Source organism: Hermetia illucens, chromosome 4 (assembly GCF_905115235.1).
Source record: "Hermetia illucens chromosome 4, iHerIll2.2.curated.20191125, whole genome shotgun sequence".
Taxonomy (NCBI): domain Eukaryota; kingdom Metazoa; phylum Arthropoda; class Insecta; order Diptera; family Stratiomyidae; genus Hermetia; species Hermetia illucens.
In genome coordinates this window covers 103,313,301-103,433,776 of record NC_051852.1, presented here as the reverse complement: position 1 = coordinate 103,433,776, position 120,476 = coordinate 103,313,301, and the positions used below count along the sequence as shown (strand labels likewise).

Here is a 120,476-nt window from a genome sequence, read left to right as displayed (position 1 = left end):
TTTGGCATTGTCCTATATTTTTTAAATCAAGATATTTGTTGCTACCGAAAAATGTCTCCATATCATCCTTAAATGCGAACCATCCTTATTTATGGAGATCTGTCTTGATGTTGGCAACTCTTAATCTGGTAGAAGTCTTCTGATATCTGGCCCAACAAATATACCTTCCTTCAATTTCGCTTCCATATTAGAAACTCAGTCTTTTTTGGAGAGATTTGATTAAATGTTTCGTATAGCCTTTTCTCACAGAACATTGTTTTGCTAGGCCATTAGCGCCCTTGCTTCCCAACTCTCCATTAATCGGTGATTGTTTTGGTCTCGACTGTCCCATGGACATAAAAAAAGGAAATTTGGTATAACCAGCTTATTACCCAAGCAGCGCATACATGATCTTTAAATCACCGCACATTTGCCAACCTTGATTTTTATATTTGAGTTTTTGTAGTGTTTTAGAGTTACTTGCAAGTTCTAATGGGTCTCTTTTAAGAACACAGAATGTCCAACAGGAATAGAAGCAGAGAATCCACCGTTATAGGGCAAAACTGCTGCCATTGGGTGGATTCATACTGGATTTTAAATTGAATCATCAAATCTTTATGTCAGTACAATAAACTAGATTTTCTTCTTGGGTGAAGTAAGGCACAAACTTCTTTTCACGACGTCTGAATAAAAAAGACACTCTAGCTAGTAATAAAGTTATCCAAGTAACTCAACAGCAAGTCATTAATATCTTCTTGGGAGAACAATTTTGATCTAGTGTCGTTTTCAAAGTCAAAGCTTGAGCCCTGATCATCCTGAGGTTGAACTTCACCTTTATCTGAGTCTGGTATCTCTTCTAACGTAGCAGGGGCTTTAGCTCCGGTTTTTCTGCATCATGAGGTGGATGAATAGCTGAGGGATTTGACGCAAAATGCAGTAGTTTATCGTGTCCTCTTATTTAATGTGGGACAACAATTTACTAATGTGACATCAATTAAGTTTAAAAAGCATTTATACTCTGCGATCCATTTGTTAAGGTTTCGATGTTGACAGTTTACTGGGAAAATGCGCTGAAGGTCCCTAAACGCTACCTAACTACCAATCCACTTCCGCGGGGACTATTGAGGCACGTGTAACTATTAAAATCCATTCATTACTGCAGCCTGGCAAAACCACCACCGTTTTATTGCGCGTCATTCTTCGTTTGTGATACTTGCTAAGATATTAATTTAAGGCGGATATACATGTAAAAAGTAGAAAAAAACGGTTTCTGAGAATAGCCGGAATCGATAATAAAATCAGAATAATCTCTGAAATTTTCAGGTCGATACGAAGTGATAGAGTTTTTCATAATAGTTTAAAAACTGAGCTACCTGGGTCGTTTTGTAACACGTTTGGGCACATTCAAGCATGATTAATGAAACTCTACTGTACTGGCTGCTGACGACTGGAGCACAGTTTCATTCTTCTTCTTCGTTAGCCTTGTCCGGTTCAGGAGCGAGGTCGGCTCGTCTTGATCGGTTGCGCCATTTTGTTGTGTCAAAGTCCCGATCTAGATGCAGTCGCGAGACTTTCACGTCCACATCTAGCGTATCAAGCCACCGATGCTTCAGCAGGCCTTTTGGTCGTTTCCCATCGAGTACGATGTTCAGACCAATCCGCCAGGGTGGACGATTCTGCGGTAAATTTTGGGCTTGAAACGTTCGCTGATACGTCGATCACAAAGGACGCAGTAAATCATTGTCTGATAACATTCCGAGATATTTAAATCGATCAGTTCCCGTCAAAATTCTGTTTTATTCAAATTCACTCTGAGACCGTGTTGCATTTCTATTCCATCATTCCACTTTTGAACAAATTGAAGCACAGCCTCATTGAAAAATCAAATAGGAAGAAAATAACCATACAAATCGGAGAGTATCTGGATGCCTAATAATCTACGAAGAAGTGAACAGGAAACATACGACTACCTTACCTCTTAGGTTTGGCTCTGTGTTTCCTTTCGCCTAGAATGAAAGTTATTGTAGTCCTAGAGGATTTTTACTTTCTTCATTTCATGCAGGTGTATTCGTAACTTATCCGGCTCATAAATAATAGCTAATATTTCTTCCTTTCCCGTAGTATAGTTTTCCGCGGTTTAATTTCAAAACCTCGATATGGACATAGTTGAACAATCTTCACCTATTTCCCCTTTGGGGCAAGACAGCAATGATTGCATGGTAAGGTGGAACTTCTGTTAAAATAAATGGTTTTTCGTGTCGGACGCACGCAATTGTGAATCGTGGTGGCCATGACATCGAAAAACAATTTTTGATAGCGAAAATTGTTTTTCGTTGTCCTTTCGAGTGCAGATAGGTACTCCTCTCTAATAATTTCTCAATAAATTTGTATAATGAAATATATTATATATAATAATATATATGTAAGTAATTTGAATTACCCATACTGCTCGCTCACAAATTTCGTTATATAGGCAACGGAATCGTCTATCCTCCTGTAGGGGACCGACAATTCTTTAGAGGATTTTGCTATCAAAAGTGACTAAGCTTTCAATTTTTCTAGCTAAGAATCTAAGTCTCCGAGGAATACACGAGGACTGGCTAGATCATTGCCTTGTACAGTAAGATGTTTGAAGCCTATGATTAGGCGTTTCAAGCAGAACAGTTTTTGTAAGCTGTTGGTTGTTAACAACCGTGCGTGGATTTTGTCGTCATAATCGTTATCAGTTATTTTCGACCTTAGTTAGCAGAAAATATTTTTATTCAAAAAAGTGAAGCGATGGCGACTTTACGGTTTCTTACCAGGGCAGAGGCAAATCGTGGCAGAGGTGCCAGAGGTGAGGCAGCGTCTGACGATTTGCCTCTGCCCTGGTAAGGAACCGTAAAGCCGCCATCGCTTCACTTTTTTGAGAAGTTTGGGTGCAAGCCCTAAGCGAGGGGTCCGTGGACCAGGAAAGAGGGAGTAAGTTGCTTCCCATTTGGTCCGGTCCTGCATTAAGTTGATGCGGACTTAGGACCCCATCATTCCTAAAACGAATATTTTTATTGTTTTCAGTTGACCAGTGCTATTTGATCTCATGGTTCCTTTAGGTTTTTGATCCAAGCGTCGCCATCGTGTATTTCGTCTTGCCTTCATTATTGTGCAGCTCAATATTTCGTGCTAGTTGCCGACTGGTCTGGATGAAGGGGCAGTTTCTTCCCGTATTGTTGATATTGTCAGCATAGGGCAGAAGTTGGGTGGACCTAAAGAGGATGGAATCTAGTTGTATTTACATCAGTAACACGGATTAGTTTTTCCAAGCCAGGTTAAAAAAGATGCAAGATAGAGCATCCCTTTGTCTTAGACCCTGGTTGATGGGGAATGGTCTCGAGAATACTCTTGATGCTTTTATGTGGACTCACACGACAATGGTCAGGGTTAGTCTAGTCAGTCTTATCAATTTAGTTAGCATTCCGAATTCCCTCATGGCCGTGTACAATATAAACCTGACTATGTTACGCGTTAGAAGCGTTAGGCGGCCTTGAAAATAATGAAGAGATGGTGCCATCAATGGCCATATTCTAACAGCTTTTCTATCGCTTGCTGCAGAAAGAAAATCTGATGTGTTGCTAATCTGGTGTTCTGACAAGACAGCAGAGACTATTTTATATATAATACGCAGTAACGTGATACCTCTACAATTACTGCACTGCAGTAATGCCTCGTTACAAGTCATCGATCCTTGATCCATCCATCTGTGTCCCAAACCTTGAATATAAGTTGAGGAACAGTTTAGTATAATTGATCGCCTGCATATTTAACCAGTTCGGCTGTAATTCCATCTGGTCCTGGCGGCTTATGATTTGTAAGCCGGTGAATTGCGCAGAGCGTTTCTTCCATGCTTGGTGGTGGCAGTATTCATCAGTTGCCATTACCTCCACCACGCCAATATTTGTTTGTTAATCAGTAAATCAAAATCAGATTTCCCTGTTTGTCTCGGCAGGATAAGTATCAAGATGTATAAAGTTTCATCCTGGCCACTAGTTAGTAAAATGTCCACGCCTGGCGGGGCTGCCCCCTGTCCTTCTCGAACTTACAGATCTGTTGGTTCCCAGGCTTTCTTCTCGACGGAATTGGTGATAGGTCTTTGTGCGTGCCCGCATTCTTTGGGGGTGCAACATTGCCTGGCATACAGCATGCTTCCGTTCCGTTGCTAGTTTATATTCAGCGCCAAAACAGTCGTTCCGGTTTTTTTGCAACTAGAACCAAATATGTTTGTGGCAATACCAATGATAACGTTCTTCAAATGGTTGTGAAAATCATTTGTCGATGTTTCATCTCTAGAACCCCTTTTAATTGCGTTTATTGCGGTAGACTTTATTCTGAACAACTACAGTCTTCACTCTCACCATATCGTGGACAGAGTTCTCTTTATCGTGGACAGAACACAACTCGGGGCGGTGCCTTTTGAATGCGGCATAGGTGTTAGATACGCTTCGCATCTGCAGGTATGAATGCTGAGCCTGCACTCAATATAAACCAGTGCAACTGTGCAGTTACGGTGGGGTTTTGATTATGGTCTCCAAATAAATCTGTGTTCGAAAAAGACCGTGGGACTATGTCTGCAAGCAGGTACTCATGTTAAACACCCTAGACTTTCCACTTTCACCAAAATGCTGGGGATCCGATAACGTTCTTCATGCTGCTTTGGTTGGAAGACGTGGGAGAATTCACTTGACTATGTCATTTTTCCTCAAACAACTCGATTATGCTTTTTCACCGAGTCATGAACTGAAATGAAATGGCTCCCGTCTCCGCACTCTTCCTATTAGTCTTTCTGAGTGTAATTACGCAGTATTTCTAGCGATTAAATTATTTGAAATAATTAAAACTTGCTTTTTCTATTCGGTAGTGTTATTTATTGGTCTTGCAAATACCAATATTTCGGGGACCCCTTGTTCCCTTCGTTAGTGCTAAGAAGTCAAAAAAACCTAATAGTATTATTGAGGAGAACATTGAAGGCATCGAGCAGTCTATATATCTGGATAGACTCTTTCTGCCGACGGTGAAACTTAATTTGATGTCGCTCGATATATTAACGTCAAATCCGCCTTCGTTGTTCTGACTAAAATCTAGAAATGCAGATACTTCAAGTTTAGGTTGTTCTACACTAATTTCTCTATCTGCAGTTAAATGGAAGCAGCACATAGAAAGTGATCAAGCTTTCGTCCTACTCTGCCCTGATGCAATTTTGAGCGAAGAGTTTGGTCGGCGTATTGGTTAAAATTCGGAATTGACAGTGAATAGGTGACATTTTCAAAAAGGGCCGCAACGCCCTTATTGGCTATGCCATGTCGCGAAAAGCACTGTAACAGAGTAGCCATTGATTCGGTCGTCCCAGAAACAGGTGGCGCAAAGTGGTACTAGAAGGTGGAGCTAAAGCACAGTTCAGCGTTGCAGGCTGCAGGAGTTTATGTCAACCATATATAGAGTAAACATAAAACTGTCGTTAGAATCGTTGGAAAGTCGTCCAAGTATAATATCTACCCAACTTTTCTTCCAACTGTAGTCAATATGATATTTGATCCTTGCACAAATAAGTTCAGAAAGACCTATTCAAGTGATTTATTTAACTACATTTCAGATAAATTTTTTACCGCATCAATTTACATCAGTACAGTGTTATCCAAGGCGGCTTAAGTGTAATATAAAAGGACTAAAGCAAGAATTAATAATTGAAAATCTGCTTAAGATTCAAATGGTATAATATCTAACAGCTATATAAATTACAAATATACATGGATTTATGCGACCACTGATATAAAATGTTGCTCCGCTATAGAATATTAATTTTTTTCAAGAAACTTTTTCAAAATTTAACTTGCTTCTAAAATTTATAGAATAAAAGCGACCTTATTTCGGAGTTTTTACTGAACATTTTATGATTCAGGAAAAATCCAGAAACATGAACCAATTAGACCAGTTACTGCTACATCTCACCCGCAATATGGCAACACAAATTATGTTCCATTCCACATAGGCATCTGCCATTCAAAATTATCCAGTTAGTCAATGGAAATTGGAACGTAGGAACGGGAACGTCTGACGGACGGGGAAATATTTTTGGTCTTTGCCGTGTTTGTTCGCCGTTTCCGTGCCCTGCCCACAAATTCCTGAAAAAGTTGTTAAAAAGTTGTTTGTTCACAGTTTAGACGTAAGTTTTCCACCAAATTGAGTCCCTTCAGTGTTCTAGTGCATAGCATTGCCTGCATTTTACGCATCCGGTGCCAAATCCATAAACAAGTGCGCGAAATTGGAATCGCCTGCCGCGGCCCGAAATGACGGCAAGTGCATCGTGTGTGTGTGACAGAAACGAGTTGTTGACGCGGTGTTTTGTTTAATGGCGTATTTCGAGCTGTTTGCGGCTATCTGGCCGACAAGCGGACAACTGGGCGTAGAAATGGGGTAAAATTTCGCCAACGACGTGTCGGTGGCGGCGTTCAGACACCCCGCGAAAGAGTTCGACGAGCGCTGCACGTCTCGCCTTTGTGGCAGTGGCGACGGGCTGGGAGTTTGTCTGCACTTAATCGGTTGCGTTTCGATAAGGCCCTGGCCACGATATCTGATTTTCAGACAGGAAAGCGAACTTTGTCCTAAATGGAAGACTGGCCTGGCATACTAATTAGCCAGCGGATCTCGGATTGTGGCTGTAAAATGGCCATCCGGCGTCTTATCGAGACTGCAATGTGTCATCGAGATTAGAACGCTCCACTCGTCCGTCTACGGCTCGGAAAGTACGAGTGCGTGTTTGGCGTTCTCCGCACTCCGCTCGCTGGCACGAGCAGCCAATGACAAATAATTCAGAAACGGTGGCCGCATTCTGGGCGGTTTAAGATATGCATGGAATTCGGTTGGAAATTTTCTCCCTTTGCATCGTATATATTTTTGTTTTTTCTAATGTTGACAATTTTCTGCGTCCGGTTTTTAGTGGAGGTATCGCGCTTTGATGGGGGCCTGATCATGTGACGCACTGTGTTCCCGGCCACTTGAGAGCGTTTCCGATATCGGGACGCATTCGAATTTCCCCGAATGTTATTAATTATTTTATGGGAAACTACTGAAACGCAGAAGTTAGCCCAGATTTGTTGATAACTTGACCACTCATTCGGTGTTTTATACGCAAATCCACTCTGTATAGTGCTTTCCCCAAACTGCAGAAATCTGTGTAAACGAGAAAAGTTAATAATTTTCTTATGTAATCAGTTTGGGAAATGCTAGAAGTGGCGGTGCCCGGTCCAACTGCATTACTTTTTGTTTGCCAAATAAATCCAGACATACTTAGCGTTTGATAATATGCAGACGTACAGGAAAGATGGTGCGAACTAATATTCTTATTGGCTTCCTTTGGTGTCAGAATGATACGCATTTTAGCAGGAAATTACCTGGAAGCTTCTTGGTACGGCCGGGTGTGTCTATGATTTTAGGATTCTGGTAAATACCCGCTCTTGACTTTCTTCATTTGAATAACTCGGGGACGCTCTCCCATATCTTGGGAATCGATTCATAAAAGATGCTTACTGCTGGCCCCCGCTTTAGGCCCAGATTTTCAATCATTCGAACTTTGAAGATTGAGATTTTGCTGTCAAGGCTATCAAGGAGTTTATATATGTGTTTTATAAGTTGCTCCAACTCGGCATCAATTGGATTGGAATATTAACACAATCACTGCGTCATAGGAACCAAAATACGGCTACTTTTCTTTGTTGGATAAGAGACGACACGTTTGCGGCGCCTACTCTGAATGTTTTAAAATTAAAATGCATCAAATGGCAGACTAGAATAAAAACTTTCGCCCATCGTGGAATCGTGAATTAATCTTCGCACGACATCGCAGGTTGACACCATTATTAAAGTTGACAACTTTTCAGCTACAGAAATGGGATCACTTCATTGTAGCCATCCCTCGAAAACTATAAGAGTGAGTCAAATGTAAATCAGACTTTTGATATGTAATGCTTGTTTATTAGTCATAAAGAAATAAAAGAAATGCACCCTCTACACATTTTCGGCAGCATTCTGGGAGTTTAGATCTCGCCTTCCAAGGAACTCTGGGGTTGAGCCTTTAACCAATTATTACGGGAACCTTAATTTCTTTAATAGTCGCATACTTCCTTTCTGGCATTTTTGAGAGTCATGAGTGCAAATGAAAAATCGAAGAAGATATCTGTATGGAAGGTACACATCCTAAGAATTTTCCGGACAGTGAAGAATTTGGCTTTTACTGGGCAGCCTTTATTTTCCATTGCAAATTCTTAAGGTCATTTATGTCGGACAGAAATTGCGGCTAGTGTAAACGGTGGAGAATTTATGCCCGATATATATACCAGGTTATTCAATAAGTTTTGCCGTTCGATAAGGAAAACATAATTTTATGATTTGAAATACCCTTTATTATTCAGTATAGTCTCCGTGAACATCAACACACTTGTTCCAACGAGACTCTAATTTATTAATTCCATCCCTAAAGTGAGAATCTGGAAGGACTGAAAAATACCCTTTCACAGCTGTTATGACCTCGACATTTGATGAAAAACGCTTTCCACACATGATCTTTGTAGGTCTGGGAACAGAGCGACCAAATCTGGTGAATACGATGGATTCTCCAACAATTCGAATTTGAATTCAGGGATTTTAGGCATTGTCAAAATGCTCTTGTGACACGGTGCATTGTCATGATGAAAAGGAATTTTTTTCTTCTGCAAATCTAGTCTTTTTCACGAATTTTTTTCTTCAGCTGGACTAAGGTTTGCAATCAATCCACACACAAAATTCCTTTTGCATCCCAAAAAACTGATGTTAACACCTTGTTCTGTTTCTGGACACCAACGTGTTTCGCAGCCGAAGAACCAGATTCACTCCACTCTTTAGCCTCTTGTTTTGATTCAGGATCGTGGTGATAGACCCAAGTCTCATCCATACTGATGAATCCACCCACATAATCCACAAGTGTCCTTTCGAAAACGCTCAAAATGTTGCTGAGAAAGTCGCATTCGAATGTGTTTTTAAGGTTTGTGTGAAACAAAACCTTATTAGAATCTAGTCGATGTCTGTTTGTCTGTCAAACCCGATTTATTCAGAAACGGCTGGACCGATTTTCATGAAAATTGGTGAGAGTATGTGCTCTGTTGTTTCCCTTGTGTTTTTTTTTTACACAGAATCTGGCCATGTGGAGTATCAAATGAAAGGGCTCAATTAGTACTTTTCGAAACTGGTCCCATATTTGATCTCGGGTGAAACATAGCGGAGTGAGCACTTAAAATATAACCCCCAAAAAGTGTAAAAGGTCTCATTCTCAGAACCTATCCAACCAAAAAATCACAGGGGTGTATCTAACCGAAATCTAGGCTTCAAAATACATCCCGTCAAGTAAAGTTAATAATAGTATATTAGCATATTTTAGAATTTTAGCCGGAAACCCCCCTTAAGTTCATGCTAGAACTATACGGTCATAAGCATAACTTTATAAAGTTAGAAGCAAATCCAACTTTTATTAACAAAGTTATAGAGGGTGAAACTTTCCCATCTTGAGTGAATTTCGTGCATTCGCAAACGTGTATGACGTCATCATAACATATCAATTCATCATCATCATCATCAACGGCGTAATAACCGGCATCCGGTCTAGGCCTGCCTTAATAAGAAACTCCAGACATCCCGGTTTTGCGCCCAGGTCCACCAATTCGATATCTCTAAAAGCTGTCTAGTGTCCTGGCCTATGCCATCGCTCCATCTTAGGCAATGTCTGCCTCGTCTTCTTTTTTTACCATAGACATTGCCCTTATAGATTAGGATCATTCTTATCCATACGGATTAAGTGACCCGCCCACCGTAACCTATTGAGCCGGATTTTATCCACAACCGGACGGTCATGTTTTCGCTCATAGATTTCGCCATTGTGTAGGTTACGGAATCGTCCATCCTCATGTAGGGGGCCAAAAATTCTTCGGAGGATTCTTCTCTCGAACGCGGCCAAGAGTACGCAATTTTTCTTGCTAAGAACCCAAGTCCCCGAGGAATACATGAGGACTGGCAAGATCATAGTCTTGTACAATTCGTCAATGCCGAAACAAGATGAGCTCACGTGAATGGGGATTCACAAGGAAACATTTCGTTTTAGTTTTTTAATCATTTATACATTAATATCAATTACTCCAGGCAGAAATATGTATGTATTTATATGTACATACCATATGTCTATGTAAATCAAACTTTGGGGTAGTGCCTAATTCAGATAGATATATTTATACATTGGACAAGGGGTATTCAATATACGTCCTTTAGATATACATATGTACACTTTTATGCACGAAATGAATCGGAAATATGTGTGCGATCAATTTATATACATGCATATATAAGTATAGTATTCGGTAATATCTAATGTTTGTCTGTTTAAGGTGAGCATAATATCTTCGTCTGTAATATGTACGTATGTATAACTTGTGGTTTGAAAAAAGTATGAACGAATATTTTGGGCCATATACCAATGGGAAAATGTGCGTAGAAAGTTTCTTACATAAAATGAACACAAAACCTTTATACCCGAAGCGCCAGCTTCCGGTACTCCGACTTGTATTTCCATTGTCAGCGAATGCGGCACTCATAGTGCACACAGCCTTCTGAAATCCAATACTTATACAGTCAAAATATTGCTTACACTGCCCAATTCCTAGAGCTTCTACTAAATTTCTTTCAATCACTCGACGATTTTCCAATACGATATCTTGGATTTTTCCTACGATTTCTGGTGTTGCTGTTTTTGGACGTCCTTGACGTGGATCGTTTTCAAGGCTCGTACGACCACGTTTAAATTCAGCAACCCAACTTTCAACTGTACTAATAGAAGGCAAAGAGTCCTTTCATTTTCAACACCCGTTCATAAATTTCCTTTGCTTTTAAAACTCCCAAAAATAAAAATTCCATCATTGCTGATATTTGATTTTTTTCATTGTAAAAAATACTGAGGCCAGCCGAATGAATTGACAGATTGGAATGAAACTTCATATACTTTCATATAAAGTGTGTACTAACGTAACAAAAAAAATTAGGCTAGTAGCAACGCCCTCTCCTATCGAACCGTAAAACTTATTGAACAACCTAGTATTTCAATCGCCAGCTTTTTTTGCCGAATCTTCTATACGAGTATGTAAACACCGATTAATTGCAAATTCAAATTCGTCTGACACTTATCGCGAAAGTTGTTCATTTGCTTTTCTGGATAGTGAAATAAACGTCGGCTGAATATGGGTGAGAAAAAATAGTAGTTTAAAGAGATCGAAGAACTGACTATGATGTAACATGGTCATTTGGAACTATAAGATGTAACAAGCAGTAATTATAAAAATAGGCAAGATGCCTTAAAGGAAATGATGGAAAAGTTTAGAGAGAGGGCAAACAAAAATACAAACCAAAATCCGCAACATGAGGAATCAATTTTACAAGATCAAAAGTAGTGATGAGTAATAAATATCTAATTGGTTCTATATTGAAGAGAAACTTCTCTTAGCTGCTTGCAAAATATTTCTCATACCCTGCGCGTACTTCTTTGGCGTCGTTTCAGTAATTATGACTACCCTGATGTGCCAGTTCCCAAGGGGACCAACTTTGAAAGTAAGTCTTTCGAAATCAGCAGGTTTTATTCTTAAAAAATCCAAAACAGTGGAGGATGTTCAATACTGCGCTCAGATATTGGTTGTAGGCACTTTCGTTAGTATCAGGTTTTACAGTGAGAGGTGGAAGGTAGAACACCATCTGATTGATAAGAAAGCACCACCGTTCTAATATGGAACAAGTTGGGAAACCGGAAGCTGGACGCTTCAGGTCTGAAAGGTTTTGTGTATTTCTTATATAAATAATAATAATCCTTGGCGCAACAATCCAATTGGATCAGGGCCTTGAAGTGTGTTAGAGCACTTCATTCAAGACCGTGGGAGACAATGTGGTCAGCATTGCGCTCGCCCGAGCTTATTACCAGGTACTCATTCATCGCTGAGTCGACTGGTATCTGACTTCAAATCAGGATACAAATTCCACTGCCACCAGTGAGATTTGAATCCCGACCTTCCGTACGACAGCCTTGTGTTCTAACAACTCAGCTATGCGGACACTTATATAAAGGCATATGCGGATATTACGAGAAAGTAGCCACTTTCGTGTGATATTGATGTTTATAATCTTGAATTTGCAAAGAAAGGACCATTTCTACCTATTGTAACTTTGTTAGTACTATTATTATACACCAAACAAAACCTTAAAAAGGAGAGAGTGTTCAAATTACCGTCCGATCCGGTTGCTGTCCCACACCATAAAGATTATTTAACATATTCTTGAAAACCAATCAAGACGGGTTTGTCAAGAACTGCGGAACTTTTGTCGCAATACACGTTGCGCGGTTATTTATAGAGAAACATCGTGAGAAGCATCGCCCTCTTTACATTGCACTTCTGGTTCTGGAGAAGGCGTTTGATCATGTGCCAAACGTGTTCATCTTTCTTCCGCATCATCTCTTCTTCCCGGGGTAGGGTTGAAAATTCAGACTTTATCATGATGATTTCAAAAAAGCCCCACCTTAAGGAGCCATTACTTTTAAAGGGTTGGGAGCCGCGAAACGCGGTTGAAATGACTGGCGGTTATTAGATCGCGTAAAAAGTTCGGTTGGGCTACCAGAGCAGTGGACATTTTGTTCCCAATGAAATGGACGCCGTTAAGTTAGCTTGTGCTATCTTTTTATACTAACATTTAAAAGGATGAAAGCAAAGGAAGAAAATTTGACTCTTCCTTTACTCCAAGCACATCGCGAATTTGGTCAATTGAAATGTGTTTTCAAGAGCTGAGAAAACACAAGGATATGTTTTTCGTTTATGTGAAAATGAGTGTTGTGTCATTGGATGAATTGCTGCAGGAATTATCTGAAACCATCAAGATACAAAATTTCATGTTTATCGACAATAAATTTCTCCGTGTCGAAATTCATGACTGCGAAAGTACATCTGTATATATTAACTGGTGGGTATCCGCGCAATTCAAACGCTTAGTGCGTACAGTCAAGTTGGCGGCTAACGGTAAATCCGGCCGCAGGTCGTCATTCAATCGCCGCGTTTGAAATTGTATTGCGGTGTAGTACGTACAAGTATGTGCAGTTACATATTACAGTCAAAAATGAAACAGGCCCTATCATTATTAATGGCGGTGACTCGCCCAAAATTGAGCGATTTAAATATCTCGGATCAATACTATCAGTGAATGGTGAACTACATTATGAATTTCTTTGATGCAGTAGCGCAACCCGAATGAAGCGACATTCCGCAATTGCTGCTCTTCGGATCGATATATCAACGAACACCTCAGACCCAAAATTTACCGTAGTGTCGTCAGCTCTGTCGCTCTCTATGTTTTTCAGTGTTAACCGACTATAAAAGACAATGAAGCGCGTCTCGTGGTAATGGAAGTTACGATGTTGCGTCGGTCCATTGGCGTAACTCGGCACGGTCACATCCGAAATGAGGATATTAGCGATCGATATGATATCACAGCGATCGTGGAAAAATGGCGGGAGGCGTCTTTGATGGTGTGGTCATGCAATTGGCGCTAACGGGAATTCATTTGCCAAAGTTGGACTGAACATCTAAGTCGATGAAAACGTCTCAAAGGCCGGCTCAAGTAATGGTGGCTTCATACGCTAGATGGTGATTTGATTCTCGAGACTTCATCCAGATCAGGTCTTTGGCAGAACAAAATGGTGTAACCGACGAAGATAAGAGTAAGTGACATATAGTTGACAGTTGTGGCATTATGTTACCTTACTACACCAGAGTGATATCTCATGCAAACTTCAGGCTATCAGGTTAATGTTACAGCTGCCTCCGTCCCAATAATCTTGTCAAGGCTGCAAATACTTTGCAAGCTATGACATCATTAAGTTGGCAGCGCACGCTCAGTTGCCATAGACGCTAGTCATCTAATTCCGACTCTGAACACAAACTCCCATAAGGATTTGTGTTAACCGGGTCATGGGGATCATTGCTTTCAGCTGGAACCCAAAATGCAAAGACAACAATTACGACACGAAGTTTCTAGAAGGAGCGGTAGTACACCACGTTCATCGCTACTGACAGCTACGATAGTCACCTACTGAAGAAGTAGAAACGCCCACTGTCCTAATGGAGAAGGCGACTAGAAGTGAGAAGAGAGTGACCCCGTAGAGGATAAGGGTTCTGGCGGTCAAAAACTAGGGACGCTATCGAGTTCGAGGTTGGAGAAAAGGTCACGAGTTAAGACGGCAAGCTATGAGCTTATTTGTCGGGATAAAGGTGATGAACTTTCCTACTAGGAAGGGTTGATCTCATCCGAAAGACAACAGCAATGCCAAACAAAAGAGGAGGAGCAAATCACTGTCATAAGCCGTTCTCATCACGTCGAACGAAGACATAATTTTCGCGGAAGTTCACCGAGAAGTCCGCAAGAACGACTGGGGTAGACGTTAAATTTATTTAGGGGATTCGCGCCGGCGATATACTTGTCGAAGACTGACAAAAAGAGTATGACTCGACGCTTTGGAGGACGAAATTAGAAACTCGGACCGATTTTGTGAATACAATCCGCTGGGACAAACACAACGGTACCCGTCTATACTGAGTGCATGGCTCAGTTTATTCATGCTGGTGGATGCAAGGCCTATATCTCTTCCGATCTAAGAAGTACGGCGCCCGTGTTGAAACGCAACACCACATTTGAGGCCCGAAGGTCTCTGTTCGCTTGAACGTAACCACACCACCACCTCATGAAACTCCCAGTTCCCATGATACCAGTATACCATTGGTAAGTTTTCGTGCCATAATGCCATTTCAGATGATTTCCAGTACAGATTCCGGTCTGATCGCCCTAATTAGGTCTTTGGAGCATTCGCCTATTACATCACAGCCAGCAAATCATAGTAAGCATAGCGTATCCCATTCTCCTCGGACACTTGGTTTTGGTCCGGACGATAGAGTTGCTGTCCCGTCTTCTTCGTCGATACCTCAGACCATCTGAATATAGGCATGTGGGGTATCAAGTGCAAAATCTCCATTAGTTCTTTCCGAGATTTTGTAGTTTCCGCGGCTTTGCAACATGGGTGGTACTTCATTCGCTTTTTTCAGAGACAATCTGACAAGAGTGAATTCAATGATATGTAATATTTCCCCTTTTTCTCCCATTCTAACACTCCTTAGCTTTCCCAGTTGCTTCTCAATTTCATAATTCTCATCCCGATATTCATTCATTCAAATGCAACATTTAATATTTATTTATTAAAAACAAAAAATTGGTCGCTTTCCCCTAAACCCAGAATCCATTTTCATTTGAATAAATCCAATTTGTATTTATTAATAATTTCCTAATAGGGCAAGGAAAAATTGATCGGGCAAAATGTTCATTGATTCCTAGCTTGCACATAAACTTTTTGAATGTAGGCAAAGCGGTTGACCTTTACTGGGACGAATTTTTATGCCGCTAGTAATGCATTTTGATGTAGCTTTTGCTGCTCCAAGCAAGGAATTAGCGGAACAGAGACCGGCTTATGAAGTTAGAGTTTGATCAGCTGGATTCGGCGACAAAAAGTAAAATTGGACACAGGTGGGATGGTTGATTGTTCTCTAGTTTCGGGGGTAGCATGGAGTCTCTGGAGTTGTTGGCGTCGCTTGACTTGAAGCTAATCTCCTTCACATGAACTTTGACACACTTTGACACATGAACACTTGACCAAGTGTTAAGTTTTCATTCAAAATTGTCGTGATTATGTTAAAATTTTAGTGATTTGAAGTCGAGATAAGTTTCATTTTTACTATTTTATAAATTTATTTACAATATTCATTGCTACTTATCCAATTTGTGTAGTTTTCTTGAGGAAGTAAAGTAAAAGCTTTTGATTTGATTTACTTTTTGTCCGTTCCTCGAACAGCTTTCATTTCTGCGTTTTATTAACTCGCTGGTCCAATGATGTGTTTTGTGTGAAACAAAACCTTGTTAGAATCGATTCGATGTCTGTCTGTCTGCCACATCCGATTTACTCAGAAATGGCTGAAGTTATTGACACGACATTTGTTGAGAACACGTAGTCTGTGAGTCCCTTTACATTTAACGAGTGGTATCATTTCGCGCTGGAATTAAGGGAGAGCTTCCCATACATACGAAACGGGGCGTGATTTTTTTTTCTCAGAATATGGTCATGTGGGGTATCAAACGAAAGGGCTGAAAAGTTCTTTTCAAAACAGATTTTATTTCTGATAGTTTGTAAAACAGGGGATTGAGAGCTGAAAATGTGTGGCCCGAAAAATGTAAAAGGTCTCGTTCTCAGAACCTGCACCGAAAAATCTGATAAAAAACACAATTATCGAAATCTAGGCCCCAAAATACATCCTATTCCGATATCTGTTCAAATAAAGTTAATAATAGCATGTTACTCTACTTTTTGTTAATTGGGTGAAAATTCCCCTTAGGTTCATCCCAGAATCATAAAATTCTGTAGCAGTATCATGATGTAATGACCAAAGTTTGATGAAAATCGCACTTGCAGTAGGTCAAATTTTTTCTCTTTGCAAATTAACCGCAATCTAAGACTTTGAATATCGGGATCACACTAAAGTAACTAGTCTCACATATTTGCGTAAAGTTTCAGTAAGCTAATGTTTTCCATTTGACGAGTTCTATGTTTTCCTTTCGGAGGAATGTAGAGAATTTAATATTTCACATAACAGCGGAGAGAAAAGGTTACCCATTGCTATCCTGGAAGTTGCTTTGTAAAATGCATTTCTAAATGTGAAGTAGTACTCACTCATAATTGCATTGGACACTAACGGAATTTTAGGAGAGTTATTGGCCATCCTTTCAAAACCATATTATTTCATGTCACAAAGGGCACATTATCACGTCTCACAGTTTAAAAGTTTTCACCTTTGCTCGAATTAAGCTTGAAATTGGTCAAATCGTTAGCGTCATTACTCCAATGTCTTTGGGCTTCTCTCAAGTAATTATTCCTTCGGTCGTTGCTCGTCCGATCGAATACGCCATTGCGATGAGAATCTCTAGTGGTAAAATGACAGTTTCGCTATTACTGATTCCGATCAACTTGGAATTTTTTCCTCGCACATCAAATTATACAAAATACATAAAGTAAGAATGATTTTGTCGACTTTTTCTGGATTTGTGTGAGTTAGACGTCGTTTCGTTTGTTCTCCTAGCTCAGCAATGCCAATAGTTGGAAATGCATTTTGATTGCAAAGCGACTATGGATGGATGGAGCAAATCCTTCATCTCCTATAAGAACAATTTGCGCAATTGACAAAACAACAGAAATTTCTCCTCGGATTATGCATGTGTGCGACAACAAGGCTTAAGTTTTAGGTTTTGGGGGTCTTCGAGTTCATTGTAAACCTCCTGGTTTATGCCGAAAATTGGCGCTAATAGTTTTGATCGCTAGTCTCCTCGAGGCCTTTTAAACACTAGGAAGTCAAAGATCTTATCAACTTTACGGGTGATATCCTTGCATTTGAAGTTGAGATATCTAATCGCCACCTCATCATCATCATCAACGGCGCAACAACCGGTATCCGGTCTAGGCCTGCCTTAATAAGGAGCTCCAGACATCCCGGTTTTGCGCCTAGGTCCACCAATTCGATATCCTCAAAAGCTGTCTGGCGTCCTGGCCTATGCCATCGCTCCATCTTAGGCAGGGTCTGCCTCGTCTTGTTTTTCTACCATAGATATTGCCCTTATAGACTTTCCGGGCTGGATCATTCTCATCCATACGGATTAAATGCATTTACGCACACAGTGTTGGACTCCCGATTCGGTACGTCGTCGGACTACCAACTAAACACCTCCCCATCGTCAGAGAGCTAGCCTGGAACCGTTTGTCACATTACTTCGGGCCAGCCCCCGAACTCTCCCGCCTTGCGGAGCCTTCAAATCAGGGAATTCCTTTCACCAACGGGAGGGGAGAGGAGGAAGGGAACTGTCAGTTCAAGGAACCCCCTGCCATCCGGCTCCTCCACCGGTCGAGTTCTATCTTCTTAGCAACGAGAAGGGCCCGAACGTAATGGGCAACACGGTTCCAGCTATCAGCAGTCCTCAGCATCTCTTCCAAAATGTTGTCTAGAGAGAGATCCCCTGTGTTTAAATAGAGCTGCTGACGAACCCCATCCCACCTTCCACAAGAAAAAAAAGTGTGGTGGGCATCGTCCACAACTCCATTGCAAAACACACAATCCGGAGAACGCGCCTTTCCAATCTTGTGCAGGTAACACTGAAAATTTCCATGCCCACTTAAAAATTGGGTAAGGAAATAGTCAGTCTCACCATGCTTCCGATTCAGCCATGCACCTAAGTTGCCGATGAGCCGCGCAGTCCATCTGCCTCTAGTTTCATTTTGCCAAGAGAGCTGCCAATCGTCTAGAGTCAGTTACCGTTCTTCGCGAGCAACCACCTCCCTTGGCTCATCTCCCTTGCGCTTGTATATGGCCTGACGCTCCCTAGCAAGAAGGGCAACGGGGATAACTCCCGCGATCACCATCACGGTCGGTTCAGAGACTGACCCTTGGTGAGACGTTTCGAGCGGAGCAGTTTTTGTAAGCTGAAATAGGCTCTGTTGGCTGACAACAACCGTGCGCGGATTTCATCATCGTAGCTGTTATCGATTGTGATTTTCGACCCTAGATAGGAGAAATTGTCAACGGTCTCAAAGTTATATTCTCCTATCCTTATTCTTCCTTTTTGACCAGCGAGGTTTGATGTTGTTGGTTGATTCGTCTTCGGTGCTGGCGTTGCCACCATATATTTTGTCTTGCCTTCATTGATGTGCAGCCCAAGATCTCGCACCGCCTGCTCGATCTGGATGAAGGCAGTTTGTACATCTCGGGTGGTTCTTCCCATGATGTCGATATCGTCAGCGTAGTCCAGTAGTTGGGTGGACTTAAAGAGGATCGTACCTCTTGCATTTACCTCAGCATCATGGATCGCTACCTCACAAAGGGTTTTTACTAATTTCTTTGCTTTACTCCACATTGAATTCTACTGGTTTACGATGTAAATCATCCTTTGCCGGTCTTTAATGGTATCTTGAATCGAGAAATCCACCTCGAACCTCAATTCTCTTCGAATGATTTGAAACCGGCCATATTTCAAACTCTTCGGCCAAAGTGTTATGTGTGAACAGCATTTCGAATGATAGTAACAACTCGGCCAGATTGAGGACTAGATAGTTTTCTAGAATGTTTTCCCAACACGGTAATTTGCAGCGCTGGTTTCATAGTATAGGAATTTTGGAGATTGGAGACTTTAACATTTCCAAAACAGTGTTTCCATTCTTTCACTATTTCTCGGACGATTTGACTTATTTCCGTAAGTAACACTGATGCAATTTACAATTACTAAGTGCACCTAATTTATGGGCACAAACGTTATCATTCGTACGTGTTGATATAATCGCGATAAATCAGTGTTTATGGATTTGGGCAACCGGGGATTGAGCTAAACTTGCAACCGAACATTTTTCGTTAAATCAAATTTGTTACTTTCAGGGTTATAATCTACAAATTGTAGAAAAATGCAAACGATTAAATGTGTCGTAGTGGGCGACGGGGCAGTTGGTAAAACCTGCCTTCTGATATCGTACACAACCAATAAGTTTCCAGCAGAGTATGTTCCGACAGTATTCGATAATTATGCTGTAACCGTTATGATTGGAGGAGAACCTTACACACTAGGGCTTTTCGACACAGCAGGTATTTATTTTCTAAAAAGCATAGCTTTGCAAAAAGTGCTTTAAACCCCATCTTTAAATGATTATAGGTCAAGAGGACTACGATCGTCTCAGGCCGCTGTCGTACCCACAGACAGACGTATTTTTGGTATGTTTTTCGGTCGTTAGCCCCAGTTCGTTCGAAAACGTTAAAGAAAAGGTAAAGCACTAACTTTTGACAATGGAGTTTTCGTTCATTTCATATGCTTGCTTTATAATTGCAGTGGGTTCCTGAAATCACTCACCATTGTCAGAAAACACCGTTTCTTCTGGTCGGCACACAGATCGATCTTCGCGACGAGAGCGGTACTTTAGAGAAATTGGCGAAAAATAAGCAGAAACCCATCACGATGGAGCAGGGCGAGAAATTAGCTAAAGAATTGAAAGCGGTTAAATATGTGGAATGTTCAGCACTAACACAGGTAAAATTTGCCTCGGTTGCTCCTGTTGTTACCGCGATTATAATTTCCTTGATCACATTTCAGAAAGGATTAAAGAATGTCTTCGATGAAGCTATACTTGCTGCATTGGAACCTCCAGAGCCATCAAAGAAAAAGCGATGTAAATTTCTATAAATTTTTGATACTATCAGCACTTGAAAGCTAAAGCAGAACATTAAATGCTATAAAAATATTATGAAGGGTTTAATAAATTTAAACTAGAGACCTAAATTTGAGAAGAAATAACAAAACATGCATACAAACTTAAGTTATGAGTATAATGACAGATAAAAGTAAGTGGAATTACTGCTGGAAGAAAAGTTTTGCACTAACAAATTTCTAAAAAATATATATATAACCTAAAAACAAAATATTTATTATTTTTAAAAGAAAAAGTTTGTATTATCTATGAATTGAAGTATTGATCATAGATATTTTTACACATTATATAATTCTGTACTTGCGAATTTGTCTACTTTTTTTTATTTTCTGGATTACAACTTTGACCGCGTATCAAATGCACACTTATGTTTGGTATCTTGCAACGTAGTCGGGAAAAATAAAGCGGAATGGCGCAGAGAAAGTATTGTGATAGGCATTTTAGAAACAGGACAGCATAACCTGGACCCATTCTGTACTTGAAAATCGTCTTATACGTTAAATGCATAACAAAAGTATAATTCAATTGTTTGAAATAAACGCACGTTTTGATACATTTAACATCCTTTTGTTATGAGAAATGGAGTTCAAGGAAGAAATGGTGAAAATCAACGCCTCAAAAAGTCAATTCTAAGTTTATAAGAATCTTAACTAACGCAAAATATGTAGTATTTCTACCAGACTTGCTATAAAAACTCCTACAAAGTGACTACAAGGTGTTTACCCATATCTATCTTTATTTTACACTTAGTGAATTTTTGATTTTATTTGCCTCAAAATAGTTATTCAATCAAAGAAAGTCTACTTTGATTTTATTTAATTCGCTAAATGGTTAACCCCAAGTTATCAATGCAAACATAGGACCAATTGCTTAGGCCGTATGCTTGCATCGATGACTGTTGTGATGGCGTTTTAGCGATTTTGCGGCTGCCCGGTTGTGTGGCGGCCAATCCGAGTTAGTGACTTCCATTGCATGTCATAGCTAGCGATGGAGTTGTCGCGTTTTGTCAAAGTGTAACATTTAGTCAACACTTGCCGATATCTGGTCCATATGTCGATGTAGTTCTTCGTTCGAGAGCGTGTCGAGTCAGAATACGCCGATGACAGGGCGGAGAGAGGAATTAACGAAGCCTTGGAGTAACAGTCATGAAGCACTGAGAGTTACTAAAATATCGAGCCAAATCAAGTTCAATGCCGCTGTCAGCAAAAGCGGTGCAACCTAGATATACAGAGTGTTCGACGCCTTCGATGTTTTCCCCATTAAATGCGAACATCGCAATTTGATTACTTTGCATACGTATTTTAATTTGCAGCTTCTTGCAGGCATATCGCTCATGATGATGATCTAGGTTGCATTCTATTTGACTTCTGCTGTTCGTGATAAAGCGCTTTGTTTGGAAATGTGTTTGACCACTAAACCAACTTGAAAAGCATGAATAAACCAAAAATTTTCCAATTGATGAACGGTTGATTCCAAATTGTGGGCGCTGTCTGTTTAGATAGTACATTCCATTTAAAGCTGTCGAATATGAAATCAAAATGTGGATTTTGCAGCTCTTCAAACTATTACGCTTACAACACAGCTATTTGTGGGTCGCGATCGAAACACCGCTCATCAAGGTAGTCAAGGACAACACAAAGTCTTAGATTTGACGGAAGACTTTCTGGTAGAAATGGTAAATTTGGCACCTTTTTCACTTCATACGTATTGGTTAAAGAATTGAATAAAAGGCACATGAACATTGGGTACGATTCGGAAAAAAAGGAAATTCTATTAGTATTGCTTGATATGCGTCGAAAGACGAAAAAAAAATCATTCTTTTCACCACCAATGTCTACCACTTCGGCATCTGACCCCAGCATGGAAAATACACCGTTTCTATGCGTCCCCCACTATAAAAACAGCAGAACTGCCTATGCAACATCATCATCAACGGCGCAACACTGATCGATGTTCTGAGCAGTTCATCAAAATACTCAACCCATCGTTCCAATAAGCCCATTCTGTGAAGTCACTTCTCAACTCGACGGATTTCGTAATAAGTCCCTGCGCGTACCCGTGTTTTTTGAGAATGCAGCATTGCCCGGTATGCAGCATTCTTCCTTTCAACGTCGAACCAGCCGTTTCGAATTTTTTTGCGACTTGAGCCAAATATGTTTGTGACCCTATCAATGACAACGCTTTTCAGGTGGTTATAAAGATCATTTGTTGATGTTTCATCTCCAGAACATCTGTTAACTGCAGTTATTGTGGCATTCATTTCCCCCTTATACGCTTCAGTATTCACTCTCACCTGATTGTCGAAGGGGGTGGTATTTTTATTCGAGTCCGGGGCTCCATGCCAATGAGTCTATATTGGGCCCCCTATATGTTCTGATATACATCAAGGCTGAAAGGTGGCGGCGTTCAATCAACACTGGGTCAATTTGGTTGAAAGTGGTCCCGTCTAGAGAAGCCCACGTTTGTTTGTGGACAGCTTTCCGCGTAAACCAGGAACTTCCAACAACCATTTCGGTTGACATTGCTAATTGAATAGTCCGCAGTCCGTTATCATTGGCATCCTTATGTAAGCTATGGGAGCAAATGTATTATGTGAATACGGGTTTCGTCCCTACTTGGCAGTTGAAGTCCCTAAGTATGATTTTGATACCATATTTGGTACAGGCTTCGAGGGTCCGCTCAACTACCTCGTAGAAGGTATCCTTCTCCGACTGCAATCTCCTTTGTAAGGGTATGAACATTAGTGAGGTTTATATTTCTAAATTTGCCTCACAAACGCAGAGTGCATAGCCGTTCGCTTATGTTTTCAAAGCCAATAACAGCAGGTTTCATTTTTTGGCTGACTAAGCACATGATTTACTGGATGGCCATTATAATATATGGTGTAGTGGCTCTTCTCTGGGAAAGCGGTCCCTGTCGAACGCATCTCCTACAACGCTGTTACATCAGCCCTATATTCGGACAGGGTATAGGCTAGCGGCTTGGCAGCTCCTTCTCTGTACAAGGAGCGCACGATCCTTGAGAAATGCGCAAACCGTTATACTGTTTTGGTTGCCGGGTTCGCCGTTGCGTTGTCAATCCAGTGGCGGTGTTGGGGTTCCTCTTGTGACTTCATAACGAGTTGTTTTCCGTGTAGAGTTGTCAGCCCTACCCAACTTGGAGGACCAGTTGATACAATTCGTTCCGGTTTCATCCTTCTCCGTCTGCAGCTTTTCGTTAAAAAGGAGGTTCCAGCGGTCACCACGAGGAGGTGCAGATAGGGTTTAGTAGTACATCCCAATCCACGTTTCGCCCTGGTTCCTATACTACCCTTTGACCGCCTATGAAACACCTTGTGAAAAGTATGCGAAATATACTCGGCCTGAACATCACTTTAAAATTCGGTCAAAATTTGGTAAATAAACATTTCAGAAAACACAAAAGAAATAATATATGCATTACTTTTCACCAAGCTATATTCTACATCAGTAATAAATCGCTGTGTGTACGTCCGCGTACACAAGAACCAATTTGATAAATTTTTTGAGGGACCGATGTAGGTTAAAGTTTGAAGATAATGTGCGTTGTCGCGAGTTTACCCGCAATAACATGAACTGCAAATGGATCAAGGTTTCGCACATTAAAAGAAAGGATATTTCGCGAGAGGTAGTGTTCAACGACGAAAAGAAATTTAATGTTGACAGCTCGGATGGCTTTAATTGTTACTGGCGTGACTTGAGAGAAGAACCAAGATTCTTCCCAAAACAAAACTTTGATGTGGGTAATTGAATGGTATGGGGCGCGTCCTTTTCGTTAGGTACTATTCAACTTGTTTTCATGCCATTAAGAATGAACAGCACTGAATGTGGTGAAATGCTACAGCAACGTCTGGTCCAGTTTTAGAGACGCTACCTTCATATTTCACTAATATTTCAACAATACAATGGCTCTTATGGCGTCACTGGCAGATCGAACTGATTGGGGATGGCGGGCTTTAACCATTGATTCGCTGAGTGATCTATCGGCACATGACTTACACTAGAGAAAGTAGTACTTTTGATGGCGGCCTAAGTTCATCAATATTTTCAGGCCAGGCTGTTTAAGGTAGCTGGCGACAGATCAGCAAAATAGTTTTCCCATTACTAAATGACAGTCGGACCCTGGTAGCAGAGGGTGTTGAGCTTAGGAGTTCGAAGGTCCTACGAGTAGATGCGGACGCAATAGGGAAACACAAACGAGAATCCACTAAGTAATAATCTCTGTCCAGGGCAATATCAGCGGGTAAAACAAACAAACCTCATTAAAATCGATTCACTGTCTGTCTGTTTTTCTTCGAAACGGCTACACTGATTCAAACGAAGTTTGGTGGACATATGGAAACTATGAAATCCCATGCATACAGTGAATGACATAAATTTATAGACGGCTCCCCCATACATGCAAAGGGAGGATGTAAAAATTTGTTCACTGTATATTGTCATCTGGGGTGTCAAATGAAAGACTCCGATAAGTACTTCCCGAAATTGATATTAGTTTTGATAGAAATTGCAAGGTGTGTGAGTAAGGAACCAAAATGTACATACTTAAAGTAAGACAGGACCCATTTTCGAAAACTACCCAACTGAGAAATCTGAAAAAAATCAAGGTGATGCACTTTTATGAAATCTAAGCCTCAAAATATATCCCATTCCGATATCTGCTCAAATAAACTTACTAATAGTATATTACCAACTTTTTAAAATTGACTGAAAAGCCTGAGGACATCGCGCATAATAGTACAACTTTCGTGGAAAGACAGTTATTAGTATCAAAGTTACAGCAGTTCAACCCGAATTTACTGCATCTTAAGTCAAACGAGATGCTGACGTTATAATTAACGAGAATAATTGACATTCGAGAGATCTATTGCTCCCCAGTCCTTTTTGTATCTGTTCACATTGAGAACAATTTTGCCGCTTGATTTAGGAGTCAATGACCACGCCATCACACAACTTTCGTTTGAGTTTTTTGTGAAATTCACTCAAGCAAGGCGTTAGTAACACATTTTTCCCTGTATCAGTAAATCGACTTTACTGCCTTAGATACTATATTTGGCATTGCTACACCATGCTTCTAATCACTTTTTATCTCCTTCGATTGCCTGTTGTAATTGTCATAGTTTCACTCATCTCATAATCAATTACAATAAAACGCCGATGAAATTAATGCAACTGCGAGAAACACATGTTACTCACGACAAATCCGACTTTGCGTTTTCTAGCGAATTTTTGAGCATCAGCTGCAATTCTAGGTTTGCTGGGGTGTTCAAGGTTTGGAATAGCGAATCAATGCCTGACGACTGGCAAAGAGGCGTTATCCGTCCCATGTATAAGAAGAGGTGTCACATTGCTGAGTACCATCTATAAGATATTCTCCTAGGCCGGACAATCCCATATCGAAGAAGCCGCACTCTAGGCAAATCAGCGACAGAACAGATTTTCTCTCTATGATGGTGATGGAAAAACCTTTAGAATATGACCATCAGTTGCACCGTCTTTTCATCGAATTCAACGCCGTCTATGATAGTATAGTCGGGGTAAAACTGTACAGGACCATGAGACCAACCAAATCGACTTGACAATGTGCAAGTCCAGACAAAAGCAGAAGGATCACTCTTAAGACCATTCTTAATCAACAACCATCTAAGACACGGGGATGCCTTACCATGCATGCATTTTAACTTGGACTTGGCAAAAGGGATCCTGAATGCTATTGTAAATACTAGAGACACCAGCCCCTTCCATCCAATCCCAACTACTGACCTAGTATAGAAACCACGGATAATAGGGGGGCCGCATAATTTTTATCCCAGATCCGGATAATTTTCAAGACCGAACTTTCGCTCTACAGCCCTGGTCCAAGCTCTTATTGTATAAGACAATGATCTTGCCGATCTTTATAGGATGTATTCCTCGGGGACTTGGGTTCGAGAGGAGAATCCTTCGAACAATTTTTGGTCCTCTACAGAAGCCTGGGCGATACCATAGCCTATAAACCGACGAAATTTATGCACGTAATCTCGACCGTTTGGTTGTGGTAAAGTCCCCTCATTCCAGTGCCGGTCTTAAGGCACTACAACTGTGTATGCATTGGCTTAAAGCGGATATTATTGGAAATAACACCCAAATTGCATAAATAACATCTAAAATTGAATTTGAAGCAACAAAGAACAAATCAAAAGTAAATTGTCAGTAATCTTTTATTTTAATAATTATTTATTTATCATATATAGAGAATTTATCGCGTTTAAGCAGCTTTTCCTTTTAACTCGATGTGTGGTCTCCAGTTCATTCGGTTGTTAAACATTAGTCGTAAATATTTGCTCGTTTCGTTTCCATCCGATTTTTTTCGTTTCTTATTCACATGTTCGTTGGTGTCTGCTCTTTTCTCAGGATTATTGAGATTGCCTAGGTGTTCTCCTCATTGATTTTAATTTTCCATTTATTAAAATACTTGACAAGCGTATTTGTTGCTCTCTGAAGATTGTCTGTGATGAAGTGAATTTGTCCGGAGGTGTGCCATCTGTGAATAAGGATAATCCTGCAAGAAGTTGTTTGGTATTTAGACCGTATATATTGTGTATAGTAGTGGTGAGAGGGCTGATCCTTATGGTACTCCTGTTTCTATGGCCCGTTCGTTGGAGAGAGGATTCTCGATGTTCACTCTAAAGCTTCGATCTGGAAGAAATCTTCTTTTTTCTTTAGCCTTTGTCCCGTTCACAAGCGGGGTTGGCTCGTCGTTTTTCGTTTTTTTCTGTCAAATGCTTGATCTGGTTGCAGTCACCAGGCTTTTAAATCCCCATTCAGCGTATCAAGCCACCGTTATTTCGGACACTTTTTTCTGAAACTAGGCACTCTACTTAAGTAAGAGGTTAGGTACAGAGTCAAAGGGTAGTATAGGTCCCAAGGCGAAACGTGGATTGATACCCACGAAGGAGCATAAGGCCTAGGAAACGCCTGCTGAACCAACACCAGCAGCTCTACTACCAAACTCTATCCCCACCTCCACGTGGTGACCGCTGTGAGCTTTTTCTTAACGAAAAGCTGCAGACGAAGAAGGATGAAGGCGAGTCCCCCGTGTCTAAAAACGGAACAAATTGTACCAACCGGCTTTTCAAATTGGCGGTTGGGTAGGGCTAACAACCTTACATGGAAAACAACTTGCTACGAAGTCACAACAGGAGCCTTGGACTGGATGGATTTTACAATGACGAACCCGACAACGAAAACGGAATAACGATTTGCGCATTTTGAGATAGAGCTACCAAGCAGCTAGTCGATATCCTGTCCCAATATAGAGCTGATGTAACAGCGTTACAGGAGATGTGTTGGACAGGGACTGGTTTCCTGGAGAAGAGTCGCTACACCATATATTATAGTGGCCATCCAGTAAACGATGTGCTCGGAGTAGGTTTCTTAGTCAGCCAAAAACTGAAACCTGCTGTTATCGACTTTGAAAACATAAGCGAACGGCTATGAACTCTGCTTGCGAGGCAAGTTTAGAAATATAAGCCTCATTAACATTCACGCCCCTACAGAGGAGACTGCAGAGTCGGAGGAGGATACCTTCTACGAGGCAGTAGAACGAACCCTCGAAGTCTGTCCCAGATATGATATTAAAATCATACTTGGGGATTTTAACAGCCAAGTAGGGACGAGCCCGTATTCAGGCGATACGTTGGCTCCCATAGCTTACATCAACATAAAAATGATAACGGCCTGCTGATTATCCAATTAGCAGTGCCACACGAAATGGTTGTTGGAAATACCTGGTTTACGCGGAAAGCGGTCCACAAACATACGTGGGCCTCTCCTGACGGGACCACTTTTAACCAAATTGACCATGTATTGGTCGAACGCCGCCACCTCTCAGCCTTGATGAATGTCCGAGTATATAGGGGGGCCAATATAGACTCGGAGCACTATCTCCTTGCCATGGTGCTCCAAGCTCGAATAACAACACCACCCAGAATCTCCTCTGACAATCAGGTGAGAGTTAACACTGAAGTCATCCACAACACAACCCTCCGCAACACCTATAAGAGGGAAATGGACGCCGCAATAACTGCAGTGGAGATGAAGCATAAACAAATGATCTTCACTATCGCCTGAAGAACGTTATCATAAATACGACCACAAACATACTTGGCCCCAGTCGCAAAACGAGTCGGAACGGCTGGTTTGATGATGAATGTAAGCTTCTCAAAGAATGCGGGCACGCGCAGAGCCTTATCACGAACTCCGTCGAGCGGAAAAGGGAAGCTTCTGAGAACTCGAAAAGTACAGGGAGCAACCGCACCAGGCGCGGAAGTTTTACCAACAAGTCTGCAGGATGAAACCTTATACACCTCGATGCTCATCCCGCCGAGACAAAGAGGGAAATCTGATTTCCGACAGAATGGGCATATTGGAGCGATGAGTACTGTGATGAGCGGACAAATATTGTCACCGGATAGCTCCATACATCCAGGACATCAGTGGCCCATATCAAAGCGGCTTTACTTGAGGCAAATCAGCGACAGATCAGATTTTCTCTCTGCGGTAAGCGAATATGGACATCGGTTGCACCATCTTTTCATCGACTTTAAAGCCACCTATGATAGTATAGCTAGGGTAAAACTTTACACGGCCATTAGAGAATTCGGTATCCCGACGAAATTGATAAGATTGACCCTGAACAATGTGCGAGGCCAGATAAAAGCAGCAAGATAATTCTCAAGACCATTCGACATCAACAACGGTCTACAACCAGGGGATGCCCTATCATCCGTTTTTAACCTGGCCATTGGCAAAGTGATCCGTGATGCTGAGGTAAATGCGAAGGGTACGATCCACTTTAAGTCCACCCAACTACTGGCCTATGCTGATGATATCGACATCATGGGAAGAACGACCCGAGACGTACAAACTGCCTTCATCCAGATCGAGCAGGCGGCGCGAGATCTTGGGCTGCACATCAATGAAGGCAAGATGAAATATATGGTGACAACGTCAGCAACAAAAACCAATTAAACAACATCAAACCGCACTGGTCAAACGGGAACAATAAAGATAGGAGACTGCAACTTTGAGACCGTTGATAATTTCTCCTATCCAGGGTCGAAAATCACAACCTATAACAGCTACGATGATGAAATCCGCGTACGGTTGGTGGCTCCAACAGAGCCTATTTCAAAAACTGTTCCGCTCGAAACGTCTCACCATAGGGTCAAAGTTCTTACTGTACAAGACAATGATCTTGCCAGTCCTCATGTATTCCTCGGAAACTTGGGTTCTTAGCAAGAGGAATTGCGAACTCTTAGCCGTGTTCGAGAGAAGAATCCTCCGAAGAAGTTTTAGCCCCCTACATGAGAACGGACGATTCCGTAGCCTATATAACGACGAAATCTATGAGCGCTTGTTTCTTATACCATCCTCTACTTCCATCGCAAATTTCATGTCAATCGGTCTCGACTGAAAGAATTCGGAGGTTGAAAGCTTTAATGGCTGGACTATTCTGTGTCCTTTGTAATTTGGACTTTAGCTGCGTTCTGACCACCGACCAGCAGTGTGGATTGTTATTGTTCAGACCTAGTTGGCAGGGCGGACTGAACGTGTATGGCTATAAGGAAGCTCATTCTTTTTAGAATGTAGAACTCTGAATACAAAATTTTGAAAAAAACTCTGATATTTGTGCGGCGGTTCTTGATGGTATAATCGTGTATCGTGATCACTTTTGATAACACAAGAAAACCCCAAAGTGCTTCATACGTGAACCATTCAGTTGCCGGTTTCTGACTTCTTTTTTGGTTGGATTGAATGTTAGGACAATTCTTTGGGTAATTAGGGTAGCAATGGAGGTTTGATCATTGCTAATGTACATTTGGTTAGGTGTATTAAAGTGTATTAAATTTTTTATTCAAAGTATTCCAGGAAAAGGATGTAAAGGAGCAAACTTGAGTTCTTGGTGGAAAACAAAAATTTTTAATTGCCTAACATGCGCTGGATTAGAAATGATTCTTCGACGACACTTTGCATTGCAGATAAAGTCGGCTAGAGGCTCGAAACTTTGTCGATGACTAATTTGGCATTTGCGATTTCAATTAGTCATTCGATTTTCAAATACATTAAGCTGCAGTTAGACGAAAGAGCATTTACTATTTGCAAAATGGAATAGTCACAAGACTGCACATATGAATCATGGGAAGACCGGATTTGGTGTCTGGAATTTGAGAAAGTGGGCTCCTTTCACTTAGTTACCCCACATTAGTCCAAAGTCGTAGAAACTCCCATTGGATTCAGACAAGAATTTATTTGCGAACCGACATGTGTAGCCGCACCCTTATCGACAAAAGGTACTCTTATCGGTTGGACATGTTGTTCCCCAGAGAAAATAAAAATCTATATGTAAAAGAAGGGATAATTTCGCGATAAGCGTGTTAACATTGCTCTGAATTAGAAATGTAATGTTTATAAAAAAAATTGCGATATGCTCGTGTGTACTTACACAATGAATTTTATCAATGCCTCAGCGGAAAGCTTATATGGTGAAGTAATCAATCGAAGGTAGTCAATTATTTTGCGGTAGTTTGCTATGAGTTCGGTGAGAAAGGATGCACAAGTGAATTGCCAGTTTTATAGAAAAAATGCAGAACAAAGTCAAATGTGTGGTGGTTGGTGATGGTGCGGTTGGGAAAACCAGCATATTAATGGCGTATACTTTCAACAGTTTCCCGGCCGAGTATGAGCCCACAGTGTACGACACGCACTCGATAGAAGTGTTCTCCAAAGGGAAGTTCTACTCATTGCAGCTCTACGATACCGCGGGTAATAATGACGTTGTTTGTGCACGCGTCCACTAACGTCTAGTTCTCCAGGCCAAGAAGACTACGATCGACTGCGACCCATTGGCTACACAGGGACGGATGTGTTCGCAATTTGCTTTTCCATAGAAGATCGGGTATCGATGTTCAACGTGAAACAGAAGGCATGAGTTCCCCATTTTGCTTGTATTGTAAAATTTGTGTTATTGTTTTCTATAACTTCACGCAGTGGATTCCGGAAATAAAGCACTATTGCCCGAATACTCCCTACATTCTCGTGGGAACTAAAACGGATCTCAGACGGAAATATAAAATGACCATTCCGAAGGAAGAAGGGATCAATTTCGCGAAGGCTGTTAAGGCGTTTACATATGTTGAATGTTCTGCTAAATCTCAGGTAAGTTCAGTTATTTCTTTTGGTTCTACTAATGCCGGGAAATAGAGATATGCTCCTTTAGCTCGTGCTGACCAATGCCCAAACATGCATAAGGAAGACCTTAATTTACTTATAAATGGAAAAAAAATCCGTCGATTTTCCCATTTTGTCTCTCATATTAATAAGAATCGAATGTTTCGAATGAGTTTCATGGCTTTGAAATTAATTTCCAAAAGCTGAAAACATATTGGTATTGATTAAATAAATATTTGCAGGGTTTTTTTTTCTAGAAAAAACTCGGAAATATAGTGCATCTAGCAATTCAATCTTACTTGTTGTGTTTTGGCTTCCTCTAGAGCCTTTATCAACTACTTGGTTACGGTTGTTGTAGGACGATCCGCTTTAGCAGAGATAGCAAGGAGATAGCCTGATTAGTGCTGTGGTGCCTGGTTTCGATGCCACAACTTACGGAGACTATGTCTGCTCTGGGAAAGGCAAAGGGAGCAGAATCTTGCCTCAGATATTCAAAGCCAGCCTGTTGATTCCACGAAGGATAGCATATCCCCCACACTACAAACAAATATTTCGTTAAGGCCCCCAAAAAATTGTTAGTCCAGCATCCGCAGCCTGGCTTTAGTTAGAACTGCGAAATCGCAAAGAAGGGCCTGAAAGTTGTTCCTTCTTCTCCGTAACTTCGATAATACGAATTGTAAGGTATGCCGAGTCAGGCGCATGTGTGGTATAGTCCGTTGGAAATGCCTACTTTACGCTTTCGGTGTGAAAATCACGTGAGTGCAATGTCACATTATGCCATCTGCACCCGGAGGTTTATATGCTGAGAAACTGTTTAAAGCAGCTAATTTTATCCTCGGTAATAGACACCTCACGTTAGAAAATAACTAAATAACTATATCTTACGTTTCGGCAATAATATTAACGAACTATATAGCCCCATTACCTGTCTCCACCGGTTAATTAAAACATATTTTCTATTTTACAAATATGAAAAGTGAAATTAATGCAAATCTTGGACATGTTGCTACATAATGGATTTCCAGATCCCCTGAATAATGTATTTTTTTTAAGGTTTTTAAAATCGGTTTACTGTCTGTCTGTCTTTTTTTTTTTTTTGAGTAGGTGGAAATCTTTAAAAGACACGGCCTGGACACGCCAGCGTGTGGGATTCTTACCCACTAAAACCACCCCCGTGGAACCACCGTACGGTATTACATCACGGGGCGGAGTCAGCTGATTTTAGCTTGGTCCCCTTTCGTCTCTACACGGCGTACGTAACCGCGCTTTTCTAGTCTCCTCTGCCTTTCGCAGTTTGCTCTGGATAGATGCGACCATGGTGTTGATCGCATTCCAGTCTTTCTGATATGCTGACATTCTTCGCACCACATTCTCTGGTACGAGCACCTCTCCTAGAGTCTCCTCTAGGTTGTTCCTTTCCTCCGCAAACCTTGGACAGACCTTGGAAGAATACATGCTCTGGGTCCTCTGGGACTCCATCGCAATTTGGACAATCGGGTGAGGTATCTATTTTAAACCGGAAGAGGTACTGGCGATATCCCCCATGCCCCGTAAGAAACTGAGTAAGATTATAATTAATCTCACTGTGCCGTCTCTCCAACCACTCCTTGATAGCAGGAATGAGCCTGTGTGTCCACCGCCCCTTTCCCGAGCTTTCCCAACGCTCTTGCCATCTATTTAAAGATTTCTCCCTTTCGGCGTTCTTCGTCTGCGATAAAGGAGAGATAGACTTCGCATTATACATATATATTCGACATCTCATCTGCGAAGATGTCAATGGGCGTCATTCCAGAGATTACGAATGCTGCATCATCTGAGACACTCTTGAATGCTGAGCACACCCTTTGGGCTGTTCTTCTGTTGACTGAACTCAGTTTGTTAGCGTTAAATGCAACCTGCAATGCCTTTCCCCAAACTGGAACTGCATAGAGCAGGATCGAACACACTACCCTAGCTATAAGCAACCTAGAAGCATGTCGTGGCCCTCCCGCGTTAGGCATCATCCTTGCCCGGGCCACACTTGCAGCGGACGCTTTGTCATAAACATACTGCACGTGTTGCTTATAGCCCCCCAAGTATTTGATGGCAATTTGGATACGGGCATCAAATTAAAGGTCTCGGTTAGTACTTTTCGAAGCCGGCCTCAGCTTTGATATTTGGTGGAAAGGTGAGGCATGCGGAGGGTTGAAAGTGATCATTTCTTTAAGGGGGCCATTCTCAGAATCTACCCAACCGAAAAATCCGAAAAAAATCAGGAGGCTGCCACTATATATATATATATATCCGATATCTGTTCAAATAAAGTCAATAATAGTATGGAGTAGGTAAATAGGTATCAGTGGCCGCACCAAGGAGCCCAATTAATGCTTTGGTGCGACGTTTTGATGCCGTTTCGATGAAATCTCTCTGAGGTACCCAAAGAATGATTTACCCAGTGTCAGCTGCCTGACTCTAGCCATAGCTGGACAATCGCAGAGAAAGGGCAAGAGGGTTTCCTTTCCTTCTCCGCAGCTTCGGCAATGCGAGTTGTAGGGTATGCCGAGCCTAGGGGCATGGTCCCCTATGAGCCAGTGCACACCGTAATCTTGAATGCATTTGCACGCGTCGGCACAGGAGCTCTCGTGTTTGGGCTATATTATAAGCGGGCTAAATTCTCCTTGACTTGGCACAGCTTGTAAGCCTTCGCCATCTCAGGCCCGCGGCTGCTAGGTAGCATGAGTAGACTTGGCCCCCAACAGCCGAAAGCGGAACACCGACTGAATTCGCCGAAGGACTGCCAAGAGTAGAGCCTTGCCTGGAAAATTATTATATTTTTTTTATAATTGGCTGGAACCCCCTCTTAAGATCATCCTAGCACCATGTAGTGATGTAGGCTGTAATATAGAGCATGATCTTGCCGAGTTTTGTGGAAATCGCACTATTACTAACAAAGTTATAATACGTTAAAGTTGTTTCTTCTTTGAAAATTGAAGACTATGAATGTTAACATCACCTGAAAGTGGATACTCTCACATAATATATGGATATATGCTACGTACTAAGAAATACACAAAACCTTTCGTACCTGAAGCCTCCAGCTTCCGGTTTCCCGACTTGTTCAAAAGTTCCTCAAAATATCGAGTTAGCACTGAGCGGCACTCGAACATTGGGCAGAAGGGATATTCTGCGGAATCTCTTTCATATAATTCTGAAGATCTTTCTTCAAATGAAGCATGCAAAATTAATAACAGTGAAACAAAATCCTAAAGCTGTCGTATATTATCAATTAAGGTTGGAATTCAAGTTAAAAGATGTTAACTCACATTAAATTGATTCTCCAAATTTAAAACTGACTCCAAAGAAACTGAATTCAGTCGGGCGATGGCGGTCCACTTCTTACGAATATTTCCTTTTGGGACACCTGAAAGGTTTCAGCAGGGTTTTATTATTTGTGCAACAATGCACGGAATAATATTTCACCTTGACCTTTCAAGCTCGAAATTAATTTTGACATTCTGAGATTTTAATGAGCAACTGGTTTACTGAAGTTTCTTGATGTGCACACACTATGATGCGGGCTTTTCAGTACGTTTGAATTTGGTTAAAATATAAAATGCTGATAATTTTAAAAATGCAGTCTTCTTTCGAAAACGGTCTTCGAGAGTTCCGTTAGATTGCACTATAGAAATGACTTCCGTCATTAGTGAAAATAAGGGAGGGAGGGAGTCTATTATCGATTTGATAATCTCGCACGACTAGGGTTGCATACCCTTCAAACAAAGCCCTGACTCACAGTCCTCCTCGTTGGTAGGGAAATGCGTTTGAACTACCAGCTCCAGGGTCTTGCCAGAACATTCCGTCCAGGAGCCTTCCAACTTTTTACTGAGTCCCGCAGGTTCTCTAATGCTTTCCACAATACTCCAGTCACAATAGCTTCCTGCCAATCTTCATGGTCGGATTGTTCTTCCTCATGTAGTCCTTGTATGACTACCAGTATTTATGCCTGTAGACCTCTCTTCTCACTTTCTTGAGGATGGACAGATCTTCATTCCACCAGGGGGCAATGTCCTCTTGCTGTATTGTATTGCATGAAACTTTGAACGCGGTTTCGAATGCCTTTTCCTGAGCACCGATCTTTGACACCAGTTCATCTCCCATGCCAATAGTACCACTTCGAATACGAGAGAGTATGCGCTTGATAGCTTGACCTAACCTCTTTCAGTGGATCTCCCAGGAGTCTCCGTTAGGGTTGGGGGTCTCTACAACGAAATTTAAACTGAAAAGTATAAAGTATATACCTGTGATCTGAGAAAGATCTCATGTCAGACATTCTCCATACTCTAATCCAGAGCTCCTGTATTATTGCGACGCCGATGTTTTCTTCCCGGAGGAAGACCAGTAGATTAGTTGAGGAGCACTTAGAGTGCTGCACATTTATCTGCGATACCAACAGCATGATCTGCTTGCGGATCACAGCGCTGATAGTCGCCTTTGCCATCTGCAGTCAGTAACTAACAAATACTTGAAGTTGATTCCACTCATTGCAGTAGCTAGCGAACTGAAGAGCTTGCCTCTTCAGTCATAGGATGAGAAATTTTGGTATCTCTGTCTTTGTGATGAAAAGCGTCCGATGAATTTTGACTGAATTTATGAAGATGCTACACACTGTTTTTAACTTTTTGGCACTTTTTCGCATATTTTCTAATCTCACTGACAACAGCGGAAAGCATCCCTAACGCAAGTATCACTGTATACGTCACCGCCTTCACCCTACCCCCATCCACCACCCTGATCCAATGCATTATCTATGATACATAGTACTCGATGACTATTTCAGTCCGCTTGACCTACATACTATTGTCATGGTTTCCACTAGTTCACTAGTCTTTGGGTACGACCTTCTACTTGGTTCCCCATTCCAGAATTCAATCGTATAGGATTCTGGAATGGGGAATGCTGCTTCACGATAGTACCGAGATTCTCACAATGCGTGCTTGCTCCAACTTGAACAAACATTCCACGCTATATGCTGCACCTTTTGGGGTTAAGTGAAGTAAGATGGTTTGCATCTGAATAGAACTCCTCTCCCCTTTGTAGCACTGTATATATATTTGTTACTTCAGTAAGCCTGCCGGAAGTAAACATACATTTTTTTGTCAGATTAACGCTTACTGCTTTCGTAAGGCTCGCTATTATATCTTAGGAATCGGTGTCAGACACAATATTGATTGTTAAATCTCACTAATGGAGACGTGTCCGGATGACTCAAGTGGTAAGAGCACTGGGCTGTCGTAGCAGAAGGCGGCGGTTCAGATCTCACTGGTGGCAGGGAGATTTGTTATTGTGGCTGTATGTCGGATACCAGTCGAGTCAGCTGAGAATGAGTACCTGTGTCAAATCAGGCTAATAATCTCGGGCGAGCGCAATGCTGACCACATTGCCTCCTACAGTATACTGTAGTGTACCGTAACGGTCTTGAATGAAGTGCTCTAACACACTTCAAGGCCCTGATCCAATATGGATTGTTGCGCCAACGATTATTATTATTATTATAATGGAGACTTTCTGCGGCAATTCAATGCGGTTCAGGGAAGCTTCCCTAAAGGTAACATTGCGATCAGGATGGGTGAGCTAAGTGCCAAGCTGGGATCAAACAACAAATGCTTGGGTATGTGATGGAGCTTTTTGCAGCCTTCATCACTTTGTCATTACGGACTTCCTGTTTGAGCACAGAGCCTGCCATAAAGTCAGTTGAGTATCAGCTTTAACTGTATATTCAATAAGATCGATCACATTGCGGTCAGTAGGTGCTGTTTTCTGAATGATGGTGGAAGAAGAGGTGTGCTGACATCGATTCTGATGAATCTTCAACCGCCCAAACTCAACACGGCCCGGAGATATTTTGAACAGCTCGCCGGAAAATATTGATGATCATCAAAAATATCCTTTTCTCTAGGGAAAGTCAAGTCTTCGCTGGGGCCTCGAACGAGTAAGGGACTTAGAAGCGGATCGGTAGGCGCAAGGAACTAAAGGCTCTTGTTGCCGTTGTGACTATTGTGAACCGGATGCTTTTGAGCTCTGGTGCCGAAACAAATCTCGAGAAGTCCAGAGTAATATGTAGAATTTATTATCGCGCTGGTCAGGGAAGAAAAAGTTGCCTAAAATAATAATAATTTCAGTACCGTATCACAAAAGAACTTGTAATTGATCGCTTATCTTCTGTGTCTTTAATATGGGCATCAGACGAGCTACCTGGTTGGACCATGAAACTTAGCTAGCAAATTCAAGTTAAAACAAGTCTGGAAACCGGAAATTTGAGGCTTTCGGTATAAAAGGTTTTGTGTTTCCCTATGTGAGGAGCGATGAGTGCATGACAGTTCCGGGTGTACTTTGTTGTAAATTCCATTGCACTTTATTTTTTAGGAAGCATTTTAAATAAATCATTTGATGGAAAGCACTGTGTTGATAATAGTCAACCTCATACACTTCACACTCGGAGTTTAATATTATTAGTGAATGTGAAGACCTACAACGGATAAAAAAAAGGGCTGGGGAGAACTAGATTAGTATTGGTATAGTAGAGTATTATAGTTCCTATCCACCAAATTTCGTTCGGATCGGTTTAGCTGTTTTGGAGAGAAGTGCGTGTGACAGACAGTGAATCGATTTTAATAAGATCTTAATCCTGAAAAATGAAGAGTAAAGATTGGGTGTGGGTGATTGTTGTTATTGCTTTACCTTACTGGAGTTCCTAACACGCCACACACAGTGCGACTTCTCTGTCAGCTTAAAGCTTCGCTCAAAAATATCATTTTTGCTGTATACCCTTGTAACCATTACTGAAATTTGAGTGACCAACCGCAACATGCCCACGAACCTACAACTCGCAACTCGGTGGCTGTGGCTGGTATAACTTTCCTCTCGTGATTTTAAAATCTATTTAGACTTCCCTGTTCTCCTTACTAATAAGTTTGCTTATTGTTTGACCTCCGAATCGCTTGTTTTCTATAAATTCCTCGTTATGCAAACTTATCGTTTTAAAAATTTTCAAAAAACTTCACTTGCATTGGGTGACCTTTCTTGGCCTTAAAGGTGAACAGATTGTGATGTTATGACATGGGACGGCGGTATTTTTGGATACACACAATTTAACCAAGTTGTAAAGTCCTCCCAGCGGAGCTACTGGTGATTCTAGAGGTCTGTCAATGGCTCTGTCAGTTACGACTTTAGGAGCTTTATGCATCAAAATGGCGGTTCATAGGGCTAATTAGGCTCTTCGAAGTGGCCACTGATACCTACCTACATTCACTGTACAGTTCTGATTTCGGGATGCAGTAACAAGTTTTTTCTACTAATATGAATAAATGTATTCACTTTCATTCCAGGAAGGTTTGCACGAGGTCTTCGACGAAGCGATTTCTGCGACAGTTCGATGTTCAAGTATCAAACGTGCAAAGTGTCACCTACTTTGAAATACATTTTTAAAAACTCATTATTTTATTAATTGCTGAGTACATTCATGTATGAATGTAGATATAATGAATGGAAATAGAAAGAAAAAGAATTATAAAATGTGTATTAATGGCGTGCCTTTGTATGGTGAATTGGTTGAAATAGCATTATTCGCACAAAGGTAATAAATATATGTATTTTTCCTTTTCCCCCTTTTGTGAAGCAGCCCTCATATTGGCATTGCTTCTTTCTTCATAATTTTAATTATCCAATGATTCAATTTCATTATCATCAGATTTAATCATTAAACTGTGACTAATAGTACTGTGCGGACGTATTTTTAATGGATAAGAAAATAATTAATACTAAAGCGCATGCCAAGCTTTTTAATTCAAATAATAACTTTGCTAATAGCTCAGCTAGACCTAACAAGTGCTTAATAAACATTTCATTCACCTGTGTTAACATATGCTTAAAAATTTTCTAGTTTGCGTTGCAATTAATTGCCCGTGAATAAAATGCTAGAACTTTGCGAGCCCAGCAATACTAACTCGAACATGGCACTCAATTCCCAAAGCGCAAAATCCTCCATTTCAAACCAAAGTATACCTAGTGAAGAGTTTAGTGACAAGACGACATAGATATTGACGGAATCCATGGAACTGGTGAAATTCAAGACAATAGTGAAACTAGCGGCCACAGGGTTCAATACAAAATCCAATGGGAAGATGATGGAGACAGTTATCTACAACAGACTCCTCCCCATCGTCGAAAATAGGAACGGCCTGTCGAAACGTCGGTTTGGATTCCGACGTGCCAACTATACGGTGGATGCGCACTATTTTCAGGCGGCTACTGTGCTGTATTGGTACTGGATGTAAAAAACGCGTTCAACTCTGCCAACTGGAACAAAATTAATCGGGCGTTGGTTGACGTAGCTGTTCCCGAGTATTTAGCGAATCTAGTGGAAAATTACTTCTCAGAGAGGACTTTCTGATACGGGACGGATGAGGTCCCCAGAGAACACATTATCACAGCCGGGGTACCACAAGGATCGGTACTGGGTCCCCTTTTGTAAAATATCATGTATTATGGGATGCTTACTCTTCCTGTTCCAGAGGAGACTACGATTGTCGGCTTTGCAGATGATCTAGCTGTAGTTGTTACAGCGAAACACCCAGCGAATGTGGTGGTTGCGACGGAAACAGTGAGAACGATAAAGTCCTGGTTAGAAAAAGCCGGGGTTATCTTGGCGAACGCGAAAACGGTAGCTGCAGGAAAAAGAAACTGCCAAAGTGGAAGTTGGTGGATATACAGTCGTGTCAAAGCCGACTATCAAATACCTGGGAGTGATAATTGACATCAAACTGAGCTTCAGGGAACACCTAGAGAATGCATGCCAAAAGGCAGTCAGTGCCACCGCGGCACTTGCAAAAATGTTGCAGAATATTGGTGGGCCGCTGTCGAATTAGGGTGTGGGGTTGAGCGTAAATTTGAGAATACCAACTACCAAATTACCCAGTTCCTCACGGAACATGGTGGATGCTGCACCGCTTTGGATTGGATGGTTAACCTCTCCAGCCCCGCAGGGAGACCAGGGGTGGTTTTTAGTGGATGCAAATCCTACACGCGTCCGCTTTACCTCCGGCGTTGGTGCGGCGGAGCTGGAGCGAGCGTGTGTTTCTAAGATTCCGTGTACGCATAATAAGAAAAAGAAAAAAATATGTGTTTCTTACCAATATAACAATATAACTTTAGCCAATTAAGGAAATAGTTTGCAACTTGGTTAAATAGGTGTTTTGAAGCCTGTATAATATATATATGATTATCTGAGTATAACCCTACGATACCTCTAGTGATTGTATTATTTAAAATAATTAGACGAATTTTGCTTTTTCGCCAGTACACTTTTCTTTTATTGATACCGATATTTGGGGAAGCGGCCTGTCCCTGACCCTTCATCAGTGCTACACGTATAGCAAAGCAGAAACCGTCTAAATATTTCAAATATATATGGTTGCCATTTACCCCTTGGTGGGGTACAGCGCGTCAAATATATCTACCCGTCGTCGTTCGCGGTTACATTACACTCCTCCGCTACTCTTCTGTGCCAAGTGCTTTTGGTGTGACCCACTCGTCGCCACTTTGCGAGAGTGGATTCAATTGCATGGCGTAACTAGCAATGCAATTGTCATCATCATCATCAACGCCGCAACAACCGGTATCCGGTCTAGGCCTGCCTTAATAAGGAACTCCAGACATCCCGGTTTTGAGCCGAGGTCTACCATTTCGATATCCCTAAAAGCTGCCTGGCGCCCTGGACTACGCCATCGCTCCATGTCAGGCAGGGTCTGCCTCTTCATCTTTTTCTACCATAGATATTGCCCTTATAGACTTTTCTGGTGGGATCATCCTCATTCACATGGATTAAGTGGCTCGCCCACCGTAACCTATTGAGCCGGCTTTTATCCACTACTTGACGGTCATGGTATCGCTCATAGATTTCGTCGTTATGTAGTCTACGGAATCGCCCATCCTGATGTAGGGGACCAAAATTCTTTGGAGGATTCTTCTCTCGAACGCGGCCAAGAGTTCGCAATTCTTCTTGCTAAGAACCCAAGTCTCCGAGGAATACATGAGGACTGGTAAGATCATTGTCTTATAAGAGCTTTGACCCTATGGTGAGACGTTTCGAGCGGAACAGTTTTTGTTAGCTGAAATAGGCTCTGTTGACTGCCAACAACCGTGCGCGAATTTCATCGTAGAAGCTGTTATCGGTTGCTGTTTTCGACCCTAGATAGGAGAAATCAACGGTCGATAATTGTCGTCCCTCCTTAATGTCCAAGAAGTTTGATCTTGATATTGAAATAACTCCATTTCTACCCTGGTAAGGCAGGGAAAACGGATGCTTCCTAGATATACAAATTGATCACCGCCTTCGATGCTCCTCATTAATGGAGATACAGAGAATGCGATAACCCGTCAGACTAAGAACCTTGGTATTAATAATAATAATCGTTGGCGCAACAATCCATATTGGATCAGGGCCTTGAAGTGTGTTAGAGCACTTCATTTAAGACCATAACGGTACACTACAGTACACTGTAGGAGGCAATGTGGTCAGCATTGCACTTGCCCGAGATTATTACCCTCATTTTACTCAGGTACTCATTCATAGCTGATTCAACTGGTATCCGACGTCAAATCACGATACAAATCCCACTATCACCAGTGAGATTTGAACCGGGACATTACGTACGACAGCTTTGTGCTCTTATGACCCACCTATCCGGACACTTAGAACCTCGGTATAGTTAGCGTTTATCTTCAGTCCAACTCTACTGCCTTTCCATATCCAGAGCCATGATCCGGTAAGAGCGCAAATAGCAAAAAAACATCATCCACTGAACTGCTCCACGTTCTCCAGACCAGGCAGCATGAAAAACGTCACCGACAACCAGAAGAAACAATACCGGTGACAAGAGGCTACCCTGGTAGACTCTGCTTTCGATCTCAAATTCCTCTGAGGTCTTATCTCGATGAAGTGCGTAACATTTTACGCCATAATATGATAATAACAATTAGTTTCTCCAGAATGTCCCTCTTGCGTAGAGCACACTAAACCCACTTCCTTTTCATGCTATCGAAAGCTTCCTCGAAATCGAAAAGAACAAGTGAAGCGAAGAAACTCCGCGTATTGCTCCAGAATGATCGACAGGGTGTTGATGTGGTTACTGCATTAGGATATGCATTGGCCTGCACACTGTCGACCAACGTTTTGAGATGTTCGATACGTTCCAGTTTGATTTTAACTATTATGTTTGCGACAGCAGGGAGCCGCAGATACCCCTCCAATTGCTACACCCAAAACAGGTATCCTTCTTTAGAATCTTAATCATCATACATCAGCAGATCTGCTGTAATTGTGATTGCAGGGGTAAATAACTCTGCGGAGAGACAGTCAAGCTAGCGGCTTTACTTCGTTTGAGTGCATGGATAGCAGGAGGAGCAGTCCATATCTGCATGTTTGTGGTAATTAGCCATTTCATCCAAGAGGAGAAACCTCACCAGATGTGAAGAATCCTGGTAAAGGCTTCTTTCCATCTGTTTAGCTGCGAGCCATCGTGGATGAGGAGTCGACTTCTAATGTCCTTCACAGGCCCATCGAAAGATTTACAACCACACGCAAGTGCTTTCCTGATCTGGTATGCACTTCTGAAATCGTTGCGTTTTATAGCATTTTCTGCTTCGCTGGCCAGCACGATAACAAAATTTCCCTTTGCGCCGCACACTACGCTGAACTTCTCGGGGCTTTGCGTCGTATCGGAGTTCGAACGCCCATGATCATTCGCAACGGTCAATAGTGCCTTCAACCCCTTCCGTTCATCGATCGATTACGCATCCTTCTCCACTATATTGGAAATCTCTGTTGGCGCATAGCGCTGTAAAATTGTGATACTCCTTAACCTGGACCGAAATCTTGGAGTCAGAAGTCTGTCAGGAACCGGCTCCTGGATCAAGAGAACGCGCCTTGCAGTAACCATCAGTAACAACCCGACACCAGTTATTTTCTACTACTCAACTTTCCAGCCTACAAAAGCACGTTGCCGCAATCGGGAGAAGACTCACCATCTTACTTCGCTTAGGCCCAGAATGTCCAACTTATATCGTTGGAATTCTTGCTCGAGTTGGAGAAAAGGAGTATTCTAGGAGTACTCGCTACCGTTGTCGAGGTGCGTGTGCAGAATTTATTAGGCAACATAATATACTAACGAAAAACTTTTGAGATGTTAATTTTGAGGGAACCGTTATCGAGTTATCGTGCCCAAGTAGTTCTAAAAAGAACTGGAACTAGTTACTGGTTTGCTGCTCAACGAAATGATGTTTCGTTATGTCCCGCTTGTTTGGCAGGCATATATCTAACAGAGAACTGATAGGGAATCTTTAAGCAAGTATTTCTCGTCGCATTTACAGAACAACGAGCAGTCTCAAATTCGTCTCATAGTCGCAGTGTGGAATACCACCGAAACCTAAGTTATGGAAAATCTCGTTGAAAATGTGAAAAACAGAATTCTCGAACTTAATTACTATTCTGAAAAGCTTCTAGATATCTATCAGTCATTAATTTGCCTATTACTTTGTCAATAAAACTTTATGTAAAAATGTATAAATATCATTTAGTCCAAAATTAAGACAAACGGCTAATTCACCCAAATAGGAGGTGGTACTATAGTTTATCAGTTTGTTATCGCAGCATATAAAGTACAGGTTTTTTAAAGAGGTACAAACTCTTATCTTCTAAATATTACGAACATTTTCAATCATCTTTAAATTTGCCCGCCTTTTGTAAGTCAACATTAGTGCAATTTTTTATTTCTTCGCTAAGTAGCGACGTAGAAAAGTAGAGTTCTCTACGTAAAATCTTACTGGGAAGAAACATTGTTTCCGCATCTAGTATTATTCTCATATATGATAGAATAAATGATTTTTCAATTGTTTCTAATAAAATTTGACCGGATCCATGTGCGTTTTCGGATGTAAACATTCGTTCAATCTTCGTCAAATCAGAACAGCTGATCAGAATTTTTGGAAATACAAAGTTGGCTACTCCGTGCAAATGTCAATCCGGCTCTGAAGACAAAATTATCGACAAGTCAGGAAAATTTGTAAAGATGGCGGCCCACAGCGGAGGTGTAGATTGGGCTGCGATCGCTAAACCGATTTTGTCATCAAACTACGGAAATTTAAGCAAAACGGATGTATTGAATATAATCAAGGCCATCTTGAGAAGGTATGTATCAAATTTTTCGCCGTGACTGACTGTGAGGTTTGAAGTATTTTAAGTTTGAAGTTGATGCAAATGGCGATTTTCCAATTACGCATCTAACGGGAATCTCTTTGTCATTTATGCCTAATTATTTTATTTTATTTGCAGTGAAAATGATTTCTGCGAACATGATCCGGCATATGGACAATTCTATATGGCTTTTTCGTCATTGGCTGCCGATACAATTAGCGGACAATGCAATTTGGGTGAGTAGACGTAGCCGAGAAAAAGTGCATTTCGCCATTCGTGCAACACCAGCTGTGACTAATCTCGGACAGCAGAAGGAGGATTTTATTTATAAAGCAATTGTGACTGCGGATTCCGGTTCTTATCCTTTTCCAAAAAGTGATATGTTCATTGGCGAGCTTATTGGATTTCGTATTTCCGTTACGAGAATACCTAATTGGGTCGTAGTGAAAAATTCGTCCGCACATCGGCGGTTTTTGACAGCAGAAACTGCTGATTCAGTATTGTCCAATAATGGGGATACGAAAAATATGAGACACGTCTGAATGAGGTCACTGATTTGCTTCGCATTAACATTCCATTCGATTTAATTTCTAGAAAACCGGAACTGTTTGCTCAATCCAATAAGACATCAAAAACGTATGGGTACAAGAAGGAACATTAATGATTGCAATTCCAAAAAACTGCAATGCAGGTCTCTTTTCCTTGCGGTGATCTAACTGTTTTGTATCTCCCCCGGCAGGGAGCACTCCAATTAGGCGTTTTAATAACTCTTCCAGAAGCTTCTTCGTCCATAAAGCTATAATCTGTAGGGAAATATGTCCATATTGAGGTTTCATCGCTGCCCTCCCTAAGGCACATCACTAAATCCTCAGATTGGATTGCCTGCAGCAATCGCAAAGGAAATTCCTGAGGTTTTCTCCTCAACTTCGACAATTCTACTTGTCGTGCAAATTGCCGCAACTTTGTACGTATTTGCACGCATCGTTTCAAGCGCTTTCGGGGTCAGATTTTGTTGAAGGAGGGGCAAATCCTTGACTATCTGAAATCCGTGGCTATTAAGTAGTGAGGATGGATTCCAGGCTCTATAGTCGCCACCAACGGACTGTCAACAGCGGAGCTATGTTCCTATGACCTGAACACTAGATGAGGGTAAGCGTGTCGCGCTCCTGTAATGCCATACAGCCTAGAGGATATCGCCACTGCGTGGAAAGCCTTAATGACTGTTTGGTTGTCGCATAAACTGCTCTACATGGAAAACTTCCGTAAAATTTATCTTGGAAGCTCGGTTTGCATGCGGTTTAATCCATTGGGAATGCGCACAGTTTCGAAAGTACTTTGCCGAGGATTTTACTGTAGCTAGACGGCTTTGCTGTCCAACATCCAGATCCGCAAGTGGTTGTGTGCACTGCACGGTACGTGGTATTAATATGGAAGCCAAGGTGGAGGAGATATAGGAATACATTAAAAGCACCTGCACATGCGTTTTTTAGATCCTGTTTAGCTTGGATCTATTTTATTTCTTGCTCAGCGCCGGGCTCCAGGCGACAACCATAGATCAGAAGGGGACTATCCACGGCCGTACACATGCAAACAAATATCCACGGCCGGGGAATCACTTTCTTTACGAAGGTCTTCTTGCAGGCGTTAAAAGCGATACGGGCTAGGAGAGAGGAACAAATCCAATGACAAATGTTGTGTATAGTTGAGAGAGATGTGAATGCATTTCCTTTCCATGACACTTCATTTCATTTCAACATTACATGTCATTGCCGGGAATAGTGAAAAGCTTCAATATTGCTTCCTCCTATTTTCCAAAATTAATCCTGGATGCATCTGATTAATTGTTCCTGAGTTGAAGGAAATCATGCCTACCGGACTACTCTGTCACCAGTGAGATTTGAACCGAGATTTCTCGCTACGAGAGCCCAGCGCTTTAACCACTTGAGCTATCGGAACACACTCGTTCAACTGCTCAAAATCACTGAGATCAAACAAAAAATTTTCAAAAAGCTCATGCCTGATAACCAGAAACAAAAAGATATGGAAACCTTACCTTACTCCTTAGGAGAGCAAACATGGATCAATTGTCGAGAACGTTGTGCATTGTTGCTTCCACCAAGCTTCCTCCAGAAGAATTCAGAAGTATAATCCCGTCATCCATTCCACTGAGATTGATTGTCATTGCATTCATCTTTGAGGAAGCGCCTATCGTTCACGCTGGGATGTGACAAGTCATTAACCCGTGCTGTGTCACATGCTCGCATGTCAACAGGTCTCCTGAAAATCTCGTCGAATGGGAAAAGTTCGAGTTTCACGTTTTCCCAAGCGTCGCTGATCTTACCGCCGTACGAACCGAGAAACTTCCTAGAGCTGGTCCTTGTATGGTATTATGCAACATGTATTTGCCTGTTTCCCCTTGCCGCCTACAACACTAGGCGATATTTCCGGCGCCAGTTAGCTACTGGCGGAGTCATCATTCCCCGGTGCTATTCAAAGTGATTTCTAGCTACGTCGCCGGCGGGTTTCGCAGTGCATGCTCTGTCGGCTTGACGTTGCTGCTTTTCTGTCTGAAGGGGTTGTTTGGCGTTTCCGGTCTTACAATTTTTGCTTCCCTTGCTCTCCTGTTTGATCTCGTCCTGCAACCTCTGGTCCTCTTGCTCTTCTGTTGGACCTTATCCTGTAATTGTTGCATCTTCTGCAATTACGTAACCTTAATCTGAAGCATAATCAGATCAGTACACGATAATTAATTGCGTAGATGCCGTATGTAGGTGGAGATGCATTTGTTTCCGACAGTTTCACTATAACTATCCGTCCAAGTAAAGTGTTCTGTAGCAGTGTGTAACGATAAAATGAGACTACGATGGTCAAGCGACCGTCGTGAGTAGCCGGAGACGACTAAGAGGGAAGGGCTATCCCAAAAATATAAAAAGATGACGAAACTGACCGCAAATATTCAAACTCCATTGCGCATTTTCTCATGGAATGTGCGCTCCCTGTATAAAGCGAATGCGGCTCAGCAGCTACCCGAACCCTGTCCCAATATAAGGTGGATGTAACAGCTTTGCAAGAGATGCGCTGGGCAGGCACCGGTTTCCTGGAGAAGAGCCACTACACCATATATTATAGCGGCCATCCAGTAAATCATGTGCTTGGAGTAAGTTTCCTAGTCAGCCAAAAAATGAATCTTGCTGTTATCGTGTCTCTCCAGACAGGACCACTTTCAACCAAATTGACTACGTGTTGATTGAATGCCGCCACCACTCAGCCTTGATGAATGTCAGAATATATAAGGGGCCAGTATAGACTCCGATCACTATCTCGTTGCCATAGTGCTTCGGACTTAATTATAACACTGCCTACAATCTCTTCTGACAATCAGGTGAGAGTGAATACTGAAGGCATCCACAATAAAGCCCTTCGTAACATCTCTAAGGGTGAAATGGATGCCCCAACAACCGCAGTACCGAGTTATGTTGAATTCTCAAAGAATGTGGGTATGCGCACAGACTTATCACAAACTCCGTCAAGTTGAGAAGCGACTTCACAGACGGAAAAAGGAAGCTTGGAAGAAGCAACCGTGAATTCGAAACGTGTAGGGAGCTACCGCACCAGGCGCGAAAGTTTTACCAACAAGTCAGCAGGATGACATCTTATACACCTCGATGCCCGAGACAAACAGGGCTGTCTGGTTTTCGACAGGATGCGCGTATTGGAACAATAGCAATGAAAGAAACAGTCCGTGCAATTCATCGGCTTAAAAACCATAAGTCGCCAGGAGCCGATGGATTTATAGCCAAAGTGGTTAAATATGGAGGAGAGCAACTACACCAAGCGGTTCATTAACTTATGCTCATGGTGTGGAGCAGTGAACCAATCTCCGATGATTCGCAAAGAAACATTATCAATCCCATACATAAAAAGGGAGATATCACGCAGTGCAGCAGTTATAGAGGTATCACGTTGCTGTGTACCATCTACAAGATATTCTCCGCTATCTTGCTAAGCTGGATGGCCACATACGCTCAGAACATCATTGGCCGATACTGAAGAGGCTTCACTCCAGGCAAATGAGCAACAGATCAGATTTTCCTTGTGCGGCGAGCGATGGAATATGCTGCACCATATTTTCATCGATTGTGCACGGTTATGAGAGAATTCGGTATCCAGACAAAATAGATAAGACTGGCTAGGCTGACCCTGAACAAGGCGCGAGGCCAGATAAAAGCAATAGCATCACTCTCGAGACCATTCAATATCAACAGCGGTCTCCGACAAGGGGATGCTCTATCATCATCTTCAATCTGGCCCTGGATAAAGTGGTTCGTAATGCAGATGTCAATGCAAGAGGTACCATCCTCTTCAAGTTCACCCAACTACTGGCCTACACTGACGATATTGACATTATGGCAGGCGGTGCGACATCTCGGGCTGGCCATTAATGAAGGCAAGACCAAGTACATGGTGGCAATGCCAGTGCCAAAGAACAAAGCCAACAACATCGAATCGCGCTGGTCAAACGAAAACAATAAAGATAGGAGACTACAACTACAACCGATAACAGCTATGATGATGAAATCCGCGCAAGGTTGTTGGCTGCCAACAGAGCCTATTTCAGCTTATAAAAACTGTTTCGCTCGAAGCGTCCCACCATAGGATCAATGCTCTTATTGTATAAGACTATGATCATGCATCCTTATGTATTACTCGGAGACCTAGGTTCTTAGCAAGAAAAATTTCCAACTCTTGCCCGGCAGACAACTTTTAGTTACATCAATGGATGGAGAAATGGACCTCGGCGCAAAACCGGAGTGTCTGGAGTTCCTTACTAAGGCAGACCTAGACTGGATACCGGTTGTTGTGCCGTTAATGGTGATGATCGAAGTGCTTTGTCGAAACCTGCTTGTATGCCTGTATGCTAGCCAGGTTGGTAAATGTGACGGGATCCTTTGAGCACTTTGATCTCTCACGGGTCCTTTTAACCGATGCGTGGGTCAATACCGGATCCTGAAAATCTATAAACACGGGGATTCACGCGAGTCTACTGATATATCACGCGGGTTAACCCTGAAAAATAAAGAAAATTACGGCTCCATTGCGCGCGTGGAGGCGTGAAACTCCGAATCTGAGTGCCGCAATCGAAAGGGAAGATCCACGACGGATCGCATTCTTATTCCCGACTCCTCTGTAACCCCGCAAAATTTTCACTTTACTCAGAGCATCCTCCAATAGAATAGCCTGAGGATTAAGGATGCGATCCGTCGTAGATTCTCCCTACCAGTCGCATCATTATGCAAAATCTGCTTGCAGCTGTATGCCTCGGTCTGATGAACGGCAGTGTAAAGCATACAAAGTGGTCGGCATGCAGACGGCAACTCAGGGTCTTGGAAACAATACCTTATTAAAGGTTCCAGTGTGTGGGAATTTTACCCAATAATCCTACCATTTCACTCCTGTCCTCTTCCCCATTATATCATTTCTTGACACGCAAGAATTTTCACAATTAGACTATATGGTGCTGGTGTTTCTCCCAATGTCTTCTCTATATTCTTTCCTTCCTCTGCGATCTAGTACAATGAAAGAAAACATGCTCCGGGTCGTTCGGAATATCGTAGCGGGGACAGTTAGGTGAGCTGCCCAGTTTGAATCTATAGAAGTAGTTTCGGCATTCGCTATGTTCTGTGAGAAACTGCGTGAGATCATAGTTTGTCTTTTGGTGCTGGGAATCAATCTGTGGGTCCATCGAACCTGCTTGACGATTCCTTCCTTTCGGGGTTTTTGACGTGCCAATCAGAGGAAGGCGGCCTGTCTGTAAACCGCGATCATCTTTTGAGCGTTGCATGTGGTATGTACACCGTGATATGGAATGATCTTTCTGAAAGTATTAATGATGCAGTGTCCTGGTCCAGTGGCACATATATGAATGCTTGTTCGTCAATTGCATTCGTGGACCAACTTCACGTTCCCCTCTTTCTTGGACGAGCAGGTCTCCAACCGCTTGAATTGTTCTTTAAGTCAAAGACGATTGCCTGGTGGTCACTGTGGATGTAGTGTTCACTGTCGTTTCATGGCGCATCACCAGCTAGCGGTTTGTCCTTAATCACTTGCCGCTTCCGGCAGGTCCTCCTTTTTCGTCTGTCTGTCTGTCACACGCACTTTTCTCAGGAACTGTAATTTTGATTTTGGTAGCAAAGGAGAACCGCGAGGGGATACATAAGAGGTCAATTACTTCAAAGATCAGTTGTCAGATTCTGCACTCGCGAAAAATCTGGAAAAAAAAATTATGGTGACCCATGCAAGTCGTACCTAGACGTCAAAACACTCTCTGTTGCCAAATCTACCCAAATGAAGGCAATGATAGTACATTATTATATTTTAAAATTTGACTGCGAACCCCTCAAATTCATGCTAGATCCGCAAAATTGCAGTAATCTATGTAGATTTTAATATGGAACATCATTCGGGAAGGTTTAGTGGAAAGTGGAATTTCAGGTTTGCCTGAGGATCGATGATCTCATCTTCTTCCTTCCTCATTGATTTGCATTTTCGTCTACTATGTTCCTTCTTGTCTCTTGGTTTTGCCAGTACTTTCGGATTTTAGGTCTTTATTTTCACGATGCGCCCCACTTTCATTTCTCACTCCTTTTATTCGGTACGGATCGTAACGTTAGATTCGAATTCCAACCCAGTTGTTTTACATCTTTTTCAAAACAGCTTTATTCGCAAAGGAAATTGAAAGGATATATTCTCCATTTATTCATGAAGTTGCGTTCATGAAAGCTTCTACTATTTTATTGGCAAAAACCATTAAAAGACTTCTTTTCACACTTTACAGTATGCCAAACTCAAATACCACAAATGCTGGAAGCCAGCAGTATTCTTATTCGTCACATATTGAGCCGATTAAGTAGCTCAACAGTTTCCGAGATTAAATGGTTATTGCCACCCCTGAAGGCTCTTTGTGAAGGAAAACAGCAAACACAGGGATTCGATCATGTTGTTCTTGCGTCTATTCTGAAGAACTCCAAGTTTCCAGAACACACAAAGAGCAACGTCAGCGGCAGTGATAAAGATAGCCCCAAATCAGAGATGAAAAGGTCAAGATCCGACTTGTCGACGGTGATCTTACAACAGCTAACGACTCCATTGAGTGCAGCAAATATTTCAAATACTTGGGCTCCGTTAAGCGAGGAGCTAACAGATTGTACGGTAAGTTTTTGTGACCAACATTTTGTTAAATATAAATATTATCTTTTACAATTTGTCCATTAATCTTGATAATTTCCAGCAATTATTTGCAACGACAAACATTTCTATTATGAAAGCGCAAAATGCAGGCGACATATTACTTAATGTTTGCACAAATTTACCAGTTTTGTCTCGCTACAGATTGAAATACGAAGAGAGTGCATTGATGGGAAAACCCTTGTATTTGCCACTTAGTGCAACAGATGCAACTCAGATAAAAAATTGTCTACCACAAATGTCAGCGGATATATCAATCCTAGCACAGGCACTGTCTCTGCCTGTTCTTGAACCATTGACGCCAAGTAAAATAAGCCAATTGTCGCAGTGTGCGATGTCGGCGCTCTATTGTGCCGTCCTTGCATCGATTTCGGGAAGTGTCATTTCGATGGTGAGCTCATCATCTCAGAAGTTCCAGCAGGGATCTGGATCAGCAACGCAAATTGCTAAAGATAGTGAAGAGGACGATCATGCCCGAACGGTCGTAGACAAGGCTCTAGAGATATACACAACGATTGGAAACATTTTCAAAAATTCGACTAGGGGTCATATCTATCAAAACCATTTGTGCTTTGGAGCTTGGCTGCTAATAGCTGGAATTCAAGGTGCAATGGGTGCTTCTGGTGGATCCAGTTCAAAGCAACAATCAGCCGATGAAGGGGCAAAGGGGAAAAGTCCATCACGTGGAGCAGAGCAGCAAACTCCTACCGCCCGAGTAAATTTATTCAAAGTCCAGCAAGGTTTTGGAGTCCTTAATGCAGCGATAGCGCGACATAGTCTACTATTATTGACTGAACTCATTGAGGATCTGAATATTGAGTCACGATCTAATGACGATCAGGGATCTATGGGGTTGTCTCTACCTGATCCGGCTGGTTTTGATATATTGGAGCAATACTCCTCATTGCAAAGAGTAATTAGAGTATTGAGCTCAGCTACGCTGCAGCAACTTTTGACTTTCTTGGCTACAGTATCGTATCGAAAGGCGTGCATGATGAAGCGTGCAAGTGCAAAAGAACGGAATGATGGCGATCCAATAAGTTATAGCGATTCGACAACATATTTCAACGATACATCCTCTTGCTCAGAAGATTCGGAAACTGAGGAGGAAGACAGTGAAAGCTATTTAGGGTTGTGGTTTAAGGAGACTTTGTCGCCGGAAGCACATGATGATCAGAGTGAGAACGTTCCACAAGAAAAGAGTGAGGAAACACAGAAATCTAACCTTGTCCCTGCGAAGGATGAACCACATGAATATCTAGAGTTGTCTGCTCAAATTTTCGCTTTTCTCGATCAATCACTTGGAACAAATCATAAATATCTCAACAAATATGTGAAGTCAGGACTTAGCGAACAACAAATGATATTGCTTGCAAATATATTAAAGGACCTGGATCGTGATGCTGCCAGAGGTGAGCCCGAAAATTCGACTTGCGCCCAATGGCAGAATGCCATGATTAAATTCTCCGGAGCGCTTGGTAGATATTTGCATAACTTGATATCCGCATCGTTGCTGAATGAAACATTGCAGTCATCTTTGTTGTTACATCTCGGGGTCTCGCCGTGGACACAGGATAACGTTTGGCCCCTGCAAGTATATTCGCGAACATTATCGGTACTTGTTCAGATTTTGCTCCTGAAACCTACGCAAGAGAAAGAAGCGGCTTGTCTATCTGTGTGGCATCGTCTTGTTAATACTCTTGTTGAGGGAGTTTGCTCCAGTAGTAGTCATACATCGCCTCTCGACACAGATTATGAGGATTTGAATGTCGAACACGCACAACTTCTGCTGTTCCTTTTCCATTCACTGAATTTGATGCAGAAGAAATCTATTCTGCTTTTGACTGCTGGGGGTGTGATTAGATGTGCGGAAGTTTGCCGCAATCTCACGGCTGAGAAGCCTTTACGTGATCACCAGTTGATGTTGCTTTCGAGGCTTCTGCTGTTTCTTGAGTATTTAATGAAACATTTGTATAATGCGCCGACAGTTTTGTTGGAGCAAGTTCGCTGGAATCTATTTAGTGTGATTACCTTAGATGCTAACCAGAAGGTGACGGACTACCTAAATAATAAAACGAAGTTGATGTCCTTCTGTCGGAAGGATATTGAAGATAAGCATAAGAAGTTGGCGCCCGAATACGCAAGTGGTAAGTTGATTTAAACTTATAAATGAATGAATGAATCAGAAATGAGATTGGATTTCGTCTCCCCATAGGTGTAAGACCGAAATTTTATTCCTTGGCCGTAATTGACACGAATGTGCAACAAGAATTCAAACTTGACGGTCTTGCATGGAACTTTATATTATGCACACCGGATAAACTTAAATACCCATTGTTGGTGGACGCTCTCATCGATATCTTGTCCGTAACCGATATTTGTGTTGGTGGGGTTCCTTTCCACACATTGTGTGCGGTTCATTATTGCTTCAGTCTGTGCTGGAAGTTGCTGCTTGGTCTGCCTCCCTCCACACCACATGTAGAAGCACTGATGCTTGATAAGGTCCCGAATTTGCACTCCTTGGTTTGGTCAATCAGATGTCGTCATCCATCGGGAACTTCTCATTATTTGATCGTCAACAGTTTGATAAAGCAAGGGATGTACACACAATACGCCGAGACTTTATGGAGCAAAGTAACTGAGCACGTCAGCGACATCAAATATAGCTTGAAGCAAACACTTTCGGGACTAGAAGTGTTTGTGAAATCATTCAATATTCGTGAGTTAAATTACGAAACTTATTTTTGGGATTATTTCAAGGTTCATTTTTCATTACAGAAGCTCCACGAATGTCAAAAGTTCTTCTTTTGGATGCGCTAGTTTCTCACATGCATGCCATGTGCTGGGCCGAGAAGGAGGGTTTCAAGCCTCCGAAACCAGCAGCCACTACTGTCAGTGGTGCCACGGTAACACCCGCAATCTCATCCTCTTCAGCTCAATCTTCTGCAACAAACACAGATCAAGCGAGCGGTACTTCAACTTCGGGCAGCTCTCCATCCTCAACAGAGTCGAAACATAGCCAGGACATATCCCGAGACGATCTCACTAAGGAAGTGATCTTAAAACTATTTGATGTCATTGAACTTATCCGAGACTGTATGTACAAAACAATGGATAAAGGGTTGTCTGGAACAATTCCAACAAATCTCCTGGACAGTCTAATCGCGATCTCCAGTTCAAAGAGCACATATTGCACGGATATATCTACGCAATTTTTAAATTTACTTTCTGGAGCTGACAAAGAGGTGATTACGGTAGAATGGAAGAAAAGTTTGAACGTGCAAGGAGAGGAGTGCTTCAGGTCGAGCATGTTCCCCGTTGATATCCACACGCTATCCGTTATCGAGGCGCATTTAGGAGAAATTTCAAAGCATTCGTCGTTCTCCATTTTACTTTCCCTGAAACATTCTTTGAAATCAGCCTTTTATCTGCTAAACCATTTGCTCCCGTCATGCAAGCAGGATTCAGTTGTTGTGCAAAGGATGAAGGGCTTGGTCGTGCCGATGCTGTTTGATATAAGATGTGAATATCTCTACGAGATTGGGTGTAAGAACGTAGAATTGATCCTGGGAGCAGATGTTGGTTCGGAGGGCTGTCGATTCCTCGCCTACAAATCAATTTTAGAAAACTCATACCGAGTTCTTATTGAATATGCCGAGCTCTCTCGACAGGGATGCGATTTGAATTTGGACGAAGCTATTCTCTACACAATTCTGAAACAGTGGGAACTTATGCTAGAAAAACCTATGGGTCTTACAGCGCTGCATGATTTCTTCTGTGTCACTAAAAGCGAATCTTTGGTTGAAGTGCTTCTATCGTTCACAAACACACAGATGTCTCAACTGTACGCAACAAAAGTCCTCCAGTTCTTCGAAAAGTTATTACAGACCGTGGAGAAGAATGGTTTGCAATTCAACATGGAGCAACTGGCCAGTTGCATTTCAGGGCTAGGGCAAGTGGACAATGCGAAACTAAAGGCGTGGTTAAGTCACATTTTGCTTGGTCCTGGGAACACCAACCAAGTCCAAATTTCGAGCGTGACATCAAGTAATGCCCAAACACCTACAAATATGGCAACTGTCTCGGCCATACCAAGTATTTCTGACCAAATAATGCAGACGTCAGAATTAGGACTTGACCCTGATGCAATGGAAATCGATGAGGAATGTAGTGGCGCAGCTGCGATTGCTGAGACTGCTGGAAATACAGGAGGCCAATCAACAAGCGCTTGGCAAGGAAATAGTTGCTTCACCAATAGATCCGATACACCACCGAACGAAGAGTGCATGGAAAAGAACGGACGCCTCCTGCAAAGTATAACGAAGTATTTCGTTTCTGAAAGCAAAATTCCATCGGCTGTTCCCGGAGCACTTTTCCGATCCCTAATCCAACTCGGACAGAATTTGCTGCTGCCAGCTCAAGACGCTTTGGATTTCACCGATTTATTACAAGTTATGGTAACCTTAGCCGATGCTGGAAAGGGCAAAGGTCACTCTCTGCTTTTTGCAGCTACAATAGACTGGTTAGAAGTTTCGAAATACCACGTTCTCGACAAACCAGTTGTCTCGAAATCACAACAATTGACCTATACGAAGTCGTCGGTCGCATTGGAAAATGTTAGTTCACTACTGCGCTACATGAACGATCTTCTCCAAGGAATGGGATACAAAGGATCTTCAGCCCCGCCATGGGAAGAGGACGCACAACCCGAATTCGAAGATTATATTGATGATATGGGCTGTGAAGATGACGATAGCGCCGTGGAAGATTCAGATGAGGACAGTTTGGGCAATAAGCTTTGCACATTCTCCCAAACCCAAAAAGAATTCATGAATCAGCATTGGTACCATTGTCACACCTGCAATATGGTCGATAGTGTTGGAGTATGTTCTGTATGTGCACGAGTTTGCCATAAAAATCATGATGTTACCTATGCAAAGTACGGAAATTTCTTTTGTGATTGTGGCGCGAAAGAGGATGGATCTTGTCAAGCTTTACGTCGCAGAGTATCGAATTCTTCATATCACGAAGCAACTAATTCTTCAGCAAGTTCCGCTCCAGCGAATGCATCTGATCTGGAGCAAGCTGGAGCATCGTCTTCGGTAGCAACCAAACGCTCCGTGCAAAACACACCCTCTCAATCGTCGAATCAGCAAACACATAAGACCGAAGTCGCCAGCGAACGTACATATCACATGGCGAAAGTTATCGAGGCTTCCAAAGATCAGCTCAACAATCAGGAGCAATGGAAATCGGTTGTACGATGCATTTTGGAATTCTTTGAGATGCTCTTACCCTCAGTTCGTGATAACTGTGCATTGTATTCGACGGTTGGATGTCACTCTCGAGCTAAACGTGCTCTAGAACGGTTGCATCAGCAAGAGAAAAATTTCTACTTGAATGATCAAATTATGGTCGCAACTCTAGGTTCGCAGGAAGGAGCCTTCGAGAATGTTCGAATGAGTTATTCTGGTGAGCAAGGCCAAACCATCAAGCAACTACTATCGTCGGGCCTTGTGAGAAGGGTAGCGCTTTGTTGCTTATCTTCACCACACGGTAAACGGCAGCACTTGGCCGTATCGCATGAAAAGGGCAAAGTTACTATTCTACAACTTTCTGCATTGCTGAAACAAGCTGACGCGGCCAAACGCAAACTTACCTTAACGCAACTTGCCTCTGCGTCCATCCCTTGCACAATCCTTACGCTTACTGCAAATCCAGCCAACGAGGACTGTCTTGCTGTTTGCGGTTTGAAAGAATGTCACATCCTGACGTTCTCTAGTACGGGGGCGGCAACGGAACACATCGTCCTAACTCCTCAACTTGAAACCGGTAACTTCATAAAGCGAGCTATTTGGCTGCCTGGCTCTCAGACGAAACTGGCCCTAGTGACGGCTGATTTCGTGAAAATCTACGAACTAGCGGAAGATACATACAGCCCGCAATATTATTTCCTGGTTGCTGTCGGAAAAATTCGCGATTGTACTTTCGTTTACAAAAATGGAACTTATCACATGCTGCTCATTGCATCGTCCGGATACATTTACACACAACCACTGGACGAAGAAAGTTTAGCGAAGCACGGTGACTTCTATGTAACGAACACTTTAGAGCTGAATCATCCGCAAGACATCAGCGGACAAATCGGAGGAGGAGGAGTTTCAATTTATTACTCCCATACCATGCAAATGTTGTTCTTCAGCTACTCGTTGGGGAAGAGTTTCATGGCTCCATTGACAGATGTGAACGAGGGCGTGAAATGCGTCATACAACTACAAGTTGGTTCATCGAACTCCAAAGTATCATCGAAAGGACCCATGCAACCACTATGCCAATGGACCGAAATTCCAGGTCATCCTGGTCTTATCTGTGCAATGATGCACACATCGAATAATCCAGTGATCTTTATGCTGAAACCAGACTCAGTTTATGTTCAAGAAATCAAGGCTCAAAGTTCCAAGAGCAAAATAATGGACATGGTCGCAATTCGCCATACAGTGTCAGGCACTGAAAAAACAACATTGATCCTCCTTTGCGAAGACGGAAGTCTCAGAATTTACACAGCTCATGTAGAGAATACAAACTTCTGGTTATCACCAGAAGTACAACCGATTGGAAACCAAATGTACACAGCATCCTCATTTGTGAAGCCATCGCGAAAGAGCAGGAAGAGTTCTGGCAAATCGCATGGCCCTCATCAGAAACTAAGCAGTTCAGGCTCTTCCCCAACTTTCCCCATCGACTTCTTCGAACATTGCACTGTGATGCCGGACGTGGAATTTGGTGGCAATGACTTACTTCAAATTTACAATACTCACAAGTTGAAATCCAGACTATTTTCAACCGGGATGTTTGTGGCGTCCTCCAGACCAAATGGATTTACCCTGGAAATAAACAATCCAGACCCCAATATGGTCATAACGGGAATAAGAGTGCTGGTTGGTTCACAAGATCCAATGCGTGCGCCCCAGTCAGTTACAATTTATGGTCGCACAATTCCAACAATAGTGAAACGATCAAGGTGGTTCGATATCCCTCTGACTCGAGAGGAAAGTTTACAATCTGACAAGAAGCTGTCCGTGCTGTTTGGAAGGTCTCAGGATCCTGAAAGTTTCACAATGCTGGACGGTATAAAAGTGTATGGAAAGACCAAAGACGCATTTGGCTGGCCTGAAGAGCCAGAAGAACCAGTGCTCAATAATACAGTAGGAGGCAGTGGCGCATCCGGACCTCAAGGGGGAATAAATGGAGGTGCTGGTGGCATTTCTTCCAACGAAGTAAATATCCAAACTGTCACCTTGTTAGATAAGATGGTCACATCTATGTTGGAAGTTCTTGATAGTGGTCTTAGCCTCCTCGGAGGCTCTAATGTCGATCCTGCCACGAAGCAAAAATCGATAGCTGTTGCAAAAGATTTGCTATTAATGCCAACACCCAATCCAGTTCAATTACAAACCAAATGTGTCCTCGCTACGCTGTATGGAAATCGTTGGGTGTACCATTCATACAAAGACAAAGAAATTCTGAATTATGTCAATGTAGAACTCAAGAAAATGGAGGAAGTAGATAATGTGCGAGATATAGACCCAGAAGCGTTCTATCGCCTCATTTTACTTACTCGTGGCATAGCCGTTTCACGGCCTCAGATCTTGACACGAATGTGCATTGAAAACGAATTTAACATTCTTCCGTTGTTGCTGAATCTGACGAAAAAACTGTACAACGTAACACCGACTATAGACGAGCCAACATCTATCGTGAAGTGTGGACTTTCTCATACAGAAGCAATTATACATTGCTTGATCGAGATAATATACGCTTTCGCATTATCTGATTCGAATCAAGTAGATACTATGACCAAGTATCTTGTGGAACTACTTTTAGATCCATCTAAAATCATAAGTCACAGTGCCAAGGAGGCAATGATCATTCTAATGAGTCCGCGTGTTAAACGACGTAAGGTGGCAATTGATAGTCCGCCAGCATGCTCAACTCCTACTCCTATCTCAGTAGCAGGTGGAAGCGCAGGCCCGTCAACATCAGCAGGTCCTTCGTCATCGGCTATTGCAACTTCTAGTGCCTCGTTGCAGTCGAATGAGGACTTTGCAGCGGCCGAAGCAGAAGCCCTGGAGTCAATGGGTTTAGAAGCTGCAGGGGGTAATCCTCAACCGCTTGCTTCCTTGGAAGCATTCCTAGGCATTGGGTCTTTCCCTCAACTGCTAGATCTTCAACAAGATGGTGACGATGAAGCTATCATGGACATAGCTATTGCATTGAGCTTACAAGAACATGATGGTGATATGCAGTCGTTCCAACAAGGACTTGCCAATTTGCAAGGTATTCGAGGCCGAGCATTACAAAGTTTACAGGCCCTAGGTGCAGCAGGAAGTGTAGGTGGAGATACGAGCGCATCTGCTGGAGGTTCGGATGATGAAGGATCAAATGCAGCCACCGATGGTTCCACGTTAAGAACCTCTCCGGCCGAACATGCAGGAAGTGGCGGATCGGAAAGTGGTGGAAGCGGTGTCGAAAGTATCGGTGGAGCATCGGGTCGAAGTAGTACGTACGGTGATCAACCTAACCCTTCGCCACCTCGTAGTGAAGCTCCTACACTACCGACTCCCGTTCAAGAAGCACCGAATGCCGAAGAACCCGACGAATCGGCAGACAATGAAAACTTAGCCAAACTTCATAGTCTGCGCTGCTCTATTTTGAACAAAATGGTGAAAAATTTTGCAGCTTTGGATTCATGCAATGGTCACCAAGCTGTACCTTTGATGCAAGTTATTTTAATGCTGACGACTGATCTGGATGGAAACCAAGAAACCGATCAACAAACACTCAACCAATTACTAAACGCGTTAACAGAACGCTTGGAAATAGTTCCAACATCTCAAACTTCACAGATGACTACCCGCAAGCCCAAAACCGAGGTGCAACTAGTTATCCTCTACTTGCTTAGTGTACTCATGGGCAAGACAAAATCTTCAAAGGCAGCTGGAACCACTTCGCCGCCACAACAATTCAAGGACAACGCTTCTTTCGTCGCTGGAACAACAGCCAATGTCTTAATGCGCTGTGGAGCTTTGCCGCATTGCTTAGCGATCTTGGAATCTTTCCTGCCCTATTGGAAAACCACATCAAATAACGATGAAGTCTCCAACACCCCAAGTTCTGGAAATGTTCCAATCATAACAACTGCTGGAGGTCCTCCTGCAAATAACCTTTTGAAGCCGGTCAGCTACGGATCAAAACCAGATATATCGTCACTTTTCCCACAAAATTTCATCAAAAATTTCGCTGATATCTTCGAGGCTTATAACTCTCTTCTGACGGAGATAGCTGTTCGGCTACCTTATCAAATATTGAAATTGTCGACGGCTCATCCGTCATCATGGGATTGGTATCATAAATTCTGTGAATCGGTTACGTACACGCTGTGCGAATATATGATGCTTACACTATCGCCAGTTTTGAGGAGACAAGTACGCAAGTTGTTGATGTTTATTTGCGGTAATAAGGATAAGTTCCGAATGTTCCGTGATGGTCACTCGTTAACTGTTCATATGACTGCTGTGAAGTCGTGCTGCGATTTGAATTCATCAAAGGTAAGTGGAAGATTAAAGCAGATTTATGAACATTTCCTTTTAATCCTTTCATCATACTCGAATGTGTACTTCTGTATTTTTAATAGTTTCATTTCGACTTGGCAAATATGATTTACTAAGGTTGTATTTCATTTATAATCCTTTGTATTCGGTGTATTTCGTGTTGAATATTAGTCTCCTGATCAGAAGTTGCTAATGCTCCCAGGTTCCCTGATTGAGAATGTATTAATATTTGATTCTTCTCTTGCTAAGAATCCAAGCTTCCGGGGAATACATGAGGACTGCCAAGATCATTGTCCTATACAGTAAGAGCAGTGTCCCTATGGTGGGACGTTTCGAGCTTAACAGTTCTTGTAAGCTGAAATAGGTTATGTTGGTTGTCAACAAACGTGTTCCGATTTCGTCGTTGTAGCAGTTATCAGTTGTGATTTTCGGTCCTAGACAGAAGACATTATTAACAGTCTCAGTGCTAACAGTGTTATTCTACTACTTTATTCTTCGCACTTGACCAGTGCCATTTGATAATGTTGGTTCTTTGGTTTTTGGTGCTGACGTTGCTAATATATACTCTGTCTTGCCTTCATTAATGTGCAGCTCAAGATATCACATCAATCGCCGCCTATTGGGTCTAGATGGTTATGCTTGCAAAGTCGATGAATAGATGGTGCAACTAACGACCACATTTCAACAGTTTTTCCATCGCATGCCGCAGGGAAAATTTGATGTGTTGCTGGTTTGTCTGGAGTGAAGCCTCTTTGGCTTGGGCCGAAGATGTTCTGGGCCTAGCAAGAAAGCGGAGAATATTTTATACATGGTACAAAGCAACGTGATACCTCTACATTTGCTGCGTGATATCCACTATGGTTTGGGGGTAAAGCAGCGTATCGTAACCCTAGGTTCAAATTCCAGTCGGCATGAATGTTGTGATACTAGTCTCGCTGCTGCATCAATCGCATTAAGTGTGATAATAATAAAACTGGAGCACTGTCTCACCGGAAATTAAAATGATATAAGAGACTCTGGATTCCCTATATTTCACAAAGGAATTAACAGGAGACACACACGAGTTACTGAAATAAATGTTTTACCGCAACACAATATAATAATTTCCCGAATGTGTTATTAACACTATAGTTGGGGTGGCCAAATATGATTCTCTTCAAACGCGAGGGGGAGAGTCATTAAAAGATCACGCGGCTTTGCCCGCAGATACATACTCACTTGCTTCCTACTAAGTTCCGGAAGATGAATAGTTTTGATTTTTCTTCCCCGCATCACATCATTTACAAAAATCATGTTTGTTAAATTCGACGAATCTGAATCTGAGTATTCTATAAACCAGAGCAAAAGTAATGAGTCTTGGTCGCTTGAGAAATCGAACATTTTGCAACTCGTAAAAAGCGGATTGAGGGAGGTAAAATCCACCACGAATTACATCCTTGTCTGATACCTCTTCATTGCCTCGGATACTAATGAGGCACGATCTATGTGTTTCCCAGCCTGCCTCGTCATCTCAAGCCCCTTATTTGTCTGTAAACCTTGGTGGGAAGTGGAAGGAGGGATCTACACGCCAATCGAAGGGAGCTGTGCTGCACCGAACTCTCGCTCTTCCATACCTAGCTGGGCATCGGTTAGTTTTGAAACTGAATCTATTTTCAATGGTATTTATGGTCACCAAATAGCACCTATTTTATGAGTTTGTTCGCTAAGCCATTGCAAACATACTTTCTTCGTTTTTTTTAAGATGAGATGAATAGGTAAACTGTGCTACACGCTTTGGAATCAAGGAAATTAGCTATTCTCGCCTAAACGCTCCTCCGCAGATACAGAGTGAGAAGGAATATGAACCGTGGAGGATCTTCCTTCAATGAAGATTTTAATTCCGTATTCAAACTCGCGATGTTCTTCGGCTTTGCATTAACTTTTCTCATCCTTGCTATTGACATTTGTTCCTATTTCCTGTCGACAACTCGACAAGTCAGGCAGATTCTCCCGATGTTACCTCTCTGTAGTTTTCTTGAGCTAAGCCGCTCCTATAAGTGGAGCACTTATAGGTAAATTCGGCAAATCTCCAATGCAGACATCCAGCTAAGACTTCAGTCCAATAGGACATTCGTCTCTATTAACTTGAAAATTCTTATTTCATCCCCATATTTTATTATGTTTCTCCACTTCTTTTTTTCGACTTCACTTCTACTCTTTTAAAAAAAACTGAAAAAATACTCGTCTTTTAATATGGAGACGATCCCTGTACGTAATTCCAAAAATCCGATTCTTTTCTTTTCCACCCGCGCGTCGTTTTGTTGACTTTGAGTCTGTAACAATGAAAAGCAGATAGTTTTCGTAACAGTCTCCATGTCGTCTGACTAACTGCGTAGAATAGTAGTTAGTTTCCCCGGGGATGATTTTATACATTAATTAACACTTTGGGATTTGCCGCATGCAGGTAGGTCAATTGGGATCGTCGTCAGACTTCGATTGTAAGTAATCTTCGGCTCTTTTTGGTTCCGTCGACATTCGGCAACATTAGCCCAAGTCCTGCAGAAGCATGTTCTTTAATAGGCATGTTCTAGCTGTTTTCTCAAGCGCAATTTAACGTCGATTATATATGGTTGCCATAAACTCCTATGTGGAGCATAACGAGTTACCCACGCCTACGCGGTGCTTCAGCTTCCCCTACTTCTTTCCGAAAAGTTTGCTCTCTCCCTCCAGATATGATATTTGATAGCCGGCTTCAAAGATCTTCTGATCGCTTCCATTTTCCCCTCCGTTAATATTAAACCAGCCCTTTCAATCCGACAAAACACTTGAATGCGCCTTTTACTAGATCCACAACCGCCATGTAGTGGGTGCGCCGGATCCCATTCAGACGCTTAATCTGGTCATTACCGTTCTCAATGATGGTAGAAATCTGTTGTATATGACTTTTTCCAACATGTTTCCCATTAAATCCAGCAAGCAAATACAGCGATTTGCCCCTGGGTTTTCTGTTGGCTTATTACGTTTGGGTAGCACCACCAATTTCAGCTTTTGGGTAAAAAATATGCATTTTTTTAGGAACGATAATATTCATTAATACGTTGGACCTCCTCTTCATTATCAGCTTCAATTTTGTTGAGAACGCTTCTGAATTTGGAGCCTCGTCGATCTTCTCATATACTTACTGATTGGAGGTGTAACACGTTCGATGGATTGTCTAACTGTTCGTTTCCCGCATTTTTTTAGAAGCTTTCGGAAAAGTAATTATTTAAAAGAAAAAATTGACAGAATTTATCGTTAAGGACGATTTTTCTAATGAGAAATAAAAAAAGAATCGTTAAGGAATCCATGAGTAATTTTTTGAATTATTGGATTTCTAAAGAAGTCAATAGTTGCCAGTTTTCACCCAACGCAGGTCGTAGTCATTAATGAAAACTACGGCGTGAACACAACCCTTCGCGGCTCACCGAAGCTTTCAAGCTGCGTCATGTCACCCTGCGTGCGAGCATTCGCTGTTGTATCCACTTCCTTCCATCTCATCAAGCTGCGTCTTAACTTGCGCTTGGCCTAAGTAGAATCGGACGCTCATAAGCTTACTCAACCTTGATCTTTCGCCTTTCTGCCCTTCCTTTTTTCGTGTCTTTTCGGTAATCGAAATTCGAATAGATTGTTGCAGCCATATCCATATTTTTCTGACGAAGGGCCTGCGAGGATAAGCTCGCGCCATCTCGCAGTGATCATCAATTTCATCTCCCGATTTCCATTGAGTTCTCCGCCCTATATTTCGATAATCACCGACTGCTCGCATATTCCGATGGTTCGCATCCTTCTCTCCCACATAGCACGCAATTTGAGCCGATTGCTCAATCCTTGCTGACAAAACTCTTAGCTCGGCTGTAGCTTGGACTAGAATCGTTCGCTTTTCTACCGGCTCCTATGTGAAGGATACTACAATTAATTCTAACGACGTCGGTAGGTTGGTCGCATCAGCAATCATATGTCTGCATATATACAGGATGCTTGGGATAAATCATACATTTTCTCCCATCTTTTTTGTACTTTGTACAAATATAATCATTGGCTGCCGTAACAATCCAAATGGATACAGCACTTGAAGCGTGTTGGGCACTTATTCAAGACCATAACGGGAAGGTGCATTAAGAGGCAATATAGTGAGCGTTGCGCTCGCCCGTGATTTGACTCAGGTACTCACTACGGTGAGTTTTTATTGCAAAAAACGAACGTAAATTTCACATAAAATCATTTATGTTGGCGGCAGTTCTACTAAAAAATATGGGGCTTCCCAGACGACCGAGCTCACTACATCTATCACAACACGCAAATAATCTTGTCTTATAGCATTTTCGCTTTTGTTAGAGAAACGTTGGTATGGTATCACGCTCATCGGAGACACCATCTATCACGTAAACATTCGCCGGGAATTTCGTGCAATCATAATCATGGGGACATCTTGATCTGCCCAGAACTGAGCGATTTAAATACCTCGGGTCAACGCTGTCAGCCAATGGAGAACTGCGTTATGAAATTGCTTTACGCATTAACGCAAGCTGGATGAAGTGGCGTTCCACAACTGGTGTTCTTTGTGATCGACGTCTCAAATCGAAAATTTACCGCAATGTTGTCCGTCCTGTCGCTCTCTATGGTTCTGAGTGTTGGCCAACTATAAAAGACAATGAATGGCGTCTTGCGGTAATGGAAACGAAGATGTTACGTTGGACTAGTGGCGTGACACGTTTTGATCACATCCGAAATGGGGATATCCGCGATCGTTATGGGGTCGCACCGATCGTGGAAAAGTTGCGAGAAGAGGCGTCTTCGATGGTATGGTCACGCAATTCGTGCTAACGAGAATTCACTTGCCAAGATTGGTCTGAACATCGAAGTCGATGGTAAACGACCAAAAGGCAGACCTAAACAACGGTGGCTTGATACGCTGGATGGGGATTTAAAAGCCTCGAGATTGCACCCAGGTCAGGCATTCGACAGAGCCAAATGGTGAAACCAAGCCGACCCCGCTTGTGAACGGGACAAAGGCTGAAGAAAAAAAGATAATCATGGGGACATCTTCAGAATCGAGAGAGAGCTAGGTGTCATTCGAGCAAACCGCTAGTATTGTTTCTCAAGAAATCAAAACAGGTTGCAGCAATCAACTCGCTTTCCCTTCTGGGTTTGGAAAGTATTTGCCTTTTATTGCATAAGACTTACAGCGGAGGACCCCCGATAATTAAAAAAAAATCAGCTCGAACCCTTGTCCCGGTGTTGCAAAACCGTGTTTGGAGTTTTCTCGGTTCTTTGTGTTGTATTTTTAAATGACATCATGCCCATTCGACTTCGGATCCCGAAGAAATGAATGATTTCTGTCCTCGAACGCCCAGCTTGCATACTTTCGAATATCATAGCTCTTCGGTTGAATTTTACCCTTGGTTTCTACAGCGGAAACGTCTTTACATTAGTGCGCGCTAATTTTCCCCGGGTTTCATCATCTGCCCGAAAAGGTTTTCCAAGGTAGGCTTAACTTTCGAAGCATCTCCTTTTTTCTTAGCAAAATTTTGGAGAGTAGAATTTGGCATGTTATTTGTATAAACATATAAAAAAAACTCCCAATTGTAAGTGTTCTGAACTTGTATCGATCTGCCCTGTACAGTGGATGTTTGGAGTGTCGAAATAATAAGTCGAAATAATTCCCGAGGGTTATGTCATGATAGGTCGTCATGTAATCCATTTAACGTTCGTAGGAGAGAACGAGAGAAGAATCTAGAAGGCCTCTATGAGTTACTTTTCCATTTGAAACTTTCTTTTCCCGCCATGTCCTCTAGAATCGTTCAGAGTTGTTATTAGGGCTTTCAACGTTCTGCAGAACTGCGTCGAAGTTCATATTAAACACATGATATTCATTCAATTCAATCATTGACTCAAATTTATGCTGTTACACATTGCATGTCTTAAGAATACTTCATTAAAGCTTGCCTCTAATTTCCTCTCAAATTTATTTTACACTCACTAATTTCACTCTACAGCAAATTGGCTCGTCAAATCAACCGATACTTTCGTATGACACTCTCGTGGAATTCACCGAGCATCTACGCGCTTGCCATGAAATTGCCACAGTTAGAACTGGAAACTGGCAAAAATTCTGTGCAGGACACGAAGATGTCATTCCGACATTGATTCAAATATGCTGTTATCAGTTGGATGACGGAGTATCACCGATTATCTTGCAACTCTTGCAGGCTGCTTTATGCAACACAAATGGCGTTAAACAGCCAGAAACAAAATCTTCGGCAGTCAAGAGCAGACAAGATCGCGACAAATCTGAAGAGAGTGAATACGCATTAGACTCCAAATTCGATCCATCGCATTGCAGCACTTTTGTACATCAAATATTCCAATTAGTTCCCGATCAACTCTTTATGAAATTCATCAACCTATTCTTGTTGGAAACGAACATAACGTCGATTAGATGGCAAATGCATGCACTATTATATGCTATATACGAGAACAGCAATGATAAACAAAAGGAACGTTTGATAAAACATTTATGGGATATGTGGCCATTGCTGCCTGCTTATGGCAAACGAACAGCTCAGTTTGTAGATATTCTTGGATACCTGACTCTGAGCACAAAATCCATAACAGAAAAGCTACCTGAATGTACCGAGAAAGCAGTCTCTATTCTGCGTCAACAGAATGAATTATTATCACGCCATCCGAATGCTCCAATTTACACTGCTTTGGGACAAGTTCTTGATCTGGACGGTTTCTATTTAGAATCGGAGCCATGCCTTGTTTGTAATAATCCAGAAGTTGCGATGTCAAACATAAAATTGGCAACTATTAAATCCGACTCGAAATTTACAACAACAACAACCATAGTGAAACTGGTGCAAAGTCACACTATTTCGAAAATTATTCTTCGGATCGCGGATTTAAAGCGAACTAAAATGGTACGAACCATTAACATCTATTATAACAACAGAACTGTGCAAGCCGTGGTTGAACTGAAAAATAGGCCTTCTATGTGGCACAAGGCCCGCAAAGTAACTTTACAGTCGGGACAAACTGAAGTGAAAATAGACTTCCCACTTCCTATCACTGCTTGTAATTTGATGATCGAATATGCTGATTTCTACGAAACAGTTGCCGGTTCAAGTGAAAGCTTACAATGTCCAAGATGCAGCGCTGCTGTTCCTGCATATCCAGGCGTTTGTGGAAATTGCGGCGAAAATGTATTCCAATGTCACAAATGCCGCGCCATCAACTACGACGAAAAAGACCCATTCTTGTGCCATGCCTGTGGCTTCTGCAAATACGCTAAATTCGACTATACAATATACGGACGAGCGTGTTGCGCTGTGGATCCAATTGAATCAGCTGAAGATCGAGCAAAGACTGTCCAGACCATTCATTCATTACTTGAAAAAGCGGATCGAATTTATCGACAGTTGCAGGCAAATAAACAGATATTGGAGTTGTTCATTCAAAGAGTCGCGGAAAACAAATTAGAGCGTGTGGGGATCGACGAACCGATTGGAACGGTGGGTTCATCATCTCAAGTCAACAAGGTGATTCAGATCTTGGCACAGAAATATAGTGTGGAATCCAAGACATCTTTTGAAGAATTAAGCAAGGTCGTGCAAAAAGTGAAAGCCTGTCGAAGGTGAGTAATATTATCCAATTTATAATTTCAGTTAATGCATCGAAACCAAAACCCTCTGGGGAATTATTTCATTTATAGAGGTTATATATCTTGTCACATAAAATTATTTGTGGACTAAGTTAAAGTACTTTTTAAAGAATGTAGTATCCATTCGGTCCAGATCTCAATCATTTGAAAACGGAAATTTGCTGTATCGTTTGATGTTGAGTTGCAACATTTGTGGCAATTTTGAAAAGCAGGCAGACAGTAACACTTTCAGTTTCGAAACAAGGACGAGCTTGTCGCCTTATGGCCAATGTAAAAGTCGGCAAACAAGACAACCTTAACATGTTTCATCCGACTGTCATAAGCGTGTAACTACTCTACAGTTGATCTATTTGATTATAATACGTGTTCAAAGCTCGGTTTCCATACGATTGCTAGTGAGCTCCCTTGCTTGCAGACAGCTTTTCCATCTCCACATATTTGTGGCGCAGTTTTGTTGATATCTTTACGATGTCAATTATCTCATCCTTTTCGATCATCGGTAACAACTCTTTACTTTTTTAATATATTCTTGAGCTACTTTCTTTGTGTATTCATATAAAGGAAGATGTATAAATTTATCAAAGGAAGAGTATCCAAAGGCTCTAGGTATGTTGGAAACGTAGTAATTATAAAGCCTTTCCTTAATTTAATCAGTATTTTGTCTTTTTCGTTGAAAGGAAATTTTCAACATGTTAACAGCGAATTAGAAACTAAATCACGACGTCTTGCCTTGTAGTTGTTATATTTTTTGCACCAAGTTGATCAGATTCTAGAAAACATTAGTCACGCACCAACTGGCCAGTAAGATTACTAGTTGCATAGTAACGGAAGTTCAAAATCTCTTTCCTTTATCATAGCATAAAACGAGGAATTCCCGCAGAATTGCTCACACCCGAAAAATGCAAAGGAGTGTCAAAGCCCAAACGTTCAATTATAATACAAGGCGAAAGTGTGTGTGTAACATTCCAGCGGTTGGTGATCCAGAGATTTGTATAGACCGCTTTATAGATCGTGCCCTTGTTTGTTGTCGATTTGCTTGTGAAAGTCAGCAGTCACGTGAGTCGGAGTCATCATCAACTGATGTCCATTAATAGCCTCAATGTCCCCCGAATAAGACAATATCGAGGACGTCATTGATAAAAAAAATCCTTCGAGGTGATGACGACACGTCACCACTCCTCTATAACCTTCTAGTTCGAATTTTAGTGGGGAAGTTTAAGTACGGCTTCTTCTACTTATAATATAGGCAGTCGGAGTTGAACCCAGTTCGCTGGGCTGCCAAGATCTTGTAACCATAAAACTTGGCTCTTCATTATTCAGAATCTCACAAGATGAGTTTAATAAAACCTTCAGGGCCTATGTAGAGCATGGTTACAAAGCACTCGTAATGCCAACAGATACTGCACTCTATACTGTATTCAACCTTGTGGCATTGCAGCCTTTCCTCACTGCAGACCACCACACAGCAGAGCTATAAATGAGAATCGAATGCTATAAGTTCATACATAAGAAGAAACTAAAAAGAAATTTTGGTTGCTGTTAAAAGTATTTTTGCTGATATAATAAGCTGAACTGGCTTTGTTGGGCTGTTTTAGGTTTTGTAGCGAACACTACGTCGAGATGTTTCGCACTAGTGGTGCGAAGCTGAAGTTCGTTAATTTTGTTTTGTGGTCAATAGCACCATGCAGGTTGTTATTTAGACAGTTTGCATTCCATGAGCATTCTTCATCGAAGCCCATTATTAATACAATTATAGGCATGGTTTGTTCCTGGAATACTAGTATTAGCGAAATAAAAAACTGTAATAGTAACCCAATTTATTTTCTTCGCTAGAAGCACCGTAAATATACATTATTTGTAGCCTTCACTATCTCACTTATGACAGAAACATACACTTCTCCCCTACCCTTTATTTTATACAACCCGATATTTCAGGAACCACTTGCTCCCTTTTCCGTGCTACGAGGAACATGTAAAAAATCCGTCCAATCATTTCAACTAGTAACCAGAAGATTTGGGGAGATAGCTCCCTTTTAGATCCTGTCTCTGCTGCTATTTTATTATACTAGGTTTTCGCATAGATTCTATTCACTGAGTGAAGCAGCTTTGCATTCCGTTCCACTCTAATTATTATGGGGGTTTGAAGAGCCTCTTTATTAACATTGTTTAAAACTTCTCCTATGTTAAGGAAAGTAGCTATTTTGTACTGCTTGTGGTAGATTGTTCGCTCAATCGTCCTCATCACCTTTCACGTATGTACAGACTTCTTTATCGGCCATCCAAATAGGAGATATTCAGCACAAACGAAGTGAAGCTTTATATGTACATAGCCCGTTCTGAGAGTAGTAGGACTCATTTAAAAAAAACATTATTCATGTGAACAATATAAACGATTCGTATTTTTTAGAGTAGAATCCTTTCACATGTACATACTATAAACAACGAGTTTTGGATCGGCATGCTGTTTAGTCCCTCGTCATAGCCTGTTGAACCGCCTATACCAAGCTGTGTTGCTTTCCCTTGAGTTTGGCGGGGACAACTGCAAAAAGTTGGGTTCCTCGTTCACATTATGAAGAAAATCCTGGCAGTTCACTTTTCGCTTGTATTTTGTTCCTCTGACAACATTCGCGGCACCAACTTCGCGCACACTTTTTTCATGGCTAAGTTTTCTGTCTAGTCTAGTTTGATGACTCTGCGTAGGCCCCGTTCGATCTCACCTGAAAGGACAAGCTCTATATTCCTTAGACAGAATCTTACATTATTACTGCCAGAAGTAGGACAACACTGCAGTAAATATTGAAGATCTCTTGTAGCAGTAAATCGTTCCCTCGGCAAAATGAGGAGACATGGTACAATGTACCGAGGGGCAGATCTGGAGAATAAGGTGAATGCGGAAGCAATTCGAAGCCCAATTCATGCAATTTTGTTATCATTTTCATTGATTTGTCAGACGGTGCTCTTTCTTGATGAAACACCGCAAATGGAACCGCTTTTCCGCGAGTTCATCCTTCCAAAGGCTCCAATAACGCAATGTAATAGTTTGAATGAATAATATACCATGCGCATCCCAAAATACTGATGCCATAGCATTGCCAGCCGACTGTTGCGTCTTTGTACGCTTTGGAGTTGGTTCACCACGTGCAGTCCGCTCAGATGATGATCGTTTTGATGTGTTTGGTTCATTGTCACATATCGACGCAAAAATTGTGGTTTTTTATGAAGGAAGAGCCTCAAACACTGCTCATAATAATCAACTCGTTGTTTTTGCTCGATTGGGAGCTCGCGCTGCACCCACTTTGAACAGAGCTTTCGCATACCCAAACGTTCATGCACGATATATTCAACACGTTCCTTTGATATCTTTAGAGCTCAGCTATCTGGATTAACTTCACTCTGCGGTTATCCAAAATTATTTTGTGTTGCCTTTTTTGAAATTGTCGTCCACTGCGTGCATCGTCCTCGGGAATCATTTCACCTCCTTTAAACTTAGCAAACCATTTACCAACGGTTGATCTTCTTGGTGCTTATCAAGCCAAGCCTTAGATTCAACAGTATTTTTTCGCCAAAAAACAATGCTTTATTTACACAAGAAATTTCTTTTTATCCACTTTCTTCAAACTAACAAAAGTTGCTTCACTCTAAATGCTCTCTCTCACAAACTAATAGTCGGACAGCTGTGAAATTTGTACACGTGTCTCTTGAAGAGTGAACTTAAAATCATATGGATTTAATACTAGTACGCCATCTGTGTGTTAGCCTACGAACTTTTAAGCCCAAATGGTATTTCTCACGCAAAATGTACTGATGTTGCATGTTGCCCATAATTTCATGTCCCAGATGATGCAAATCTTTTTACACAAGTCTGTCTGCGAATATTTTCGTACGCTAAACACCTATATACAGAAGGTTGCGAGATATAAGGTCATAAGCGTAATGTTTGGCGAAGGTCATTTATTGTAGTTTCAATAAGATGCAAATTTATTAGCACAGCAATAATATAAATAAAATTTTAATTTTCTAATTTTAATCTTTCTAAAGTCCGCTACAAGAGTATAGATTTCTTGTCACAGGAGACCATGTAAGCAACCTCCATGGCTTTCTTCAATGTCTCTATCCTCTTTCTCCTGAGTAAAAAAAAGTTAATGGTAATAATACAATTAAAAAAACTCCAATTTTCTTCGCGTTGCCATCGTACCCCTTTAGAAGTCGTATACGGCATTGAAACCATTTCTATTTGCAGCAGCTTAAGCTTATCCGTCCAGCATAACTGTAAGTTTCCATTGTGGCATATGCTATACCGCACCTTATCAGACTTTAAGTCGACATTGGGGCTTTAGCGTGCTCACATCCACTCGCAGCATTCATTAGAACCCAACTCCTTTCTTTCATTTGTTTGCTCCATGCCCACTTTGGATGTGGCCAGCTCAGTACTCATCAATATTCTCCGACAGGTTATTAACAATTTCGTTGCCAGTAAGGTTCCCAATACTGTGTTCCCCCATCATATGTCCGAGCAAGGTTGGGTCCATTTTGCTATTCAGATCTCCCATCATGACCCTAATGGCACCCAATCTCTGTTCGATAGCCAAAGGTCGTAGCAACATTGAAATTATCTGGTCGCTAGCCCATAAACTTTAAGTCGTCTTTGACAATGAGCTTTAAGTGAGTTCTAGTCTCTGGCTCATAAGTAGGGTTGGTCTAACGTCAGAATTTATTGGTCCAACAATTCGACTTGTTTCGTGTTTTGATTGCATGGGAACAAAATCTAATTAGGATAAGTGAGGGATCCTAAGTCCTCTTATCTGGAGAGGCCCACTTTCTCTTGTGCATTTCTTAGTCAAATAAATATCGGTGACATAACCAGGTTCCTACTGTATGCTATGAAGCGCAGCCATTCAGATATGTTTAAGAATAATCAGTCAACAGTTATCTTCTGAGATTAGCTTATTTAACGCTTTATTTTCTTACAGAGAACTGTTAGCATATGACCGCAGTCAGATGGACTTATCAACAAGTTCGTCCGACCAAATGGTTAATGAACCAGTTGCCGTCAATCGTTGCTACGGATGTGCATTGGCTTCAACGGAACAATGCCTAACACTTCTTCGTGCTATGGCTTCAAACATGACTTGCAGGACTGGTTTGTATCGACAAGGACTTGTTGAAGAATTGGCTCAGAATAACCTGCGACGTGGAACAACCCAAATTCAGGATGAAGTTCGTCAGTTGCTTTGTCTTTTGACTAGAGATCTGCCAGACGCTTGTAACAGTCTCTGCGGTCTCATTCATAATCGAGTTAAAATTGCTTTGAACGGAGTTGTTCCATTGGCGAACTTGGACACTGCGATCCGACATGAAATGGCTTTGCTTGAGGCATTGGTCGCTCAGGATGACACTTGTTGGGAGCTGAAATTGAAAGTGGTCTTTGAACTGTTTTTGATGGCTTGCAAGTAAGTACTTTTCAATTCCATTTTAGTTTTATGAAGTTACCGAAGAAAATCTTTTCTGACAGAGATAATCGTGGACCAGCGATCTCAGTAATCCAACGCTGTTTGCGTATCATTCAATCTCTTATATGTCCACTCCTTCCGACAAGTAAATCCAATAAGGAAATGACAACTCAAGAGCTCACTACGTTGCAAAGTCTTGATGGAATCACTGTGGATTACAGAAAGTGGTTGGCAAATGATGAACGACATAGCTACGCTGCATGGAAGGCACGAATGCCACTCATCCCATCATCAGAAGCAGCTGCCAAAGCAAAGAAAGCAGATGAAAAACCAGCTCAGTCGTCACCAGCGGCTGCACAACAACAGACAAGTAACGGACACAAAGTGCAAAGAATGTTTGGCGCAATTCTCGAACACAAACGAGCTCAGTTTAGAAACTCTTACCTTTGCGAGAAATACGGAAGACGCTGGAGAAATATCGTTTTGCAAAAAGGCGTACCTAGTCAACCATTGCAGTTGACTGCATCCTGGCTACAGCCTGTACTATTCAACACGAACTCAAGATTTGCCAGACAGTTGGCTTGCGCCCTGATCACTTCGCTTAGCAGAACTCACGATCGAAAACGAGAAATCCTCAATCTGCTCACAGATTTCTTGAAATATATTGGCGAAGCTGGAGAAGCGAGCGCTGAATTTTTGATTCTCTATCGATCCTTAACTGATGAGACCCCTTGGCGACAATATTTAGCTCTAAAAGGTGTGCTGACTTTAATAGCTGATTTACTCACAGCGGAAATTGAGAAAATACACCGCCTTGAAGAAACTACGCTGTCTTCAGACCTCGCGCAAGGCTATGCTTTGCGCCAGTTTGTCGAGCTTATGTCGATGTTCTTAGAAAACTCCGCTATAAGGCAGTCGTACAAGGGTAAATTGCTGGGTCCTGTTCTGCAAGGATATTTGTCTCTAAGGAAGCTAGTTGTTCAGCGAACTAGATTGATCGATGATGCACAAGAAAAGTTGCTAGAAATGCTTGAGGAAATGACCAGTGGAACAGAAGAGGAGACCCGAGCATTCATGGCGATTCTGATCGACACAGTCCGAAAAACTCCTCTGAATGACATCAAAACTCCTGTTTTCATTTTCGAACGATTATACTCCATAATTCACCCAGAAGAGAACGACGATGGAGAGTTCTTCCTGACCCTAGAAAAGGATCCTCAACAAGAAGATTTCTTGCAAGGCAGAATGTTGGGTAACCCTTATCCATCCACTGAAGCTGGTCTTGGACCTTTAATGCGAGACGTAAAAAATAAAATTTGCACGGATTGTGAGCTAATCGCTCTTCTAGAGGACGACAATGGAATGGAGTTGCTCGTAAACAACAAAATAATAAGCTTAGATCTCCCAGTGAAAGACGTTTATAAGAAGATCTGGCTGGCGGAAGGGGGAGAAAGGGATGCTATGCGAGTAGTTTACCGAATGAGAGGATTGCTTGGTGATGCGACTGAAGAATTCGTTGAGACGCTGAATAATAAGAGCCAGGAAGAGGTAGACAACGAACAGTTGTACCGTATGGCAAATGTGTTAGCTGACTGTGATGGATTGAAAGTGATGTTGGATCGGATCTCAAATCTTCAAAACATAACCCGTACACGAGAGCTTGTCCAGGTTTTATTGAAGTTATTCTTGCTAAGTGTGAAAGTTCGAAGGTGTCAAGAAGTTTTGTGTCAACCGGAGCTTGAGGCTATAAACACATTGTTGAAGGTTTTACAACTTTGTATGCAGTCAGAGAATGATGCTCAGCAATCCTCCATAACCGAACAACTTTTGGAGATAATGGAAACGATTCTATCGAAGGCCGCTAGCGACACTTTAGACTCTTTCTTGCAGTTCTCATTAACGTTCGGTGGTCCTGAGTACGTCACAGCGTTGATTTCCTGCACAAACTGTTCGAATGTCCGTAATAGTCCTTCAGTTCTCAGACACCTGATTCGTGTTCTCGCTGCTCTAGTTTATGGAAATGAAGTGAAAATGGCTCTGCTTTGCGAACATTTCCAGAGTACATTGGATTTCAATAAATTCGACTCTGATCGCACGGCAGAAGATGAGTTCAAGATGGAACTGTTCTGTATTTTGACTAACCAAATCGAGCACAACTCTATTGGAGGGACCCTGAAAGACTACATAGTTGGCTTAGGAATCGTCGATCGTGCAATTGAGTATATTATCAAATATGCTCCCTGTGTCAAACCCACACTTCTTCGAACCGATTCTGACGAGCTGAAAGAATTCATTTCGCGTCCAAGTTTAAAGTACATTCTACGTTTCCTGACTGGACTTGCAAACAAGCACGAAGCAACCCAAGTGGCTGTTTCAAAGGACATAATTCCGATCATACATCGTCTGGAGCAGGTTTCTAGCGACGAACATGTGGGGAGTTTGGCAGAGAATTTGTTGGAAGCGTTATGCACTGATGCAACCACAGCAGAGAGGGTTCAAGAGGTTCGGGACTTTACACGAGCAGAAAAGAAGCGTCTTGCAATGGCTACGCGAGAGAAACAGTTGGATGCGCTTGGAATGCGAACCAACGAAAAGGGTCAAGTGACAGCCAAGGGCTCAATTCTTCAGAAGATCGAGAAACTTCGTGACGAGACTGGACTGACGTGCTTCATCTGCCGCGAAGGGTATGCTTGTCAACCTTCGAAAGTACTTGGTATCTACACTTTTACAAAACGAATTAACGTGGAAGAGTTTGAGTTGAAAACTAGGAAGACGCTAGGGTAAGATTGTTGTATGCATACACGGTTAAGTACAATGGTTGCTGACGATGAATTGTTACAGATATACAACTGTTACACATTTCAACGTAGTTCACGTGGACTGCCATACATCTGCGATACGATTGGCGCGAGGTAGGGACGAATGGGAGCGTGCAAGTCTGCAAAACGCAAACACACGTTGCAATGGTTTGCTTCCTCTTTGGGGCCCGGATGTTTCAGAAACAGCATTTTCAACCTGCATATCACGCCACAACAGCTACATGCAGGAAAGCACGCAACGATGCGATATCACCGTTTCAAGTTCCATACACGACTTGAAACTGTTGCTTATTCGTTTCGCTTGGGAGAAGAGTTTCCATGAGGACGCCGGTGGCGGAGGACCACAATCGAACATGCATTTGGTCCCTTACCTTCTTTTCTACGCACTTTACCTTCTCTTGTCTTCGAGGTCATTTTCACGAGAAGAGAAAACTCTCACGACGTACTTGAACCAAGCACCGTCAGACAAATGGCTGGAGACTGCGTATGATGTCGAAGGTCCTCTATATCAGTTAGTCTTGTCCCTCGCACTACATACTCCAGACTTGTGGCGTAAAAACAAACTCGCCCACTTGAAACGATTGTTTGTGATTGGTCATGCTCGTCATATTAGTCCCAATGTTCTGTGCAAAGCACTTCTATCGAGCAATGATCGTCAAGTGAAAGATTATTCCGTATACAAACCGTATTTGATGATATGGGCTTTGATCGACTTGAGCTACAGGTATCTTTTCAAGGGGGTAACAACTCCCAAAGAGGAAGACTGGCCTATCTCGCTCTTCGACTATATTCGACGTAATGACGAAGCAATGCTTAAATCGACCGACACGATTCTACAGACATTCACGGAGGAGTACCTTCCGTGCACATCTTTCGCTGAGTTTTGCGATGTTGCTGGTGAGATGAAAATGATGATTCTACTACGAAGGGTGGCAATCTAACTTTTTTTTATCTTTTCAGAGCTTTTGAACGATATCGAGAATCCGGACGGCTTTTTGACTGGTATTCTGCAATCTATGCCAACATCGTCTGCTGCTTAAAATTTCAGTTGCGCTATTTCGGTTGAAGTTTAAAAATAAACCTGATAAACTATTTAACCACAATATATTATTTATGCGGTAACTCTTGAATTTGTAGTCACATGTTGCTATTATATCAAATATAAACTTAAAATATTCACCTTTAAAATGGACGTTCATTCTTCGAATATGCTAGTCTGAGGTAGTCTCCGATCGGCATCTTCAGTCGTTTAGAATTCGACCTATCAAGTGGCTCTTTTAAGAGGTATATGGTGCTCGCTTGCTTCTTCTTTCTATATCGAAGCAACTAGAATATATCTCAACTGATTCCCATTCTCTCCTCGTCATAATATTTTCAACAATTTCCAAATGGCAATGCGAGGATCAACGCTGCAGATCACTGCAAAAGAAAAATAATCAGGACTACAACAGCAGATGCCACCAACCAATATAACATGGCGAGATCAGGAGTAGCAGTACAGAAAGCTTAGTAAATTTAAAAATCATGATACAAATTCCACTGCCACTAGTGAGACCGTACGACAGCCTTGTGTAATATTAGTAAGGAGTCTGATATACACCAATGTCGATGATCACTCGTGATCTCTGAGTCATATTTTCAACTATATCTTCAGCATTTTCGAGGGAACTAAATTCGTTTTTTCCAAAGTTAAATTGAAACCTAGACTTTTTCCTGTTTCCAGTCCATGCAGAGCCGGCTCCGATGTTTGAGGTAATTGTCCTTCTGCAAATTAGTTCGACGAGAAATAACAAGCGCATGGAATGGCCACGGAAACCCGACAAAGAGCTTCGTCGGGGAAAAACACTTCGCTGGCGTACAGACTCGTGGACATGTTGATAAGAAAGCACATTAGAAAAGAGCAACAACTTCATTGCTAGCTAGGCCATGCTATGCACTATCTCAAGACGATTCTCGAGAACAAGTTGTTCTCGAAATATCGGTATATGCATACTAAAATAAACACTTGCTTAAAAGAAAAACCTAATTATTTACATTACATTCCATTTAGGGGTGAATGGGAATCATATATATAATTTTTAGGATGATTATCTTTTCGGCTGGTTCCCCTGGGCTGATCAACTGACTGGGCGCGGAGCGACTCTGCAATTGTCTGTGTACTGTCTATCGTTCGTCGGGACAGCGTTTTTCTCTAAGCTTCTGGAGAAGTCTCCTTGCACGAACATACACAAATCGCAAAGTTATGATTTCGTTGCTCCACCAGTAGTGGGATTGCAAACTGTGGAGCAGTTGCCTTCTGGACAAAAATGTTTGCGTGAAAGTCTGAGTAATGTGAGTGACTGACTTCAATCCTTACTGCTATTCTTCTCAATATTCGCTTGAGAGCTTGGATCTGATGTTGGCACTGGTACATGCTTTCGTTATATCATATAATCGTAAATAAGGCATTTAAAGTATAATGTCAGTGCTATTTGTTCGCTAAGCCGACACATACCCCAACCTATTTTTACTCCCGCTGCCGTCAACAGTTTAAGTGCAGTCTACATTGGTAAGCTGATGATATCGGTGTGCATCCCGCTATATGTCACGGAATTACTCCCGGAAAATGCATTGGGAAATTTGCTAGTGTTTCGTCAATCGCAGTGGACGACTGGCTATGAATAATTTGACCAAAGCTTCGAAAAAGTTACTCACTATCACATTGACAAGGCAGGGGTATTTTTTAAGATGACACCTGGCAAAACTCTTAAATTTAGAGGAGAAAAGTCTACCGGTGGAAAAATCAGCAAGTAGAGGCTTAGAGTTTTGGTTGGCGCAAATATGACGGGGCTCTACTTTTTTTGACAAAGAAAAAATCTTGTGTGTGTGTGCATGGTGAGGGAGAAGCTACTGCTTCTGAGCACTCAGGTCGTGTTGGCCCATTGTACTCGCCACCTCCGTCTAACGGAATATTCCGGATTTGTTAACGTTTCGCAGGATTTCCGTTATCGGCACCCGTTATACATCGACACCAAAGATCTGATACCTGATGCGTCCATAGGCGGGGCATTCACATAGGAAATGCTCCGTGGATTCCGCTTCCTCATTACAGGAGGGACACGTATTATTTTGAGTAATTCCTATTCTGAACATATGCCCAGCTAGCGCATTATGGCCCGTCAGAATTCCCACAATACACCTGCTTTTCGACAGGATAAATTTTGCGGTATGTATGTTCGGTTCTAGCAGGAAAGGTTTGGTGTGTCGAGCAGCATTTAGGCTCTGCCACCTGTCATTATGGGAAGCTTGCTCTCAGTTTTTGAAAACAGACTTAGCCAATGCTACTGATACTCCAAGCTCCGGTCCCGGCATAGGGGAGATTGACCCCTCTTTCGCTAAAGCATCCTAGATTTTATTTCCGTCTACGCCACAGTGACCAGGTACCCAGAGTAGTTCCACCGTATTGAATCTAGAGATAGAGTTCAAACGGTTTCTGCATTCTTGAACGATTTTCGAGGTGATCAAAGGACTACTCAATGCCCTCAATGCAGCTTGGCTGTCACTGCAGATTGCGATGCGCCTGCCCTTCAACCGCTCGTCAATCACCCAGTTTGCCACTCTTAGGATCGCATAAACTTCGGCTTGAAAAACCGTTGCATATTGTCCCAAAAGAAAAGCCCACTTTCCCTTTTTTATTCGAAAGGTAGACTCCGGCTCCAGAACCCTCTTCTGTTTTTGAGCCATTGGTGTAGAAGACTTCCGTATATCCCGCCACGCATTCCTCTGGGTCTTCCCAGTCCTCGCTTCAGGGTAACTTCATATCTTCTACCAAACAGATGTATGGGGACACGAGAATCGGAAGGCATTGTAAGAACTGGATTCAGTCCTCCCAGTAGTTCTTCCAATGCTCTGTGCCCCCCTCCCCCCACATCTGTTGTTTCCCCATAGATCTAATCGAATTAGTCTATGAGCTGCTCTCATTGCAATGCTTTGAATAAATATATCCAGGGGCTGCAAATTGAGTAGTGCATTCAGAGCTGCGCCGGATGTCATGCTCATGGCACCAGTGATACCCAGACACACAGTTCTTTGCAGTGCGGCTAGTTTACGGTGAAAACCTTTTTGTCTCACCTTAATCCACCACACTACGGATGCATATACGAACATCGGCTTAATGATGGCAACGTATGTCCACATTACCACATGAGGCCTAAGTCCCCATGTCGAGGCAAAGGTGCGTCTGCACAGCCCATAAGCTGTGAGAACTCGTTTCATCTTTACCTTTACATGTTTGTTCCAAAGAAGTTTTTTATCTAGAGTGACTCCCAGATATTGCGAAATCACACCTCCTTGGGGGCAGCCATTAGTAGCTTCTGCAGTCAGGTAGCGATCGACACCCACCTCAGCGTACAGCAGTCTCTGCGTTAGCAGAGCATGGATCCACTTAATTAAAGCATCATCAACACCATGCTCTCTGGCGGCATCACAGAGCGTTTGGAAGGGCGCACAGTCAAAAGCACCTTCAATGTCCATGAACATCCCCATCGCGTACTCACCATTCAAAGTTGCATCCTCTATCTTTGTGACCAAAGAATGAAGAGCAGACTCACAGGACTTTCCACGTTGGTGAGCATGTTGGTTTTCACTAAGTGGGTGTGACCTAAGTGCGTTTCCACGGATGTGACGCTCCACCAGTCTCTCCAAACCTTTCAGCAAGAATGAAGTCAAGCTGATCTGTCTGAAGTTCTTTGGATTAGAATAGTCATCTTTCCCAGGTTTCGGTATGAAGACTACCTTAACCTATTGCCAAGAGGAAGGCACGTAGCCCAGAGCAAGACATCCTCGAAAAATATTCCTTAGAGCTCGCTCTAAATGCTCCATACCCTCCTTTAGCATTGCCGGATAGATGCTGCCCTTGCAGCACTTGCGTGTTGAAGGGGTTGCAAGAACCATCAACTCTCTCCCTGCCACTTCTCTCACCCCTTCACAAGGGTGGTGTACTTCCAGGAGAGTGTGTACTGAATCCAGTCTGGAGCTCGTGAAAGTACCGTCGGGTTTTCTAAGAGAATCCAACTTGGCCGACTCATCCCTTTTGAGGACTCTGCACAGCCTTGAAGTCTCTCTTTGGCCTTCCAGTTCCGCACAGTACGCTCTAAAGGAGTCGCCTGGTTGATTTCCAGTTCTCGGTTCCACCAAGGAACCGTTTTACCGCTTTGGCTTCGGGAAATAGAAAAAATCTTACTGTTATTAGATTATTGTTCAGCACATCTCGCTAAAAGCGGTCTGAAAGCCATACAACTGGAATTTTTGCCGCAGAATATTACATCTCTGCTACAGTCAATGGATCAGAGGAAAGGATTATAAAATCTTTAAAAGGGAACTATAGGAAATTAAAGATTCTAAAGATAATCAACTCAATTGAATCCGATGACAATGCGCACATTAATTTACTTGGCGCTGTTTTGTTACTCTCTAAAGCGTGTGAAAGAGGCAAGGGTAGTACAAAAACCATTCAACATGTAGGACTTAGAAGTAACGAAACTTCGAGAGAACTTTCGCAAAACTGTTTTGATGCCGATGATGATTTGTCATTAAGTTTATAGTTGCAACAAACAACATCGATTGGTAATGTCTTCGATCCGGGCACTTGCGATCACTTTCTTTACGTTATCGATGAAATGCTCACCTCTGACCTTGACCAACAAGGAAATCATAAATGAATGACTTAAGAGTGACGATGGCATATTTGGTCAATGCATTTTACTGAACAAAGCAAATATATTTTTTTAGAGGCTCAACTGGATCAATCGACAGTGATAAGCCAATAGTTGTATATGTGAGAAAAATAGTCACATATTTGGAATCATATACAAATGAAATATTTACGCTTAAGATCTTTTTATAATTATTGCGAAATTAAATGATTTGACTCTTAAATTTGGATACCGGCTAAAACGTCCTGGATATAACGATCAAATTTCCCGGTCCCTTCAGCGTCGTTATATCTGGTTTTGACTGCATCTGAATCGAATTCTTAGGATAGATTCCAACAAGAAAGCGAAGTCCACAACTCGGATTGCGCGACAGCGTATAGCTTGGCCTTTAAGAGTTGTGTTGCCGCTTAAAAACAAAGTTAGCAGGCGGGAGAGGCATTCGTAAAATTAAAATTCAAAGGACCCCAGGACCCCATTAAGCTACACAAAATACGTCAAGAAACAGGCGCAGGCGTAAATTGTTAATTTCTTTAATATCCTAACTTTTACAGATTATCAAGTACAAAATATTTTACGACGTGGGACTGCCGTTGGGTCCGGGTTTCCGCTCCTCTATACTCTCGCTTGCGGTAGTTTTCGAAACGACCTCGGCTATTTTCTCCTTACGGAACTCCTTTCGAGCCTCGTCCAGCAGGACATTGTGGATTAAATTGCGATTCTGTGACTGATCGGGATACAGGGGCGGGTACGGGTTGCCCCTCAGTTCGAGGACTGAGCGCTCGAACGAAGGTCCGGGGTAGTCCTTGGGCGCTCGGAACATTCGCGTGTACGAAATGTTGTAGTTTTCGAAGCGGGGAACGAGCACCTTGAACAATTTATGAACGAGCTGCTTTTCGAGGAGCCAAAAATCGGCTGTTTCCATAGTGGCTTTGTGACAGTCTCCATAGCGTATTGCGTCAGATATTAGCTGGAATGAGTGTTGCTGTCAGTAAGCTGTTTGATTTGGAATATTTAATTCATGAAGTGTTACCCGTTCGGCGTAGCCTCGTGCCTCATCTGCTCTGTTGTAGTTAAGTTCAATGCGCTCGTGCTTGATTAAAGCTGTGACTGTTTTGCGTAGTTTCAATAACCGCCCCTCAGGCCCGGCTGGATTTTTGAGATTCCGATGACGAGCGTTAACTGCAATTCGCAGTTGAGAAACCAATTTTGACACATCCGCCTGGTTCATTTTTGCGGCCCACTCTTCTGGCTCTTTGACGTTTCGCAACAGCTGTGGTTTTCTTCTGTATGCTTTTTTTATTGTAGACAAGCTCTGCAACTTTGAGCTATTTGAATGGTTTGATGTCGTTTTTGGGCTAACGTGATTCTCTTTGAAGATTTTTCTCTCTTTGCAAACTGTCTTGTCGTTTTGTTGCAGAATTGGAATTCAGATGCAGATATAAATAACTTTAGCTATAATGGGAATTTTGAGTAATGTAATCGTCTTACTATGTTTTGGTTTTTCAATTATATCGTCCAAAAAAATGGACTCAATTCAGCCGGGGTATGGCAGCATCACTCCCACCTTGTGCTCAGCTCTCCCATTCGGCATTCGCACACCCCCTTTCTCGCTCTCGCGAAATGCCAACAGTGATGTCAATTCGAATACTTTGCCATTCTCCCGGAGGTTTTCTATTTTGCTCGTAGTTTCGTTTTGACGTTTACCGCGAAGTAGGAAAAATTTCGCCGACAAACGACTAGATCGAAATTGTGGCGTGAGAAAAAGTGTATTCGGTGAACATGTCCAGCCTGATTCGAGCTCCGGCCGTCCTGGCCAGGAACGCAGCCTCCATGGTAATTACATAGAACTTAAGACGTGGTTGAGTGCCGGATAGGGTCTGGTAACTTATTGCACAACGGGCTGCAACTCCGACTCATGTTATGTAATAACGTCGGCAGGCTCAGCGGCAATTGTGTTTTATTTTGCTCGAAGATCTCAGCCAGGCCTGCGATTCTTACGCGCGGCCGTAGTAGGTGGTAGGGTCAATGGCTGGGCGATACCTCCAGCATGCGGTCTGTGACGTGACAGGTTAAGAGATTGAAGCGCAGATCGCGATTAGTGGCCCTGATGGCGATAATTCGATGCAGCTGGAGGTGTTCTATGATTGTATTCATTGGTGGCCGCGCAATGTGCTCATTCCAATGGAATCTGCACGCTGCTATCAGTCGTTCAGGTGCAAGATGCGCGGCAGCGGGCGGTGCAGTGGGTATGGCGCAGCGATAAGGCCAGATAAGGACTATTGGGGGTACGTATAATTTTCATGAACGGGACGGGGGAACACTAAAACCTGTAATCACTGCCGGCCACTTATATTGCCGTGGAAAAAACCAAATTGGTATCGTGAGGTTCGCGGGATCGTGTTATGTAAGCGTAAGTGGTCCGCGGGTTGCGCTTCTTTCTTTGCCTTTTTGTACGAAAGTAAATTGGCAAATCGTCTCCCCTTTTTGTCACATGATCCTCGAAATTAACTCCGGGACCACTACTGCGTTTGCAAATCACTATTGCATTTTTTAGCTCCACGTTATCTCGCGTTGTTGTGTCACCAGTGTGGCGTTATCGGATGGGCGAAATTATCTCGGGGTTATGTTTGGCTGGGTGTGCGGTGGGCTTAGTTGGAATAAATCATTTTGATTCGCAGCCGAATTAATGAAGATTGTTTGGTAATCGCCCTCTTATCACTTTTGGCGCAGATGATCTTTTCGCTTATGTTACGTGCAGAACTCTGATGAAGATGTTGATTGGAATTTAGACCAAAATTTTCCTGAACCGAACTTGCAATTATTCCCTGCTGTTGGGGAAAATCAGAAATGTTATGGACTTTTACGATCAAACCTGAATGCTGCTTTATTTGGTGCGTGATCACCTCTTTCACACACTTAAAACTAGTCATATGAGGTGACACGCTTTAACGTACAGTTAAGGTAGTTTCAGTAAAGCAACATTCAGCGACGAGGGTAAAGTTAGTTAGGCTAAAAATCATCTCTGTGAATAAATCTCTGAGCCCAGACCAATAATGCCAACCACGCTCCAGAAACGGCAAGAAAAAGGCTGGTGACGTGGCTTGTGGAAATTTTTCGGAGCTGTATTGCGTTCGGACATAGAGACGCTCGCGCGAGGTTTACATAACAAAACTGGGCAAGCGGGATCATCAGTCCTCGAGTTTCGGTCTATCGCAGCGCGTCCTGGAGCTTCCATTTAAGAAAGATAATCAAGCGGATGCCCTCTCCCAAATTTCAGCACGCCAATATCATTGTGTCCGGATAGCTGAGTGGTTAGAGCGCAAGGCTGTCGTACGGAAGGTCGCGGTTCAAATCTCGCTGGTGGCAGTGGAATTTGTATCGTGATTTGACGTCGGACACCAGTCGACCCAGCTGTAAATGAGTACCTGAGTCAAATCAGGGTAATAATCTCGGGCGAGCGCAATGCTGACCACATTGCCTCCTAGTGTACCGTTACGGTCTTGAATGAAGTGCTCTAACTCACTTCAAGGCCCTGATCCAACATGGATTGTTGCGCCAACGATTATTATTATTATTGCAAATTCACAGAAATCGCTCTTCACAAAGTAATTAGCACTGTTCAAGAGTCATTAGACTACAAGCAATAAAACATACCTTCATGGATATAGAGGGAGTCATCAAGCAGGCTGTAACCAGAGTAAGATTGAAAGGATGTCTTACATAATAATCTTATCTGAGAAGTAGTCACTTGTCCAGAGCTCCCAGGTGGTGCCAATTCTCCGGTCCACTGGTTGATAGGAGTGGGGTGAAGGTGGTGGCTATTGGTGTCGGCTTTGTGTTAGGAGTGTTTCCTCCCGCTATGGGTGAGGGGAAAGATATGGCTATTGATTGGAAGATTCGGGCTTGGCATAAATCCGACAAAAGTGGGGTTGATGCTATTTACTATCAAGGCAAAGGTATCCGATTTTCATTCTCCGCTTAACGAACAAAAATTGACATTTTGCTCCAATGTAAAGTACCTGGATGTGATTAGAGATTAGCATAGAACTGAAAGTTAAGGAGAACATTAAAACCTTCTACGTCAGCAAGAACACTTTAGTAAAGAAAAGGGATCTCCGGCTGAGGATGTTTCTTTCGATTTATACAGCCGTGGGTCATCCCATCCTACCGCAAGCTTCTATTCTATTCTATTGTGGGGTGAATACAATAGAACAAAGTTAGTATCCAAGTGTAGTATAGTATCCAAGAAACTGCATGTGCTGTTGGAGCCCTGCATCTGTCATGCGGAGGCCCTGAATATGCTCATACGTCGTCTATCGGTCGTGTACGGTGTAGTGTGTAGTGGTGTCGGATTACGTGCGTTCGAATTTTGGGTTACGGAGTTCTGGCCATCGTAACATTCTAGGTGAAGTATCACGACGACTATGGAAATTGAGAACGGACCAGCCAAGCTTCAAGAGAAATTTTGCTGTGGGCCTTCAATCTGCGGGTGATCCTAAGTTAAACTAATGGTTGAACATAGAATTGCGGACTATGAAGGGCTGTGCAGCCTTCTATGTTTGCAAGTGGACATATGTAAGAAAATGGGTTCTTTGGCCGAGCATACTTCCCTGGATGTGCACAGCCATGGATCATCCCATCCTAACGTAACATGCCGCTTTATTGTGCTTATAGGATTCAAAGAATGTCATGTGCAGGAACCACTGGGGCTCTTCAATTCCAGCGGTTGCCCTCAATGTACTCATACGCCTTTTCCATCTCGATCATCATATTAAATACTCTCTGACGTGCAGTACTGTCAGATTCCATGGTCTGGATATTGGACAGGGAAGTCCGATGATCATAGCATTGTCCTGGAAGGACGTTCGGGAACATTTTCAGTGAGCTACGTGTCGTGCGCAAACGGAGCTTCAAGAGAAATTTTGCTGCCAGTTTTCCAATCAGGGCAGAGTTGAAGACCGGGGATGTTTTCCGAAGTTATGACCTAGTCTTCTCTATTAACGGATTAAAGATGGTCTGTGGGGTCGATGTGGAAGTATTTTCGGATACGTACAGTGAAGTCATGTCTGACAATCTTCAGTGTATTCCAAGCGGAGGTGCTGCGTAATACAGGCGCTCTGATGCACATTTCGTGTGCAATGCACCGTCATGCTCAGTGGTGACATCCTTCAACTTGATAGAGCCATGCAGAGAAGCGCTTAAATTCACCTTCCTTTGGGTTCCGGGTCATAGGCATATAGAGGGGAATGAGAGGGCTTGCGAACTGTTTAGGCGCAGCTGCGTTCTTGATACTCCCTCGGGGGTCGCAGTTGGAGTTCGGCTGCCTCCAAGAGCGAAGGGTAGAACCTACTTGCACTATTTGATAATCGCTGACTCAAATTTGCTTTAAGCCAAGAAAGATCTGGCAATCCTACAATGAGACACGATCCTGAGAGCTTTTGGGTCAGACGCGCACAACTGGAGTATGGCAGCTTTCATGCAGGATTGTAGTATAAGGATCATACCGACAGACTCGGCACATCTTACAACTGGCATTTATGAAGTTGTGGAGAGGAGGATGAATCCTTATTTCCTTCCTTTGCAGTTGTCCTGCTCTAACTAGAACCAGTTTGTGGAGAAATCTTTGGCGATCTCAAAGTAATATCTGGTTGTAGGATGAGGGATCTGTAGAGCTGCCTAAAATTCGCTCTTCTTGTCTTTCCAATAGCAGTGAGGGTGTTATGAGTTTTCACCATCGAAATGGTATATCACAGCGCTAATGTGCTCCGCGGAGCGGCCGCTGATACGTACCTTACTAACACATAGCGTAGCAGACAAAGCATAAGCAAAACTTTTCATACTGGTGAACCAGTATGTGGTGTGTATGGCACGCAGTGACAGATTTGCATCGGTAGAGACAGATTTGTATCATTTTTTAATTCACCAGAAGGAACGATATAAACGAATTACAATTTTTCTTTAAACTAAAACGAATCTGCTTAAGGGCAACCCCAAATTTTGAGTGTCTATCAGCTTTCTTCCCTTTTAAGTTATCTTCTCTGATGAAAAGTAGTTTAAGTTGGGGAAGTGGTTAAAAAAGGATTTTAGGTGGCAGTTCAACAATGGTTTGGGTAAGGTGCAAAATCTTGGGCAGCAGATTAGGTCATATCATATGACTATCACTGAATGTGTTGCAGTCTTCTAAAACAGAAGCCTTACTGCCATCATTTTTAAGGTTTTGTGTAAAACAAAACCTTATTAAAATCGATTCAATGTCTGTCTGTCTGTCTGTCACACGCATTTTTCTCCAAAACGGCTAAACCGATCCGAACGAAATTTGGCGGACAGATGGGAACTATGAAATCCCACGCATACAATGAGTGGCATAAATTTAGGTGGAGTTCAAAGGGGGCTCCCCATACATGCAAAGGGGGGATTCAACAATTTTTTTCACCGGATATGGTTGTGTAGGGTATCAAATGAAAGGTCTCGATTTGTACTTTCCGAAACTGATATTGGTTTTGGCATAAATTGCAAAGTGCGTGAGTAATGAGTCAAAATGTATGCACTTGAAGTGAGACAGGACTCATTTTCGGAAACTACCCAACCTAAAAATCCGGAAAAAATCGGAGTGGTGCGCCTAGATGAAATCTAGGCCTCAAAATATGTCCCATTCGGATATCTGCTCAAATAAACTTACTAATACTATATTACTACTTCTTAGAAATTTACTGAAAAACCCTCCTTAAATTCATCCTAGGACTTCCGGATTTTGTACCAGCATAGAAGACAATATTTTGTATATACGTGCAAAATTTCGTAGAAATCTGGCAATTAACGCCAAAGTTATAGCAGTTCAAACTTAGCAATTTCGCGCGAATTTACCGCTTTCAAAGCCATGCAAATCAGATGCTGACGTCATAATTACCCGGAATAATTGACATTCGCGTGAAATATTAAAGTCGCATTTATGAAGAATCTACTTATCTGCAGCACTTTTTAAGATTTTGTGTAAAACACTTATGTGAAATCTAATCTTCAAGAGATGTCCTATTCCGGTATCTGCTCAAAAAATTTACTAATAGTATATTATCAACTTTTAGAAATTGACTAAAAAACTTGCCCTAAGTTCATCCTAAGTGTACTAAATTTTGCACCGGCAGAGGCAGCCTCGTGCATACATATGCCAAGTTTCATGAAAATCCAACTATTATTGGGAAAGTTATAGCAGTTCAAACTTATCAATTTCGTACTAATTAACAGCATTCTAAGCCATACAAATAAGATGCTGACGTCATAATTAACGAGAATAATTGAAATTCGAGTGAAATATTAAAATTCCATTCAAGAAGAATCTAATTCTCCCTAGCCCTTTTTTATATTTGATGTTGGTTAAATTGTTGGCATTTGCTAATAATATTAAACTCAGAGTGTGAAGCGTATGAGGTTGACTATTTCCATCAAATGATTTATTTAAATTACTTTCTAAAAAATAGATGCCAATAGAATTTTTAACTGTGTGACACGAAACTGTCAGGCTCACCGCTCCTCACATCTTCTTCTTTTTCTTCAGCCTTCAGTTCACAAGCGGGGTCGGCTCGTCGTGATCGGTTTCGTCATTTTATTTTATCAAATGCCTGATCAGGATGTAATCGCGAGACCTTCAAATCCCCATCCAGTGTATCATGGGACCATTATTTTGGCCGGCTTTTTGGTTGCTTACCATTGACTTCGATGTTCTGACCAATACTGGTTGTTGAATTCTCGTTAGCGTGAATTACGTGACCACACCATCGAAAACGCCTCTCTTGCAGTTTTTCCACGATCGGTGCAAACCCATATCGATCGCGGATATTCTCATTTCAGACGTGATCAAAACGTGTCACGCCACCAGTGCAATGCAACATCTTCGTCCCCATTACCGCAAGACGCCGTTCATTGTCCTTTATAGTCAACACTCAAACTATAGAGAGCGACAGACGGACGACATTGCAGTAAATTTTAGATTTGGGACGTGCGTTGATACGTCGATCACAAAGAACACCAGTTGCGGAATGCCACTTCATCCAGGTGGCGTTAATGCTTGAAACATTTCATTACGCAGTTCTCCAGTAGCTGGTAGCATTGACTCGAGGTATTTAAATCGCTCAGTTCTTTCAATGGCAGTAATCTGCCCCTCCAGATATTTAAATCGCTGAGTTCTGGCAATGGTGGTAACCTGCCCAGAACTGAGCGATTTAAATATCTCGGGTCAATGCTATAAGCCAATGGAGAACTACGTTATGCTCCTCACATAGGGAGATACAAAACCTTTTATACCTGAAGCGTCTAGCTTCCGGTTTCCCGACTTGTTTCTGAATTAATTTCACATTATGCGAAGATAATGCTCGGATTCATAGAGAGCAGCCTTGCCATAACCTTATACAGTCAGTTTCCCATAAGTCCGTATCCATTGGAATGGCTAAATAATGCAAACTGATTGTGGCAATGATTGTGTGCAATTGTCATTCTATAGCCAGTTGCAGCATGACTTCCGAATGGTTCGAATATAACCAATACGTGTGATATTCCACAATTGTGTTCACTAACCTTTTTCCAAATATTAGTTTCAATTAAACTTACTTTGATATTTATTGACTTGAAAATTACTTACCAATTATTTATCTTCTTATCTTAATTGTCTCTTGTCGACTTATTTATATTAAACATTTCCTGTCGTAAGTTGTATTCTTAATAAAGGTTTTACAATTAAATTGCATTTATAGTTAATGATCAATCAATACAATATGCTTCCGGTTATCATTAGCAATTTTATTGTACAGGTTTGCAACAAGTAACCTGATAATCATTATCCTCAAGCACGACACCGTGATCATTAGGATCATTAGAATCCCCCTCTTTAACCCCTGTTGCAGTTAAGTTTATAGATGATGTGGAAATGGAGCCGAAACTTCTTAAGGGGGTCATCCCGTGTGAAGGTCGTTTTTTTTTGTTTTTTTTTTAGAATTTTTTTGTGAAGAACTGAATAAAGATACAAATACGAATTTTTCACCATATATTTATTAATATCTTGAGCGTGCATAGTGATTTTCCCAGCCCGATCGCATAGTTGGTTATTGAAATACAGAGCAATTTATACACCCATCTCTAAAAAGGTGGTTTCTGCTGCCACGCTAGAGGGCGCTGCGATAATCTTAAAGAAAAAAGTAAACGGCATTTTAACGTACAGATCTAAGTACAGTCCGCAAACTAGGATTATTAAAAAAATATTAAAGCTAACTTTTGGCGCCGTGTTAAACTTTTTTTTTGCGAATTTTGGTGTTTTTTTTAGGCTTCTTTAATGAATAAAAAAAACTACTGAATGAATCGCAATTATCCTAGAGTGCGGACCGTAGAAATATGTTCTGAATAAGTCGTGAAAATTTCAAAGAATTTTGTTTGAAAGATTTTGGGCTGTGGTGGCAGCAGATTTTCAATATGCCGTTTTGAGAAAAATGCATTTAAAACGTAGAATGCGATTTTAAGCCAGAAAACCTTAACTGACCATTAATCTGGTATACCTAGTCCATAAACCTTAGGCTTCTTCAAAACACATATGTACAGCCTTGGATTCAATTCTTATCTTTTTAGCGAAGTCATTCGAACGTCAGTTGGACCGATAAATATGAGCTTTATTACGGTGATCGACATAAATCTGGCATGTGACTTATCACGTGTTTAACACTATAATTTCCGAACGACTCGGAATATCAAAAAATCACTTTGCCTATACATTCTACACTATATCTAGATACAATTGATGCCAAAAAAAAATTCGGCTCCGCAGATCCGACACACGGGATGACCTCCTTAAGTGACCGCTGCGAGATTTTAGCAGAAATAGTCTGCCCCGTTGTTCTACATACCTTTCCTGCCCCCTCTTCTTCCAGAAGTTGGGTTGACAAAACAAAGTTTGCTACGATGATATTTATCCTCCCTTTTGAAGCGTTACAACGTTTTCCGAAGACACAATTTGTTAAAGGTGGGTATGATTGAGAGAGAGCAGAATTCTACTCATTTTTCCTACATACCCTCCTCATCTCTTCGCGCTCCGAGAATGGGGACGAAAATTCAAACTTTACGATGATAAAACAACTCAATTTTCATCTTATCCATGCATTTCGAATTTTTAATTTACTGTGACGTGGGTCATCTGATTGTGGACCAGCTTCATAACAGAGCCAAATAACAAGCTCGGCCGCATGACCCAGTCACCGTGTTGAACTGAGATACGTTAGAGTCTAGAGAAAGACGAAGAGACTTGTTAGAACTGATGAAGAGAACAAGTGGTTCCCGAAATATCGCTATTTAATAATAATCGTTGGCGCAACAATCCATGTTGGATCAGGGCTTTGAAGTGTGTTAGAGCACTTCATTCAAGACCGTAACGGTACTCCACAGTAGACTGTAGGAGGCAATCTGGTCAGCATTGCGCTCGATCGAGATTATTACCCTGATATCGCTATTTGCTAGATCAATAAATAACACTAGCCAATAGAAAAAAGCAAATCTTAATTATTTCAAATAATTTAATCGCTAGAAACACACTTAGATATTATTAGTAAGTTTAATTGAGCAGATATCGGAATGGGGCATATTTTGAGGCCTAGATTTCGTATAGCGCATCACCCTGTTTTTTCAGATTTTTAGGTTGGGTAGTTTCCGAAAATCATTCTGCAAGTTATGCTAAAATTAATATTAGTTTCGAGGAGTATTCATCGGGGCCTCGTTTGATACCCCATATGACTATATACGTATGTATGGGGAGCCTTCCTTTAAACTGCACGTAAATTTATGTCACTTACTGTATGCGTGGGATTTGATAGCTCCTATATGTCCACCGGATTTCGTTTGAACCGGTTTAACCGTTTAGAGGAAAGTGCGTCTGACAGGCAGTGAATCGATTTTAATAAGGTTTTATTTTACAAAAACCGTTAAAAAGCAGCAAAACAAAAAATGTGTATAACAAAAGAGAACTGGATATGTATGGGTATAATCGCAGCAAGCCGAGGTGTTGAATTGAGGTGCACACAAAAGTAAGTTCCTGCTGTGAGCTGCAATATTTTCAATTTTGAAACATACAGTTAAGTCCAAAACTCAGTCAATCACGCTGAATTCTTGACGTTGGACACTCTTTTGGAATTATCGAAAAATAGGGAAACAAGTTATTTTAAAAAAACCTACTCGAACAGTTTTGGTCCATTTTCAAAAGTGGCGCTTCTACAAGACGTAATTCCTAACGACGAATGCACTGAAACGGCCTTATAACATGATCGAGCCATCTCCTTGTATAATACATAATTGTTTCCACATGGTTTCACTTCGTGGAGTCACCTTTCTTTTTCCAAGCCCTTTTGTTGGTGCAGTAGCGGTTGATTTTAATTTCGCCAGACTTCATAACTGACTTTCAATTTTCGTCCCAAATTCAAATATTTGATATGAGTCTTTATGCTTTCCTTCGAAGAGGATTTTTTTTTCTTTTTTTTGGTAGCTTCCATATTAATGCGCTCTAAGAACCAACTGTGCAAAGTTCCTTGGTAGCTTCTGAAGTTGGTAGGCTCCTTAGGCTGACCTCCTTGATTGCCCCTTAGCCCTATGAATGGCGATTGTATACCTCACTAACATGTGGGGTAGCCCCTTGATTTCCAGTAATTGCTCTACAATTTTCTTGCAAATTTCTTCTGGGAAAGATTCCATCCAAATCCATCACAATTTAATATCAGCATTTGAATAAATTATAGAAGAAATGTTTGTTCACCATTGCTATATGTCTTAGCAGTGCTAAGTGTGCTACTGAGAAAAAAATGTGATTTTGAGAATCAACTTGCCGTGCAAAGTTTTATGTATTTCCTTCCTACACACAACCTTGAATGATGTATACACTTTTTTATATTTGAATACAAAACACAATAAAGAAAGAAATTTCCATCTTGTAAATATTGATTCAGTTTTACGCTAACTGAGAGTATGCGTATTCCGTCGAATACATTTGCTTATATGCACGTAGTCTGTGAGAGGCAACATCCAATGCAGATGCAACCATTTGTCTGAGACAACCAGTGGTTTTTGTTTGACACAGACACAGCCTTTGAAACAGTTTTTTATCTGATTTTTGTCCCAGCCAGACATAACTTTATAGTTGTGTTTTCGATATCTCTATCTTGGAAATACACCAAACAATATTTTATTTTTGACGGACGGTGTCGTTACTAATGCGTGCTAGTCAAACATGTGTTTCGTTTAGCTTGCAGTGAGTATTTGTTGTGTCAGTTCCAGTAGGTGCGTTTCTTTCCGGGTACTAAAGGAGTGCGCCTACTAATGCGATTCAGACATAAGTATATACTGGTGAAATAAGCGTTCGATAACAGTGTCTTCTAATTGGGAAGTAAAACCACACCTTCTATGAAGACACCATGCTAAGGATAATCACGCCGATATCAAACAGAATACCAAGACATTGGTGCTTAAGTCTTACCAATCAATATGCTTTGCATAAAATTCATAATATGCCATTCCGGTTTTTTTGTTGGACATAACCCTGAGAAGAGGCGGAGAAATCTAAAGGAATCACCGCATGGACACTCATCGATTTTTTTTGTTTGTGTCTTTAACAGCTTTAAATAGTGCTTCAGTGCAGAACCAATTCCGTTTGCCCTTTTTCAACCTCATGTTCATGCTAAGTGTATAAGCCAACATTTCGGATTGGCTGGCCAAATCCGTTATGTACAACGATGCCAAGAGTGTAGGTCCTTAGTTAGCGACTGAAGTATGTTTCCGCAACACTCATTTTTGAAACGGGTTGATTTTGCAATATGCCAATGCAATATTTATCGCAATTTTCGCATAATGCAGTTTCAAGGCGTTTCATTTATTACAACGCGTGCAGCAAGGTTCAGTTTCTTTTCCGTGCAGGAAAAACAGGTGTCGACTTTTCGACTGCCAAAAGCGTCCGGTATGTTTAGTAAACCACAACAATATTTTCCTCACTGGCATCCATTTTTTATCTTGCAACTGGCAACGCACTTTCTCCACTGAAAGTTTAAGGTGAGGATGCATATTTTTAAGAGGCCGTTTTGAATAATGTATTTGATGGCATTGAAACGGAAAAATATGTTCAAAGATGGATTGTATAAAAGCCTCGTTTTTCTGTACAACCAATGTTTGTTAAAATCGTTTCATTGTCATTCTACTCCATTTTAAGGAAGAGGAATCTTCAAAATACACTGGCCCGGGCATGCTAGTGTGTGGGATTTTTACTCATTAAAATCACCTCCCCGCACACACCCTTAGGGCTCTTCTTCTGTAGACGGCACGCAGTTTTTATACGTTACATGAAACATGCAGCGCTGGTCCCCAAACTGAGACTGCATACAGCAAGATGGAACTCACCTTCCTGGCTATAAACAGCCTGCGAAAAACCGCGGCTTTTTTATATTCGGCAGCATTCTAGTAAGGACCACCCTAGTGTTAGATGGTGACTCCCAAATAATATATTGGAAACATAATTTCTTTAACGACACTTGGTGAGTGCCCATCTAGCACTTTCTAATCAGGTTTCAAAAGCACCGATTATTTGGAATGACTATAACTCAGTATCTTCAAGTTACTTTCCAACCATAACTAGTACTATGTCATCGTGGCCTCCTCCAAAACCGGAGGATTAAGAACATTGTTGTGAATGATGTTCCACAGTATTCGGGTCAGTACGAAGCCTTGTGGGACACTTGAGGTGACAAGGTATTCTTGGGGTCCATCATCGGTGTCATACCAAAACCTCTGTTCTTGCATATAGCTATCGACAATAGCAGCTAGATAGGTGAGATCAACAATCGTCACCAGAGGCTTTCGTGTAAGGTTTCAGTTGTCCCAATTGAATGTATTCCTCAAGTCTAGGGATACCACCACGCAATATTTGCTGATACCACATTTTTTTCGGTCAAGCCAGTAACTATTTTGATGGCATTACTGGAGTCTGGCGTTACGGAAGTCATACTGCGATGTGACAGGTCTTCTTGGCTCTCAACAACTGGGAACAATCTATTATAGATCAACCACTCCAACATTTTTCCAGTAGCATCTAGAAGACATATGGGTCTATAGGAGGATGGCTCAGCTGGAGGTTTATAAGCCTTAGGCAGCAATATTAGCTTGTGCCGCTTTCATGCTGCAGGAAATATCTCCGCCAGTATGCACGCTTCGAACAGGTCAGCGAACATGTCCTCTCAAGATGTGACGGCGAGCTTAAGGGCCCTATCCGGTATTCCGCTTTCCAGGAGCTTTGTTGTCAACTATTCTGTGCAGTGACGAGTGTCTGTCTATCACACGCGCTTATCCCAGAATCGGTTGTACCGACTGACACGGAATTTTGTGGCAAGGTGGAAGCATAGGTCAAATGTATGTGAGGTATGTCCTACGGCAAAAGTACAAATGGTCGCTAACGTATTTCCTTTAATACTTTTGATATTGCCTTTCTTGGTGCTTACATCCTTTATTACGAAAATAAAATAAAATAAAGTTATTCCTAAAAAGAACAATCAACGTAGAGAGTTAGCAATGTTGACGCTTGAAGATCACGCTCCAAATCAACCAATCAAATTGGTGATCGAAAGTTAACACGGTTATTATATACTTCATTATCGCTGTAATTACGAGTGATTGATATGTTCATCCATCTTAGGAAATTGTTAACAGATCTGTAATAACTATACATTAAAAGTTTAAAAGGACGCTACCGAACTATACAATATTTTCAAGCGATACTTAAACAGCACAGCATGCATGACAACACGCGCGTTCAATGATAACCATGATAACTATGAGATTACAACATCTATGACTTAACGGATTCTGGCACGGTTTTCATTATTTGCTATTGTTCAAATCACCTTCTCGAATGCGATTCAGATGCCTTATCAGTATATCTGCAGCCATGTGGGCGTCCGGCATCCGAATTCGCCACCACTTCAGTTTATGTGCTTTTGTCTCAACAGTTGTAAGGCAATTGATATCTTCAAATAAATCTTACTGTCAGATAAAAAACTTATTATTATTCATTATCATTTATGAAGCAATTATATTGAATTGATTAAAATTATAGGCTGTCACGAAATGCAATGATAAGGAGGGATACTTCCAAGTTAATCACATCTTATCGTAACCGAGAGCATCATGATTAGAAAGAGTGTTCTCTGTTATTTTTACTCTTAAAAATCGTCGGATTTTCGAACTTGAAAATACAAAATAAACAAAACGATTTTCTTCCATGCGCATATTTAGTTGATTAATTACATTTTCGATAACGACTTTTCGCTCGTTCAATTTGTTACCATCATTGACAGGTGTTAACGAAGAATAATTTCAACGTTGATTCACGTAGAATGGAGATAATTATCTTTAATTAACACTTCCAGTGTCCTCCTCGTTTTTGTCAGTGGCGCAACCCAAGAAAAATACATATACATCTACCGGAAAGTTCTGCTCGTTTTCGTTGCAACTAGTTTCAACAGTCTTTCTTTTTATCATTGAATGTATACATATTGACCTATCGGATGAACTAAAGTGAAGAGGATTAATGTTAGTTTTAAGTGAGACACGGGCGGATTTCAGCTAGAAAAAAAAAGGCTATGGAAGTGTGTAGAAATTTGTCGAATATGTGTGGTGAAGGTAAAGTTTGTGACAGAACATGCAGAAGATGGTTCCAGAAATTTGAACTAGGAGATGTTGGTCTTTCAGATGAGCTCCTCTCTAGGTGATCGTTTTAGATTGACGAGGATATTTTGAAGACTTTGTTAGAGGATAATCTTTTTTTGACAACATCGACAGTTCAATTCAACTCAACTTCGGACTATATCCGGAAACTAGCATTGGTGTGGAAATATTCGAGGTGGGTGCTGAGTTAAGTGAGAAAAATTCGAATATCAATTCATCACATACACACTTTTCTCCGCTTGCAAGGTACAAAATTGAACCTTTCTTGAATCGAATCATAACTGCAGATGAAAAGCGGGAAGAGGAGAAGGGCGTATTGGCACCCCGGGAAACCTGCCCCCTCCACCACGGTTCGGTTTAACTTGAGTTTGAATAAGACAATATTGTGTATATGGTGGGATATTTGGTATACATTACAAGCTGCTGAAACCGGGCGAAAAGCTAGGAAGTACTGCCAGTTATTGGATAATATAAACAAAGTATTCCAAGGAAAGAGGCTTGTCGCTTCATGGTAATATCAGGCCATATGCTGCTTTAGGGATTCGTTGGAAACTTTCAGAGCTAGGCTGCGAAATTCTGCCGCATCCACCATACCCTCCGGACGTAGCACCCTTCGACTAGCAATTGTTTCTGTCCTTCAAAATTTTTTTACAGGACAAAAAATTCAAAAACGAAGGCGTTTTTTAAAAATAGGATATTGAAATTGGCATCAGGCAGGCAAAAAGTCAATGATTAATGAATCATGGAAATTATTATTATTATTTCTGAGTTGTCACAATCTTGGCAGATGTCGGATTTTACCTAATACTAGCACTAAGTGCCAATCTTTTAGGCTCGGATGATCCTATCTACTTAAAAGATAAAGCGGTCTGGATAGTGGTGGCCAGTGATAGGCTAGTGGAAGCATCCGTCGAAAACTTCCCGCAACCTTGAGCACATGGTTTGAACGAGACTGTATGAGAGCCCCAGGACATCTGGGAAGTCCTGAGGGATTTGGGTGCAATACCTGTAGCTGACAATATTATGGGAACTATAATAACTTTCCCCGAGTCGCTAAATTTCTTTAATTTCCTGAGCCAATGGCTCAGCCACCATCTTCTCCACGTATTTTCATGCAATGTTGCTATTATGAGGGATAGTAACATCAATAATATATGCGGAGCGTCTTGTCAACTAACAGCACATCAGGCTTGTTGTGTGATATATGGCGATCAGTTAGAACTTGGCGGTCACAATACATGCTGTAAGCAGAATTATCTAGTAATGCCTGCGATTCATACCGGTAGTCTGAATATGTTTCCGTCATCAGCCCATGCTTGTATGCGATGCTTTGATGGATCGCCTTACATACATCATTATGCATGTTCGTGTATATTCAATAAAATTATTATTTAATAAAATTTATTCTGTATATGACGAATTTGTTAGTTGGTTTTATTATAAAAACGGATAGAATTTTCTGGCAGACCTAATTCTAAAATTTATCTTGAGAAATAGTTGGTGCATTATTTAATAAGTATATTTTTGTAGTTTGAAAGTTTGTAGTATCCATGCTATGGCAAAAATGAAACGTAACATAAATCTGATTTTCCAGTTGCGTTTTCTCAGCGAACATCAAAAGCACAGCTGCTCTGTAATATCTTGAATTCCCCCTTCGACCTATATTCCCACGCAACAGCCATTGTGAATCAGGAGGAGTGTCTTCCATCTAATAGTACTTCTTGAGAGAGTTGTCTCAGATGGAGAGGAAGATGACTAATTGTGTGTGTTTGTAAGGTTTTGTGTAAAACAAAACCTTATTAAATCGGTTTACTGTCTGTCTTTAACGCGCATTTGCCCTCGGAAATAGTTATACCTATTAATACCAAATTTGGTGGGAAAGTGAGAACTGCGAACGCTCACGCATACAGTAAGTTAGGTCGTTCTACGTGGAATTCAAGAGGGTTTTTCCATGCATACAAAAGGTGTAGTCATGTGGGGTATAAAATCAAGGTCTCGATTAGTACTTTGCAAAACTGGTCTCAGTTTTGATGGAGGCGGGAAAGCTCACTTCCTTCACGGAAAATCTGAACAAAATCAGGAAGCTGCCACTTTACGGTGCCTAGGTTCCAAAATACCCTCCATACCGATATCTGTTCAAATAAACTTAATGATAGCATATCACTATAATTTTTAGTAATTTGTTACAAAACCCCTATTAAGTTCATTCTATGATAGAATCATACAATTTTGGCAGCAATACAGTGCGCGCAATTTATATATACGCACTCCATATATTGCTCGTTGTGACTATATGGAAGCCCTGAGAAATATAAAGTTTATATGATAGTAAATGTATCTTTATTTAAGTTTAGAATAAAAAAAAAAAAATTAACAAAATACATCTTTCTTTTTTTAAATTAACAAAGATTACATTTTTATTGCGCAATTTCTATATACGCACTTGCACTTTTAAGCCTACTGAAATAAATAAACGCATATTGATTAGTTACTAATATTTTGTTTTGCCCCCATTGGACCTTATGACTTCGAAAACTCGATTTGGCGTTGAGGCTATTAAATTTTTAAAGTATTTTCTATGATTTGGTCCCAGCATTCTAAACATTTTTTCTTTAACTCAAGAACGGAGCCAAATTGGCGTTGATTCGAATAGACTTTTCTTGCAAGTATCCCCCATATATTATCTATGGGGTTAAGATTAGGACTTCGATGTGATCACTGCAAAATTTTTATTTGCTTGTAATTTAAAAATGATTTCATGTATCCAGAAGGGTGTACTGCGGGGTTGTCATGTTAGAAATTCCAGTCAATGTTATTATTCTCATTTAAATGCAGCATTAAAATGGCTTTTGGAAGCTCAATATAAATTACTAAGTTCATTTTGGTTGGTATGATTCTCTGTCGAAGGTTACCGGGAAAAGAAAATGTCCCCCAAAACATAACACTACCGCCTCCAAAGTTGCGACTCACTCGAGGAGTTTAATTTTTTTTAGATCGTGCCAAAATGCGCTAAATTCAGCTGGGCCGTAAAGGTTGAATTTCTTCTCATCCGAAAAAAATACTGCCTTCCATTCTTTTTCCGATTTCATGCACGATCTAACAAATTTCAGACGAGCCTTATTATGTGTCGGTGTTAAATGAGGTGCTTTAGCAAACGTTTTATATTTAATGCTGTTATCAATATGGAAAATCTGTTTTACTCGTCTCTTTTTAATAGGAAGAAGTAATTTCGACATTATCTGGAATGAACCAAAGTTTGTTTCGAGTAGCTTCCTCCTTAATCAGGGCGATTTCTCTTTTCCCGATTTTTTTATTTCCACGCGGATGCTTTTTTGTACCGTATTTTCCCTTTAATCCAAAGAAATTCCGCACAATTCCGTAGGATATACCAATTTTCTTCAAGATTGCTCTCATTATCCAGCCCGAATCTTCCATTCTGGCAAGTTGGCCTTTTTCTTCTTCGGTTAACACTTTTCCACGAGGCATCACTGTAATCTAAGGTAAAAAAAAAGTTGAGCACTGTTTTACGTAGAACACTACAAAATTTCACGTCACACCTTTCAATTACAAAAAAAAACTTTTCAAAAGTAATTTTATAGACGTTTTAGCTACCTGCGTTTATAAAAATTGCGCACTTGCAAATGATTGCTTTCGATCAGAAACAAAATATCATACAACATTTTTCAACTTATTTAAATGTCGCTGTCATAACGAAATCTCAGGAGACCAAGGAACTTATATTCCCTTTAATTGTTTCACATATGCTTCGCATTCTATGCATTTTCTAAGAAAAAGAGCAAAAATGTGACTGCGTATATAGAAATTGCGCTCACTGTATAGGCTATGAAGAGAGCATGATCCTATCCAGTTTGGTGGAAATCAGACTATTAGTAACGAAGTTATAGCAGGTCAAAGTTGTCACTTCAGTGCAAATTAACGTTGATTGTCAGTAGCACGCGAAAGTGGATATTCTGACAATGTATGCATATACATTACGTGCTAGGTATTAATGGGGCAGATGTCCACTGAAAACTTTTTATAAAAGAAATACACAAAACCTTTCATACCTGAAGCGTCCAGCATCCGGCTTCCCGACTTGTTGAATATGCGACGAATCTTTAATTACATTGTATGTGGCGAATTTCGACATCCTTGCTTTCCAGCACATTTTCGAGTCGTGCAAAAACGTCAGTGGTATCCTGACGCATTCTTGTATTTGCTTTGCTACATGGGTAACGAAATATCGTTTACTACTTTTAAGCAAATTTGTTATCTTATCTGTTACGATAAGAATTTAACTTGATTTCGGTGCCAGATTGCATAATTTGTGTAAACAAGAGCTCACCATAAGAAAGACAAAATAAATAGATTACAGAAGCGAGGATGAGCTGTGAATTTAGAAAGGAAATGTAGGTAGGCTGTGGCTAGCTGGCTCTGCCTAAACACGGGGAGATGATAGCGAGGAGTTATCCTCGGGGAGTTTGGTGACAAGCTTCGCGACGAATAGGTATTGCTAGCTAACAATCTTCTTGAAAACCTTACCTATCTGCATAATGCTGAAAATAATTTTATTCTTTTATTCAATTCATTTTATGAAAGTTGATTTGATGAATAAGTGCATTTATAGCTACTTTTAGTCAAAACAACCGCCGAAAAGTAAAAACATCCCAAACAAGCATTACTTCAATGGATAATGAGGTTATTTATGACAAATAAAAAGATAATAAAATTGCAACTAAATGACTATCATACGTTCACTTTCAGCTCAGCGTTAAACGCAATTTCTACGTGGTGTCTTTATTGCTACAGGAAGCTTTTGTATCTTAATACGGCGCATTACTTGGTGCATGCGTATCATAGCTTTTCGTTGTACGATTAGAGAAACCGGCTTCAATCATTGCCAACTTTTGTTTACAAACTAAATTGGGTACTTTTGGTAGGGGTTCGAATTTGGACAATCACCATTAGTTAAGTGCTATAAACATTTTTCAGCAGATTACGTTTTATTTGTTTTTAAATTTGGTTGCTTTTTCCGTAGTTTTTCAAATGTATGATATCAATTTTACTTATCTTATTTAACTCAATTTACTTTTTCTGCCAAATTTGCTGAAAGCAGTTGGTTTTTGAAGAAATCAAATATTTGGACAACTTTTGTAAAATGAATTTGTCATAAATGAAAAACAAGAAGTCCCTGTACCAGATCGTTGTTGGTTTTCAATAGGATTTAGATCCGAGCTTTGAGGAGGCCAATTGATTTGGTTGATTGATTGGCCATTAATTGATTCTTTACCAAATTGAATTTGTGCTTTGGAGCATATTTCTCTTGTATGATGTCGCCGTACATTTGGCCTTAAATAATATGCTAGTTTCATGCAAAAAAATCGATGCTATCCTAACTAAAATTTACACAAATATATGCCTAATTCTAAGAAGTCAAAGTTTTCATCTCAGATGGTAATTGTTTTTGCTGCCATGTTGTAAGTTTCGGAACTTTGGGATATCTCCTTAACTGAGAACACCTTAAAATAAATCCCGTCATTAGGAAAATTTCTTGCTAAAATAAAACCGTGGTTGTCTGGAACAAGTTGAAATTTGCGTTGCGCGGAATGTAAAGTGTAATTCGTCGTATAATGCATAGTATTTCACTACAAAGAATCGACAGTTATAACTTTTACAGACAATCTACATAATCGTTCCAATGATGTAATAATATAACAAAATAGACTCACAATCGCAATCAATTTCCTGGAAGTACCACTTAAACCTAAGGCGCAATGAAATTCACCTACTTATCATCATTATTTTAATAAACTGCTTAGTTTGTTTTAATACGTTATTTATAAGAGGCCACGTTTGCAAAACAGGATTTAATTAAGATAATAAGAAGTTTTATAAATAATGAAAGTCTTCGGTCTTTGTTTTATTAATCTATATGACTGCCTTAAGAAGTTTCAGCTTTCAATAAGCAGAAGGTTCATCTTGGGTGCATTGTATGTGGGGAAATAATGTTTATTGGCCATTTTTTGTATTATAAAGCTTTAAAATTGCTGACATTTGGAGCAATTCCACATATCAGTGCCACTGAAGTCTTGGAAGTAATAAAAGGAATGAAATCCGGAAAAGCAACATGATTTGACGACATCGCTTCTGAGCTTTGGAAAGCTTTGGAAAGCGAAGAGCTGGGGTCCAATTCTGTGGCTCAGTAAATTCCTCAATCGGGTTATTCAGGAAGGTAGAACATCATCTGACTGGCAGGAAGCACCACAGTTTCAATATGGAAAAAGAAAGGTTGTCCAGCAGAATGTTCAAATTACCGATCTGATTCGGTTGCCTTCCTATACCATGAAAATTTTCGGAAGCATTCTTGACAACCGTATTCGCGATATCGTTCAAATTGCCCTGAATCGTGAACTACTGACGCAATATACGCTGCGCGGTTACTCATGGGGAAAAACCTGTGAGAAGCATCGTCCTCTACTTTGCATTTCTGGATCTAGAGAAAGCGTTTGGTTGTGTACAACACAAACTCATCTGGTATGCTCTACGACAACACCTAGTGCCAGAAGAACTCGAGCGCTGGGTTAAATTGCTTTACCACGATCGGAAAAGTTCCAATTGTGGCGGGTATATCAAAACCACTTCATGTCTTCGTCGGTGTTCATCATGGAAGTGCCCTCTGACGACTCCTCTTTGCTCTTGTTATGGACACTGTCATGCCCTATATACTGCTTTATGCAAATGATGTTTTCCTAACGTCCCATGGTATAGCTGATGTTGAGTAACTCGTTCAAAAATGGAATGATCGCCTCATGCAACACGATCTCAGATTCAATCTGAATAAAACAGAATTTTTGTCGACTGATTCCCATAAAACGGTCACTGCCACTTTCAGCGGCAGCGACCTGGCCTGAACTTAGCGATTTCTATATCTCGGGTGAATGCTATTGGCCAATGAAGAAAAGCAGATATGAAATTGCTCCACGTATTAGCGCAAACTGGATGAAGTAGTGTTTCACAAGTGAACTAGTGGCGTGAGACGCCTTGATCACATCCGAAGTGAGGATATACGCGATCGATATGGGGTTGCACCAATCGTAGGAAAATTACGAGACAGGTGTCCTCGATGTTATGGTCACGTAATTCGCTCGAAAATGAACTTGCGAAATTGCTCTGAACATCAAAGTCGATGGTCGAAACAACGGTGGCTTGATACGCTGGATGGGGATTTGAAAGCCTCGCGACAGTGTTCAGATCAGGTAAATGACAGAACAAAATGGCGCAAACGATCACCCGACCCCGCTTGTTTACGGGACAAAGAAAAAAGAAGGAGGTTGTGGTTAAATAAAAACTTTGAATTGCGTCCACTCAAATTTGAAACAAAAAATGCGGCGCTATATTAAACAAGCCGGGAAATCGAAAGCTGGGCGCTTCATGTATCAGAGCTCAAATTTTACACCTACCTTTTCCATGTATCCCCCCTTAAATTCGACGTAAAAAGATGTTACTCACTATATGCGTGAGCGTTCAAAGTTTCCACCTTTCCACCAAATTTGGTGTCAATCGCTACAACCGTCTCGGAGAAAAATTCGTGTGACGGACAGACAGACCGACAATAAACCGATTTTAGGGATTCTCATATTTTCGATTTAAACTTACATTTCACTTTAAATTGAGACACAATTTGTTTGGAACTCTTCTTGAAATGCTGATAAAATAGGTCTTTGGAGAAAACAGCAACCCTAAAAACACGAGTAGAAAAACAAAGAACTGGTTCAAGGACAATAGGGTGGAGGTGATGATGGGGTCAGCGCAATCGCCAGACCTCAACTCTATTGGGAATTTATGTGCTGATGTCAAGAATGCCCTTAGTATTGCAAAACCGTACAACAACGTGCTTTGATGCGCGGTACAAGAATCGTGATGTCCCATCTCCTTGGACCATTGTCAACGACTTGTTGATTCAATGACCAATGGGTGTAAGGCCGTTATTAAAAATAAAGGTCATGCAACTAAGTATTAAGCATAATTTATGTATTTTTTATTTAAGTTAACTGTTTTTTTTTTGAAAAAAAAATGCCGACTTATATTTATCTTGAGCCCTCGTTTTTTGTACTGCTGACACTTTTTTTAAATAAAAAGAGAAATTGTGTTATCCTCCTTTGGATACCATTACTGTTGGAAAGTTGGATGCCAATTCAGACTCACAATCATTTGAATTGCCGTCTACCACTATTATTTTTTCGCATATGAATACGTTAAAGACATAAATATTATGGTCATCCTAAACAAAGAAACATTGCATATTACCTCTTATCGCCTATGTATATAGATACACTAGGCGACAAATAAAACTTTGCAATTCTGTTTAATACTATTATTATGAGTTACTTTATTTATAGTTTTAAAATCCATCTTAATTGCTTAAGAAAGGTAGAACAAAAACAAGTAATAAAAATAACTTCGTTTTACAAATAATGGTTTTCCGAAAACAGAAAATTATTTAAAATAATAAACCGACAAATGACAGTTTATGAAATTTTTCAATATTAAATAGTAGAAAATAAAGTTGGTATTAACGTACTTTGAGTATCTGGTTGTACCCCCTTTGTTTTTTATAACAACTCAATGACCTCTGATCATGCTTTCATTGCCGATGAATTTCAATTCAGAAAGTTTTTGGGCTTGTTTTTGTATTTGCTTTTGCTGTCTAATATTGAGCATATATGCTCACCATCATCATCATCAACGGTATGCGGCCTAGGTCTCTCTTAGTAAATAACTCAAGACATCCTGGTTTTGCGCCGAGGTCCACCAATTCAAAATGTACTCAATTGTATTTAAATCCGGAGACTTGCAAAATGTGACCTATTTACTGCTACTAGAGAGAGATTTTACCTCGGTGTAGTACGCTCCATTTTGTACCATCATATGTTGCTCTGATAATAGTTATTAGTTTCTCGGGAATGTCCCTTCTGCCTAGAGTACTTTAGATACATGCTTTGTTGACGTTGTCGGAAGCCTTATCGAAATCGATGAAGACCGGGGATTTACGCACACAGTGTTGGACTCCCGATTTGGTACGTCATCGGACTACCAACTAAACACCTCCCCAACATCAGAGAGCTAGCCTGGAACCGTTTGTCACATTACTTCGGGCCAGCCCCCGAACTCTCCCGCTTTGCGGAACCTTCAAATCAGGGAATTCCTTTCACCAACGGGAGGGGAGAGGAGGAAGGGAACTGTCAGTTCAAGGAACCCCCTGCCATCCGGCTCCTCCACCGGTCGAGTTCTATCTTCTTAGCAACGAGAAGGGCCCGAACGTAATGGGCAACACGGTTCCAGCTATCAGCAGTCCTCAGCATCTCTTCCACAATGTTGTCTGGAGAGAGATCCTCTGTGTTTAAATAGAGCTTCTGACGAACCCCATCCCACCTTCCACAAGAAAAAAAAGTGTGGTGGGCATCGTCCACAACTCCATTGCAAAACACACAATCCGGAGAACGCGCCTTTCCAATCTTGTGCAGAATGAAGACCGGGGATGCGCACTCCGCATACTACCTCAAAATGATAAAAATATTGTTGGTGTTGTCAGTGCAGGAGGAGCGGAAACCAGCCTCCTATGTTATCAAGCTTTGGACATGTTCCTCAATGTTTAATATGTAAGTAATAATCTTTGCGACGGTAACAGGTCTGCAATTGTCGCATTCAAGACGGGTGTCGTTCTTCGGAATCTCCCACTTTCTAGGAAAGGCCTCGGATTCCCAGTAGCTCTGAAGACAGCCGGAGCTTTGTTGAACAATTCCACAAGGATACTATCAATCTCAGCGACTTTGCCACTTTTGCACGCATTACAGGCCAAGATCGTTTCGCTTTTGTTTGGGGGTGTATTTCTATCCGCATGTTACTGTAACTATTAAGTACATCCAAAAGAGGTGGAACTTCACCAGACGCTATACGGTTGAGAACCGTGGTGAAGTATTCCCTTCATCTTCTAAGCTACTCGTCGTCGTGGATGGGGAATCTACTGTTAACGTTAATTACAGAATCATCGAGGAACTTGTGATCATCTTTCGTGACGCGATATAAGGCAGCTTCTGCCTCTCAGACTAGCGTGATAAAAAGTTCCTTTTGTTATGGCGCACGCTACGCTTCCGGGAGCGAAATTTGCCGCGCTATCGCAGTTCGAGCGCATCTCGTTCTCCGCTACTCTCAGCAACAATAAGAACCTTCAGTTCCCTACGGTCCTTGATCCGCCTCCATGTGCTGGCCGTCCGTCAGTTAGATCTTATGACGCCCTTTCGAGACGTGGCCAACGTCATTTGTACCGGACAGAAGAGCACTTTTGATGATGGCCCAGTACCTATCAATATTCTCGGTGGGATGTTCAAGATGTCTGCTCCCGGTAAAATTATTACCTTTAGGAAGCCTCTTTTAGACTGGATTACGTTGCCAATTTGAAATTGTTAGCATATTCTTCTTTCGCTCGTCATGTACCTCTCAACACTTTGCTGAAGTGAGCTTGCGTGAATTTACAAGAAACAGCATTACAGTTTTTCAAACAAATTACAGTTTCACTTCTGTTTATCATTACTGTTTTCTTGCAGGTGCGTGCTGCATCAATCGTACCAAGTCGAAATTGGCATCGAACATCGAATTCGAATGCAGCGAAAGTTAATGCAGATGCCATCTCAAAGGAATATCCAGTTATCGATCACAGCTACGATGCCATTGTCGTAGGAGCAGGAGGTGCCGGATTGCGTGCTGCTTTCGGTCTTGTTGCTGAAGGATTCAAAACAGCCGTAATTACCAAATTGTTTCCAACCCGTTCACACACAATCGCCGCGCAAGGTGGCATCAATGCCGCTCTAGGCAATATGGAAGAAGATGATTGGAAATACCACATGTACGATACGATTAAGGGCTCAGATTGGCTTGGAGATCAAGATGCTATCCACTATATGACTCGTGAGGCTCCAAAGGCCGTCATTGAACTCGAAAATTACGGCATGCCATTCTCTCGAACTCCTGAAGGAAAAATCTATCAACGTGCTTTTGGTGGTCAGAGTTTGAAGTTTGGCAAAGGTGGACAAGCGCACAGATGCTGTGCTGTGGCTGACAGGTTTGTGTGATACTGAGAATTTCTTCAGTTTTTGCTTCTAAATAGTTGGTAATGGCTACCAAAGATACCAATCTTGGTAGTCAATCTAACCCTCCTTACCTTACTCTGTTCATATTTTCATCCTTTTTCAACTGACATTGTTTCTAGAACCGGACACTCGCTCCTGCACACATTGTACGGCCAATCCCTGAGTTACGATTGCAACTACTTCGTTGAATACTTTGCACTAGATTTGCTTTTTGAAAATGGTGAATGTCGCGGAGTTATTGCTTTGTGCCTGGAAGATGGATCAATTCACAGGTATAGTATTCGAGGGATAATTTTTTTCTTCAGTTGTTACAAAGGCGTTTCAATTTTAAAGGTTCCGCGCAAAGAACACTGTAATCGCAACTGGAGGATACGGTCGTGCCTATTTCTCATGCACATCAGCTCATACCTGCACAGGTGACGGCACTGCAATGGTCGCTCGTCAGAACCTCCCCTCGCAAGATTTGGAGTTCATTCAATTCCACCCGACTGGTATTTATGGCGCTGGTTGCCTCATAACTGAAGGCTGCCGTGGTGAAGGCGGCTATTTGGTTAATTCAAAGGGTGAACGATTCATGGAGCGTTACGCCCCTGTTGCAAAGGATTTGGCTTCTCGTGACGTTGTGTCGCGATCAATGACTATTGAAATCCGTGAAGGTCGCGGTGTAGGACCTGAAAAGGACCACGTCTACTTACAATTGCATCATTTGCCTCCAGAACAGTTGGCTGCTCGTTTGCCTGGTATTTCGGAAACCGCAATGATCTTTGCTGGTGTTGACGTAACCCGCGAGCCAATTCCTGTTCTACCGACTGTGCACTATAATATGGGTGGAATCCCGACTAACTACAAGGGCCAAGTCTTAACTATTGATAACGACGGAAAGGATGTTGTTGTTCCTGGATTATATGCTTGCGGTGAATCTGCTTGCTCTTCCGTACATGGTGCTAATCGTCTTGGTGCCAACTCACTTCTCGATTTAGTTGTATTCGGACGCGCCTGTGCAAAGACTATTTCAGAAGAAAACAGACCAGGCGAGGCAGCACCAAGCCTTAAAGATGTAAGTAATTGTCTATATTGCTTTCATGTGTGCCCTTTTATTTCCAATTCACTTTGATGTATCCATTTTATCTTTTACTGTTAGAATGCCGGCGAAGCATCTGTTGCTAATTTGGACAAATTGAGGAATGCAAACGGTAGCATCACAACAGCTGATCTTCGATTGAAGATGCAAAAAACAATGCACGCCCATGCAGCCGTATTCAGAGACGGCCCAGTATTGAAAGAAGGTTGTGAAAAGATGCAAGCAGTTTTCAAAGAATTCAAGGACGTGAAGGTTGTGGATAGGTAAGTTTCGAAGTAAACACTGCATATATTCGTTCCTTTTATTTATACTCGTATTTACCTTTCCAAACCAACCTAGATCTCTCATTTGGAACTCTGATCTAGTCGAAACTCTCGAACTGCAGAATCTTCTATTGAACGCCAGAATGACAATTGTTGGCGCCGAAAATCGTAAAGAATCTCGCGGTGCACATGCACGTGAAGATTTCAAAGACCGCATTGACGAATATGTAAGTTGATATGACAACATCTTTCAATGGATAAAGTCTACAGTATTCCATTTCACTCTGCAGGACTACAGCAAACCAATCGAAGGCCAAAAGAAAAAACCCATGAGCGAGCATTGGCGTAAGCATTCACTTCTCTGGGTCAATGATAAGGGCGAAGTGGACATCAAATACAGGGCCGTTATCGATACCCCGCTCGATAATGAAGTACAAACAGTTCCGCCTGCTATCCGATCTTATTAAGTCGAAAGTTAATTTCCATTTAATTTTTGGCATAGTACTTTGCACATTTGTATGTAAGCACATTACCACGCTGGAGTAGTGACTTATCAATTCACTGCGAAATACATTGCCTCTTGTAAATTATGGGATTCCGCACCTGCTGTGGAGTAGAAGTGGTAGTGCTCTTAAATTATTATTGTTTTTGTTCAGACGTCTTTGTGTTCACCTAATCAAAGTAGTGTTTTGGTTGCCATCGATAGAAATCATAAGGATGATGAGGATGTCTTTCTGTGCGTACCTCGATTATTCCTAATTGTGGTTATTTGTAATAAACTTCAAACTCACAAGATATTATAATAAAATATTGTGTTTCATTTGCGCAAGAACAACCTTTTTTAAAAAAGGCTGATCTTTCGTTCATCACCCTTCGTTATGTTAGGGAAGGGAAGCTGGCTTGTGGGATTGGATATCAGTGTTTGTTGTATCTTTGGCTTCTGCACTGCAGTTGTTGGATCTACAGTATTCGGAGTTGTTAGAGCTCTTAGTGAGGAAGGAGCTTGTTTAGCTGTTGGTTGTTCGGAAGGTCGATGTGCCTTGTTCTCCGTAAGCGCCGAGGACTCAGCTGTTTGTGGGTGGCTTGTCGTTATCGATGTCAAGGAGGCTTCAATGAAAGCTGGATAGGACGTGAGCTGCAATTTCTACGGAGAATACTGAAGCAGCATTTCACCATTTCCGAAGATTGCTTAAAAGCTCAGTTGCAGATAAGAATGTCAAGGGAAGTTTCACTGCGTCCTAAAAGGATTATTGTACTTTTTTAATGGTTATAGTGAACGTATTAATTATAGCATGTCGATCAAGCCTACAGCTGATAGATGCTTTAGGATGTTTTCTACTTGTAGTCTGGGATCTGGTAATAAGTATTCTTCCATGTGCCTTAATTTACTTTATACAAATTCTCGGTATAGTCCCAGAATATGTATGGAGGTTTCATCACTCTACTTATAGAATCTGCAGGCCGTGTCCGCAGATCTACTTAGGTTCCTCGTATAATTAGCTTGCAATAACCAGTGAGTATTCCTATTATGATCCTAAGGATCTTTTTGGTGAGGTTTAAACTATCCTACGAACGCTAGGGTTCCTATTCCTCCATGAGCGCCCTGAATTGTTCCATTTTTGGCAAGGTAAGTAAGGTATAGTTATCTGAACCGTTTGTCTTCATTCTTTAAGCCGGCCACTCTCCTTGAATTCTAACTAGCATTTTGGACTGACTATTCCAATTGTGCAGTCTAACTTCTACGTGTATGGGCATTTCAGTTTCAGTTCAACTGAACTGTGTAGTTTAACTGAGCTGAATGCATTTTTAATGTTTTAACTGATTGTTTCGATTGTGGGGGTTAAACTGTACAGTTCTCAATTATATTCGTATCGTGTGTGCTTTTACAATGCACAGTTTAAATTGACAGTTAAAACAACTTTTGCGGCCGGCGATAACGCTATAGCCATGAACCAATTTCTAATTCCACAAAAGGGTTCTGCTCGGTATTGGAGCGTTATTGGTTCTTTCCTGGTCAGCTCAACTGCTACCTCATTGGTTTCTAATCTAATATGGCCTGGTATTAAAAAGTATCTCGACCTTATTGACTGAGCCAAGCAGCCAAGAGCGTATTCAGTTTATGAAACCAGTTCCATGGCAATTTAGAGTCAGTGGTTGGACCTAAGCGCATTGATCGCCGCTTGGCTATCGGTCAGAATAGCAGTGTTCTCCTCTCTATAGTTCCTTTCGAGGTTAAAGGAGGCATATCTGTATACGCGTACATTTCTGCTTGAAATGTACTTGTGTGCTTACCCATTGATTCATGCGTCCATTCTCCCTGTTGTTACGCACTCGTTAGTGTACCACGTAATTAGTTGTTAGCCAAGCCATGCTCTTCAAGTTCCAAATTTCTTCTCGAAATGAAACTTTATTGCCGAGCTTACCTTAGTATTAGTAATTCAGGATATCATATAAAAAGAAGATTGGCATCTTCATTTAGGTAGCTCCCCGCCCGCTGATATCTCTGGACATTCTGGAGCTTGCTTAACTGCATCTGTATGTAAAGATGAGAAGTCGATCCTAGGAGCCGTTGGGTGTGTTCACATTTTTCCAGCGACACATAAGAGGCAGTCTTTGAAATTTGCGTAAGTTCCTGGCTGTTGTACTGAGTTAGGTTCTAACTGCCCCGATTACCGCCCTATAGGTAATCATTGTATTACAATATGATATATACCCAGCGCAGTATTTTCTGGGAGCATCTCCATTTCTTTCGTGCTATGGACCTGCAAGTCATTAGAGCCCTACTAGCTTCCCGAGTAGGTTTTGGTCTAGTATAATTCCCAAGTATTTAAGCTCTGTTTCTCAAGCGATTAACCTTGCTGGGTGTTGATGTTAATCTCGCTCTCTTGCATAAGATAATAGTAATTCTTGATTCAAATTGGATTCTGTCACATAGCGTGTTTTCACGTTTGGCCTTACCGATTAATACAATACCGTCATCGTAATCCTGAGCCTGTATTCCAGTGTTTGTTCTCCTAGGACTTTTCCAGCTACTACATCTTCCCCACCCTGTGCGATGTGTTGTCGAAAGCTTCTTCGATGTCCAAAAACGCACACGGCTATTTCCTTGGTTTTTATAGCCAAAGATACAGCTGATACCGGACAGTGTCTGTTGATCGTCTTGGCCGGTAACCGTGCCGGCATGAATGTAAGTGAATACGCGTTAGAATGTTAATTCCAAGACTTTGTTTACTGTTTTCAGTAAGAGCGATGTGAGGCGAATCGCTTTGAAAGATTTAGGGTGAAAAGGATCCTTTTTGCCCACTTTCGGAATAAAGATCGCTTTTGCTCGCCTCCATGCTTTCGGTATATATCCCCGGGGATATGCTGCCCCTTATCACCCTAGGAGAGATCCTACAATGATTTCTAGGCCCCTCTGAAGGAGTGCTACGAAAATGCCATCCACTCCTGCTTTCTGGGAGAATGTCATCCACCGGGTGATTTCAGTTATTTAAAGGTTAAATGAGTTTTGAGAAGTAGATGTCTTAATCATCTTTTCAGAAAGAGGGAGGATATTAGAGGATATTGCCTTATCCTTGACTACACCCTTGTATAGCCTGGAGGCTTTTGTGGTTTGTTCAATCCTTTCATAAAATTTATTGAAGCTGCTTTGCTTTGCTTCCCTGATCGCGTTATTTTACATTATCCGTGCGGTTTCGTACTTCAGCCAGTCTCCGGTGTGTTCAACCCGAAGAACTTTCAGATCTCTGTTGTCTCAGAGACTTCCGAACAACACAGGCCATGCTAGCATATGCGGCTCCAGGGTCTGTGGACATGTTGGCCGTCACTGTCGACAAAATCTTCGATAACCACGAACGACCCGTAGTTGCTGAGGTGTCACGTTACACGACAAATTAGGTGGCTCAGCTAACAGCCACCGTTTCTAAATTGACAGAAACAGTCGATGCGTTGTGGCCGGGAAGTAGGACTAGATCAGATTCGGCTCCGGGAAAGATCCAGCGGAAGTAGGACTAGATCAGATTCGGCTCCGGAAAAGACCCAGCGAAAAGTAACAGAGCGTGTTGGCATTACAGAAGGTTTGCGGAAAAAGCCATGAAATGCATCAGTCCTTTCACTTTTTTACCCGAAATGTAGCACTACGTCATCATCGTCAACAGCGCAACAACCGGTATCTGGTCTAGGGCTGCCATAACAAGGAACTCCAGACACCCTGGTCTACCAATTCCATATCCCTAAAAGTTTCCTGGCGTCTTGGCCTACGCCATCGCTCCATCAGACGCAAGGTCTGCTTCGTCTTCTTTTTCTACCATAGATATTGCCCTTAAAGGTTTTCATAGTGTGTACAGTTTTACCCTAGCGATGCTATCATAGGCGGCCTTGAAGTCGATGAAAAAATGGTGTAACTGGTGGCCATATTCAAGCAGCTTTTCCATTGCTTGGTGTGAAGCCTCTGGTCAAAGGGTAGTATAGGTTTCAGGGCAAAACGTGGATTGGCATCCACGATGGAGCAAAACCTGGGAAACGCCTGCTGAACCAATACCAAAAGCTCTGCTATCAAACTCTGTTTCCACCTCCACGTACGTAAATTGTACCAACTGGTCTTCCAGGTTGGGGATTGGGTAGGGCTGACAACTCTATACGGAAAACAACTTGTTACGAAGCCACAACAGGAGCCTCGGACTGGATTGAAAACATAACGACGAAACCGGTAACGACAACGGAATAACGATTTGCGCATTTTCTTATGGAACGTGCGCTCCCTGTACAGAGATGAAGCTGCCAAGCAGCTAGCCGATGCGCTGTTCCAATATAGGGTTGATGTAACAACTTTGCAGGAAATGCGTTGGACAGGGACCGGTCTCCTGGAGAAGAACCACTACACCGTATATTATAGCGGTCATCCAGCAAACCATGTGCTCGGAGTAGGTTTCTTAATCAGTCAAAAAGTGAAACCTGTTGTTAACGGCTTTGAGGATATAAGCGAAAGGCTATGCACATTGCGCTTGCGAGGCCCCTACAGAGGAGACTGCAGAGTCGGAGAAGGATACCTCCTACGTTTCTGGTTTCTGGTTTGCGCGAAAAGTGGTCCACAATCATACGTGGGCCTCTCCAGACGGGACCATTTTCAACAAAATTGACCACGCGCTGATTAAACGCCGCCACCGCTCAGCTTTGACGAATGTCAGAATATAGAAGGGGCCAATATAGACTCGGATCACTATCTCGTTGACATAGTGCTCCGAGCGCGAATTACAACACCAACTGCACCCCTCTGACAATCAGGTGAGAGGGATTACTAAAGCCATTCACAACACAGCCCTTCGTGACACCTATAAGGGGAAATTGGGGGAATTGGAAATTAGATGCCGCAATAATCGCAGCTAACAGATGCTCTGGAGATGAAGCATGAACAAATCATCTTCACAACCACATTCATACGGCCGCAAATATACTTGGCCCCAGTCGCAACAAAAGTCAGAACGGCTGGTTTGACGATGAATGTAAGCTAGCAACGGAACGGAAGAATGATGCATACCGAGTAATGTTGCATTCTCAAAGAACCCGGGCACGCGTAGAGACCTGCCAAGAGCGACTTCACAGATGGAAGAAGGAAGCCTGGGAGAACCAACAGGACTGTGAACTCGAAAGGTACAGGTAGCAACCGCACCGGGCGCGGAAGTTTTACCAACAAGTCAGCAGGATGAGGCCTTATACACCTTGAATGGACATATTGGAGCGATGGGTTGAGTACTTTGATGAACTGCTCCACAACCAAAATATCGACGAGTTGGAGGTCCTGCTAACTGAAGACGATGGACAAATGCTGCCACCACCAAACATAGAAGAAGCAGTCTGTGCAATTCATCGGCTTAAAAACCATAAGTCGCCAGGCGCCGATGGAGTTACAGCTGAATTGGTTAAATATGGAAGCGACCAACTACACCAAGTGGTTCATCAACTTATACTCAAGGTGTGGGACAGCGAATGAACGTCTGATGACTGGCAAAGAGGCATTATATGTCTCATACATAAAAAGGGAGATATCACACAGTGCAGCAATTATAGAGGTATCACGTTGCTGAGTACCATCTATAAGATATTCTCCGCTATCTTGCAACCGCCCAGAACATCGTTGGCTCATACCAAAGAAGCTTCACTCCAGGCAAATCAGTGATGGAAAACTGTTGGAATATGGAGATCAGTTGCACCATCTATTCATCGACTTTAAAGCCACCTATGACAGCATAGCCAGGATAAAGCCGTAGACGGCCATGAGAGAATTGGGTATCCCGACGAAATCAAATAGAATGACTAGGATGACTTTGATTAATATGTGAGGCCAGATAAAAGCAGCAGGATCACTCTCGAGACGATTCGGCATCAAAAACGGTCTAAGACAAGGGGATGTCTATCATGCGTCTCTCTCTGGAGAAAGTGATTTGGGATGCAGAAGTAAATGCAAGGGGCACCATCCTCTTTAAGTCCACCCAACTACTGGCGTACGTTGACGATATTGACATTATGGGAAAAACAACCCGAGATGTACAGTCTACCTTCATCCAGATCGAGCAGGCGGCACGAGATTTCGGGCCGCACATAAATGAAGGCAAGACGAAGTACATAGTGGCAACGTCAGGGCACTGGTCAAATGGGAAGAATAAAGACAGAAGACTACAACTGTAAGACCGTTGAAAAAAACAACTGATAACAGCTATGACGATGAAATCCGCGCACCTGCAGCCAACAGAGCCTATTTCAGCGTACAAAAACTGTTTCGCTCGAAACGTTTCATCATAGGGTCAAAGCTCTTATTGTATGAGACTATGATTTTACCAGTCCTTATGTATTTCTCGGCAACCTGGGTTCTTAGCAAGAAAAATTGCAGCCGCGTTCGATAGAAGAATCCTCCGAGGAATTTTTGGCCCTCTACATGAGGATGAACGATTCCGTAGCCTACATAACGACGAAATTTATGAGCGATACCACTTCTGCTCAAGAGGGCGGGTCACTTAATCCGTATGGGTGAGGCTGATTCAGTCCGGAAAGTCTATAAGGGCAATATCTATGGTAGAAAAAGAAGACTGCCTGAGATGAAGCGATGGCGTAGGTCAGGACGCCAGACAGCTTTTAGGGATATCGAATTGGTGAAACTTTGGCGCATAACCGGGATGTCTGCAGTTTCTTATAAAGGCAGGCCTAGACCGGATACCGGTCGTTGCGCCGTTGATTATGATGACGCCTCTTTGGTGTGGGCCAATAATGTTCTGGGCATATGGGGCTATCCAATTTGGCAAGATAGCAGAGAATATCTCATAGATGGCACTCAGCAACGTGATACCCCTACAATAGCTGCACTGCGTGATATCTCCCTTTTTATGTATGGGACTGATAACCTTAGTGCAATTGGTTTCCTCTATATTTAACCTGTTCGTTTGTAATTTCACTGGTTCCTGGTGACTTTTGATTTTTAAGGCGGTGAATTGCCCGGACTGTTTCTTCTATGTTTGATGGTGGCAGTATTTGTCCGTTGTTTTCAGTTGGCGGGACCTCTAACTTACTGATAATCTGGTTGTTGAGCATTTCATCAAAATACTCAACCATCGCTCCAATATGCCCATCCGGTTGGAAATCAAATTTCCTCTTAATCTTGGCGGGATGAGCATCGTGGTATAAAAGGCTTCATCTTGCTGAGTTGTTGGTGAAACTTCCGCACCTGGTGCGGTTGCTTCCTAGTACCATTCGAGCGCACAAAAGTGGTGGTTTTCCCAGGCTTCCTTTTTCTATCTGTGAAGTCGCTTCTTCGCTCGACGAAGTACGTGATAAGTGTTTGCGCGTGGTCATTAAAAATGCTACATTACTCGGTATGCAGCATTCTTCCGCTTGCTAGCTTACATTCATCGACGGACCAGCCATTCCGACTTCTTTTGCGAACGGGGCCAAGTATGTTCTGTCAATGATAACGTGCTTCAAGTGAAGATCATTTGTCGATGTGTTCCAAGTATACATTGTCGCCTTATATTTTCTGATATTCATCAAGGCTGAAAGGTGGCGGCGTTCGCTCAACATGTGATCAATTTGGTTGAAAGTGGTTTCGTCTGGAAAAGCCCACGTTTGTTTGTGAACTGCTTTCCGCGCAAAGTACCAACAACCATTTTGTGCGATACTGCCAACTAAATAATCCGCAGCCCGTTATCATTGGTACCTTTATGCCTTATGCCTATGGGAACCAACGTGTCGCCCGAATACGACCTGCGCCTCTACTTGACTTTTGAAAACTCTAAGCATGATTTTAATATCTTACCTGGGGCAGGCTTCGAGAGTTCGTTCTATTGCCTCGTAGAAAGTATGCTTCTCCGACAGTCTCTTCTGTAGGGACATCAATGTTCATTCTAGGAAACCGTTCTGAAATCAGCCTTATATTGGGGCAGGGTAGCTGCCGTGCAGCATTCAATCTGTACAGGGAGCGCACGCCCCATGAACAAATGAGCAAATTGTTATTCTGTTTTCGTTTCCGGTTTCATCGTTGTAAAATCTATCGAGTCCAAGGCTCCTTTTGTGGCTTTGGTTTGAGCTGTTGGGTTGTCAGCCCTACTCAACCCTCAACTTGGAGGACTAGTTGGACCGCGCCATTTGTCCCTACGACAACGGCGCGGGAGACTCGCCTTCATCCTTCTCGTTTGGCTTGATCCGATGTGATCGAGTGTCGGTTTTTTGGACAAGTAAAAGGGAATTCGCTTGCCTGCTCAGAAAACACTAACGTATTTGTAAACGTGTGGATGGCGATGTTTAGTCCGCCAAAAGTTTGTGAAGGTTTGGAGTTTGCGGCAAATGCCAAACGGATGGAGCCGGGATAAAAACTTGACACATTTGGCATCCCTATCTGAAGCGCAGATTGCCTACTTCATCGACCT

The 120,476-nt window shown here is 41.8% G+C and overlaps 5 protein-coding genes across 5 annotated transcripts; 4 read left to right on the top strand and 1 right to left on the bottom strand.

Annotated features, from left to right (window-relative positions):
• The first annotated feature begins 6,013 nt into the window (after positions 1–6,013).
• LOC119654534 (cdc42 homolog) lies at positions 6,014–20,947 on the top strand. Its single transcript, XM_038059976.1, has 5 exons — positions 6,014–6,172; positions 19,572–19,775; positions 19,843–19,952; positions 20,017–20,214; positions 20,278–20,947. Exons 2-5 carry the CDS (start codon positions 19,598–19,600, stop codon positions 20,365–20,367), a joined length of 576 nt encoding a protein of 191 aa, XP_037915904.1. The 5' UTR covers positions 6,014–6,172; positions 19,572–19,597; the 3' UTR covers positions 20,368–20,947.
• Positions 20,948–30,841: 9,894 nt separating this feature from the next.
• LOC119654476 (rho-related protein racB-like) lies at positions 30,842–39,158 on the top strand. The gene is made up of 4 exons (XM_038059894.1): positions 30,842–31,215; positions 31,266–31,375; positions 31,441–31,608; positions 38,985–39,158. Exons 1-4 carry the CDS (start codon positions 31,035–31,037, stop codon positions 39,069–39,071), a joined length of 546 nt encoding a protein of 181 aa, XP_037915822.1. The 5' UTR covers positions 30,842–31,034; the 3' UTR covers positions 39,072–39,158.
• Positions 39,159–44,705: 5,547 nt separating this feature from the next.
• On the top strand, positions 44,706–78,846 carry LOC119655821 (protein purity of essence). The gene is made up of 11 exons (XM_038061927.1): positions 44,706–44,842; positions 44,987–45,084; positions 51,684–52,057; positions 52,137–54,240; positions 54,309–54,812; positions 54,872–61,701; positions 67,719–69,358; positions 74,356–74,835; positions 74,898–77,615; positions 77,677–78,551; positions 78,615–78,846. The coding sequence occupies exons 1-11, from the start codon at positions 44,724–44,726 to the stop codon at positions 78,692–78,694; spliced, it is 15,822 nt and encodes a 5,273-aa protein (XP_037917855.1). The 5' UTR covers positions 44,706–44,723; the 3' UTR covers positions 78,695–78,846.
• Positions 78,847–83,861: 5,015 nt separating this feature from the next.
• LOC119655823 (39S ribosomal protein L17, mitochondrial) lies at positions 83,862–84,629 on the bottom strand. Its single transcript, XM_038061929.1, has 2 exons — positions 84,378–84,629; positions 83,862–84,314 (listed from the first exon to the last, which is right to left on the bottom strand). The coding sequence occupies exons 1-2, from the start codon at positions 84,573–84,575 to the stop codon at positions 83,919–83,921; spliced, it is 594 nt and encodes a 197-aa protein (XP_037917857.1). The 5' UTR covers positions 84,576–84,629; the 3' UTR covers positions 83,862–83,918.
• A 353-nt stretch (positions 84,630–84,982) lies between these two features.
• Positions 84,983–112,372, top strand: LOC119655822 (succinate dehydrogenase [ubiquinone] flavoprotein subunit, mitochondrial). The gene is made up of 7 exons (XM_038061928.1): positions 84,983–85,180; positions 109,678–110,192; positions 110,340–110,492; positions 110,554–111,277; positions 111,362–111,564; positions 111,641–111,791; positions 111,855–112,372. Exons 1-7 carry the CDS (start codon positions 85,127–85,129, stop codon positions 112,029–112,031), a joined length of 1,977 nt encoding a protein of 658 aa, XP_037917856.1. The 5' UTR covers positions 84,983–85,126; the 3' UTR covers positions 112,032–112,372.
• The last annotated feature ends 8,104 nt before the right edge of the window (positions 112,373–120,476 follow it).

Coding starts and splice junctions, on each gene's coding strand:
- LOC119654534 (XM_038059976.1), top strand. CDS start 19,598: ATGCAAACGATTAAATGTGTCGTAGTGGGCGACGGGGCAGTTGGTAAA. Junction 19,776..19,842: donor AGGGCTTTTCGACACAGCAG/GTATTTATTTTC, acceptor AAATGATTATAG/GTCAAGAGGACTACGATCGT. Junction 19,953..20,016: donor TCGAAAACGTTAAAGAAAAG/GTAAAGCACTAA, acceptor TTATAATTGCAG/TGGGTTCCTGAAATCACTCA.
- LOC119655823 (XM_038061929.1), bottom strand. CDS start 84,575: ATGAACCAGGCGGATGTGTCAAAATTGGTTTCTCAACTGCGAATTGCA. Junction 84,315..84,377: donor CACGAGGCTACGCCGAACGG/GTAACACTTCAT, acceptor CACTCATTCCAG/CTAATATCTGACGCAATACG.
- LOC119655821 (XM_038061927.1), top strand. CDS start 44,724: ATGGCGGCCCACAGCGGAGGTGTAGATTGGGCTGCGATCGCTAAACCG. Junction 52,058..52,136: donor AGGAGCTAACAGATTGTACG/GTAAGTTTTTGT, acceptor GATAATTTCCAG/CAATTATTTGCAACGACAAA. Junction 74,836..74,897: donor CTGTTTTTGATGGCTTGCAA/GTAAGTACTTTT, acceptor CTTTTCTGACAG/AGATAATCGTGGACCAGCGA.
- LOC119655822 (XM_038061928.1), top strand. CDS start 85,127: ATGTCCAGCCTGATTCGAGCTCCGGCCGTCCTGGCCAGGAACGCAGCC. Junction 85,181..109,677: donor CCAGGAACGCAGCCTCCATG/GTAATTACATAG, acceptor GTTTTCTTGCAG/GTGCGTGCTGCATCAATCGT. Junction 111,278..111,361: donor CAGCACCAAGCCTTAAAGAT/GTAAGTAATTGT, acceptor TTTTACTGTTAG/AATGCCGGCGAAGCATCTGT.
- LOC119654476 (XM_038059894.1), top strand. CDS start 31,035: ATGCAGAACAAAGTCAAATGTGTGGTGGTTGGTGATGGTGCGGTTGGG. Junction 31,216..31,265: donor GCAGCTCTACGATACCGCGG/GTAATAATGACG, acceptor CTAGTTCTCCAG/GCCAAGAAGACTACGATCGA. Junction 31,609..38,984: donor AATGTTCTGCTAAATCTCAG/GTAAGTTCAGTT, acceptor CTTTCATTCCAG/GAAGGTTTGCACGAGGTCTT.